General features: G+C 35.4%; 2 protein-coding genes across 3 annotated transcripts; both read right to left on the bottom strand.

Moving 5' to 3' along the window:
* Positions 1-8,406: 8,406 nt before the first annotated feature.
* Positions 8,407-28,664, bottom strand: LOC148824066 (transcription factor HLF-like). 2 transcript variants are annotated; one of them, XM_088926647.1, is made up of 4 exons: positions 28,314-28,664; positions 26,888-27,229; positions 13,318-13,532; positions 8,407-11,712 (listed from the first exon to the last, which is right to left on the bottom strand). In XM_088926647.1, exons 1-4 carry the CDS (start codon positions 28,426-28,428, stop codon positions 11,494-11,496), a joined length of 891 nt encoding a protein of 296 aa, XP_088782773.1. In that variant the 5' UTR covers positions 28,429-28,664; the 3' UTR covers positions 8,407-11,493. The 2 variants fall into 2 exon arrangements, with proteins under 2 accessions (XP_088782773.1, XP_088782774.1); XM_088926648.1 differs by having other exon boundaries at positions 8,407-11,709.
* Positions 28,665-44,102: 15,438 nt separating this feature from the next.
* On the bottom strand, positions 44,103-127,836 carry stxbp4 (syntaxin binding protein 4). The gene is made up of 22 exons (XM_088926646.1): positions 127,769-127,836; positions 121,870-121,943; positions 121,681-121,776; positions 121,453-121,522; positions 121,034-121,108; positions 116,516-116,601; positions 115,038-115,167; positions 114,202-114,334; positions 111,682-111,788; positions 108,874-109,099; positions 107,792-107,870; positions 98,483-98,580; positions 96,537-96,633; positions 95,642-95,766; positions 95,108-95,197; positions 93,741-93,806; positions 81,432-81,608; positions 80,277-80,393; positions 77,871-77,920; positions 73,579-73,727; positions 54,741-54,798; positions 44,103-45,661 (listed from the first exon to the last, which is right to left on the bottom strand). The coding sequence occupies exons 1-22, from the start codon at positions 127,834-127,836 to the stop codon at positions 45,553-45,555; spliced, it is 2,280 nt and encodes a 759-aa protein (XP_088782772.1). The 3' UTR covers positions 44,103-45,552.
* Between the last annotated feature and the right edge of the window lie 3,953 nt (positions 127,837-131,789).

Raw genomic sequence — 131,789 nt, 5'->3', positions numbered from 1 at the left:
AATACTACTTGTTTACTCTGAATGCAGATCACGTTGGACCATATCTACCCTGAAATATCTACTGCAAAACTGGTACTTATTCACTCATACATCGCTGTAATCACTGTAATAGCATCACATTAGTCATTACAGTGACTAGTGAGCAGATGAGTTTAAGTCACAATTCTTGTGATCTCTGGCTCTCGCCCGTAGCGAGACCATTGGTTTGCAAAAACATAGCGACTTTCGCAAAGTTTACAAATTTATGCTTAATTCTGAATTTGGAAAATTGTCCGATACTGTCACTTTATTTTGTTACTGAGTTTTAATAATTATAATATTAATAACTGGTCTGAGAAATTGGGACTGCATTTCCCCTTTAATGTGTATTGTGTATCAAAGGTGAATGTTCCTGCAAAGTATTTTTCTTATTCCCAGACATGTTCAACAGCATTTGAACTGCATTGGGACTCTTTGGTGTATATGGACGTACTGTAGCCATTGTCCAATCAATTTCTTTCAGGAGAAATTGTTTTTGAGGGTGTGGTATGTGGCAGTCTTCCTGCAGTAAACTTCCTGCAAAACATTAATCTGGAATTGTGGTAGGTATGTTTCTTGGACTCGGGTGTAACCTTCCTCATTTCACACTTCTATTGATGATCATCAATATGGAACATGTCATAATCTACAAGCAATTATGGTGAAAGAGATAGAATGAGATGAATTTTCTTCCCTGGGCATTAAAGTGCCTAGACTTGAATGATATCTGAAATATTGTGGATGACAGGTTCAAATTTAAAAACTGATATAAAATGGCTAACTCATCTGGGGCAGAAATACTCTGAAGAAAATATGGTAAAAAAAAAAAAGCTTTGACAGTAAAATTCTGTTATAGGAAGGTTTTGGCTTACTGTATATCTTAGTTTGATAACTACACTGTTGATCAAATGTAAGAAGTCATGTTTTATTACAGCTTTTTTTTTCTTACCTGCTATTGTGTTTCTGTAGGAAATAGGCGGAGGGAAAATTATCTGTGAATAGGAGTGAAACTTGAGTTTAGCTTCCTACACAGAACAATAGGGAATTAATTTTGCTTTGTTTCAGTTCCATATTAACATGTAACATTGCATTGTATACACATCTTTCATTCCCGTGTAGTGTCTCCCTTAAAATACTGTGGGATTCAATTTCATTTGAAATTTGATTAAATGTTAGTTTACATTGATGATATTCTTTTGAGGTATGAATCCCGAGAATGAGTAACAATATGATAATGTACAATGTACATCAGCTTCATAAATAACCTCAAATTAACTTGTTTTTCATCCGTTACAGCATTGGTTCTTTTAAATGGAGAATGTGAGATCTGAGTGTGAGACCAGTCAATGGCTGCTACTGTGTTTTTAGGCAACATGCTGAGCATTTCCTGTTTAAAATGAGAATAAAATGTATATTGATCCTGGATATTTAAAACATTCTTGTTTTTATTTTTCAGAAATTGTTGTATAACTGCTAACTTACCTCTCTTTAGTATGATACATTTAGAAGATAATACACTATATTATTAGGGGCATTGCATCCTAAATGGTTTCTTTGGATTATGATTTTTACATATTGAAACATCAGAACTGGAGAACAATTACCTTTCCTTTGCTTTATTTTTAAGAGTGTAATCCTTTGAAATGGAAACAGCTAGTACTACTTTAAGGCTTCCTGTAGCCAGACATCTTTTCAGCTCACTTTATTGGTTTCACACTGTGCATGGAGAAACTGCCCATTCTCAAGACCATTTATATCAGGACTCAATTCTATAAATTGAGTTTTAAACTATTTTACTTTAATCCAGTCTATACATACAGTGTACTGGATTACAATTAACACTTCTGACTACACCTATTAGTATCTGACAGCATATTCATTAGCAACATATAGCACCTAAACCGCTGAAAGCATTTAAGACCTATTTTTTGTATTACAGCGTGATCAAGGATTTTGTTACATGTGAAGATTTTGCTGCAGCACCCATGGTTATCACCAACCAGAGACTGCCTTTTTCATGGTTCCTGATCTACACATTTACAGATATTCACAGATATATGGGATTTTGTTGCAGGACGTCTTCATGGGAGCTAATTTTGAAAAGGAAACCTATTAACCAATAGCATTAGTTTTATTGTATGACCATCCATTTTCTAACCACTTCATCCAATTCAGGTTTTTGGGGGTGCCATAGTCTATTCCAGCAAACAACAGGCACAAGGTAGGATACACACACTGAATAGCATGCCAGTCCTAAACATGGCACACACACCAGGGACTGTTTTCCCACAAGCCAATTAACCTGTATACCTGTATGTCTTTGGACTGTGGGAAGAAACCCAGTGAAACACGGGGGGAACATCCAGACTCCACACAGATAGCACCCCAGGTCTGGAACTGAACCCAGGGCCCCGGCATTGCCAGGCAATAATGCTATCCACTGCTCCACCACACTGGCCCTTGCATATATATATAATTCAGTTTTTTTTGTCTTATACTTAAAATATAATGTTATGCTTGTTGGTTTTTAAGCCATGTAGATAGATATGAGGTGAACTTCCACACCAGAATTCAAGATTTCAGAACGAATACCTCAGAACTGTGACGGTGCTGTAAGAGGCACTGTCCTTTGATTAAGATGTTAAACCAAGGTCCTGGCTACTTGGCCATTAAATATTCCATGTCACTGTTCATAAGGGTATAGTGTCCTGGTTAAATTCCACTTTGAGCTTGTTCAAACTGACCTATTAAATTTCCCCATTATTTTAATGTGGGACATACTTACTTCTCTATTGGATCTACTGTACCATGTAGTGGAGAATAATGGTGCATTAAATTCAGTCCCTCCTATATGTAAAGGTTTTGAAATTCTTTGGGATGAAAGGTATTGTATGTATGCATGGAATTATTATTACCAATTATAAATTACAAATAATGGCTTAGTGAATTACCATGTAACACATCTATCCTTTTAAAAATGTCAAGGCTCATAGCTGAAGAAGTGATGAAAAGCAATTTCTCGTCTATTTCTGTTATGTTTTGGGGTTTTGTCCTTTCAAAAGGAGTTTTCCTTTGACGTTATTTTTGCTCTGTGTCACTCAATGCCCTGTTTCGCTTTTGTAACACACAGAAAGGAAGTTCAAGCCTGTGAGAGACAGGATGAACGAAGGGCTTGGTCTTTAATTCATGTGGCATTTCTGCTATTAATGTCTGATGAGGCAGGGAAAAGGAATTGGGATTAACAGAAATGACAATCTGCTCCCTCATGTGAATAAAATGGCTTTATGTAACCAACTTTTGATAAATGCTGCAAAACTCCTTACAGGACGACATTTCTAAAAAAACAAGGTGTCATGTTCACTGTTGAGGTGATGAAAGAAGGCAGCAAATTTTATGGTGAGAGATGAAAACAGAAACTATTAAAATTGTTTGAAACTATACATGACCAATAAAATTATCTACAAGCAAAACACAAACAAAGGTAATATTTTTGTAGGTAATGACTAAATTCACATTTCCTGCATACGTAGAATTTTTGCAGTTTTCCCAGCATATACCATAAAACACAGGACAGGAAGTGCTTTGACAAGCACAGCTGCTTTAAAATATAACAGGTCCTGTTTAAGCAGAAGATATATTAAATGGAACATTCAAAGACCACAGTGCCCTTTGGTTTATAACACCTATCAATTATTTATCCCATGTGTCAGGGTATTACCTTGAGATTATGTCAATAATGAAAATTAAGACAGCCTTTCTATCTCATTATGTATACAGATACTGGCAGTAAAAATGTTTTAAGGCCTACAAGAGAGCCTGAAATAAAACCTTCATACACATTGCACGTAAACAAGGAGCAGAAGGAGCAGAATATGCTCCATCTCAATTTGGGAGTATCTCCATAGTGGTAGGGAGAGGGTGGATTGCAGTGGTTTCAAGACATTTAAATAACCTGTTGAACAACCAAAAAAAATGCGAATGCATTTTGAAGTGTATTTTGATCTATTATCTTTGCAACATCTAAATCATGTTAATCTTTTAGGTGCTAAAGGGAAACTTAGAGTGGTTATTAAATCCTGGTAACAAAATTAATTCATTGATGATACAGAAAAAAATTACAAATTTTGAATTGAGCGCAAAATCGTGAACTGTGAGTCGCAATGTTGACGCAAACCCCTGGTCTCGTCACAGGTGAGAACGTGAGTTCCTCTGAACTGTGCTATGTGGCGGCCCTTTCTGCTCGCTAGTCAATGTAATGACTAATGTAATGCGATGTACGAGCGAATTAAGTACAGGTTGTGCAGCAGATATTTCACTGCAGAAAGTTTCCAACTTGATATGCATGCAGTTAACAAGTTACATTCATCGGCAAAATGTATTAATTTCGGCCAGATGTATTCACAAGCCTGCTTGTTTACGATATAATAAGGCCACTTCAGTCAGTTTGTTGCTTCGTTCTAAATCGCAGAATATGGTGCTGAACACGGCTGGAAATGGTGTCTATTTTATGACAACAAAACTGGAAGTTTTACAAGTTACTGTGTACATTTTACTTTTATTGTGGTTTGAAATACCTCATCAATGCTGATTCTTTCTAACCCCGAAATATAAAAATAGCGTTGCTGTTGCCCTTTAATATATATATATTTAATCGGAAAGATCTTGGTTGCTTGTGTTTGGAAAATAATTTTATGTTATTTCAAATTTTATACTACTTCTCTACTGAAAGTAGTTTACAATTCTCTTTCTTTCTTACCTATTTTTGCAGTTTGCTGTTGGTTGTGATCAAGTTAGTACAATGGGTGTGGCTGGTTTTAACAAATAAAGCTTGTTAAACATTTATCGAAAAATCAGTAGGAGTAAGATTAAATCCATAAAAATCCAGTATATATGTTTTACCAACAGTAATGCATTAATTCATTTTACTATACGCAGTCTCAATATGTAAATATCAATCTCGTTTTTGACATAGAAGTCAAAGGTTTGCTAGCGATCTCCGAGCGCCCTCTGGTAATGACACTGAAAACTGCTCGCCACTAACACTATTGAAACAAAATATTAACTGAAAATACTGAATCTGCCCCCTGATAACTCCAATTGCATTACATTTCTTGTCGTATATTAACATATTATATATTACACAACTCAAAGTCCTACAGAACAGACAAATTTATAACTGTTTATAACTGAAATATTTTTCAAACACGAATAAATGTGTATAAATGAAAACTAAAACAGACAAAAAAATGTCTCATTTGAAACATAAACGAAAAAAAACAAGAAGGTAAATACCTTTTTCAGTTTTCAGATAGGCCAATTCTTTGCGTTCTTATTCAAATTGAGTCTGGAATAAAACCGTTGTCCTAAACGCAGGTCCAAATTCATTTGCGCCAGACTTTTCTTGTGCCAGGAATACCAAGAATCGTTCACCTCAATATTTTATACGCTACTAATGATAGTTTTAAAAAGACTAAACATTTCAATATTTCTTATCTTTTTAAACAAAAGCTAAAAATGAAGCCAACTACATTAACAAATTTAAAAACTGCAATAATTTTAAATAGAAATTCAAACTTAAAATTTAAACCTTAAAGGAGTCTCTTAATGGAGTCCTGTGAGGTTTAGTTGCAGGCAGACTGTGTACGATATGTATCTTCTTCGGACCTGAAGGCTCCTAAACTTAATTTTCACTTGTGTTCCCAAATTCTTGCATTGTGGTAGATCTGGTAAGGGCATTTAGATCATGGATTTAAAATGTGTCATACAGAGACACTTGACTGAAAAAAAACACCTGTAACACACCCTTGTCAAAACGTGAGCTGAATACCTTTTGGTAGTAGCTTAATAGCATACAGCATTGTTAAATTACAACATACAAGAACACAGCCATCCTGTATTGCCATCCTTTCCTTATACAGAATCTAGCAGTCCAAAGTACGTTTTCAGAGATTGCTGAAGCACAGTCCACATTTGCTGTGGAAATTACTGTTTTTTGGATAGGTGACTAAATGTATGAACCAGAAGGCTTGAAAGTCTTGAATCTTATTGCACTGGCCAGATGTTACAGATGTTTGGAATGAAAATGAGGCCTCAGAGGCACCTCTGAGGTGCTACTCGGGCTATTGCTTTATGTGATTTTTCTTTCATTTTGCAGTATATGATTACTGTGATCCAATTAAATGTATTTAATGATATTGCCTTATTTTTGCTGTACTCTTTATATTGCATTTTGCACTGTGAGAACGACATCTTGTTATTATATTATGTGAAAGATGCAGATATTATAACAAAGTTCAAGCCGGTAGCTGTGTTAGCATACGCAGGCTGCAAAGGAACAAGTAAACGTTTATTCCATGCTGAAAAAAGAAGAAAAACATGTTTCAGCTGAGGAGCCTTCTTCGGGTATTATGACATACTTACCAATATAAATATACACTATAATATAAATCTTAGTTCCTTGTAAATAAATGTATACAGTATTCTTACTTCATTACTATTCAAATCTATGTACTTGGAAATAAACACAAAAACTAGTTATTCTGTTAGTAGATTATTCCATTAGAGGTATCCATGAATATTTGTTATCATGGGGAAAGTTAATGTAAGTATAATATTTGACCATTTTTAGAAATCAGCCATGTATAATTTCATTGCTGATTTAAAAATGCCTTGATCTGCAATATACTTGGAAAACTGGAAGAATACATTGCACCTGCTGAGCTTTTAGAAGTATCATATTTTCGTTTTAAAATATTGAACAAGAATTATGAACAGAAAATTAGTTTTGGGGCTTCCGTATCCTGAATATGACAACCACAATATTGGAGTTCCTGCTGTATCACACCACTTGGATTCTTGGATCTACACTGGATCCACTCCAAACAAATTCCTAATTTCCAGGGAACTCCAAGTGACAGCTCTTTAAGCTTCCAAATCAATTACACCCAATTCTATGAAACAAAGCTTTTACAAATTCTGATTTTTCATCCTGGGGATCTGCTGCTGTGATTTTCTGAAAATCAGACATCCAGATATAAGAGCCTCAATAACTCAATTACGCAGAATACTGACCAGAGCTGTAATTATAAAGTGCACTGCTTTAAATAGCACTGTGCTGCTTCTGCTAAAGGCACAAATGAAGAAACAGTACTCTGTGCTACCAAAAAGCGTGTTTTAAAATGAAGACCACCAGCTTCTAATTATCAACAGGGAAGAAGATTTTCTAAACCTCATTTTGTGTAGGTTAAAAATAAACATCTGTTAAACTACAAGCTGTCTTGCAGTGCAGTAACTGCTGCTGTTACATTTATTTGACATGGAATTTTCCATGGTTTTAAATACTCAAGTCCATAGTAAAAGTCAGGCATCAAAATGTTTCTTATCAAGTTATTTCATTTTTCTATGCAATATATGTCATGCAACAACAATTTTTAATTTTGAAGATGAATTTTATTTTTTAATAAGTAATTTATGAAACCACATAGATAAACTGGCTGAAATCACTGTCTGGGGTGGCTGATTTATTACAGTTTTTACTTACAGTTAATAGTTCAACTTTTGGTTTTGATTTGCCAGAAATTTCTCTCTGTATATTCCCAGGTCGTACCTACAGTATCACACAAATACTGTACAGGGCATGACAGATGACAACAGATGGCTGTTTTTTTATTTTTGTAATTAGCCTTGCACACTCATTCTGAAGCTCCTGTAGATAAAGAGATTAGAATTGGATGTACATGTATAGGTCATTCTAAATCATGTTTCTAAAGTTTGGTAACATTTGTCATGTTATCAAAAAAGCAAATTATTGATTCAGTTAAGGGAAGTCTGGTCCTTGAGGGCTTAAGGATATTCAAATATTTCTCCCAAATGTTCTCCACATGACTTAATTTAACTCACTTGTTTCATTGATCAGAAGTAGGTTGTTCAACGTTCAGAGCGTTTGGAATTTTATGATGTAATATATCATATAGAACAGATACAAGACAAGATTGAAGACGTATTAATTATGATTGGTTTGTTTTGTTTTTAAGTTATATTTACTGTATATGGTGTGTGCTGAGAGAGTACTGATCATCAATAAAGTGTGTCATAGAATTACATAACTTTTTCTGGAAATTTATTTTGTCAAAACCTTAGAGTAGCTAATGCTTTTCTGTCTTTGCAAAGAAGCACTCTTTAGAAATGGAAATCAAAGTTCATAGCTGGATTACTCTTTTTAAAACCAAAGAAAAACTCAGAATCTGTTGTCAGAATTGTTATAACTTTAGTTTGTGAACAATAATTGGAATTCTACCCCCATCTTAAATCCTTTTAAAAAGTCACATCAACATAAAGAATCACAGGTAACTACTAAAAAGTTGACAACAAAAAAACTGTCACATTCAAGAGAGGAAATTGTAAAGACTTTATTAAACACTAAGAATTACAGACATAAAGACGGCTTGGGCTGAACAGTAAACGCATCCATTTCATGACATACGAGATAAAATTGTCCTTAATGCACCCTTTAGTGAATCAGCCTAGTGGTGTTGCCAGAAATACAATGGTAATCTTTCGACTACAATGTCAGAGAAACAAAATGAGAAAATAAATTGGAGACTGATGGACTGGACAGCCCTTTAAGTGCAGTTCTGAGCCTTTCCAAGCCATATGTGAAGACTCAAGTTTGCATCGGTGGTACAACTCTTTATATTGTTCTGTTGACTGAGTAACAGTCATTGTATTCAAGGCACTTGAATAGACTCAGAATCGTAGTTATTTCCTTTATATGAGGTAGTGATATAAATACGAGGGGGGTAATGATAACTCATTGAAATATATTGTGTCCAATTCATCTTCAGTTCACGGAACAAACAGCATTTGCTTTCCTGTCCCAATGTAGACAATCACTGGGAAGAAATTCTGCTAAACTTTGTTCATATAAATTCCACTATTCAGAACCTTTAATGCAATTAAATGCTATTTGTTCCAACAGTGAAGTAACACAAAAAAGTTTTAAAAAACAAAAGTACTGTCAAATCACAAGCAGTTATTCATTACACTCCTGTTATAAACATCATAGCCTGCTACACAAAGGAAACAGATTAATAATGAACATGTACTATTTTACAAAAACAAAAATCTGATTAAGAAAAAATAAGCTTCTGAACAAGCACTGTTACTACAGCATGTGAAGTGTGTAGAAATATCACTTAACAGCTTCACTTCACACTTTCCTTAGTTTTGCATTCTACAGTATACTGACTGGTCATTATTTGGGAGAGACAAATCCCAGCCAGATCTGAGTGGTTATCAGCCTTCCTACTGAAAAATAGTGTACTATTAAATACATGTAGGTGACATTCCTTTCTATTTTGCCAATTCTGTTAATATTCACAATGAAAGTGTATATTACGTGTAAATATATACAACTATTCAATGCTCTTAAAATGACTAAAGTGACTTTTTAAAGGGCAATAAAGGCGCACCTAGGTGAGTGCCATAGTTTAAAATACAGCACTTAAAAATGAAACACAAATTTCAAATTGAAGGTGGGGGGGGTTATCTTCAGTAGTGTCTCCCAATAAAAAGGTCTGGCAGTCAAATACAGCAACAACTTAGATCTCTGCAAATGATAAAAGTGACAGCTTCTGGATACAGGCTAGATTGTTTGTGTCTTTCTTATGTCCCTTTTGCTTCTGTTGTGCTATTTGACTAAAGCCAGGCTGACCTTGGAAAAGAGTAATTTTAAAAGTTGGGCAATGCTTAATTAGAATTATTTTTTTTCCAATGATATGAAGCCCAAATGACTGTTACTTAAGAAAGGATCTTTAGTTAGGCCACTAGTGGGCCTACTGTGTGGTACTGTGGTAAAGACAGGCTAACAGCAGTTCTTTTTTAACAATAGCAATGATTATATATTATATATTTAAGCATTTAAATAGCAATCGTATTCTTTGAGTCATATATATATGTATATTTGTATTGTGCCTTTTAAAATACATTGTCAGTATTTGTATAGGAAAAATACTGTACAAAAACAACCTATAGACTTGCTTTGTATAAACATTAAAACTCTTTATAATCACTATATCTTTTGGTCTGTAGTAAACATTAATAAACTTGATTGGATTAGCCACAGTATAAGGACAACACCATCCACCTTACATTTTACGTCTTTTACATTCATCTTACAACCATCTTTAAAAGAAGGCAAACACGTAGCTACAAAAATGACACAAAAATATATCCTTTTAAGCTGATTGTTCTAATTATTCATGCTCAGAAAAAAAAGGTACTGACTTGCTAGTAAATGGTTTTTGATTTGCTTGACATTTGTGTAGTTAAACAAAAATCATGCCAAAATAATGTATCAATAATAATAACAACAATAACAATTCTAAACAATATATGAGTATTTAAAAGAGAATTTTAGATTAAAGCGGAACTGACATAAAAATCAAGCAGGTTTGAATCAAACATTGTAGAAACATTGCACCATTTCAGATTGTAAAACACGCAACAGTGCACAGGTACTTGAGGAGAGGCTCTGATTTACAGAACCGGTTTGAGTCATAGATGGAGAAACGTCTTTCACCACATCAGCATTACTCTCCATATAAATACTGAGCATGATCATGCTATAAACTGGCTCGCTGGTTCTGTTAAAGACGAGGAAAGTCTTACGAAGGGAGTATGTCTACAAGAAATATCCAGGCAGCATGTCTTAGCCTATGATAGGATTATTGCTTTATGTACTGACAGTGCCAGAAAACACGTTTGTGTTCTATATGAAGTAATCCTATATACCAAGATGTGAGAAATTAAAAGACCTAAACGCTCGTCTGAAATAAATGAGCATATGTAGGGAATCTTGGATATTATGATTGTAGCTATAGTTAACTCTCACAGCACTTTGTAAGTTTGACAACAAAAGACAAAGATCATCAATAAACTAAAGTACAATAACAGGATTGACAACAACAAAAAAAAACCCAAAAAATCTAAAATTCTGCACTGTAGTTACTGGATTAACTTTTTGTCAACATCTGAAAAAGAATGTAATTGTACAAGACAGGTTTTTGAATCAGTGAAACGATTATTCAGAACTGCTAATCGCTTCACGTTAACAGAGCAGACACACAGAACAGGTTGGTAGGTAGCATAAGTACTTCTGAAGCTGAACTCCAAAAAACATAAAATAAAAAGGAAACAAAAAGTGCTACAACAGTTCCCAGTCCAGGTAATGTGTATAAAACATAAAAACAGGAAACAGACATGGCATCTTTTCACAAGACAACGAGGAGTTAAAAGGGAGGGGGTTCCGTTTAAAATGTGAAGTGCTGAACACCAAAAAAAATAATATAGCGTTTTTTTTTCTGCTTCTGGTAAAGTGCCGAAGACAGAAATAATGGTGGGATTTGGGGTGGAGCTACTGAACGGGAGACACATTGTCCTTCAAACTCCTCCACAGTGGCTTGGCCCCTCCATGCTTCACAGCGGTCCATGCTGGGCTTCGTACTTGGCCAGAATGTTCTTGCACCGGCCCAGTTCCTTCCGCAAGTCAGCCACCTCCTGGCGCAGAGCAGAGTTCTCCTTCTCTAGGAAGCCAGCCCGGATGGCGATCTGGTTCTCCTTCAGCCTCCTAGCGTCCCGCGATCTCTTGGCAGCCATGTTGTTCTTTCTGCGCCTTGCCCAGTATTTGTCATCCTGCTCAAAAATGGCAAAAAAAGGAAGAGAAAAGTGTACCAAGTTATATTTCATAAGAAAGAAACAAATAAGTCGGGTTAAACTGAAGCACTCAAAGAGTAAATGGAATCGTCTTTTTTATTGACATGTCTGCCATGTGAAGAAAAACAAAGACAACTTCACTGCATCAGCAAATTAACAGTTTGCACTTAAATAGTGAAAAATGGCTAAGGTAACTTTCCAAACTCTGATTTTGCTTATTGAACAGTTCAGTGGAATGCTACAAAATCGTGATTGTGGTTAAAAAAAATACGTAGAAACCTAAAATGTTGTCTTATACTGTCCACGGAACAACTGAAATAAGGATCTTCAGATTCTTGACTGAAATAGGATTGCCTTATTTACTGGCTGTGACAGACATTGTTCCAAAATCAGTTAATTTTCCCAGGCTGCTTGCTCTATGCCACAAAATCAGCTTTAAGCAATTTACTATTGAGCAAACCCAGCACGTACACACCATTATTTTAACAAATTGGAAAGGCAAATCTCTTAATCCCAACCTAAAAGAAGCGATGCTGGGAGAACTGAGAATCACATGACAGCCCAGAGACGATTGACTTGAGTTTAATCTTCTTACATCGTCCCCCTTATAGCCGGTTGGCTAATGGGCTCTCTGGAATAAAATGTCACCTGGGGTCAAGCACTGCAGTACGAAGCAAGGGCAAGCTTTTGTGATTATGAGGAGGCAGAGAGATAGGCTAGCCCACACAAATTAATTTACATCTCTGTGTGTTACCCTTTTATTCTCATGCAAATCACTGGATGGCAGACTTGAGGAAACTACCTGTTGCAATAAAAACCGCTATTTTTGTCTTCTGGCAAGATAGAACAGCACATTATTGTATCTATGTGATGTTTGTTAATTTTTGAAGCTAGATTTATCTTCTTCATGGGTTTTAAAATAGACACCCCCTCCTTTGTATATCTTTTTAAATCCCATGTGCTGCTAATTTAAAACCTCACATCTCCTGTGAACTTAAATAGCCTGACAATGGCTTACTTTAGTGTGTCCCCATTTGAGAAAGACCTTTTTCTGTACACATTTTATTTATTGATGTATCAATGTCCTTTTCATTGCAATGAAATACCAACTGAAATTATTCTTAACTTCCTAATTAATTTTCACCACACCATTGTCTACATCAAAATATACATTTAATGCTTTTTTGCAAACACCCAACTGGTTTTAAAAAGAAGTTTTGAAAATGGGTTGGGTGAATTTCATTTATATCTATTTCACTACCACAGTAAAACAATTTTAGACCAAAGCCATGAAATTACAAAATTATAAGACTTTACCTTTTGAACTATGACGGTTCTACTTTCTCAAAATTGCTAAATGGACATCAGATAATTAAAATAAAATTAATACTTTAAGTGATTTCACCTTTTTTCTCTGTAGTTTCAATTATTACTTTTCATTCTAGGGCCTGAAATGGATGGAGGGAATCCTCAAATCCAGTATTTTACTGCGCTTTTTTTCAGACAAACGGGAAAAGGTGTATATTTTTGATGAATTACTTTGTGTGCTTTGCGTCCACAAACCCCTGAAAACCAGCTCCAAATTACCTTCATATCATCTGGAATAAAGACCTTGCGGGCCTTTTTGATCATGGGCTGTGGTTTGAGCTCCTCCTCGGAGAACTTGCGCTTGCGGGGATCAAACATCTCCTGTCCAGGGACACTGGACAGGGCCAAATCTGCAGGGTCTGGCTCATAGCCCACAGGAACCTGAATGCTCTCGGGATCAATGGGGCTGGGAGTGTTGCGAGATGATGGCAATACTGTGAAACCAAGAAAAGGAAAAACCGTCAGTTTTTTGATGGGTGATAAAAGAACAGAAGGACATATATAGGAACTGTATAGGAACTGAAGGCTTGTAGTGCCGACAATTTTTTATTAAGATTGATTATAAGGATTGTTCCCCCTGCCCTTATAAATAAATATATTGCAACAGTGTGTTCATTTTGTCAAAAGTGCTGACATTAGTAAGAATATTTTGGGGTTTTTTTTCTACAATAGGTGGAACATATTTTACAATGCTATATAACCACTGTGCTGATTTGTTTTAATGCTATTTATAAGCTGTTAAGATTGTTATAGTGTACAGTAAATCTCTGGAATTTAAAAGTACTTCCCTTACAAAGTGCAAATAATAAACATTTACCATAAGTAAAATCTGATTTCCTCAATGCCAAATACGGCAAATGCAGTAAAGAGATCAGTTGACTTCTTCTAATATCTTCCTCATCTAACAAATCCAAAAACAAAACTATTCTTTAGAGAAATTGGTTTCTGCTATCTGTAAGTTATCTGTTTTGGGGCATAGAAATGCATTATGGTTTTCATTTTATTTTGTTGCTTATGTAGCGTGATTTCCCATGCACAGAAGTGTAAGAATTCCCGCATCTGCAACTTTGTTTCCTTTTATTAGGACACTTCAGAAAAAAAAACTCAATTATTTTCCACCAAAGATCTCTGTGTACAAAAATATTTCACGTGTCGCTTCTGTAGTCAGCGGGTTACAACACAATTAGCAGTATCGAGAGCGCCGTTGCAAAGTTTCCCCGTTAGGGGGCGCACAACGCGCACACTTCAATTAAAGTTAACTACAGATTTAAAAAAAATTCTGGAACTGAATTTTCGCTTGCAGCCTAGACTTTTGTCACGCAAAAAAAATAATATTGCATATTTTGTGGAATTCTTTTCAATGTTAGAAATGCAGCCTTGAATATAATTCTTTAAGAGAAAAAAAAAATACTGAAGTTCGTACAAAAGAAACCATCCATACTATGACATGAATTTCTCAACACAGGCAACACAGTTATGCTTTGTTGTTCAAAATGATTGTTTTTAAATCATTTGAAACTCTGTCCAGATCTAACCCATTAGTGCAAGCCAGCCTCATTCAAATTAAAAGAGGGATAGAGTGACGGTAACAGAAAATGCCGCTCACTTCAGTTGAAATGAAATATTAATGAAGTTTGGTGTGAATTAGCTACTTCTGTGTTTAGTCAGAAGTACAGTATCTCTGTCTTTCAATAATACTGCTTATAGAGTTGATTTAATTATTAAGAGATTGAATGAATATTGGATCTTTTTACAGTAAAATCTTTAAAAACATCATATGTACAAATGCTGATCAGAGCTTAACATTTTAATATTACACTGTGCTGTCTGTGGCAACACCACTCTTCGTTCCAGAAAAATATGCTCCCGAGGTGTTTATACATTCAGTACAATCTGTATCTTAAACTGGTTGAACATGTGGGACTAGGTCAGGCAAAGTGAGCAGTTTCAGATCAGGAAGCATTTTCAAAATAAAATTTGTTTTTCCTTATTTAAGAGTTCTTGCATCATCATCTTCTATGGAATTATGCAAAATGTATACAAGTTACAAGTATTACACTTCAGACCATGGTATTCTCGTACCATCAGAATTTACAATAAGTGAACAGGGTATTTGACAATTTTGCTGGTGTGAATTATTTACATAAATTACCTTATCCCTAGTTTTGTTCTTTTCACTTCTAAACACTCAAGTGTCTGTCATCTGATTACCAGGCACTACCCAACAGTGTTATTTCTCACCTACCATATCATTGCAACCTTCCCTCAGTGCTTAAGAGCTCCCATAATGTATTGCAGACAAGGTCTTTTTTCAAACTAGTCATATTCAGTATATTCGTTTCCAAGGTCACCTTTAACCTTCACTTGTGCTCAAACAAATTTCAGTGATTAGAATTTGAGGCTCTGAGCAAAAGATGCTTTTAAGCATTGCCTTAATTGCATCTATGCTTCCCCTTTCTGAGCCCTATCAAATCACACAGAAAATTACCTGACTCAAAGTGTGAGCATTTAAATACAATGCAAATGCTGCACTGCTTAGTGCTTGTGTTACTTCCAAAAGTAATGCATCAGTGTTTAAAGAGCTTCCTTTAAAGATTATATGGAAATGAAGTATGGGGCTTTATTAAAAATTGGGGGATGTAAAACCACTATGTACTACTTAGTTGTAAACTGGCTGGGACTTTTTAACATTTTTGTGTGTTTGAAACCATATTTTTATAATTATTCAGAAGCCTCAACTCTGATGGTTACCTGGAGCAGTAAGATATATTTGCCAACTCATATGAAAACAAATACATTATATCTCTCAAACAAACTATAATCATTTGCATGACAGTTCATTTTGAACATAATTCAATTTTTAATTTTTACTGTACTACTGGAAGACCATTTCCCCGTTGCATCATATTAGCAATTAGAGGATGGAACAACTACACAGTTCTTTTGAGAACAAGGTAATGTCGATTTGACCTTTTACTCCTATCTTAATTCACCTAATCACAGCATCAAGGCTTACTATCTCTGTGTCCTTTAAGATAATTGTTTAAAAATGTAAATATGGAAAAGCAGCACGGGTGCCAAGGTACTGTAGGAGAAGCCTGAAATTCAGTTTCAAGAGTTAGGCCTTGGTTCTATTTTCACTACTTTTTCTGGTATTGTTCAAAATCTGCTTTATAGTTCTCATGTGTAACAATTTAATTTGCAAATTCCCCTCAATGGTATTTAGCACAGTGTGCAACAGAAAGTTGATTAATAGTTAGCTTTTGGTCAAGTCCAATATACACTAAGCCATTCACCTTGAATACCCAGTAAACAAACACAGGACCTACAGTTCCCATACTCCCCAGATATCTCACTTTCCATAAGTGACAAACCTAAAATGATTAATTAACAGTAAAAAGAAATGTTTATTTTAGCCTTGAGTAAAAGTTACAAAGGGCTTATCACTCATTCAATGAGACATACATGATTTGTGTACTCAAACTATCAAACGTCTCAGACAGTTTTAATGCTTTTCCATTCCATTATGATTTGCGCAACAGAATGTCATAGATCTTTTTGAAATCTGTAAAGTGCATATTATTAAGGATAGTGATGGAGCGGTGGCATTGTGGCTAAGGATCTCCACCTGTTGCTGGAAAGTTGCTGGTTCAAATCCCACAGCCAGCAGAAAAATCCTACTCTGGTGGCTCCCTGAGCAAGGCCCTTAACCCCAGCTGCTCCAGGGGTGCTGTACAAATGGCTAACCCTGTGTTCTGACCCCAAGCTTCTCTCTCACTGCCTGTGTGTCACATGGAGAGCAAGCTGGGGTATATGAAAAGACAAATTCCTAATGCAAGAAATTGTATATGGCTAAAAAAGTGATCTTATCTTATACTAATGAAAAGTAAATAAAATGCAGATACCTTCTCCTTTCTTTTAATCATGACAGTTAAAGCAAGCAACTGCATCCAATTAAGCTTGGCAGTTTGTGATGAAGCACTCCAATCATACAAGATGTGTAATGTGTGAATATAATGCTTTATAAGTCAGGCATTTGTTGGGTCTGCGTCTGTGAAATGTGATGTTACATGCTTATTAAACTGAGGAGAGATCACTGAAGCGACAGAAGGTATTTAAGTTTTTATGGAACTTTGTTCACTCTTAAAACTACAGGAGGAGATGAACTGCTTCACATTTTAATACCCTTACAGCCATAACTCAATGGTCATGTTGCAAATATGACTTAGACCAAAGGCTTTCAAGGTCATCTGGCTGGATTAATGATTTTGAGGCTATTGTAAAAGGAACCCCCATTTTACAATGACACAAATCAAGGCAATTAGGAATATTTAAGTTTTTAGGATATATTTTATAATTTTTATAATATACACTATCCATCCATTTTCTAACTGCTTCATCCAATTCAGGGTCACAGGGGCGCCAGAGCCTGTTCCGGCAAGCAACAGGCACAAGGCAGGATACACCCTGGACAAGACGCCAGTCCATCTCAAGACACAGACACAGACAGTTTTCCCACAAGCCAATTAACCTTACCGGAATGTCTCTGGACTGTGGGAAGAAACCAGGGCGCCTGTTTTACCTCTACACAAACACAGGCAGAAAATATCAACTCCACGCATATTATCACCCCAAGTCTGGAATTGAACCCAGGGTCCCAGCACTGCAAGAGAGTATAAGTAATACACTCTTCAAGCCTATACTATATTCTATATTCAAGTCTATATTAGATGTGAAAGATTCCAAATGATTCAGTGCCAAAATGACCACTCAGTGATTCTGCCGATCTGACACATCAGGGGAATCTGAATCTTTACAAACTTTTCTGCGGTCCCCTAACAGTGCCATTACAGACCACTTTGGGAACTACAGTATGGCTCTTCACCTCAAGCCCAAAACGATTGAATAAATGTATCTGTTCCTGCTTTGTTAACACAGACCCATTAATCTTGAGGAATCCATATCCACACTAATTGTAAACGTACTGTATAGTAATATTTCTGAATGTCCCTGGCACTAGAAAGGTTAATAGCAAACAACTAAAAAGATCTATAGGAAGGAAATCATTCTCTCCAATACCTGTTTTGTTTAAAACGGCAGCTGCAGATACTGACAGTACATAAACTAAACTCAGACAGATTTTGAAAATCTAAACTCAAAATTCCATTTCCTGGATAATTTACTAAATAAGACTTACATCACTTTCAGTAATCCATGTAAGAAATTGTACTTTTCTCAATCTTTTCTTTATTATAAAGCTAAGGGAATGCGTTTCCAAGCTAATAAATCAATATCTACAGTACACAAACAATTTTAAGCTGTCATTCCAAACTGGACTGCAATACATTTAAAAGTTCTACTCATATAACATATATGACATATCTAACATGTAATCATACAAAACAACACCTCTACTTTAAAAATACTCTGAATGCACTAAAAATGATTTTGCCCATTAGCTCGGCCGGCAAACAGTACGTTTGCTCAAGGGAAGGAGAGATGAAGCATTTCAAATCTCCCGAGAAGAGAAGAAAGCAGGAAAAAGCAGTGGCTTTTCTTCAAAGCAATGTTCATAGGTCTGAATGAAAGGATTAAGGGCACATGGACACACAAAAAAAAGAACAGAAATCAAGTTTCAAAGCATTGCTTAATTATGTGAGAGCACAAGGACTGTCCATCGGGTCAACTTCCCAATCACAGTCAATGTGGTGTGTGGGGCCCCCTTTCCATTTCTGTGCTATTAGGGATGTCTGACCTGTCACAGCAGTAAGTTTCCATGCACATGTATTTCACATCCAAGCTGGCAACTTGCCACTCATTGCAGCCCCTGTCTGCCTCTGCCTATTGCTGTGGAATAACCACAGGCCCACAAGGAAGCTGGCAGTACTGTATGTGGGCGTACAGAACAACCTTCCTGACTAATCACACTGTGCCTCCAGAGGTAGCTCCTGAAATAGGAACGGGTTGCCGATGGACAGAAATACAAGAAGAATTCGCACCAAACATAACGTGGGCTTGTTTTTCCTGTTCTTGGTTCTCAAAGCCTAGCCACTTTGTTCACATCAGCACCACAGGCTACCACCTTAAAACCTTGTATTTCACTTTCAGCATAGGGGCTGCTAGCTGTATCTTAGTTAGACCTCAATCAAGCCAGGAGCCATCTTAAATATAAGCAGAACTAAAACTGGGCCTTATTTTTTTAATTTAAATTATTTGCTAGATATTTAAACATTTAGATTTTTTTCCTGATACGGAAAAACTGGACTGACATGATATTTCTAGAATAAAGAGTTACACATTATTTCCTGGAAGTTTTTTTTTCTCCTGACTACCATTTATGTAAAGATAGAAAACTATATTTAACAGTAGTAAAAAACACTATATTTAGCAATAATGAAATACGTAAGTTAAGTAAGCTTGAGTGTAGATCTTTGATGAACCCTGATTAACACATAACACTATGTGCAGTACTTGTAAAATTTACAATCTATATGTGATTACTATTTAACCGAGATTTTATTTAGAAAGAGCAGGACCTACCAGTTGTAACGGTCTTAGCTTTTAGAAGCTTCACTTTTAATTTGTATAGTGTGGCTGTAGTGTTAATCTAAAGTGTGACTGATTTCATTGGGCATGCGTACTAAGTGACCTTAGAATTCACACTAATTCCTTGCTATCACTTTGTTGCTATCTGGTGAAGAGATCAGCAATATGTTCTGGTATATATCTGAGCGGTAAACTATGTATGACCCGCACACAGGATGCCCGCCTTTGCACACAAGGGAACCAATTCAACCAAGCCTTTTTCATGGGCAAGTACCACTACAACATCCCCACATTCGCATTGTCCTTACTGACTCAAAAACCTCTTAAAGACTTTCATATGCCATTGTACTCTCATGCTAATTAAACTAGACCTGCTTCTGTTCCTTAATCACTGAACATGTTGATGGAAAAAAAAACCTCCTGAGATACAACCACTTCAAAAAAATCAATCTTGTTTCCTCTAAAATCCTTAAAGGGATACCAGGGATTAATTTAGCACATATTGTAACACATCTTTCCATACCTGTTACTGCTGATGAAGATAGACAACAGAGGACAACAAACTCCTTAAACTGCCCTTTCTCAGTCATTTTACCTTATAACTATTCTGCTTCCTTTACCACAAAACCTGGTGTAGTGATGCTGGACTAGAATGTTTTGTAAAAGGTTTTAATTTGAGATTCAAGACTTAATTCAATACAAAGCCTATGAAGATCCAGAAAATACATTTTTAAGTTTTTAAAGTTGAACATTTGCATAAAAGTCAACAACATTCAATTTTCTAAAACAAATAATGTTAGTCAAATTTTGTCAAAGTGAGTCTTCGTTTATAAAGTGTTTTTTATTGGAAATATTATATCATGAGGCTGAATGCAACTGGGAGTGTTCTCAAAACTTCACTACCGTGTTAAATTGCTCGTTTTGTTGGGATATTTACAACAAACCTTAGACCTACACTACACATTAAACATTCTTGTCAATTTGGAAACAATCATTTACATTTATTTTTAGACTTTCATTTTGTGTTTTTTTTTTAAATCTTTAATATGTGTCTGTACAAAATTCCCTATGTATTAGTTAAAACCTAGTTCAATCTTTTAAACGTATAAACGTCTAAAGCAAACAACTTTATAAAAACGAAACAGCCAAATTACCAGAACATCCACGAAAGAAAGCAGACATAGCAAACGCTACGTTTAAACTGAAGTGATGTGAGGTTATGGAGACGTATCGATAAAGCTCTCCTAAAAATATTATTTAAAACACATTCCTGCCTCTGCTAAGCTAATATATCGGAACAGTACTAATATAGAGATTTCTACCAGAAGGGGGGCATACAGTACATTCACATTGTTCTCAGTAATCATTTAAGAGGTCGTTGAATAACAAATTCTTAAATTGTTTCCTGGTATCCACGTATAATTTCAAATAAGAAAACGGCCTACCCTTTAATAAGAGAAACGTGATCATAACGTACCATTAAAATCTACTAATAATGACATGTAAGTAAAACATCACATAAAAGTAGCAATGGACAATTCCGCTGCATAAAAGCAATATTAAACTTTAATGTTACCATTTATAATGACCAGTTGTCACAATGAGTTGTTAAATGAAACAATTTAAAAGAAAGCACACTTGTAAACAAAACAATGTTTTGTTGTTTTATTTTTTAAAGGGAAATTATAATGGAAACACAGACGCGCACAGACAGCTTAGAGATCAACAAGTTTGCAACTGCATTCCTCTGAGTTAGACCTGGGTATTCTGCCAAAACTGCCTTTCACACTAGGTCATTCTGGACTCGCATCTTAAAAATGCAAGAGCAATACGGGGCTTGATATGAATTAAATAGTAAGAAAAAGAAGAAGACCATTTCCGTCTCTGTCAATGTTACTTTATTGTCAAAACTCAATATTTTCAGTTGCAGTCATTTGATAGTTGTTTACCAAATAGCACGTACACAGTACGATGACTTGATATAGTGGCCTGAATATGTTAATATGTTGCTACGCATCCAAATGTTGTCAGGACTTAAGATGGGAATATGACAGAAATGAAAAATACGGCTAGCCGCAGTCTGACAGCTTGGATGTTAATCTAAATGTCAGCTGGAGCGAGTATGGATTTTCAGTATGACTCTGGCCGGCAGCCCAGTGGTTTCCAATACAATAAGCTACATTGCTTCCCTCAAACTGGTATAAATCGGTCGTGGCTCAAAGAGAGGTCTCAGGTTGAACACACGTGACTGAAGGAAGGCGGATGGATCAAAACATGTTTTGCGCTGCATGCATCTCAACGTGACCTGTAACCTTCGCAGGCTTTAAAGTGAGTTTGCTGAAACAATGAGTGCGAGCTTTAACACTGTCCTCAAGGACTTCTCCCGTGTAGGATAGCTGCAAAAACCTAGCACCTTAAACTGAACTTAATAATAATAATTACTTAATAATATTAATTTAAGATACAATGCAACATTCCAATGTATATAAACTATAGTTCATAGCTTGTACGACGCAAAGTATAAAAGGAGCGTCTAGAGCTAACTGAATTAAAACTGTAATCTCGTAGGTGAAATCCTAGAAGAGTTTAAATTCAGTAAATACTGGCGGCTTTAGGCTACCTAAAAAGTCAAATCACGAGGACAACAAACTTCGACGTTCCTAGCACTATAAACAGCAATAATACAACTTCGAAGTACATAGTTTGTGCAAAACCAAACTACAGCTCTTGTCTTGACTATGTTATGAACAATTTTAAACTGCACTCCGAACAGTTGCTGAAAAGCAGGTAAATCTCTTGGGTCTCTAATCGCTAAAACACTACACTGGGCCTTATATATTGTAGTTGTCTTACATTGCAGCAGTTTTAATGTCACACTATATTATACCAAAAACGCTGTCCCGCGCAACCTAATGTCAACAAAATGAATAGCACTTGTAACAATTTCATGTCATCAGATTTAACGATTTTAATAAATAAAAGACAATAAAGCATTAGTGTTTATTTATGCATTGGCAACAGTAATACTATGTTATTGCAGCCTGCTATGCAAGAGAAAGTTGCCGGTAACTACTAAACTGAGATTTGCAGAACGCACGCAGCACGCGAGAGCGGCACGGCTCTGCCAATGTGACCGCTCTCGGTACAAACTGTCCTTTTTTTTTTCTGGAGGGATCTCTTGCGGAGACAAGCGAGTCTCCCAGCAAGAGCAGCACACGGCGCCTCCACGTGTCTGTCACGTGGTCCTACACGCCACAGAAATATGAGCCTGTTTCACGTGAGATTTAATGTGCAAAGGAGGGGAAGAGGTCCGGAAGCAGACCAAACCAAACAAAATAAGGAAGGCGCACACACAAGGCAGGAAATTTCGTGAGAAAACTGGCTTTGCAGTAATCGGGGAACAAATGCTCACTGCCTTCATCCAAGGCTATTACTACTATATTATATATTACCAAACACGAACTGACTCAACTCTATTATTTCACTAATTTGAATGGCACTTTTATATTAAATGAAGGATTTAAGTCTTAACCTAATACAATTATGGTTTATTGTTACTTAAACAATAATACTAATTTAAGACGATTTTGCGATAGTTGCAAATATCACAGACTTCCCCGAGAGGGATAAAAATTAAACATTAGCAATTTCTGACATTTTAAATCTACATGCAAATGATAAAAAAAAAAGTTTTCCAGTAAATTATTACATGCGCTGTTTATTTTGTTTTATTCAAGATTGTATAAAACCGGTAATAACATATCTTACAAACTCGCATTTTCCGGTGTCAGTACTATTTGGCAAGCAAACGTGTACCGTAATGAATTATCTTTTCGCTAGACGCTTTTTCTAAGACCATTATTTTTATGGAGAAAGGTAAGTTTGGTATTGCTGCTGTATTTGCATAAAGCTTGGGCAGGTAATTTCACTGTAATGTGTAATACACTGTTACATTGTTAATACTCTCTTTATTCTGCTTCTGATGAATATGTTCACAGACTTACTCCAAAGACAGTACTGGGAGGATTTAAGAGTCTCAAAGAGGTGTGCACCATTGGAATTGAATGGAAGGCTTAACGATGGTTTATTTCTAGCTAAAAATTAAATTAGACAAAAATGGTTATGCTGTCAACCAGTGAAATGACTACACACCAGATTTTTCTGATGCAAAAATAATTTTGCATTGCAGTTTACATTCCGCATCTAAACCAACAAGACTGTGGATACTGTTTGAACTGATAACAAGGCTGTAAAAAATACTCAAGATCACAGCACACATAATACTACCACATCAACACCACATTTATTTGTTAACTGTTAAGGTACCCATAATCACAGCTACAGTATTGTGGTATAGTCCTACAAAGGCTAACTTTTGGTGGCATAGCATATGGTAACATATTTGAAATCAGAACATACAGTATGTTCTCTTTGCTGTTTTAAAGAATGCATTGAGAATATATTTTGCTTTTATTACTGAATTTCTCTGCTCATGCAGTATTATTCCTTGCAGCAGTAATCCTGAATTGTAATGCACATTTAGTTTCCAGCATGGATAGGGTGTGCAAGATATAAATTAAGATTATTCTTTTAACAGTTTAAAATGTTTGCCATTATAATTTTGAATGATAGGAAATAAAATGTCTAAAATGCAATAATCTTCTGATATGTCACTAAAGCAACCATGTACTGAAAATGAACTAGTTGTTTAATATTTGGAAGTGATCATGTGTGCTAATTTCAATACACAATGCCTTTGAGGGATAATAGAATACCTTCTTTAACATTGAAATGGTTCAAATTAAAAAAGAAAAATACAATAGGATAAATTAACTTTGAAAAAAAAACTTGTAACTAAGAAAACAAGAAAACCTTATAGCTTTCTTGTGAATTGAGCTGTGAATTAAAGTTACAATGAAGGTGGTTTAATGTACACAGGCTGCAGTTATATGCATATGTAAAATAGAGAGATTTGTCTTTTATAGAGACATAATACAAACATAATGCACAATCTTTTTCATGAATGATATACACAGCATATTAATGTTGTGTTAGTAAGTGAGCTGCAATGAAATCATAAACATAAAAAACAATACATAGGCTAGCCCAATAAATAGCACCTCTTTCTGAAAAAGGCTTTTCAGACAAAGTAGGCCAAGCTAAATAGGAATTCTGCCCACATCAAAGTAGGACGCAAAGTGTACTGACAATAAAAACCTTTGAACTTGCAAATTACTGTACCTCAGAATCAAACATCAACCGCAGTTCAAATACTGAGATTTGTTTCTGCAGTACTGTGTAACCAGACTCAAAAAGTTAAAGATTGAGCTCGTCTTCCAATTTGAACTGTTTTTCCATCCCAGAAATCTGTAAAGAGACAAGTCCAGACCATTCTCCTAGCTTTCTCTCTTTGCAAAATCTAATTACTGTGGAACACAGCTGGAGCAGTCAACTGTCAAACATACATAAGGCTTACAATCCTAACATAAAGACATCATTGTCATTTCTAGGGTTTAACTAGAATTTCTTTTGAAACTGTACACCAGTTTTTGACATTCATGGGGATTACCATGCATCCTGGGGTTATCCTTTGAAGGTTAGTTACAGTTTCTTTTTTAATATTTTTACATAAATTGAATATTGTGAATTTAGTTACTAATGGCATGTGCAGATGGTTTCACATGAAAGCATGATCTGTCAAAGCTAGCACAAAAATGTAATACAAAGCACTGTTGTGATAGGTTACTAGGTTTACATTCTGGATGACATTACACACTAATTAGATATATTGTGTCACCCTGCACAGTACTGTAGTACTGAATGCTGACTTCTGTTGCCAGTGATAGACCTATTCTTAGATTTTAGCATCTTCATCTAGTCTTGAGTCACCCTGTAACAGTCCAAGTAAATAAGAACTTTAATGATACTTTAATTTTTTTTAGAATGCGCATTGTATGTATTTTTGGAAAGTCAGCCTTGTGTGCTTTTAAACCAAAGAGAAATTTTCTTGGATTGGCGACATAAAAACAAATGGGTAATTTAATTTGTTTTGGGCTTTGTTGGTTAAACGTATGCAATTTAACAATTAAAACCCCTGCAAAAGGAAAAAAAAACATGGATATCAGTACCTTTTTGCTTATTTCCAAATAACAAAATAAAATATTCAAGAAGTCCATGGATTTAATTATGCTGCAATAAGTCACATCCTGTTAATGTGAACAAATGATAGTAATAAAAATATATACCTTTTATAAATAATATTTGAAAACAACATTTTATTAATCAAGGACAGACAACATCCAGTGTCAAGGATCAGAATGTAATAGTTGGTTAAGTTAAACTGAAGAACCACTAGAAAGTCTCTATGGATTTTTATTCAATCCAGAGCACATTAATCACTTGAAGAAAGATACTGTAAAACAGCCTATAAATCGTAGTAGATCAATAAATATCTTCAAATCTCCAGCTAAGGTATTTTAAATGACTTTGTATTGTATTCTTGGTACTGCAGACACAGATTGTCAGGGCACATAAAATACAAAATTGAAACGCTAATGCTAATGAAAACATTCTACTAATCTACCACCTAAAATTTATTTTAAGGCAATTATTTGAGATAAATGAAACTAATTCAGTATTTTCTTTGTACTTCTTTCAAAAGTGTAGCTTTAGAACACACTTGAAAAAACTACAAATTTGTTACCATAGCTAATCAGTATTATTACTAGTAGAGAATTACTGTATATCTTAGCTACCTAATCTACTGTAACTGTCTTAGGTTATCTTTTAAGTTATACACATACTTCATAGTATTGCTAAAGATTAAATGTGTGTCAATATTTAGTTAATTTAAATGGGTGGCTAGCAAGGTAAAGGCTATTTGATTTTATATCAAATAGCATGTGATAAACTCATCATGACATGCTGGGCTCTGATCATGGTAAATTATAACTACCTACATGAACCCAAGATTACTTTCAATTACATTACTAACCTTGCTTGTCTCATAGTCCTTGCTGGAAATTAATTACTTCTTCATGTCAGACTTCGCAATTTTCACTGAAGAGATCCTGAGATACTTGTTAAGGTTAAGTCATGCATGTGCCTATAGTCAAGATCTGTACCGCTTCCTTTTTATAAGACATTTTCGTGTGAATTCCCGTATTGTACTGAAGAAATGCACATATTGTATGCAGACAGAATGCTGTACAGTATATGCTTTTGCATAACTTGGGCACATTACCTGATCTGACAGGACTGTGAATGCAGTTTGGGGAAACGATGGGTGTGTGAATGGAGGTGGTGGCGCGATTGCTCAGGTCCATGACAGAGGGCGCTGGTGGGGGTGGTGCTTGCTGCAGTGCTGGTTGCTGGTGTTGGTTTTGGTCATGTTGAGAGGGACTGGATGGGATACCATTTTCCGAGAGAAATTCCTCAAGGTCCATGTATTCCAACTGAAAAGTGTCTCCATCGTAAGGCAGAGTCTTGTCCCACAGAGTTGGACCCAAGAAAGCGGACTGGGGTACATTTGTTCCACTGCCTTCGTCGTCTATTTTCTTCTCCTTCTCCTTCTCTTTCCCAAAGCCTATAAAATGTGAAAAATCTTCATTACACACACAGTATGTGAAGTGATATTGGCACAGCAAACTAAATCCAAGCATTAACTTTTCCTCTCCACCCAATTATCCCAAATGGAATTCCCAGCAGTTTCTAAGGTTACTATGCAGTGTTTAACACAGACATTAAAAGATATAATGCAGTCCCACAAAATGAAGTTTAAAGCACCCTTCTTATCGGAACACTTAAGGTAACAGTTCACCAAGCGATTTCGCTGCCAGGCAGACTAACAAAATTCAAAACAAGCAGGTAAAGAGTGGAGAAACTACACTCTTTACATCCTATGAACTGTTGTCGTTTTTTACTATTATCGAATTTTACACGTTGCATTATTCGATATCTCTTTATGTGCTGTTTAAATATACGTACATAAAGGCACGCCGATTAAGATATTTCATCGCCGAATAATTTTAGTTCCAAAGGTAGTTTCAAATTCTACCCATCCAACTCTTTGAAATAACTTTACTTGTGGATTTGGAGTTTTCTGACCATAGTCAGAAACGTTCAAGAAATAGTAATTAAATACCTGTATATTTAAAAGTGTGACGTCTTATTCATAAGACGCAGTTTCTGGATATTCGAAGCACTCATTCTTATTACACAGTAGTTTACCAAACCAGTGTTGATGTCTGCCTTAGTGCCTTAACTATCTTCAAATAGTTACTCAATTACCGGAATTTTAAGATGCCCCCAAAACGAAAAAAAAACACCAAAGTACTAAATACTAAAGTACTCAAGCTTTCCACTTGAACGTAGCACAGAAACAAAACATGCAGTATTTACATTAATTTATTCCAGAAGTAAGAACAGTCAAATTACTTCATTTTAAAATTCTAGTTATGACTATGTGCCTTAACCTTACAGTATGTGCATTACAGAATTGTTTAGCACTGGCAATTGAAAGTTGTCCTTTTAATTTTCGAGTTTCTTCATCATTACCTTTTAGTGTTATTCATCATTAGCTAGACTAATTAATTTGTAGCCCTGTTGCATTTAAAGCAAAAAAAAAATACTGAAAAGCTGTATTATGTACTCATACTGTTTTTATTTACCCTCTTCGTGATGAAGCGGCAGTTTCAAAGGATTCTCCAGTAGCGATTTCAGCACGCCATGGGTTGGAGGTAGGAAACTTGGATTTACAGGGAGAGGTCTAGCCATTTTCTCCATCTTGCAAAAAGGAAAAAAAAACAACTCTTCTTCCAACAATCAAAGAATAATATATATTTAAAAAACGAAACAAGTGATCCCGGAAACAATTCGACTCGCTCTGCGACTGCAATCGAAGAAAGATTAGTCCCCCCAAAAGGTCGGGTATGTTTACGTTCACACAGGTTGGGACAATCTGCGAGACTGAATCCAGGCTGAAATGATTCGCAAATCCATGTGCAGATACTGACAGCTGTGACGTCAAACCTTTTGGCAAAACTCATGAATACGAATAAGGAGGCAGGAGAAAGACAACCTGGACTGGGCCGTGCGAATGCGTTTGCTTCGCGTCGCCTCCCTTGATGCAATTATTAGTTTTGCATTTTGAAACTGCTGTGGTATTATCATATTCGTCTATCTTTGATTTTCTGCTGCGTTACTGTGGTTCCGTGTGCATTGTGACTTGGAGTAAGCTAAGTGGTTGAAAAACATCAATCTGCTGAAGTGACAATGCGTAAGTTCATATATGGGAAAATAGTATGTAATCAATTATAAACTGTAACTTCACACCTTTCTTCACAGTTATATTAAGTTCTTCAAGTACATTTTTAATCAGTAGTGCCAAAACTTGTGGGGTTTTGTGGAGTGCGCCGCTTTGGGTATTCAGATAACTCATGAATTCTAAACGTCTTAAAAAAATTAAAATTAATCGCAAGCTTTCGATTATTTTTTACAAAAAGAAAGCTGTACTAAAGAATCTTTAAAATTGTAAAGGGGTGTTTCAAATACAATTTCATGAATAGCAGAATTTAACGCCATATATATATTTTAAAAAGGTAGATTGTGCTTTATTTATGTATTATTTTGCGATACATACAATGTGGGGTAAGCAGGAATGTTTGCATGTCTGATTTTTTTAAATAAAAAAAGGTTTTAAAACGTCTCGCAACATAAAGCGAGCATGCAGTTTTAGTATTAGTTATAATATTTTGATCTTAAAGATGTAAATATGGTGGGTAAAAATACCAGCAAAGAAAACATTGCATGGCTTGAACACACTACCTTAGAGGTTTATTCTAGAGTGTGAGCTTTGCGTGATAACACACGTGTGCACTTTATAAGCAGAGCTGGGTAGGAGTTCACAGAAGCCTACAGACACTAGTATAAACAAGACATACTTGTTTGTAGAATAGAGCATAGAAGATTTTTTTTCTAGATGTGGCGTTTTTGTAGTAAAGTAACCTGTGTAGATAATTTTCTGTTCTGTACTTGAGTCAGCGTCTTTATTAAAGTCGATCGTTTTTCATTGGAATTTATTTCTCACCCGCCTACTTCAAATACAATAGAATTCAACCCGTAAACCAAAAAAACAACACAGCTTCCGAGGTGAATGATTTAGCTCCATCACACGTTGTCTGCACGGATACAGTACACAGGGCTGCGGGAATGGGTTGTCACGTGAGGAGGCCGGGTTGACCTACTTTTATCCAATTGCAGCAGGAAAGCTTAAAACGCCAGTGTTTCTGATCCATGGTCATGTCACATTGAACTTCATGTGTTCAAGTTGGAAAGAAAAATACCCACCACTCCCCCACCCCCGAAAAAAAGTATAGGCATTTTAGTTATCCCGAGTTGACTGTACAGGCTCTCTGTAAGCACAATTAGCCGAGTTCTAGAATCTGCACCAAGCACAATTCTGTGCTTAAGTTAATATCTTGACTTATCTTCGCTGCTGTTTACCGATTTTTACTTGCTAATTCGTTTTTAACGAAGGAAACGAGAGAGAAAGCACAAACAATTCCTTCGTTGAATAAAATGAAAGCTAGGCTACTTGATTTTTTTTGTCGTGTGTACCGTTTATCTATCCTGTCAACAGTGGTGGTAACTATAGCAAGACGGTACTGTTGTGACGACCTGCGAAGGAACCAGAACACACTGTGAGCCACACCTTACCTTGGTTGAATATTGCTGCCTGTAGTGGGGAAGACTGAATAAGCGAAAATCTTTGCTGATACAGTATGTCACAGCTTTTAGGAACACCTGACCTCAGTCATTAAAATAATAAAGTAGTTAAATGTACTACACGCTTGATTTCACTTCACACAATGGCCACCAGGGATTATTAGACTCTACACCTGCGTTTTTTACCCTGCAGAAAATACATTAAGCTTTGCTTCCACACAGATTAATCTAATTGTGAATTTAATTTGACAGAGACGAAATTGGATTTGAGAGTAAAACATCTGCCTAGCTGTGGATTGCTTTTAAAAACGGCACACATTATTTACACTCTGTATTGTTGAAGATAATTAGTTTATTAGTCATACATTTACTGTCAGGGAAGCTTACTAAGAGTACAACAAACATAAATGGGGAAAATTATTATGAGAAAATATTTTCTCTATTTTCAGTGGAAATAATAATAAGAAAAACATTAATGAAAAAGCAAAGGAGTTTTAGAAAGCACAATAATACATTTTCTTACTTCCACACAACTGTTGGTAACCATGGAATATGTGCACTGCTTTGGAGTGTGTCTGGCAAATTCAAGTATAGCTGATACTGTTGAACAAGGGAACAAAAAATTATACATTACATTTTGTTTGTGGTGCATCGTAATCTGCAGTTGAATTCAAAGCCAATCTGAAAGATATTTAAAATAAAAATAAAGATCTAAAAAAATATATCTTTAAATCAGTACCTTTGACCCAGCCTACAAAATATTTCCCATTCCTTCCGTAATAGAAGACCCAATGTGGTTTTATGCTTGAGTGCCTAACATATTTTGATATATATGTGTACTTAAAGAGACATAATGAAAATGTGTCTTTTCGTTTAACAAATGCTATATTATTTTCTTTATTCAGGCACCATTAGGAGGAAGCACAAAATCAGGGAGCTTACACTATGATATAGACATAGGCTTTTTACCTGTAGTCCAAAACCAGTTTATATCCTTTGAAAGTACAGTCTTTGTGGTGCAGCATGTGTGATAAATGATATTCTTACTTTGGTATCCAACTAATGTTTAATATCTTTGTTTTGAGAACTTTATTCAGCCTACAAATTGAGTAAACGGAGCTTTGTTAATTATTAGCATACTAAATTAGCATACAGTCAGGTGCTTAACATAGAATTGTGTTTCACTGTAGTTTACAAAGCAAGCAAATGTATGTGATGTAAAGTATATGTAGTAGACGCTTGGCACACTGCAGAGAAACCTTCTAAATCACTTAAAAAAATATTGCTATTGAAGTCTAACGGGCACTGTTTGCTATTGAGAAAATCTATTCATGTAACTGGTGTTCTTAATATTTTGGAAAGTCAGTGCAATTATACTTACAACACTTTTGTTTGTGCTTTACAAAACTGCAGACACTCTAACTGAAGCATTCTTCAAAATGCAAGGTCTTTGTTTAAGCTGCTTGTATCTGAGAACCCATTAATAAAATAACATGAACACTTAGGATAACTGACTGATGAATGATCATATGCAAAGTTTCTCTCCAATAGCAATTGCAACTGATGTAGAAATAGTTAGCTTTATGTCTGACAAAATAGTTCCAGCTTGTAGGTGTCTAGCTATTAAAAGCACAAAGACGTAAGCAACATTGAGGGACTGGTCCAGAACGTATTCCTGCATGAGGAGACAAGGGTTTTTATAGCTGTGTTGAACAAAATCTTGTGAAATAATGATTCAAATCAAATGTTCATTCCAGACTCTTCCACCATTGCTGTACACAATGTACCTGTGTTTTACAAACTTCTTTCAACATCGCAAGACTGAGCATTGTTTTTCAGGACACTTATACTAACTGCTGAAATGCTACAGATCCGTCATTGGGAAGTGTTAAGTGTGATAGGACATGAATCAGCCCTAATCCCCAAAAAAGCCAGACTTCCACATCTATGTGAAGATCCACATGATCAAATGAACATATCTGAACCATTATGTTGTTTTCCTCAACGGAAAGCAGTCACATCATTCATTGTCCATCTCCTCTTTTCCTCTGTGAATATCATACAGTATGTATTACTTAACTAATAAACAAACAGATAATGCTTGTAAAGAGGACTTGTATCATCCCAAGGAATATTACACTGAACTCAAGAATGTGATTTCATAAAAATGTCAGGTATCAAGTATTTGGTACTGTATCTGAGATGAGTTAAATGTACCAGAATGAGACAATTAAGAATCTGTTTAAACAGCCATTCACAAAGACATAATATTAACTAAAGCATAGAATATGATCTTGCTCTTATTGAGTAATGAAGATCACCTGGTTGAGATATTAACAGAAATTAGTTAAAAGAAACCAGGAAGCTGACTCTGGGAGGCACAGGCTATGTTCCGGAAATTCAGAACATGCTAACACAGGTCCATCTGTGTTATCATTTTCAGACTGTAGAGGAATTCCAGGAAAAAAAAAAAACAACTCACACATCAGCATAAAGACTATAATCTGTGATCTGCATAAAAATTATCTGTATGATAACACAATCGCTGTTTAAAAGTAACACATATACAAAATGAAAACAAAATAACACACTTCATCAGTCTTAAAATTAGCAGATTATTAAATTAGTATTGGGTGTGACCTGTCTGAGCATTAACACAATCCTGGATGCCTTGACACATGGACCTGATCAGCTCTCTAGATAGGCTGTTGTAGAATGTTCTGCCACTCTTCCTGTGGAGCAGCGACCTTCATCATGCTTATGAATACAGTAATTCCCCAACTTTGAACTGTCATTTTTCCAGCAGGAAACAGTGTTAGGATTACAATGGAATGGAGCAGTGGTTCACATTGCTGCCTCGCAGTGCTGTGGCCCTGGGTTCAATTATGGACCTGGAATGCTATCAGCATGAAGTTTGTACATTCTCCCCATGTTCCAGGCATTACCAGTGTCTTCCAACAGTCCAAAGAAAGTTGGCCCTGCTGTGAGTGTGCACCCTGGAATAGTCTGGTGTCCCCTCCAGGGTGTACCCTGCCTTGCCCCCTTTGCTTACTGAGAGGCTCCGGTTCCCCCACGACTAATGGATGGATGGAATTCAAGGAAATAATGTCAATGTATTGTTGTGGCTAGCTTATTTCTCCTGTCTATTTGGACAACCTGTCAATTCCATCAAATGAGACAACTGTGATCTCCCAACCTGTGCCAGCAGGTTGCTGCTGCACAGCACGAGTGGCAGAATATGCCACAGCAGGCCGCCAGAATTGTGTTAATGCTCGGAGAGGTCACACCCAATACTAAATTTGTAATGTGCTAATTTTCACAGTGTGAACTGTCAGCATTCTGCTCTGTTTCACACTGAAAAGATATTGTGATTGATTTATAATTTTTCCCAACATTTCCTGCCACTGTTTCTGACATCTACAAAATCTTTTAATATTTGTGACGTACTGTCTACATTGTGTGGTGCTTTCTGTTGCACTGTGTCATCTGCTGTGCTGTGTATGTCCTGAGAGATCAGTGCAAATATGAATTCCAATATACATGTACATATGGCAAGAAGCTCAGCTACTATACTCTCTTTGATTAAATCCATTAGAGCTGGATATTGCGTTTCATTTGGGCATCACTCTATGTCAGAAAATCAAAATAGAAGCACATAATTTTTCTTTATGCATGTTGTTATTTTGTGCAGTCTAGATCATTGCTCTGTGAAGTGTATTTTCACTTGTGTAAAACATACCATTTTATTCCCACGACTCTTGTTTGTAATGAGTGTTATACAATGAACTCCCAACAAAAATAATTTTACTTGTGAAACATTTTGATGGATCTTAATACTTAATACAGTATCCTCCAACCACTTTGAGAACTCAGGTCTAAATACTTTGACAGAGCTGTTAAATTTCAGATACCTTTCTCTATAATGTGCAAGATTATATTCTATATTTAGAGTGACTTTTGTTATGCAACTGTAAAGCAGCCACATATTTGTATGGTAAAGACTGTGAATCATATGCCCAAAGAAACACAGTTAAGGCCCTTGAGTTTTAGAAAATACAGGCAGATTTCTCTCTTGCCTAGCCAAATATTGATTGCCAGAGCTAAACTAAGTTTCAAAGAAATTATTCCCTCAACTTTGTGGCCCAGAAGGCCCTAGGGAATAAAGAACATTATTAGGAAAAAAGGTTTTCCATTTATACATATACAGTACCATATACCTGTAAATGCTTACTGTATAAAAGTTAATGCTTCTAAACTCAATAATATACTTGAAATTCAATGCACTTCTAATTTCAAATTGTATCTCTTTTAACCACGACAAAAAGTCATGGTGTCAACACTAGGGATGTCCTCCCTTTCTGTTTAGTTTCATTTTTTATTATTTACACAGAATTTCCTGTTCCTAAAGTATTCCAAGGCATAACAAAACCTAAAAAACGTAAAAAAGTTATCATACATCTGTAATAGAAAGCATACATCCATCCATTTTAAATAACTGCTAATATTCTGTAGTCAAATACAACATCATAGTGAGTTGAAGCCCAACTCAACAGATGGTGGGTACAAGGCAAAATACACTCTGGGAGATCTGATGGACCAGATTCCTGGTCTTCCCATCATACTGACAAGTCCTGCTGGGTTAACCCAGATCTCCTCTTCTCAAAGGAAGACGCATCCTTTTCAGAATGGATAACACCACAGTGGCAAGATACAACACCTACCAAGAGGGACTCCACTTGCCCATTCTCTTAGTGGTAACCTGTTACGGCCCCAGCTTCCGGACACAAAAACTGAAGACACAGAAACACTTAACCAATCTGATCCCTCACTCACCACCACACCTCCACCGTTTAGTATACTTAAACCCAGGCTACCTTTACCTCCTCGCTCAGTATTGGTCTTACCTAGTGAGCTACTCTTCCGGTTTGCGATTCCTCTTCAATTTGTTTTCCTGGTTACAGTTTGTGTTTCCCCTACTGACTTTGATCCTTGGATTAAGGTTTGGATTTGGCTTTATACTTTCGTTGGTTATTTGGACTCTTGGCTTTCGTTTCTTGGCTACAATTATGGACTGCATTTTGGATTTACTCTAACTGATTCCACTTCCACAAAGGATCCCTAAACTCATCTCTAACAGCAAACCACAAGCTCTTGCTGTGGGCTCAGTCTGGGCATTATACCTTCCCCATGTGTGGAATGCAGTGAGAGAACTCCTATCTGAGGCTGGACAGGACAAAGCCAAGGCACCAGTTTCGACATAGGGACAGTGATATCTGTGATCCCTTTTGTGATAAGGCAATGAGCTTATCGTAAAACTGTATAATGCACTAGTAAGACTGTTGTATACAATTTTGACCACTGTTAAAAAAAAGATATTGTTGTTCTAAAATCAGTTCACAGAACAGCAATCAGATTTAGGGCATGTCGTACAATGAAAGGCTAGAGAAATGAATCTTTATAGATTTAAACAGAGCAGACTACACAGAAACATGTTGCAAAAATCCACAATCCTCAAAGGCATTGACAGTGAATAAACAGTGAAACACAAACCAGAGGACACAAATGGACACTGCTTGTAAATGCATTTAAAATCAAGAAACATGAGATACTACCTAACCCACAGGGTTGTGGAAGAATAGAAAAAGTTCCCCAGCCATGTTCTAAAGCAGATACCCTGGCTTCTTTCAAGAAACATCTGGATGAGATCTTTGGATCAATTAGATACTAGGAACTACATGAGCTGGATTTGCCAAGTGGTCTTATCTCATTTGCAAACTTTCATGAAATTGGCAGTCTGTACTTACTAAACTCTGAATGACTGTCAATGTATGCAAAAAATATTATTGCCTTTGAAAAGGGAATCGTGAAAACAATACTTGCACCACAGGGGGGGGAATACGAGTCTCTACAGCAAGAAGAGCAAACTTGAATGGTCGTTTGTTAAATATAGACATGGGAGGGCTAGGTAGAATATGTCATTGTGATGTCTGTAGGCAATGTGGTGATGCAGATTGCAGAGTAAATGGAGCAATAGTAACAGCAAAAAGAGACCCAAGAATTTTCAGAAGAATTTTTCAGAAGAAAAACGTGTTTGATGGTTACTTCAAAGAGTAGCTTATTCACAGAGTGGCTGTGATGGTGGCTGACTATAACCAGTAATCCTTTCTTTTTAGGTAATTGGCACATTAAGTAAACGATCATGTGTAATAATACACCACCGAGGAGCGTGGTCCAGGAACGAGAAAGAACCCATTTACTGGGCGCAGGGCAGCTGGGTTGTGCTCCCCAGCTTGCTGCAGTCTGACACCCATCCGCACACACAACCACTCAATCCCACACCAGTTCCTTAGCTACATGTCTTGAGACATGGTGAGGCAGAGAACACACAGCTGGAGGAAGAGTGGTAGGCTACCAGCTGTCAGACGTGCCGAACAGCCACACACCCAAACAGATACGGTACCACACCCAACCAGGTGAATCATGGGAGCTCACATTGGACTAAGAGGCTTAATCCAGGGGTCTGGGTCAAATGATCCATCCAAGTTCAGAGACAGGCAGACACTGGGAGATTACAAAACATAGGGCAGTGGTTCCTAATCCTGGTCCTGGTGACCCACACACCTGTGTGCTTTTGTTCCAGCCAAGCCCTCAGTTACCTAATCAAACCCTTTATTGAGTTAATAACAATAACAATAGTACTAATAAAAGAAATAAAAATAATAATACTACAGTAATTTAATCTGTGTGTTTCCAGCTCTTAAACAGCTTTAATCATTGCATTTTGTAAGTGAAATAAAATTCCAAACGTGTAACTAGAAACAAAGTGCAAATTTTTTAGATCAAGTAAGGTTTCGATTATCTAATTAAGGTGGGATGAAATTAAAACCAACAGGTGTGTGGGTCACCAGGACCAGGATAGGGAACCACTGCCGCAGGGAATCTGAGAGAGACATGAGAAATCTACAAAGCAAGCAGAGCTTAGTAGCAATAAGCGCAGCATTGAGAACAAGCCAGGGAAACACATAGACCAAGCTCGAGGGGTTCTGCGTCAAAGCACAATGGCAGAGCCCCAATCCCTATTGGATCCAAGTCTTGACTGGACTCTACACCTGGTTGGAACATGGCGGTAAACCTATTCTAGGTGCGCAGGGACTCCAGGTGATCAGTTACCATGGTGACATAAGCAGTTGATGTTACGCTGCTCATTCGCTCCACAGAGTGCCTGCCGGAGAGTTCATTACACCCTGTTACTTCTCCTATAGACAGACTTTGATAAATCAAGCTTGCTGCACTGGTGCACTATGTCTAATTTAACTCAGACACGCAACTGGACACTACTCATCACAAAAGAACAATTGTGGTACATATGCTAGAGTTCAGTTTTTCTAAACTGTTTTTTTTAAAGTGTGTTAGATGGTTTCATTTAATACTAGTGGTGTAAAACTATGTTGTACCATGTAATTGGGTACCTATATTTTCCCTAATTTTTATTACTGAATATCTTACTTTTTATATTTAGAACACTTGTGTTTGACACACAAACACAAAAACCCAGAGTGACTCAGAGCTGAAGACAATTTACAGTATTTTCTATAAATAAGTAACAGAAAATATGAGCTGCATGACTAAGAGTGACCTACATTTGCCAGTCTGTTATGTATTAGGTACTGTATATCCTCTGGTGATCTCCTGTTATACACCATCCTGCACAAGAACACGTTCATTTCAGTGGCATTTTCTTTTTAATTTTTCTATAATCCTGATAATCCATGTAAGGCATACAGCACTCTTACAATTGTCTTACATAAGAACAACAATAAAAAGACACATATTCTTGGATTGTAGTGTGAGGTGCACTTTCCTGCGTTTTAACATATTCCAAGACACATTCTTGTTTATCTGTGGGTAGCTTAGTTTTAATGTACAATGCTAATCAAAACGAAACCTTAAACTTTTTATGTGGCGTTCACAAACATCCATTTACTGTATGCCACTGCCTGAACAGTGTATGACCCTGTGTCCTACTTCTAGCAATGGTACAGTAGGTGCTTTCTCTGCTTAAACCCAACATTTATGAGGCACTTCCCCAGAGGAAAATGAAATCTATTTTAAAATATATGCAGATATGAGTGGTAAATTACAGTCAGATGGGGAATTGACAAAAAAATGCTGCATTGCAAACACAGATTTACCTGATTGCCTGACATAGTGACTAACATTAATCACTCTCCGTTCAAGATGTCACAGTATGTTCTGTTTATATTGTTAGGGAATACACAAAAATGTGTTATGTATTCACAATTTAAAGATAATGATTACAGTAGTTTATGGTCAGTCATTTTTACAAATATTTCATTGGAAACGACCGATTGTATTGTTATACTGTAGATATGTGTTGAAAAACGTACATGTATGCCAAGACAATGGAAATAATGGTTGAACCTTTCACAAAAAAGTCTGTAGTAAATGCAACAAACGTTTGAGAATCCTGCGGTGTTAACACAAGACCACAGTAACAAACGAAATAAACTTTAAACAAGACGTTTCCCATTAAGATATCTTTAATAAGTATTTACTGTATACAATATATTGTCACAACTGTCACAATATAAAACGTGCTATCGTAACAGTATTCTAGTCAGGAAAAAGTCGAATTGTATGTTAATAAAAGGTAAATTCGTTATACCTTTTAAAAACGCATCTTTCTACTTATAATTTAGTCACCGAAAGAAAGTTTATGTTGTGTTTACCTATCTCTACGCTTGAAATAAACTATGGACTGTCTTTTGAAAGTGTCCTAACAGTTAACACCTAAAAATACAGAATTGTCCATTTCTTGCCACTGTGAAAAATTGTTCACTGATATTTGTAGGTACTTTTACTTGTTTTGTAAACTATATCGTTAGAGAAATAGCCAAAAGACTAAGAGTTTATTTAGTTAATTTTGTATGTGAAGAAGATTGCTCGTATTGGCGAGCGTACAACGTTTAACGTGCAAGTACGCTACAAGTTGCTGTTCATTGCATCAATATTGTAACTCACCTGCTCTGGTAAGCCGGCTCTTACACAGTACCTGTCGGCCGTAAGCGTTACAATATATATTTCACTACTCTACAGTAAGTACTGTTTAATTTTCTTTTTTTTTTTTCAACGAACAGAAGGATAAAAAATATGTAGGAAACGGCGAACAACTGCATGATTTAGTGTCTGATTTGAAACCATGTACAGTATATTAGTTTTTGCATACTTGCTCTTTCTTGTGGAAGATGTATTGTACAACACAAAAAAGATAAAACGTCTCGGCCTTAGTCAATGGTCGTATTTAGTTTGTGACGGGTGTAATCTGGTTGTATTGAAACTTTTTTTTCTCTCGCAAACCAAGTTTAATGTAAATATAGTAAAATAAGAATACTACAGTACAGCCGTCTTTGTTGATTGCTTTCATTTCTGATATACAGTACCCTTTCTATAAATTTGCCTTTCTGCTTAGTCTTAAATGTTTGTGTATTCGTTATGCCCGCAGATATGTTTACTGTATATAATTATTTTTGCCAGTTTGATGTTTAGTCAGGATACCGCTTAAGTGGCAAATTCGGGAAGACCCAAGGATACTAAGGTGTTGGTCTGATATTGCAAAGCTTAATAATTCTGTTTACTAAAATACAGTATGTACTGTAGGTTCTTTGGTTATTTTGTTAATGTTGAGGTTTAAATTGAAATGTTTAATGTAATACAAAGTCCATATGAATGTTGATATAGAAATTAATTCCAGTCCTTTCGAATGATCACACGTTAATTGCAAATGCAACGCGTCTTCGTCTGTTATTTCTGTTAAAAGCCTTTTTTTAAAAAAAACGAAGAACTGCATTTAATTACCTCAATACATAAAGATGATGAGGAACTACCAGGCTCAAGAAAAAAGTGGATTTTACTTTTTTATAGAACATTTAATAGTAGTTCAGGTGGGTAGCTGCGTCAGCATGCGTAGGCTTCAAAGGAACAAGTAACAGGTTTATTCCATGCTGAAAAGAGAAGAAAACACAACGTATCGGCCATGAAGCCTTCTTCAGGTGTGAGCCTTCTTCATTGTAAGTTTATAAGTAATATAAACTTATATGTAATATTAGGTTTTTTTTCTGTTTTGTTTATTTAATCCTTTAAATTTGGAAAAATTACATTTCACCACATTATATTTTATATCAGCCAACTGAGATTAAATAAACAATGAGTACTCCTAGGTTAGGGCCATGGCTTCAAAGTATTAACCAACAGTTTGGTTTCATAGTTCTATGCCTCTTTATCAAAGCTGCTACCTAGATATTAATAGGACTCACATTCACTGGGGACACAGAGAGACATGGCTGACTAATTCTAACCTCATCCCTGGTAGGACAGAACCTTGTGTGTGTTTCAGTGATGAATAAAGAGGACCCCTTCCTTTATGTGAAATGCTTTGGGATGACCAGCATTGTATAAATTACAGAACATACACCTACAGCACCAGATGTAAATATTGACTTACTTATTTTCAACAAATTTCCAAAGTGTCATAAAACAATGGTTTTGCTTCTGGGATTATTAAACACCCATTAATCCTAGTAGTAAGATAGTTAATTTATGACATTGGCTAGTGGTTCTCAGCCCTGGTCCATATTACTATATTATGTGTGTGGTGGAATCTGCTTCCCACAATAATCACAACTGCTTACTCCCTTACCACCTTCCAGCACATGCTCAAGACTCAAGACGTCTATTTAACCATCATTTTTGGTCTCGGAGCTCCCAGTTGCATTCTTTAGTGTGACAATAGCTCTCAGAATGGCATTCTGGTTTGGTTGTCTTTCCTGTTCACTCTAGCCATAGAGCTTGATGGCCACACTGTGTACTGTTTCTCATCTTGGTCTTCCAGTATGTGCTGGTCTTATTTTTCATTTTATTAGCTTGCTAGATGTACACAAATGTTACCGAAAATGTTTGCTGCCTTTGTTATGTCTACACAACTGTTAATAGGTGACTAATTAGTGATGTCCAGTAACAGGTGGAAATTACACTGTATTAAACACTCCCATAAAAGTCCAGTTATAATTGTTGTATATAACTTGCTTGTGGAAATGTATGCAAAAGATAGGTTAAGGTTTTAGGTTTTCCAATGATAATCATTTCCTAACTAGCACTTGCTTGCTGCTGATTTGTACTTCATATTGAATCTCTCTGTATCAAAGTAAATAGACACATTCAGGAAACTTTTTTGATGGTGAGAGCTGAAGCGCATTTTTTTTTCTGAGATGAGGAGAACATAGAAAAAAATAAGTATGGACATTAAACCATACATATTGATGAAAAGATTAACAGAAAAGAGTATTACAGATACATGATTCATTGTAAGGAATAAACAGAATTTGAGACTGGTAAAACTGGTAGTAACTGGTAGTAAATGCAGTACCTAGAGGCAGAGATGAAACCTGTTAAATGAAGATTTGGGGTTGTTACTGGTGCAGTATCATCTCCATTCTCTGTCATCACCCACTTTCCCCAGGATTTAACTTACATGTGAGCATGGTAATAACCCTAACCACACTGCTAATTTAAACTGAAATAACTAGAATGAGTAGAAATTGTTATAAAAATCAATATGCTGGTGGCTGGGAAACATGTATTAAAGCCTTTCTGAAGACAGTCAACATAGAGCATGACCAATAGTTTTCCTCCCAAGTTGATGTTTTTACAGCCCATTCCTTAGATGGCCTCTATGCACTCCAGTCTATGAAAAGAAGGCTGTTTGTTTGGTGCTACGTGAAAGATTCAGAGAGCCTACAGCTGTGCTTGGCCTCAATAAGAAAAGGATCAGATGACTTATCTAAATATACTGTACCGAACTGCTCTTCCTTACAAATCTTTAGCCAAACAAAAGTTCAATTCTCATCGAACAATGCTTCATGCTGGCACAGTTTCAAAGAACAAATCTTCAGTCTTTTGTAATGGCCTTATGCTTTAAGTACAGGGAAGAATTGGTAAATCAGTCAAACCCTTCATCTCAAAATATCTGGGTTATTTCAAGAAAGATCAGTATATGTACAGTCAGTGGAAAAAATATTTGATTTTCTATGTAGTCAAATTCATCTTGGAAGCTGGAACAGTACTGAATGGAATTCTTGTTAAACTGCAAGACAACAATCAATTATTGCAGGGTATTCTCTTTCACTGAATGATTGTTTTGGCAACATAGTTTTATTTTCACTCCTTCAACAGATTGAAGAGGACACCTCTTTGAAATTGAAAGAAGGGGATTGTGAGATGATCATCACCACATTCCAATCCTGTAAGACTCACTAAAATTGTTGTATAAATTATTTTGTTATATATATTAAAATATGAAACATCAGTATTGTTTTTACATTTATAAGACCGTGAGCAGACGAAAATGTATGTATATCCAGTAACAATGCACAGAAAGAGAAAAAAAGCCCTTTCTGTGAGATGTTACTAAATCCATTTCAAGTACACTTAATGCACATCACTATGCTGTGCATGTATACAACTTGTGGTTTTAAAAAAATCAGTTATACAGTAATACAGTAGTTAAACAGTTTAAGTTTTTTGATCCATTTTGATTTCTTCCTAGGTTTGGACCAATACAACAAGAAGACAGTTATAGACATCTAGAGAGTAAGTACCACAATAAGAAATGCATGTTGGAATGGTGACAGAAAACAAAGTTATTTCTCTAAAGTCTGTTTCACTTTTAGAAAATATGTAAGCCTGCACTTATTGGAGAAATGTCCTTTTATTCTTCCAGAAGTTTCCAGTAAAACTACTAACACCATGTTTATCGAATTATTTGTTTCCTGCTTACCTGTTTTTTAAGTTCCAGAAAAAAACGTACTGTTGTCTACCGACTTTTCTTTTAATTCTGTTTCCTGAACCACACAATGGTTCCAATTATACACACACATTTAAGAATACATATACACAAACATGTTTCCTATTCCAAATTTGTCAACTTGCTGTTTTTGAAAATGTACATCTAAAATGCCATGGGGTTTGGAGAGAGAAGAAAATGCAGGAAGTGCTGCTTCAGCAGTGTTGGGCCTTAAGGAAAAAAAAACAAGGGTAAAGTCCAGTATAGCAGCCTGGCTGAACTGATCCAAAAGCCGAACAAGTTCCTCATCAGCATGTGGGAGATTTCTGGGATTCAAGATGGCACTAATGTTCTACAGTGTTGCTCTACCAGTTACTGTATACAAAACTGTACAGTTTGGTATCCCTTGCAGAGGTCTCGTGTATATGTGGCATGTTAATGTTATAATTGATGTCATCTCAAGATCCATCTGTCCATCTGTTTCTAAACACTTTTTTCAATTCAGGGTTGCAGGGGAATCAGAAAATATGTTGGAAAGCAAAAGCAACAGGTGCAAGGCAGGGTACATCCTGGATGGGACACTAGTCCCTTGCAGGACAGATAGTCACAGACAGAGACACAGACACACACACTTACACCAGAACCAGTTTTCCCAGAAGCTAGTTAACCTAACAGTATGTCTTTGGATTGTGGAGGAAAACAGAGCACCCTGAGGAAACCCAAGCAAACAAGATGAGATTGTACAAAATACATGCAGATAGCACCCCAGGTCTGTAACTGAACTGAGGGGTGTAATCCAGAGATAATGTAGAATATTTTACATATCACCTAATTTTGTACAGGTTCATAAAAAAAACTTCTAATACAGACCAGATTAAACATCACGTACTTGTTTTATTCAGTACATTTTGGTAGGCATTACTCCACATTTTTAAAAGCATACTTCTAAAAAAGCAAAAATAAATGACGTGTAGTAGAGTATATTAAAACAGGACACAAGAGTCCTATACAACCCACTACCATCTACAATCATCATTAGAATGGCAACATCAAGAAATGAAATGAACATTCTCAAAAGAAAGAGGATGAAGGAACAAATCAAGACTCCATACCAAGGTCAAGAAAAGAAAACTACTGACCGAAAACTGTAACTTTTTCTATAGCTTCTACATTTGTTGATTTTTCCACCTGTACTTTTTTAGCCTTGTTTATTTTTTATTGTTCTAAGACAGCTGCAATACAAAAAAACACTGCAGTGCAACAGTCAAAAACAGCACTGAGAAGTGATTCACTGTCAGAGTAGTTTTGGTATTTTATCTAGTAGAGATTCTCTTAATTTGAATCTGAAATTCCTATTTATGAGTGCTAAATTTGAAACACCACAATGATAGCTGTATGTAATCCAATAATACATTTTTTCTGACTGTGGATACAAGGCATATCTTTTCCTCCAACATTTAATTGAAAAGAGTTAAAAAAACAAGGCAGTGTTTATTTTTAGAAGTGGAAATCAAACGAATGTCACATTTGGCAGCAGTTCTTTGTTACTGTTATATGGTTTCCTATTATGACTCAAAAAACAATTAAAGTACAAAATGTGAGCAGAGTCAAAAGGAGTTCAAAGCTGTAGTTTAGTAAACCGGATTACATAAAAAGAAGCTGGTATGTTTCTCTTGGTAGTGCTTTGATTAAGTTCTTAAACTGCAGAATCCAAAGATGGGTTTGTTCTTCCTTCCTTACAGCTTTTTTGCTTTTGTGTTTTGTACATCAAAGCGCTTATGAATTTTGACTTTGCTTGGGTAGCTTGAATGTCTGAACATTTTCCTCTCTTTTTCACAAATAAGACGTCTACAAGAAAAGACAGAAAAAGGAAGGCAACTTGGGTATGTCCTTTTTTTTTAAAAGACTGTGGATTTAACATAATTAAAATAGATAGATGTATAACATTATGTTGGGTTAGTGTAAAACTGTGATATAAAGGAGAATGTATAAAGCATTCTCTATGATCTAAAAATATAGCCGTATACACATCTGTGAAACTTTCACATCAAGTTTTGCAGTGAGATCTCTCCAATCGTAGGTTTTCCATGTTACTTTTTTAAATGCTGATACTTGATCTAAGTATCACAAAGCTAGAACGCTAGCAAAGCAAAGATAGCAAAGCTAGAAACGAAGTGGAACAAAAATGTACTAAACTGCACCTAAATAAGAGAAAATACAACTGTGGTTGCTGCGACCATTTCTTTTTCTAGCTTTGTGGCATCAGGCAGGTCAATTGGATTGCACTTGGAAAAGAATACCTAATAACAACTCTGGTTTACAGGTTAGCTCCTGTGTTCAGGAGCATCTCTGGTGATGTCGTCTCCTTCCTTTTCAGGGAGGCTGAGGCTGCTGGTCACTGGGTGAGTCCATGACGTTGTCTGAGTCACGTGGCTAGGACAAAACAAAGTATCGTTAGATTGTGCGTGTGAAAAAAAATTACAAGCGTCATCTTGAAAGATATTTTGAAGAAGGAAAACAACGCACAAGGGTTTAAAAATATATTTTTCCAAGAGTTGTGATGTAAAAGAGTAACGCAATGAAACATTTTTTTAAAATTAACATTCTTGCAATGCCAGCTAAGGAAGTACAAACAGTATACAGACAACATTCACAAAAAAAGCCTAAGAATGTGGATATTTATAGAATGATAGCACATCTTAACCCTTAATAAAAGTGTTTCCTCCAGAACAGGAGCTGTAAAAGTCATTATACTTGAGTTTTAAGCTGCTAATGAGGTCTTTATTAATGTCAATGCAATCCTCAATTCAAAATAGGAGCTAGCAAATTCTTAAGTGATGTTTTACCCTTAAGTCCTCCACTGGATAGATGCTCAGGAACTGTAGTGTTTATGATTAACAAACATCCGATAAGCCCTTTTTGGACACAATCTTCAAAATAAGAGTTATAGATCATTTCTTAACATCCAGCTGCAAGCTAATGTAGTAATAAAATTAATGACTACATAGCTCAGTATTTGCAAAATTGCTACTTAATAGGTGACGCTTCAAATGGTGTGACCAAAAGGTAAAGTAGCATGTGTTGAAAATAAAATCTTATTTTTGAACTTATGCAGAATTTCTGTAATTAGGACAATGATATAAGTGATCATTTATATATTATTCAGAATAACCTCTAATCAACAGGTTCACAGTGAGTAATTAGCTCCCCATATCCACCTGCATCATAGTGTTTTTTCACAGTCTTGAATGTACATTTTTTATTCTAGAATAAAAACAGCTTCAATGTCATTTTCAGCTTGTGATTCCAGTCTGTGACTGGTTTCTAATATTTCAAGCTTTGCTGCTTGTTAGCACCCAATACAGGAAACCACACCCAGGTTTGTGGCTAGACAGGTCACCCTTCCTTCTGACAGGATAGCACAATGTCTTACAGAGTCCCTGAAAAGGTTTGATGTGAATCCGCTGAAAGTGCTCTAATTTTACAACTTCAAATGTTACAAAGCTTCCCCTCTCTTCCAGTGTGAATGGTTCCTTTTTGAAGATTTTCAAGTAAACCATGTTAAGTCTAAATTGATTGAGTGAACTAACAGTTGTTTACCTTGCAAATATTTGGCACAAAATTGATAATCATTTAAATCTGATGCATCAAAGGGGTTTGCAGAACAAAAGCAAGAAGTTGTAACTCGACATCACTGACTCATATAAAAGAAGCAGCCTTTTATCCTCAAAATAAAAACCTTGAGCAGCACCTCAGACTTGAATCGAATCTACTGTAATAACTGTAGAGTAATAACTGTGGCCGCAATACAGTTCTCAACATGTTATGCAGGATGTTATTGACCATGAGAAGTGAATGTTAAAACTATTTCTGTAAAAAACCTACTTGAAGTTTTTCTTTAATAAAAGTGAGTGAATATAATCTGCATTTGGTATTATCTGAAGTGCAGGTTTGTTAATATATGCATGCCTTGGAAGTTACAAGCAACAGAATGAAGGAGATATTTTTACGGTTACTCTATACAAAGTAATACAGGTAACTGTATGTAAATACCCAAACACTTAGATACAAGGCAGCTGTGCTGTTATTGAAAACATTTATCTTCCAACAGAAAAGCTCAATCCCTACTATTACATATGCAGGACTAAACACCATGTCATTTGCAATGAACTGGTGTCAGCTGATACTGCGTACGTGGTCATACTCCACTCAGATGATTTTATTTGCCTCAGGAAGGTAAGGGAAAAAAGGGAAAATATACAAAAGGAGGTTTGATTGTATCTACATTGATATTGCCCTGATTTCACAAGGATCTGAAGGAACTGAAGATCAGACAGAAGACAGCACATACTGTAGGATGATAATAAGGCATGCTGTTTCAGTATACACTTCAAATATGAATATGTATACATATGTACTGTAGCACTTCTAATGACTTCTTGTCAGGTCTGTACTTAAATATGAAATGACTGAGGGGAAGGACTTTTCTGTTTTACAATGAATACCTTTTTATTAGAGAATGCAGTCACTATAGAGGAACTGCTATAACTCACTGATGAGCCCTTATAAAAGTGTAGGTTTTGACTTGGTATATGCATAACAGATGATTCAGATGGTTCTGTTTTCTTGTTTTGTGAAACAGTCATTATTAAATATCAATTTCTGATGGCACAGATGACTGGTGATACAAAATAGGAAAATGGTAATACTTCACTCAGATTACTATAAAAAGACTATATAAATATGTAATTAATCATTGTGTGTAAACAAGCCAGAGATTGGTACATTCTGACAAAGGCCATTATAAAGTTGATAGCTCTTCATATCTGCACTTTACAATATGAGCATAGCTGTAAAGTACTGCAAATGTACAGACCCATTAGTGCCAATCAAGGGGGAAAAAGCAATGCCTACTGTTCCTCAGATGCTGTTATGTAACACAGGAATCCTTTTATGTTCAGAGAAGCTTTCACTCTTAGCAATTACTTTTAGAACTATATACTGTAGTTGAATGCCTGTATATATTTGTCACAATCATCTACGTGCTAAATTATACGAACTACAGGTATATGCCTATACTGTATATAATAAGAGTACAACACAGCAAATGCTATTGGTTACAATACTTATTGTTGCATTTTTTGTGCTCTGTTAATATACAGTATACATTTTTGGAAAACTTCTAGTTTATTTTTAACAGGGCAAATGTACTGTGTCTAAATTCTTTTGACACAGTCTCCATGATGAGACCAAGAGATAATCTGAGATTATTAGGACACATGACCCTCCAGGAGGCCAGTATCTTGCCTACTATGGGGAGATACAGCTGGGACTTGTTGCAATCCCAGCTTCACAGAGAATACTATTCTGTCATCAAAGTACTCCAAACTGACATGGAGAATTACTACCCTCCCAATAATTCAGCAATAATCTAGACCTCCATTTTTTAACAGTCTTGAAAACTCATTTTCAGCACAGTCATTATGGTTAAGAGTTAAATAAGCACTTCCATTCATTTTCTGTTATGAGACAGAAAAAAATGGAAAACTGGAATTCAGCAGTAAATTCATGTGATTTAGGTACTCGCCACAAACCTATAGTATCTGTCAATTTTTTGTCTTTAGGAAAAAATCATGAGGATATGGTGAAACCTGTGTAACCTCTAGAGCACAGCCTATTTACACAAAAGTTTATAAAAATAGGTTGTGTAAATAAATACATGAAAAAAGCTTGAGTTGGCATTTCCCCCAGATCTGGAACATGTTAAAATAGTTTTCCATATTTTCCAGAGTTCTCAAAACATAATATGAAATCTTGCTGTAAAGATTTTTTTAAATGTAACATGCATAATATGTATACACATATAATGGCACCAGTTCATCAGAATGAGAACGTCAACCTTTAGAGCTTAATCTACCTAAAGCAAACCCTTAAGGGCAAATGGCTTTTGGTTTTTATTTTAAAAATAGCAATAGAAATCACAAAGCCTACACTACACACTTCTTTTAATAAGAATTACCTTTAATCCTTAAATAGGCTTTGTTAATTTTCAATTTAAATAGTTTACTAGGATTAACTGGTGAATCTCTGAACTGAGCATTTTGTTCAGGTGGTTTTACAATATATGAGAATAATAGAAAATGTGACACCAGTTGACAAATAACTTTGTATTGTTTAATTTAACACATCACATAACACATTCATTTGACAACTAAGATATTCTTGAGAGCCAATATTTTACATTCTGCAAATTGTTCGGGCAGACAATTTTATTAAAACATAGACTTGATAAATGGGGTGGGACATTCATTAATAATTAATAAAAACACACTTTCAGATAGTTTAAATATGGCACATGCAAATATGTACTCTTCTGTCTGTTACAGTATTCATACAGAATAGTGAATAAATATATTGAAAGTAAGTGGTAAACAGCAAATTTAAATTATTAAATTCATGCAAAGTTAAAAGAATTCAATTTTTTGCACAAACTACCACTTGTTAAAAAAGAATCAAGCCTGCTTGGAAGTCTGGAGATTTCTAGTTAATTCCCAATCTAATGTACTCTTACAAATGCCATCTAATCTTAGCATGTTAACTTAATCGAATTAAAGGAGCAAATGCAATATTGGATTTTATTGAAAATTGCTTAGGGGCTAGATGAGTAATTTTGATTTAAGATCTCTCCCAGAAAATCTTCCTTTCAGTGCAGGACAGTTGAACCTCAAAAATTCATATAATCCTGTACACGCATCATGTACAGTATATACAGTATATGCAAGTATAGTACTGTAATACTGTAGAAATAAGTATGGAATAACATTTGTGCTCTTCATTCTTACACACCAGATGGGAATGTATCATGTTATTTGTATTTTATATTTATGTATCATTTCAGTAATTTCCCATACTGTAAACTCACTATATACTGTATTATGAATAAAAATTGCTATATGTAAAAATATAAATGTATAAATTATGGATATAAATAGAGGGTGACACAGTGGTTAACTTTGCAACCTTGCAGTGCTGGGGCAGGGTTCAACACCTGGTTGTAATCTGTATGAAGTTTGTATGTGCCCCCCATGTTCACATGGGTTTCCTCCCACAGTCCAAACATACAGTGCCTTGAAAAAGTATTCACCCCCATTGGACTATTTCACATTTTATTGTGTTGCCATGGTGCCATGATGTTTTTAACTGAGACTTTTTGCTACTCATCAACAAAAACAGAAAAAAAATCCAGACATTTTCCTAAATTAATTACAAATAAAAAACAGAAAATATTTGAAAAGGGGGGAGAATACTTTTGCAAGGCACTGTATACTTGTGGGTTAATTGTCTGGTAAATTGGCCCTGTGGTGAGTGTGAGTGTCTGTCTGCCCTGTGATGGACTGGTGTCCCATCCACGGCGTGCCCGATGCTTGCTGGGACAGGCTCTGGCTCCTCCATAACAGTAAACTGGAAGAAGTGGTTAGAAAATGGATGGATATAAATAGCTCTGAGAGAAAGTATCTTCAATCACTGAAAGCTAAAATGGCCATTTGGCTGGTTGGACACAGTGCAGGAAGGAAACAGCAGTGGTGGTCCAAACTAAAAAGAAAAACTATTTTTTTTGTTCCAGCTAGACTTGTTTTATTTAATGAGGATATGGGGAACAACCAATAAGACCACAAAGAGGATAAGTGGATGAGATGAGATGCTTTTTCTGGAGTGGCATAGAAAACAAAAGTATCAGATAAGAACATCAGGAGTCATTAGAGAGGGCTTCATCCATCAGTGAATTAAGAAATGGTAATTTCATATAATGTTTGTATTAATATATATTGTATATTACATTTGTATGCAGATACACATTTGCAATCAGTGCTCAATAAAGTGAAAATAAATTATTAACACGTAAAGCTTCATACATTGTATTGTATTGAATTAGTTATTATATAAACTTTCAAAGGTAGCTAGTATTGTCTATCACTATGCATAAATATGATAATATTTATATGTTAAATCAGTAAATATGTAAAATAACCAGTCAATCTATACATTTAGCAGCTCACCAAAAGCAATACTTTTTTTAACATACCGGTGTTTCAGTCAATCTGTAAAACTGCTGTTTTAAATGTATAACATTTCTAGCTCATCAGTCAATGTATAGATCAGCTATTTTATGACATGCATGAGAGTCTGGAGACTTACAGTGACCACCATTTCTAGTAAGGGTGTCTGGATATAGATATTTAATTTTTCATAAAAATATGAACTTATTCATTATTATTCACTGGAACGTTTTGTAGACTCCAAGTTTCACTATAAGAACAATTTTTTGTAAAATTATTTGGCTTTGCTATGTAGTATAGAAAACGTTCTACTGTGCTGGGCATTCAGAATAGGCTGAACACTGCGTGCTAGCTCGTATTGCCAATTATGGGTGTCACACATGATGCCAAATCACCTTTTTTAATTAATCCAGCAGGATTTGTAATTCCCAACAAGTCACAAATGACCTATTATTTTTATTTTTCAAAGAACATATAAGATATATAAGAACAATAAGGAATTTACTATTCCTAATAATCTGCACTACAGTAGTGCAGCCACACCACTGTCAAATGTGGTACACGATTAAAACAAATAACTGTACTAACAACTTTTAGTGCTCATTTATAGTTCTCTATAAACTGGGGTGTTAGGTAGTACCAATGTTTATCTCCTGCAGCACTTGATTACATGTAAGCCAGTTCACATAAGGATAAGTATATTTAGCAGAGTATCTCTTCTAATCTTTGAAAAGCAAAGAACTAAAAGACATATGGATGAGATAGTGAAAAGTAGAATAGCAGAAGCATTTTCTACTATTTGTTTTATCACTGTAAATTCTGAGTATATGCATGTTTATGTGTAATCATACACAGTACACTTAAGGTATTCCTAGTTCCAAGCCAATTTACAGATTGCTGTTGTCATTTATAAATATACTGCAACAAAAGTGAAATCTGCATCTGTGAGATGTAATGAACGATAAATAAAAATCTTTTAAATGCAGCAAATACTGCATTAAAAAATATGGAAATGCCCTGCCCTTTGCTAGGACACATCCCAAAAAAACACCAAGCAAATTGACACCTATTCTCATGATTTCTTTCATGTTTCATACTTTTAAATCTGAGCGTGATTCAAAGATGGCATGAAGCTGCCACATTAACCTCAATAACTGTCAGAAAGTAACATTAAATGTCAATTGTCCGTTTCACTTATTGCTCATTTTACTTATGTAGGTTTGGCTATTAGGGGCAATGTTATTTCTGAGCAGTTCAAGTCCTGCTGAAGTAAATCTATTGCAGTTTTATAAAAACAAACAAGTTTATTTTTTCTATACACGTGGCCGCAGATACAGCCACCAGTCTACACTCATCCATCCTTCCATGTTCTAATCACTTCATCCAGTTCAGGGTTATGGGGGAGCTAGCAATGGGCAAGCATATGGGCAAGCAATGGGCACAAGGCAGGGTACAGCCTGGATGGGATGCCAGGCCTTTGCATGGCACCCATACAGACACACTCACACCCTGCCAATTTTCCCAGAAGCCAATTTGCATACCAGCATATCTTTGATCTTTGGAGGGAAATTGGAGCGCCCAGAGGAAGCCCACATGAACATAGGGGGAACATACAAACACTTTGCACCATACTGTAGGTCCAGAACTGAACTGCAAGGCAGCAGTACTACCCACTGTGCCACTGTGCACCTCTGCTGCCCAAGTCTGCATTTATGTGAAAAAAAACTAGACAATGAAGTTAAAAGTCCCCAAATAGACATCCAGAAATTTGTTTTTGATCAATGTGAAACATCACCAAAAGGAACAAATATTAATGGAAAAAAAATGATTGTCTCTTTCACAAAAAACAAAAGTGACCAATATTTTGATAAATGGTGAACATAATCACTTGGCATTTTTAAATCACTTTTGTAGTGCCATATACAGTAATTTCAAATTCCAAGAAAGCAAGCAAATTAAATGTTCTTTGGTTGGAGGTGGCAAATTACATTCACAATGTGACTGCGGAGGGCAAGACAAACACTAATTCAGCATTCTAGCAATTACCAATTGCTTCAGATGCCCAAAAGATGCCCAAAATTGGACTTCAAAAGGCAAGCCTGTACACCTAGTGTTCACACGACATTGACAAATTTATTTCCTCCCACACGTTGACAAGAAGGTACAAAAATGTTTTCTAGCATCCCCTTCGCAGTCACTTTGTGAACGTAATTTGCCATCTCCAACAAAAGAACATTAGACTTCCTTATGTTTTCTTGGAACTTGAAATTATATGGCACTACACAAAGTCATTTAAAAATGTCAAGTGATTATTTCCACCTGTCAAAATGACAGGTCACTTTTGTAAACAAATGGAAAAGGCAGCCAGCTTTTAAATGGCAGACCTAAAGTTCTTAAAAAACATAGGATACATCTAAATCTACATGATATTTCCATGTCAGTCAATACCTTAGAATGCTACCAGACTGCTGAAAATTACATGAATTTTAGTATAAAGTAGGATGTATTCAGCTATATAGGTTGGCACAAAAAGGCATTTGCATTAAATGCTTGTAGGCTGAGCAAACCAATTTACATAAGGCTATGAACTCTTCACATTCAAAAAGCTAATTTCAGATTACTTTAACAGCACTTTTTAAAACCAAAGGTAGTTCACTGTATTTGTGGAATTTCAATGTGATACCTGAGCATAAAACATGCCTGAATTTAAATCTTTCAGCAAATGCACCTTGGTTCTTTTTGCTTTGGACAATACTTGAAATCAAAATCCCAGTGTTACAATATTTAGAAAACATTAAATACCTGGTCATATGCAGAAATATCAATGATAGGCATGACTATATAACTTTAATATTAAAGATTTGATTTTTTTAACATGCCTTGGGAATGATTCAGTCCTGTCCTCAGTCTGTTCTTCATTTTGTTACTGTTCATTTTAAAATAGTAAAAATACATCTCTACTTCTTTTATAGGAACCTGCCTAACACATATATCTTTGACAGCCTGAGCACATCTCCACAACCGGTATACCGACATAACAAATTGTAAAATTTTCTCCAACAAGCTACCCATTTATTTTTATGTTTAAAGCAAACAAAATAAAACTGTGTTCTCATTGTAATAATACACTGAGCCTACAGTAACAAGAGCAGGTGTAAGGTACCAGAGAGAGTTCTACTACAGTCCTTACTGATCACAGCAAGGTACTACAAATCCTGGTCAATTTCAGCAATTGTCAATTATGTTCCAGAACCCTGCTTAACTTAATTTCCCAGTCAGCTGTTGAGCCAATTATATCTGAGCTGTGGTGGGGCCAAAATTTATTTCAAATTGGTACTTTGAATATTGGGCTTACTTAAAGGACCCATTTCATACATTTGAGCATTTTTTAAAGTCCTCTCATTTTTAAACTGTTATCTTTAAGTTCACTTCCAGATGTAGATCAAAGAACTTACTTGATAAAGTACTTGATTCCATCTGCTGTATAAGCCTCTTCCCATCCATATGGCAGGCCTGAAGAGAAAATAATACAGAAAATAGTTCAGAACGCACATGCTAAACTAGGAAACCAGCTCTTACAAAAATTTCTACAAAGCATATTATGGTGTAGCTGACTACACCTCCTCTAGCTTTTGGAATGTGCATTAAGTATTTTATAGTCAGGTCCTGCCAACACTAGGACATTTGACTTCTAATTTCCATATAGTTTTGGTAAGTAAAAATGTGTGTTTTGCTTCAACATTGTCCTGAAACACAGATTTAAAAAATGACCTGGTACATTTCTGTTTAAGAAAAACAAGAATTTTGATACTTCTTATGGAGAACTGTGGCCTCAGGGTCATTTTTTCATGTGGTGATGTGGTATAGTTGCAGATATACTGTATTACTGAAAACCACTCCACAAAATGTTACGAGTTCCTGCATACTTAAATTTTTGTTCTGAGTGAGGTATTATCATAAAATTCTGTTACGAGCCAAAATATATCAGACAATGGAGGTGTGACAAAATATTTCATTAAGCTTCCCTGCAGTTATTGCTTCACTTAACAGTTTAATCTGATACTCTGATTTGCTCTTTTCCTCAGGTTTCCCAGGTTCTACAAATGTTGTAAACCCTGGAATTTGTGAAAAAGAAAAAACACATTCCATTTAAAAAAGTGTGCAGCTACACTATCACTTAGAATTATAGAAGATAAGAAGAGACACAGCAAAATGGCTAATTTTGTTAAAATGTAATATCAGGTGGCATGAGACTAATACTCAACATTAGGAAAGAAGCGTTATTTAGGACTTACATAAAACTTCATACAATAAAAAAAACTGAATGTCCTGCAAAACAATACCTTTCTTGTAATTTACACAAGAATGGAAACACCTTGTTACCAGAAATAACATGGACTATTCACCAAAACATAAAGTATGTTGTATTAATCTGTATACTCTTTATGTCTAATCTTATCTTTTTAGAAAAAGTATTATGTATAGAAAATGATTTATCCATTTTGTAAATTTGATTTTATTAATATGATTAGTTTTTTTATTGAGAACCAGAGTATCACGATTTTGTGGTTGATATTGTTTAATGTTTAAAAATATTTGCTAGACAGGGTTGCCTCATAACTCTTGGGTCCTGGGTTTGATTCCAGACTAGAGAACCTTCTCTATTGTGCCTACATGTTCTTCCTGGGTTTTTGCTGGATGCTAGGGTTTTTTCCTGCCTTCTAAAGAAATGCAGGCTAAGTTCATTGGAGCATGTATATGTCCTGTGATGCACTAGAGTGCCTTCCTCGGTTTAGTCATACTTTACAAGCCTATACAGTACCTCTTAGATAGGCTCTGCTAGGAATAAGCAGCTTACTGATTGCTGATGGATGGATAGATGCTACAGTAGATGGCCATTCGTGGCCTAAACTCTATGAGTTGACAGTGGCCCAGCTCTGCTGGTTCTTGAAAAGAGTGCTTGATTGCGAGAGACAGAGTGGCCTGAAGTGGAAATCTTAATGTAATGTAGGCTGGAATCAAAACTGCAGCTTGGAAAAATTGGTATGCAGCTTTTGTAACATTGCCTGTGAAATTAGGTCAGACAGTTTTCACAGCAACCACAGAATCCTGCTAGTGCAACACTTTTAATAATTATAGTTACCCAAACTTTGCCCAGTAGATATTAATTTCCATAAATATATTACCCTTGAGACTACATGTTTTTTCAGCATTTGTTAAGAAATACCTTGCATAACAGTTTAGCTGTCATCCATATGGTACAGTATGCTATTGCTATCTGTATTTCTTATCTACAGTATGTATAACGATCTGGGTTGGGGCTATTGTACTCAAGTATTAGACAGAATCTTTTCATGCTCAACTTTTTTAATAAATGCCATCTGACTAGATTAAATTGACAATTAACATGCCCATGATGAAATGTACACTATAAAATTCAACATTATATGTGGTACAGAACTGCTTTTATTACCCAATAAAAATGGGAAAAGAATATATATATAATTTTAATTGGTAATTTAGAATTGAGTATTGAAATATGGGAGTTGCACTAACATGTCACAAAACAAGTTATAAATCTGTAGAATAAGTGACATTTAATAATTATGGATATGTTTAAAAGAGAGACTGCAATGTGTACTTCTTTGCAGATTACATTGACTGCCCTGGTTGGATACGTTCTACTTTTAGGGTTAGTTAATGCAGAATGTTTATTAATTCTTGATATGTCTTGCAGTCCCAGTGCATATTACAAAACTTTAACAATCAATATACTGTAATTTTATAATGTCAGGTGGTAGTTATTAAATGATCACTATTTGGATCCATTCCCCCTCACAGTCTAAAGGATGCAATAGGGATGCCCATTGTCTTCTGGAGAACAAACACTATAACTAAAATAAGTGGATGTGAAGGAAAAGTTGTTTTTTTCTTTATCGTCACAGCTGTATGCTGTTTAGTAGAGAAACATTATAACAGATCTGTGATATGAGAATAGCAAAGTAAAAGGATTTTAGAGCATATTAAGCTCTGGAATTTAACACTGAATCTCAGAAAAACTCATAGATGTCAACAGTTGTCTTTCAGTGATTAAATATGTTTGATTTTCCATTATTACAGAGAACCAATGATTATTATTAATATTAATACGATTTTGCTGCTGCATTATTAGCAGAAATAGTAGAACTAGAAACGTCTATAATAATGTTTAATCATGTATTGCCCAATTAGCTATATAATATCTATATAATATTTTTGGAAAATGGATAACTAATGCTTCTTTCCTGGAAGTGGGCCTTTTTCTTGTTTCTTTAAAATATAATCCATTATGGGTAGCAGTGTGAAGTAGTTATTATGGCTCCAGACCAGAGGGTCAGGGGTTCAAATCCCAGGTAGAATGATGCTGTTTGTACCCTTGTGCAAGGTTGTTGTTGTAAATGAGATTTTGTTCTCAATTCACTTGCCTGGTAAAATAAAGAACTAATAATAATACAGTGAGACCTGCCTTAGACATGTTTTTTCCTAACGTTTAGAGGAGATAAGATTTCAGAGGCAAAGTTTGAACATGCAAATACATTAATGATTACAATGGTGCCAATATTAATAAGGCCATATTAGTTAAAGGCGAGTTTGCTGGTAAAACAATTGTAAAGTCCATTGCAAAGACATAAGCTCATAACATAGTCATTTCCTTGTTTCTGTGTTATGTGCAGATCCTGAACTGCCAATGCCTAATGAACCCCCAATACTACAGTAAGTAATTTATGAGATTTGCTTTGGCCAGTAGATAGTGGGCAGTTTAGTTCCCACTCAGTTCAGTTCCTAATCAATAGGAAAAATGCACAAACAGGTGCTCAGCTCTCACTACTTAAGTGATACTAATGTGGCCTGACAGGAATGCAGCATATATTGTTAAGAGAATTGGTGGAAATTAGATCATAATTGAAAAGGTCACCTCTGATGGCACAGATGAACAGGCCAGAGGCAGGGCTGAATAACCAGGAGGTCTCGTAACCTCAGGAAAAAGGTGTTTGTGTGAGCAGGTCCTGGAAAAAATACTTAGTAATGATCAACTTTAAGAGTTTCACTACAACACTAATAATAGCATTTTATAGTTATGTTCATAACCTTTGCTCTGGTTTTGAACTCATACATACTATACAGTATGCATACATGCAATAAGGAATAAAATAAAGTGTAATTCCCATATTTTCAGGGATGAGGATACTTTGTTAAAACCACTGCACCTCTATAGCCAGTATGGGCACAGACAATTATGATGGGACAATTTCTATATTTCTTTTACAAATAACAGGGTTAAGATTTAGGCCCATAACCCCAGATGAGACCTTGTTCTTGAGCTACTGACCTTGTTGATATGCCTTCAAAGTAATGCATCATGTTCCACTGCATACTACTTAATAAATTGAACTTTGAAAACTCAGACTTGAGTTTTGATACCGGTCAAGTAGTCATTAGCTAATCCACATCTTGAAAGAAAAAAAGTTTGTTTTATTATTAAGAGGCACTTTTATATGAGTCAGATCATTGTACACTGATCTGCAGCTTGTATACAAAACAAGGATTTTCATGGCTTTGCTACCTTGCAGTTCTGGGGTCCTAGGTTAAATTATGGACCTGGGGTGCTATCTGGATGGAGTTGATGCATTCTTCCTGTGGTGATGTGGGTTTCTCCTGGGTGCTCTAAATTTCTCCCACATTCCAAGGATATGCTGGTAGGTTAAGTGGCTTTTGGGAAAATTGGCCCTGGTGTCAGTGTGTGCATGTCTGTGTCAGTACAGCATGTGCCCTTTGATGGACTGGCTTCCCATCCAGGGAGAATCCTGCCTTGTGTCAGCTTGTTGCTAGGATAGGCTCTGGCTTGACCCTGAATTGGATAAAGTGGTTAGGGAATAGATGGCTTTATGTTGAGGTTTAATATCCTATTCATAAATTTAACCAACACCTTTCCCTGTGATACTGTTCCAAATCCTTTTCTCCTCAACAGCCAGTACCTTTTGTTGTAGCTTCTTGGCTCATTCCACCTGGTAGTGGCATAGTCTGATGGCCTGAGGTTATCACCCCCTCTCGTTCTTTCAGGCACATGGGTAAAAGCAACCAATTTTGTGAAATCATCATAAACAGAACTGCAGATGAGTACATTTATCACATTGGGAAATCGCTCCATTGTGCCTCCTGAGATCACTTTCCTTTCCAAGTAAATGATTATTCTATGTTAGTATGTTTTAGTTTAAAACAATGAACGTCCATCGATCATCATCCATTCCTGCAAGCTCAAGGTGATCCAAAAAGGGAGCTGTGTCAGCCTGCATTGTCTACAAAGAAACAAGTAAAGGTGAACTACATGCTGAAAAATAGAAAAATAGAAAGGAGAATCAATGTTTTGGCTCTTGACTCTCCAGCACACCAGAAGAAGGCTCAACACATGAAACACTGTGTTTATCCTTCCTTTTTTCAGCATGGAATTCACCTTTATGTAATCCAAACCTATCCTGGAAGCACAAAGCACAAAAACAGACTGAGAGCACACGGCTACTCTCAGGTGTGATGCAGTTCCATTGCAGGGCAACAGAGAGAGGGACCATTTAGAACAGCCAATCAAATCCACCTCTTGGGGAGATGGGTGGACACTGAAGCACCCAATGAAAATCCATGCAAACAGGAAGGGGGGCAACATGAAGGTTCCACCCAGAAAAAAGCCCAAGGCTGGAACACAATCCAGGAAGCTGAGTCTGAAGTCAGAGTGCTAACCTTTATGCCACCTGCTGCCCATAAATGGTAAATAATGTCTCTGTATTAACATTCTCTCTCCTGTTACACACTTGTGTTCCAGAAAAGAAATATGAATGAAGGCCTCAGTAACATTTTCTTATGCCTTTGTGAACAAAAAGAACACTTGCAGCTAATGTTCCCCCATCTCTCAACACCTTCCATAACCAAAACAATTTCTGCTTGTGGAAAAGGGGGTCTGTAGTTGAATGCCTAGTGCATTTGACACCGTTTGATGTAGCAGAAAATAGTTTTATTGCTACAGGTAGGCGTCCTTTAAACAACACTATAGATGTTGAGTAACAGACATTAAAAACAATTTTTCACATGCGGCTTAGTATAAGACTTCCACTGAGAATTCGTGCCACAACAGCTTATGATCTATTCCTTAATAAAGTCTGGTAAATTAAAATGTTTATATCTGATCTCTAAACAAATTGCACTATTACTGATTTTACAACTGGCGATGAATAAAATGGCACCCTTTATGTGCCCTCTAAAGAATAGTGTGTTAAGACAATAGCAAGGAAGCTTTGTGAGCTTCCTTGGTGAAGTACTGGAATAAAATGCAATGTGTGCTGTTGTACCATGTGGCTAATAGGATTAACCTGAGTATCAGAATCTACTACTGTGCAATTCTAAATGATAAATGTCAGAGAATGTGAAATGAACATTTCTAGTTAGAAAGATTACAAAAACTGCTGCAACAGAAACAATCTGAATTGATTCTTTATCTGAGTTGTCCTTACTATTAAATTATATTGCAATAGAGTATAATTCTCATAATATGAATAGTGTATCTTGCTTTCATCACAGATTTATGGCATAGCCCAATGAACTGAAAGTGATGTTTTCTGAATTCTAAGCTTTGCTTTTCAATCCATTTTTGTCTTCAGATCTGTAGTAAGTTGAATGTTTCAATTTACTCCTCTTTAATGTTAACCTACTCAGATTATATTTTAAATTGGCACTGGAGTTTAATTCTCAAGAGCACTGTTCCTATGGTTATTGTGAATATGATTTCATTGGTCAGTTATGGAAGTTAACTCAGAGTTATGGAATGGAGATTACTCATACAAGGTATCTATACATGAAAGCCAAGGACAAAATGTATTCCTAAAATACTATTATGAAATTCTGAATTCTGCAGCTATGTGTACTTTAGTGTCTTAAATATGAAGCAAATATTACTCCTTGGAATCTCTACATTATGTTATAGTAATAAATTATAGTACTGTATAGTACAGCTCCTATTGCATATAAAAACAAGCTTTTTACTCAGCATAATGTGAGCAAGAGACATTCTGAATCCGTCTCCCACTAACATTTCTATGAGGTACTAACCCAAATCAGACATCAACACAATAACAAGTTTAATTTGAAGCGTCTCGGGACTCTTTTAGTCTCATGAATAAACGTAAGCTGGGTCTATGACGTGTTTCAGTCACACAAAAATTATTACTTCCTCCAGCCTCATGCCCTTACCATGTGTGACTGAATAAAACCTTTGTTTCTAAAGGCCTTGTTGAACAGATTCAGCTGTTGGCCTTAGAGAAATAAGTCAGTAAGCTGCTTAAAGCAACCCCAGAGAACGAATAAATACTAAAATTTGCTACCATTCTATAACAGGCATTCCCTCAGTTTGTTCATCTCTGTGTTGTGAGGTAAAAAAAGGTCATTTATACATGGTCTTTCATTACTTGGATAATTTGGCAGTGTTCTTCTTTGATTACAGTGGTAATTGGTTACATAAAACATTATTTTAAAAGGGAACCATTTTTCCATTAAGCAAATATAAGGAATTACTTAATCTTGCCTAATTACACAGGCCTTAGTAAAACATACATGAGACAGAAATGTAATTCAAATACAAAAGCAGATTACAGGGTTACACAATGCCAAGTGTATCATAGGACACAAACTGTAAGAGTGTGTGTCAAAGTAGGTTTGCCACCTTTGGGCTATAGTGAACTGTTACTCTCCTGCACATGTATATCATTAAAGAGCTGGGGTATTTTGCACAGTGATAAATTGTAATTCTCATCAATGTGCTGAAACAGATGGATGTTGTCATATACAGCACAGTATAAATATGGAATGACTCACTATGCATTAAGAGGATGATCCCAGCAAATTAAAATGCTAGTTCAGCAACATGACTGGCTCTACAGCCAAAATGTTGTTTTTTCTTATCTTTTCAGCATGGAATAAACCTTTACTTGTTCCTTTGAAGCCTATGCATGCTGACGCAGCTACCTACTTGAATATATGCATTTCCTTGCAATTACATTGCCATTACTGTATATGACCCCCCAAAACTATGACCCTTCACCGAAGAAAGGATTCCACAAATAAACACACACCTCTTAAAGTTAAACAACAACTTGTGTTTTTTGTAATTTTAACATTTTTCTTCTACTTCTGTGTCTTGAATAATTTTGCTCAATTCCTTGAAGATCATGCTATAGTTTTTAAATATATACAATTCTATATATTCTGTAATTGGCTGTACCTTTAGGCCCTCACTAGTCAGAAAGAAAACCCCCACTAAACACTGTGTTGGGCATCTGCAAGCACAGAATATGTGTCATGTACTTCAGAAAGTATGCAAATATTTTCAACCCAAACTAATCACATTTGTGCAACAGGATCATCTTTATTTAAAGCTGGGATGAAGAAAATGGGGTGGGGGTAAAATGGATATTTCACCAGTTTCACCATTTTATAGGTTTGAGATCTTGAGAGTTTTTTGATGGAGATATCATGCTCCTCAAGACAACCATGTCTGCCATTGAGTCTTCATTTTACTTGGTGGTCTTAATATAATGGATTGCAATTGCATGTTTTAGAGATAATTATATAATAAGTCAGAGCTTTTTTAAGAACACTAATATGTTAATAATCATTAATTAAAAAAACATCATAAATTAAAGCCACAATCTCCTAAGAAATCCTAAAGAGCTTGATAAGAAAAAAAAATGCAAATCTACTGGTGTCATTTTTAAAACCAAGTGTATATGGTACTAGGCATGATACAGTCCTGCTTTTATTATATATTCTTTTGTAAAACAGGTCACCTTATGTTGTTACGTTACACAAATCTTTTAATCAGATTGAAGGTTAGACCCTTATTCCTAACAACGATAAGAGAATTGCTTTTATGTTTTTCAGAAAGCCATAACAACCTACAGTAGAAACTAGGTTACAATGAATACAGACTTATACAACTATCATTAAAAAAGGTCTGTATTTTGTTGTTACTAAAAAAGACCCTGAGAAATAACTCAAAGCACACTGCAACAGTATCGTCTCACATCACTAATTCCTTTCCTCTCAATTAACATTATGAAATATGTGTAATTAAAAGAGCACTAAAACTGTAAGATGATATTAAAAGCTTTACTTTAAAACCTAGAAGAGTTCTTCTATTAGAACATTTTTAACACCTGTACAGAAGCTTTTTATTATTTGTAATTAGCATCTTCCTTTTTATGTTGATATAAATAAACTGAGGTTTTAATGTTTTACTCTGGTCTTAGAAGTCAGTCCCATTGTGTTCTACAGCAGGAATGCAAACAAACTATGCTTAAAAAACTTCATTCCAGTTTCATAATACAATCAGGAAACACAATAGAATGAGATGGAGTTTTGTCATATATAGGCTATATATATTTATATATCAAGTGACTGTTATGACTTTTAACTCTCTTGAAGAGTTGTCTTCCTTTATTCCATCCATTGTGACAAAGCAAATAATAACTATTACGTTAGCTAATAGTTAATATTATTACTACATAGTTAATCATGGTGCATGTACTGTAACAGCTGGAGAATGGTGCATAATGCAAAGCAGAATATTACAAAGCTGATGGTTTAACTTTATTTTTCCAACAATAGGGCATCTTGTCTCTGTCCCACCCCCAATGCTTCAATTCTTAATAAAAATGTACTGAAAATAATTTGATTGAAAGTTTTATACTCGATTCAGAATCAATTACTATTTAAATTTAAGTATAGTAAAGCTACAGTATGTTTTTAAGTATTTGTTAAATTGTTGTTTTTCAGGACATCATACAACTGTGTTCTGACACAACATTAGCTATGTGCTATACAGTACAGTATCCTACCATAAGAAATAATGTTAAAATAATCTATCACAAAATGGTGTGCATTCAAGTTTATTTTCACTTATATAAAGTGAAGAAAACATTGCTTATACTTTGCAGCAATATGCCCTGTTTCTAAAAAGACTTTCAGTGCTAAAGAAGGACTCACAAGTCTAATATGTAGATACAGGTAAAAATGAGGATGGCAGTGATGTCTGAAGGAAAAACTGAAGGACAAGACTTTAAATAAGAATTAGAAAAATAAGACAGTGTACTGCAATGGCTCCTGTAGGAGAATGAAGAATGGAATACATGTCTACTCTTGAACCTTTCATCTTGTCACATGTTGCCAGCTCCACAGCACCATAGAGAGCTACACATAAGATGTCACCATGGAATGGTGCCATCTTGAGTATATCCATACTCAAGTACTGACTATTGATATAGTCAGCGCTGTCGCTATAGAGGAGCACTGTCACTGTCAGAGGCGATGCAGCAGGAGTCACTGTTTCACTGGAAGCCTGAAGAGTTCTGGCCAACTAATCCCAATCCCAATAGTTTGGCAACTCTCCGCCGATTGTACAATGCCCTTGCGGAATCCCAGACAGTCAACTAGCGACGTGACCCAAGCTCAAACTTGTGGTGCCTGGATCATAAAGTTCAAGAATCAGACAATAAATAAATACATTAATAAATGCATTCTGGATTTAGTTTTTTGTTCCAAGAGACAAAAATATTAAAGCAACAGAAAAATATAGGTTTTTCATATTCTCAAATTATCATATTTCTCATAGCATAGAACAAAGCATAGAAGAATCTGGTTTCAATGGTATGTCTTTGTTGATTAGACATGACTATTATAACCACTGCTGAATGTGCACGACACTACAATGAAAACATAAATACACTGTTACTCATGTTATGACATTAGCATTTAGTTTGTCCCATTCTTCTGATAAAACTAAAAAGATATACGGTATCTACTAAGAAACTGATTAATTGCATTTATAAGTCAATACAATATGATAATGCAATTTATTTTAATTTAAAACAGAAGTACAAAAAATTGTGTAGCATCCTTTCTTCACATTTCAAGTTATCAGTACTTGGAATTTGTGCTGAATTTTTAAATTCATATTACTATCCTCTTAGACACGCCAACATAAAATGGTTACAGTTAAAATAATAAATTAGAAATAAAAATCTAATTTCTGTGGCAACTAACAATTCTTTCCCAAAACAACCATAGTTGTTTCAGAGACTACAGAAAATAAAACATATAGGAAAGTAATGATGTAGCATTACAATTGTAATCTTCTCATTAGAGTATACCCATTATACAGTCTAGTTCTCTAAATCAAAACAGTGCACAAAAATGACTGTAAAGCAATTAAAAACAGGAAATTATTACATAAGATTATTTGCTAATGAGGAATTTTTTTTGTATTGTACAAATCCACCATATACTTAATTATAAATAAAATGACACTTAGCAGTACACAAAGCCTCAAGTAAAATAGTTTGGTCATCATATCCTGTGTATTCACATACAATGGGATTCGAAAAGCTAAGTTAAACAGCTGTGGAATTCTTCCAGATTACATTAATTTTTATATTTAAGAACACAAGAAAGGTTACAAGTTTGGGATGTTCAGTTGTTAGTAGCTAATTTTAAACCATGCATCTCGTTCATCGGTTTACTGAAGAAAGCCAGGATACATCAGCCTTTCCTTTTCATCATCTAGTTGTGTCCTGGCATTAACCCACATATATTTTACTTCTTTTCAGTCTCTATTATGAAATTTCATTCTTTCTCTTTTGGCTTTTCTAACATACGTTTTATCAAGCTTTACCCAATTCATTTTACTACTTCTGTTTAGGTTGCCCTGTCATGATCTCATTAGAGTGCAGGAAATGCACAGTATACAAAGCGTGAAACAAACAAAGGTTAAATTGAAAAGATGTAAAAAAAGTAAAAACATAGGTTAAGGGGTTATCAAAGTAATCATCACTTTGAAAAATGAAAGTGCATTAAATATACACACAAACACCCACAAGTACTCAGCTGGCAAGCATAAAATGAGCTGAATTTCTCCACTGCTAGTTTCTTGGTCTCAGATTGCCACTTCTAAGGATTATCTAAAGTGTTAAAAACATGCAAACACACATACTCAAATAAGCTTCTCCAGACCTTAATTGTTTAACAGACAGCATTTGTTCCAGTGTTACTGTATGTTACAAATGGGGAAATAAAGAAATGAAGGTCGAATTTCTTCAAATGTATTTGAAAGTTTTTTAATTCCAATTGGGTTTCCATTCAACCCAAACTTGATTTCAAATGCAGTTCATACAGGCAATCTCTTCCACAATTCACTCTTGGCAGAGCAGAGCAATGACCCCGAAATTCCCCTTTGTAGTAAAGGTCATCACCAAAGCCAGTAGGCAAAGAGATTTTATAAAAATGGACCAGCATACAAAATATTTCCTTGTGAGGTCAATCTTTGTATGATTGGGAAAAGCACTTTCAAGGAACAAGGAAGACGAGGTATTATTACCGTAATTTTAGAAAATCAAAATAGATGTTTGACACAGCAAAGCTGCTAAAGATGCTTAGGAACCTGTTTCAGGTGGATGATCCTGTATAGGGAAGATTGTTTCAAGACTTGATTAACAAGATGTTGTTCAGAGTTTCGCCCATCAGGGCAAACATTTTTTTTTTCTGTTCTAAAAATATATAGACAATCTCACGGTGCTTATCAAACAAGAGAAAGACATGCTGAAATGGAGAAAATGGAAGAACATTCTTCTTGCTTTGTCTTAAGAGTTTGGAAATTCCCTATGCTATATACTGTATACAGTATATAGCAGAGCTAATTTGGCAGCTGAGTGGGAAGTTTCAGAAGTTATTTTACAAGTTTTTCATGGAAGGGATGGCCCTAGAAACTATATATGTGTGACTGGATATACAGTATAAAGCAAATACTGAAATTATAAAAGCTTACTTGTCTTTTCTGTGGCTTCTTTTATCGCAACATATTAGTTGAGATAGAGAGAATTAGGTCCTCAACAATGATTCCACTATTGGCCTTTAGTACAGTATATTTTAATTTTTTATTTTGAAATTGAGAATATACTGTACATTCTAATACAACCTTGCTTCCTGTAAGCTAATAACAAACGTTATGTTCCCTTACCACTTAGTACAGCAGCCTTTCATCCTGTGGCTGCAGGAAATTCTGTGAACAAGTTAGAATGTAAAGCAATTTGATCCTTGCAAGACTTGCAGAATTCCAAGTCTTTAATTGGAAAAACAAAAGGGTTAAACTAACAGATGAAAATCCTTGCCATATTGTATTAGGCTTACACAGCGTCTTAACAATAGCTTTCCCCACCTGCCCCACTCACTTCATCTGTTCTCCTTTAAGGTTTTATGCTGTGTTATCTCCCTCTGTTTTCTGTTTGATGTCTTTGCTAAGCCCAACCCTGAGTCACATTGCTGCTCCTGCATCCTTCACGTGGCACACAAAACACTGCACTGCCAGCTGTTGTCCTGAGGTAGTTCTCCTGGGCTCTAGCTGGGTGCACCATGTGCCTGGAAAATCCACAGCTGTCATCTAGCGGGCAGCACTCTGCAAAAACGTGCAAGTCCCCCGTCCATTCCAGTCACATGCAGGCTGGTGTGGCAGACACGTTTCGGCATGCTCTCTGTCTCGCTTCTGTGTTCTCCAGGAGCAGCAGCTCCGAGGAGCCAGGGAAAAGATGGTTATCTCTAAGTTCTTGTTTATCTGTAGCTACCCGTTTGACAATACTGAACATTGTGAGCAAAGGTATAAATAAGAAAAGAATCTGCAGAAATAAATGGTGGCAGTGATCATGCACATAAATGATTTCCAATAGGATTATATAGTTTTTTACAAAACAAGTAGGAAATTACCTGAGCTTCTGATTAATGAGTGTTCATGATAGTCTAATGTCATAATTTCTTTCCTAACATTCTGCGCACACAAGTTAAAATCAGCACTGCCTCTAAACAAAGCAGTTTTGCTGACCCACTTCTTTTCTCATTGATTAAATTGATTTTACAAACGTTGATGGTGCTCTTTTCTTTCCTTATATGGATGCAACTCATTTTAGTTGTTCACCTTTTCCACTAAGAAAACAGTTGGGCCTGATCAGCCAGGAAGACTCCAGCTGCATCAAGATAAGATGCAAGCTGCGGATGCAAGCATAGGGAAAAAAATGTCAGCATTAACCCCGTTGTTTCTATTATTTCAGCAGCTGCTCTGTGTTTTCGTGGGCCGGTAAAGTTAAATCTTTAATCCGTGGTTTTTTGGGGGCTACTATGCTCGTGTAGTCCTTAACGCATTGTACACTGCCGATAATCACAGTTGTTTTGCTTTTTACACACACATGCACACCAATGGTCAATTTGAGGTGGAAAAACAACAAAACTACTATCAAGCTGTTCAAAAGTCTGCTGAATAACTGGGACGCAAGGAAGATGAGATCCTTGGATTTAATAGGTACTAACTACCAAATGAGCCAAATGTCTTTTGTTTGTAAATTTTCTTATGTTCTTAATTCCTGTAGTTATACCCCTAAGGTAAAAGTTTTGTATCACTAAAACAAAGTTGTAACATGTTTTGCCAAGAGTTTCCCTTAAAAAGAATGTAACTAGTAGTTGCACTATTTTTATGCACTATTAGTGAGCCTTAAATTGAAAAGGGATTCATTTAATTTCACATGACTATTAGTTTTTGTCATCTTTCCTTTTCATGAGAAATATCGTATTTACCATCACTGATGTAAAAGTACTCTTTATTAACTTTTGTCAATAAAGCAGAATCCCTCTCTTTTTGTCTTATCCATTTCTATATAAATGCTGATGATCTATCTGCCCTCCTCATCTCTGTATATTTTACAGCTTTTTGAGCTTCACTATCAATATCCCCATGTTCACCAAAACAGTGTTTTCACATGGCAACTATGCACTTTACTTAACATGGTACTACAGTTTCCCAGATGTGTAAACATCTAGTAGGCTAGATAGTGCAGTATATCTGTTTTTTTTAATGTAATCTTTATAAATGTGTTATTCCTAAGACTGTAAGACAGATGGAAAGATGCAGATTTACATTACATGCTTTGCGGAAAATACTACAATACTTCCACAACTAATGCAATACAATGAAAAGAAAAAATGAAGGCTACAGGGCTTATACAAAAAGCAAACTCTGTAAAATTAGAAATAATTTGTAATGTAATGATGTTTCTAAAGGCACAAAACAGGTCCATGGTCTTTACAATATTTGAAAGAAATATGTTTCTTCTCAGCTTTTAGGGCAGCAATAATTTCCTGCCTGTTCTGACAGAACTACTCAAATCTGACATAGCAGCAGGAACCCCAGTGGTAACTACTGACCTTCACTGGTGCATAAACATTTTGTCACTCATGCACAACAAAGCCAATGCAAGCTACTGTAGATCGTGTCGAAACTACACACTTTGCCATACAACAGAAACCACAATAGGACATTGTTTTGGAAACAAGGCAACATCTTTCAGTTAATTTAGAATAGCAATCATTGAGACATCTAGGAACATCAGCCAGTTACTATAGAGACATATAATACAGTCAAAATTATGCTATATATAATTTGAGAAGGTACAACATAATACGCAGCACTCACACTTAAGATAACATTAGCTGTTTCAAACAATTTAAAAATCTCTATTCGCTAGGGTCTCAGTGTGAATACATTATTGTGGTATTGAGACTCTCCTAATTGAATCATTACTGATCAAAGCACAGATATATCAATGAAAATAAAATTTGTGAAATTGCTTTTATCTTTTTCATCACTAATTCTAGATATAATGTTACACATCTATATTTAATAAGTTACCTTAATTCATTAAGCATCACTTAATTACAGAGTATAATCAAGAATAGGCCCAGAAATATTATCATCTACTCTATGTCTAAAACTTTCACCCCACTACTACCAAGTATCTGGTTTCAGTGCGTTTGTAATATTAGTGTTAATTCAGTGTAAAGTATCACGTATTTTCTTACGCTGTGTAGAACAGTTTGTGTTCACGCTAAGTGTTTTGGTCTTATAAGCACTTGCAAACACTGGATGTTTGACGTGTGAACCAACAATTGAACAGAAATAAATCCAAGAATGACTATCAAATAAAATCTATGTATGACTGGATGACCTTATGAGGGGGCCTCATTAGGGTTCCAGATGAGTTAAGAAACTCACATCAGATCATCTGTGGTCTATCTGAATGGAGATCATTTAATTTTCTTGTACAACATCTACAGAGTGATGTTGCTTGCACAATTGTGTGATTTATTTGTCCTGTCTGTTAAGAGGAAGAAACAGGTTATTCTCAAACAAAAATGCATATTTATACAATCACTGCCCATCCTGTGAGATCTGCTTAATTCATCATTCTAGGCCAGCATCCTGGAAAGAAAAACTACTGTCACACAATCCTATTTCTTAGTGTTGGCATTACATTACTATAAAATAGAAAAAATATCTGGGAAAACTTCAACTTGACAGCAAATGTTCCCCCAGCTGGAACGTACTGCTGATACAGTATAAAACAAGAGGATTAAAAGACTACTAATTTGTGGGATAATGCGTTTTTCAAGAAAATTCCTCATAACAAAGGCAGCTTTCTAACTTAATTGTATAACTGACAGGGCATTTTACATATAAATGCAAAAGCAATTTAGTGTTATGCTCACTTAGCTGCAGGATAACAAGTTCAATTCATGTGGGTTCACTTACCCATATCCTGTCCTCACACAGGTCAAGCAACCACAGTAGTGAACAGTTACTGTATTGTAATGTCCTCAGGAACTACAGCAGTAAAAGGGGACAGCTGAATTTCCAAAGATCTATTTAAACATTATCCCCTTTAATTTCTGTCTTATTGTTTGAAAGGTGGAACTTTGTCAATCCTAATAGCTAGAGGTACAGTACATCACAGCTTCTTACATTCAATATGAACAGCACTATCACTACTCAACACCAGCTACAGGTAACAAAAAAAGACAACCCGTTTACATGGAGTGCTTTATTTGATATAACTTTCACCACTTTCATATTAACAACTTAAGTATATACACATTTATTATACAGACATAAAGATATAATATTCTAAAACAGCAAAACTGCACACCTTTCTTTCTCCACAAAGGAAACATAAGACCAATGTAATCTAATGTCTTCAGATCTGAGAACCCTCAAACCCAAAGTGCAGTTTATTTTCTGTACCAGATTTGTCTGAGATGCCTTTTCTGATTTACTTACTAATTTACTTAATACCACTTTAGGTATTAAACACAAATGTAGTACAGTATGAGTAAAAGGAAATAGAGACCCGTTAGAGCACCCTTCAATAAAAGTGTTATCCCACTAAATCTGAGTCTGTCTTAGTGATAAGCATTTTCTGTGTTAAACATTATCTAGTAGAATCTTAAAGTTGACAGAACAAGATTACTAGCAACAGTTTATGTATTTTGAGTTGTAAATTACATGTCCTGTGATGGAAAATAAATATGTAATTTTGAAGCTCAGCTTTGATTAGATACTCAAAGTTAAACTTTTTGTTTGATGTAAAAACTAGTCCCATTTTAAATATTAATTGCAATCCTAATTAGTATCAGCCTGTGAATTTTTAAAATGTGTCCCTTGGTATGTTACTGTATGTTTTTGTTTCTATATGCCAGACCAAATATTTTTATCAACATTCAGCTTTACAAAAACATTTTTAAATAACTTAAAACATTTATTTTCTACAAAAGCAGTTTTTTCCCCCAAAAGCCAAAAAAATTTACATGCTGACCTTTAACAGCAGAAAACATCCAGCATAAAAACACTGAGTTTGCTTAACAAATATCAATAAGGCTTCCGCTACATGACTCTGGGGAATGAAAAAAAGGAGAGACCTGCACTACTTACATATCCTTGGCCTAGTTTTTTTTCTTAACAAACACATTCCTTTCTGTAATGTGGCCTTTCTTTGGCCTAATTTGAAAACAAACAAGTAAAAGCCTGTGTGATTTTGAAAAGACCTTAGCTTTGCTCACAGCTTAACCCTCAATACATTAGGAACCTGAGGGACAGTTTTACATTCACTGCTGTATCTAAGCAACGCTCCCCCTGCTGATATGATTTCAATCAATAAACCTTCTAATTGTCCTATTGAAATACTCCTTGCATTGTACTTCCTTCGGTGGCCTACTTTTAAAGCAGCATATCCACTGAAATCAACAGTTATTTTTTAAATAAAATATTTTACCTTATTTAATTGTCACAGTTAAAATTAAGAGTTTCCTTTCCTCAGTTTCCAGTAACTTTTAAACTAAGAATGGATTTTTCCTGGAATTAATGGGCCCCTTTAATATGTATCCACACTTTTTAAGAAAGAATACCAACACCAAAATACATAAACTGTAGGGTTCATACTTGCTGTGAATTCAACCGATATTTACCCATAGTTATAAACAGAATGCATTAGAGTAAGTATGTTTCAGAACCAAGTTACTTACTGAGGGAAAATGAGCAGAAAATTGAAAGAATTTTCACACGGCAACTTACTCTGCTAAGTACTAAAAATAATGTAAAGCCATTGTCAAAAAGATAGCCACCTTCAAAACAGAAACAAAATCTAAATAGGTTATAAAACAATCCCACAAACCTTTATATTTAAACAATAAAATACACTTGAGTTCCTGAAAAAGTGTTTCCATGCTCAAATGCATCCTGAAAGCTATACATATTTTTGAACCACATGACTCACCCTAAATGTTTCTAGATGCTAGTTAAAATGCTTAAACAAAATTCTAATCAAAATGCATTGCATTCAATCAGCTGAACTGAAACCGCAGTCTGATACCATCACAGATGTACATACAGTAGTCAACTTCCATCTCCAGCAATGTTTAACAATAATGGAGAATGAAAATTCCTTTCACTACACAATTGTCATTTAATCCTTTTAAAACTACCCTTGAAGTAGGACTTTCAAAAAGTAAACATAATTTTAGCTTGCATGTATATATTTTTTTCAGTTGAACCATAAGAAATAGGTACTAATGAAACTTCCCAGCAATTTGTTTATAATAGAAATCTCTCAGAAACCTCAAGCACATATAGATAAAAAATTCCTTTTCATAAAAGTTATTCAAAATCAGCAAACATGGCTGTTTACTGTATCCTTTTTACAAATTAAAAAAGTCTAAACAGTACACCACCTTACTGCTTGGCCAAAGGGTTTTCTTAGAAATATAAAGATTTTTGCACAATGTCATTATAGAACATTAAAGAATATTTTTCATGCAGTGTAAGACAACATGCAATGCCAAGTCACTTACAATCTACTTCAAGAATGGCTCTAACAGATCTGCTAAGTTCTCTGGCTTCTAACGCAAGTGCTGTTACTGTCCAGGGGCCTTTTCTTCCAAACCGTGTAGCTATCGCTTGGGAAGAGGAAGACATGCCAATCTTTTGGTCATTGGCAGAACTGCAAGACAAAACCAGTATGCTGCTTGAGTTATTTCAAATGAAACACAGAGCAAACAAAAAACAAATTAAGCATTTTCAGATAAAATATTTTAAAATATAAAGTATAAGCTAATGAAAAGGCATACAGAGAAATACTGGCACCTTAAGCAATCAAATAGTAACATTAAATACTAGTCAGACTTTGCTGGACAAACGCATCCAAAATGCAAAGTTGAGAAAGACAATGAAAAGAAAGTCATAAGCAATAATACAATCCACCAATTTAGTAATTTCCTAAACAATATTAGTAAATTTTCTATTAATGGCAATATTTTTAATCACTCATTTTCAAACAGCCTTTTTTGCCAGGAGTAAAATGTGCTCTTTTAGTTTATATTTAATACTGCACTGTGTTCCGATCCACCTACACATCAAGATGTCTTTTTGTTTCCTCTAGAGGAAGATGCAATCTCTCTGCACAGATAACTATTCTTGGCATCTTAAAGTGAAATGAATACTGAAGGCACTGATTTGTATATTGACGTGGGTTTGATCTTGCAGGTAAACTTCTGAATTGCTGTGCAAAGTTACTCATTAGAAACAAAACAAAACAATAACAATCTACTTTATATTAACATATTTAGTAAATATGTGTGCAGACACTTAACCAATCTTTTCATTTCTGTGGACTTTTCTTTTTTGTCTAGACACTTTATTGCAAAACAATTTTGAGCTAGAAAAAATTCTTCATAAATACTCTACTATACTGGTTGCTAAAACTTGTAGCTTTGGAAGACTGTTTGCTCAGTACACAATTAAGAACATCTTTGTGAACACAATTGTATGTGGTTATAAATACCCTTTATAATGCAAAATAATCTAAATTATAAAACGAGTTAAATAGTACAGAATATAAAGGAGTACACATGGACATTCAGTGTTCAGCTGCATGTGGCCTTATAAATACCATAGAACTGCCTGCAAAATTCACAAGCGATTACTGCTACAGTGGGGCTTGAACTTTGCAATATTAGAATAGGACAATATGCTTCTGTAAATAATCTCAATTGTTTTTTTACTTGTCTTACACCACCCTGGTTACAAATATTCAAGTTAACAAACCCTAGATTTGGATTTATTGCCTTGCATTTCAGCAGTGGTTACAATTTGTAAAGAGTTGTAAACTAAAGGTATTTCTATTCTTATTCCTAATACTGCATTTTGAGTAATACTTATGTCTTTCACTGCAACATTAGTCCATCCATTTTCTAACCCCATCATCTATTTCAGGGGTGTGAAAAGCTGTAGCCTATCTGAGCAAGCACTGAGTACAAGGCACAATACGCACTGGATGGGTGGGATGACACACACAGACACAAACATGCACACACACACACACCAGTGCCAGTTTTTCCAGAAGCCAATTAACCTAACAGTATGTTTTTAGACCGTGGGAGGAAACTGGAATACCGGTAAGAAGCCCACGCAAACACAGGGAGAATATACAAACACTATGCAGGTACTGTAGCAACCCAGGTCCAGAATTGAACCCAGGCCCCCCGTGCTGCCTGCAGCAATGATAAACACTGTGCCACCCTCATAACAAATTTCACTCAAATTCGTAGAATCTGTAGTTGAGCAGTTGTGTCCCTAAACTGAACAAATTTGACTCTTCCCAATACGGCCCTAAACCCCCAAACATGATTGTCCTAGACACCACTTGCAAATTACATCTCTCTTCCACTGAGTAAAAGGAAGAGATCTCTTGAAAACAAAAAGGGATGTTCCTGTACTGGGTCTGTAACTTGCGATTAGGAAGGGGATTTCTGATTGATGTACTACACTACAAGCAGCAAGAACAACTGCAACTAGATATTGTATGTATTCCACAAGGTTATGAAATATTCTGCCCTGTCCCAGATGTTCTTTTTGTAGGATCCCCTACATCTGAGGTTGTGATGAGGGTAGTGGGTTGTGGGATTGAGATGCAGATACTATTGGTTTTGAATTTCATTGAGATTAGAGGACTGAGCTGACCAGGGTAACTTCTGAACGTCTGTCACGTGATGCTTAAGATAACTATACACTGTCATTACTGTGAGTCTAATCATTTGACTGTGGATTCCTAATTGTTTTGGGCAGTCATGTAAATGGAACAATGTTTGAGGTAAATTATAAATGAAAAGGAGGCCATTCGGTCTGTCTAACTCATTTGGTTGCTAGGAATTAGGTGTCCAAGTATCTTATCAAGCTGTTTATTAAAAGAAGTCAGATTTGAGAGTGTGATGTCTTCGGCTTTTTCCAATATCCTGCAATGCATTGTTTTTTTAAAAAGTTCTACTCTGTTCAAGACTAAAAAGATTTAGTTCTTTTAGATTATACATCTGCTAATGTACCTGAAATGTTGGATCCTTTTAGTTATAAAGTTATAAGTTTTGTTTGCCTTTTTTACATGCTTAAATCTACTAAATAGTGGACTCCACGCAGAAAGCTCCCATTATTTGGAAAAGTGTTGTCTAGGAATAGACATACCTATACCATTAATCAGTTTTATATCTGCAGGGGTCATCGTTATAAAATCTCAGATTAATAAAATCTCTCATGCCATCAGAGGATCCAGGATCATCAAGACAGAGAGAAATGAATAAGGGCATGCAGGCAGCATCTGTACCAGTTAATTGGCACTTGTTAAAATCACTGCCAAATGCATGCAAGGATATGACACCTTTCAAAAGAAACTGCTTTAATTTCCCAGTTTTACTGAAGTAGGGAAAACACCTTTCTGTAAAGCAGTTGCTGTCCTGTGCAAGCAATGGAAAAATGCTGTAGTTTTTTCCATCAACACACCTTCAAAAGCAAGGTATTTTAACAGGGATTTGTCCATTAAAGACACTATAAATGTTTGAAAACAAATACCATCAAGAATGTGGTAACACTTTTGAGACTTTTTCTGCAAATATGTGCTCCTCTTTACGTTTACAGTAAAGATAAAAAATATGTCTGAAAATAAACTTCTACAGTATGGATTCTATACTGTAACTTCTTTTTACATATAGCTACATTCTTATTATTATCTCATAACAAATCCATGTACAGTATTTTCAATAATTGTTCAGTCCAATACAGGATTGCATAGAGCCAGAGTCTAACTTAGGAGACAATGGGTGGACAGTAGGACACACTCTGGATAGCATGTCTGACCCTTACAGAGGACACACATGTACTGTATACAGAGGAGTAACTTAGAAACACCAGTAAATCTAGAGAGCATCTTTTTGGATTTTGGGTCAAAACCAGAGCACCCAGAGAAAACCCAATGCAGAAAGCACCGTGGGCTGGACCTGAACACAGGACCCCGTAGCTGTGAGGCAGCAGAACTATGCCATCATGCCATCAGTGATGACGATTTTGAAGAGGTCTGATGAACAGTGTTTTCTGTGATTCTGGACATATCATGGAGCATATCATAGGGTTTTGCAGGAGACTGTTATAGGCTAACACAAGCTATGGCTCCCTACACGGATGCATAAAAAATTTGGTGTGAGAAAAAAAACCTCAGAGGTATTTCTAAATCTCAGTTCTGAAATGGCTGAAGTGTACTTCAAAAAAGGCATGCATTGCACTGCTGAAATGCCTATGGTTCTGCAAGAAAGTCTGAAGTAAGCCCGTGTTGTAGAATTTGACACTCTTTTACAACAAAGTAAATAACACCCAAGATGCCTAGCAGATCCAGAAGTGTCACAGGGGAATGTGGAAGCTGCTTCTGCTGTCAGAAGGTTCAATAACACGTTGCTATTAGCAACAAGTTAGAGTAAGCATTTTCATTTTATACATATGTCACATTGTATCTGAAGGTTATTTTACACTATTTATCTACCCATAATAACCTAAAAGGCAATTCAGTAACCTGCTAAAATTTAATATAATACTACTGTAATAATGTTTTATCAGTTGACATAGGCCTTTTTTTGAACAGGGGAGTATCTCAAAAAGTAAAATAAATTTTAAAAATGTATATTGCATTTTACCAGTGATGAGATGCAAAATAACAATTTAACCTTGAATAGATCAACATGCCCTTACAAAAATCACAGATAAACCATTCAGGAATTTGATTAAAATCTACATTTCTAGATAAATGCAGTATCTATGCATTTCTTACCTAAAATTTGTCAAAGAACCTTGGTGGTCTGAAAGGAACTCTTGCATGACCTGTGAAAACAAATAACAAATAATTTTCAAAAATTAGCATTAATTTGCAGAACAAATAAAGTTAAAATTGTTAGATGCAGATAAAATAAGACAATCAATAATGTGTATGTCACAATAATTATGGGATTATAATCAGACATTTAAACTGTATCTTTTACATACGTCAGTCAGTAAATTGTCTAAGATAATATATTTTTTGTATACATTCTTAAGTATAGATACCTTATTCAATTTTTACAATATGTTTACAAATAGACTGATCATTACAACTTTAGTTTTGTTTAATTTATCATGATGCCTTTTAATATTCAAAATATGTTAAATGTTGTGTCACCATGTCCCTGTTTATATAAACAGCTAATGACTATATGACAAAAATGTCAAATACAGGCTTTAGAGGCAGTGTTAAATAGAACAGCCTCCATTAATATAATGTGATTTACTTTATACAGCTATTTATGTATGTCAATTTTAGAAATTAAACAACACCCGTGTTCTGAAGGCAGAATGAGCTCACTGCAACTGCAGTTTCACAGCACTTTAAACCTGTATCACTGTCTTTTTTGTCTTGGTACTGAACACTGCCAATGTCGGGTTAAATTCCGCCTTGATACAACTGGTGAAGCAAATTTTCACTTTTTTCCCTGATCTGCTGTTAGTATAGACCTTCAGCCCCATACAATGCATTTACTTAGATTGAATTATGAAATATGAAAAGATGTCATGCTACAGCAGCTCAATAAAATAATCTTAAAAAATAAACTGGACTTTCCCATCCAGCACAGCAGAAACAAAGATATGACATTTCCTTTCACAATGTATTCCATTGCATTTTATCAAAACCTGGATGCATGCTAGTACCTTTTAATTAAGTGAATCAGCAATATACTGTATTTATCACAGTTTTATGCAGGTGCAGGAGATTCACTTTAAAGCAGGCATGTTGTTTAGGTTCACACATATTGCATCATGCAGATCACCAGCACTTTTAGTGTTGTATGTACTGTTTGCAAAGCACCAAGTGGCAATGAAAAAGAGCAAATGCTGGACAGCAGGTTTAAAATATCACTTTTATTACCCCCCAAAAATAAAAAGAGGACATACACCTGAACAATCCTTTAAGGCCCCCTTTGAAGAGTTCAAGAATACATATGGGTATTACTTTTCAGAATCACACATTCCTGATGCAACACAATACACAAACAAGTGCAGATGATATTACTTTATAACAGATTGTCATTTACCTCAACTCTTTTGAAAATTCTGGAGCTTACTACTAGTGGTGCTTACAAAAAAGGCCCCTCTGCCCAGGAATTTGGAGAGCTGTCAAGGAGACCATGAGACTGGAGTCTTGCTGGTTCAAAGGGCTCCTGCAGTTACTTTTCCCCTGCAGCTCTGCAGTAGAGGGATTTAATTTGAGCACAGGAGGGATGGAGAAAGCTGTCATGTTTCACTTCAGTTCTCATTATAAAGAATGTGCAGCTATTTAACAGCTTGCAACATTGCTTGGAATATATTAGCTGCGTTTGGTGATTTGAATGCTTTCTGACAATTTGTGCTTACACTTAATTGTTTTGACAGCATAATAAAAACACATTAAAGAGGTATACAGGGTACTCAGGTAGATGGTGACACAGCAGTTTCAAGCCAGGTTTTTATAACCTTTTAGCTCTCCAGGTTAGTCTTTGGTAAGATAATTGAAGTACACTGGAATTATTAAAGCACTGTGCTATTAATACAGACATTATGCACTTGGCTCATCACTTGACAGCAGAAGCAAGAGCTGGGTGCCTACATTATGAAACATTGGCAGTATTTGTTCTTAAACTTTTGAAGTAACAGTTCAGTTTTTTGTACACAGGTTAGAATCTCCAAATGCCAATAATCAGTTAAATCTGCAATCATGCACTCACCACTAGCACCCTTGTACTGGATTAGGAGCGAAGAGTATGACATGCACAAAAGGACAGCATTGAGCCATCTGCCTCTTTTTACACTGAGAGCTTCACAGTGCCTACAGCAGCTATTAGAGAGCGGAGGACTTGGGCAGTGATAGCACAGCAAACTCACAGGCTCCCAGCTAGTTAAGAACACCCTCTTTGGCTCAAAACTGCCCAAACTCAGGAGTTGATCTAATTCTGGGGGGATTCCTGGTTAGAGCCAGATAGTGATGCAAACCTGACTCAAACACTCTTCTGCACCACGGAAATCAACCTGCACTCAATGGGCTGAGCCATTTGTGATCCACCTGTACCACCTGTTTGTACAGTCTGCGTTCCTCCAACTTCCTGTCATGCGACTTTCAGTGTATCAACCATCCATCACTTAATCTAAAATCAAGAAGGTTTTGATTTACCTCTACGAAGTGCAGAAGCTTTTGTGTGGACACCTCAAACCCCTTTTTAGCACCTTCAGATTTTCGGAGTTGACACTCCAGCACAGCAATTCTCTTTTTAAGGTCCTGTGTCTCTTCCTGAAATGACAACATCCTTTTTAATGAATTCCATGACCACATACTGGACACTCATTTAAAGACATGAGATTTGTGTGTCCTTATAATAAGCTAAACATCTTCAAGGAAAACATCACTACATGGAAAGATTATGGAAGTCTTCAAATCATCTTTTGCAGTCACTTAATGCAAAAACCCAGATAATTATGACAACAAATACAATATGTTGGGCATATATGAAATTGAGCTCACTCTAAATACTCTTACATGCTCTAAGGATAATAAGGTAATAATTTAACTTCAAGACATTTTTTGCATATTTTTATACATCAGATCAGATGTATAAAAATAAGATCAGAGACACACGGTGTTTGTATGTATACAATTCTATATATTGAATTTTTCACATTAGAATCTTATGTATAAAATGTAAAACTCCTTGTATCAACTGCATGCTTCTCATACAAGCTGTTTTAAAAGTAAAATTATATTTACATATTTATATACTGTATAAAGTACTCCCTTTCTAAGAAAAACAAGTTATATTTGCAACAATATAATAATCCATAACCAGAACAAACAGAGGATTTTTAGAGGTTTTTTTTTTTAGTGTTAGTCTCTCTGAAGTAAGACTTTATGCAACTGGTATATAGATCAATGCAAAAGTTGAAATATTACAATCCATTATAATCTTTAAAAAAAGGACAAAACGCAAAAGCACATTTCTGGAAAAACAGGATTCTGCTGACAAAATCCAAACTATATTTAAATTATAATATAAATAAATATCAAATATTAATAATCTTTAGGAACCATTTTATGCTCCAATGACCTATAAGGTTGCTAGTCAATTTTATTTAATCCTAAAAATAACAGCCTAAATAGACGTCACAAAGATCACATTAAACCCTTCATTGCACATCATCCCAGTTACTGAATAATACAAAGCAAACAGTGACCTACTTTACAAGGAACATGATATGAGTAAAAAAGGGAATGGATCTGCCTGGCAGGAGCAGGGACTGATACGGTGCTTAAACAGAGGAAAGTTTAAAATACTTTAGCGTGGGTAGGCTGATCAGCAAGCTGCAATTTCATTTCGGCAATTTCTGCCTCCAGCAGGTGGATGACTTCTTCGTAGTCCATCTCCATCCCGCGAGCCTGCCTCTGGGCTGCTTCAGCAAGGTGGATTCGGGTGCGCAAGGCTCTGGTCTCTTCCACGGCAGCTTTTGCTTCCTGCAGTGCAATTAAATCACATAAGCAGAAGAATATACCAGTGCAAGCACCCATTAGGAGGCACACATTGCCAAAGCTGGCAGAGGCAACACGGTCCACAGAATGGGCTTTAGATCTGCTGTGCGTGTCAATTAAAAATACTTTTCTTCATACATGAGGAAAGTGCTCTGAAACACTATGCTTTTTTTTATTAAAAACCTCTCAGTGGCACCCCTTTATTCTCTATTTCTAGAGGCCCTACTAAGTGCACTGTAAAACAAGAACAGAAAAGCTTGGCTATGTCAAGATATGCAGTATAACTCATGTTTAAAGAAAACGTCTCTTGATAAACATCCTAGAAAAATGTGAAATAGTTATTAGGGCTATAGACTCCTGACCAAAGGGTTGTGGGTTGAAATCCTTGGAAGGATACTGCTGCAATATTCTTAAGCAAGGTACTATAGCTACAGTAAATTGCTCTATCAAAAGCAGACAGCAACATAATAGTAAATGTAATTTAGCGCTGGATTAGAAATGTCATACAGATTAATACTAGCAGCAAAATATCAACAGTAAAATACTGCTACTGCTTTTATGACAATTAAAACTGACTGCTACAACTATTTTCACTTCTTCTGAACACAGAAAAAGAGTGAAGACAAATCACGATTGAATGGACTTAATGCGAAGTGAAAGTGAAATATTTAATCCAAAAGTGATGTCACATTTTTGTAACTTTAAGAAAAAATAAAGTTCTGTCCTCTGTTCCATGTTTCATTTTTGGTTGTAAAGTCCACAGAATTGAATTGGTCAGCATCTTCAAGGATTTCAAATACTTGGTTCTGTTTAAGACTTAAAAGGTTCAGTTTTATTAATACTGATTATCATAAAAGGTTTTTATTAAGGTTGGTGAAATGTTGATGCAAAGAAGATGAAGTCCTTTCGAGATCTAGATTATCTGGAAGTAGACTGGAAGTTAATTTTATTATGAGACAGAAAATAAAGTAACAAAATCTGGGAACTGGTCACCCTTTTTTATTCTAAACTTTTTTCAATTAACAAGGGATGCAAGTTTCCCTTGTGTAACAAATCTTTCTAGTCCTGATGTTGCCAACACAATTCACTTACCAGTCTATTAAAAACACATGTACTTCAGCTTTCCTTTCAACTTTAGAAGTGTACATGTGCATTAAATGACAATACCAAACCTATTGCATTTCTCCTCTATAAAGACATTACCTACCATAAAGGCTGGCATTGCTTTCTCCACTCTGAAGAAGCTTTAGAGTTTTGAAATGTTATCAGCTGTAAACCTCATCTCTTTTTTTGCACCAATTTAAAGTCTAGTCTAGCACTGAAGATGTGCTTGTCTGGATTGTGAAAATGCTTTTTTTATATAGAACCTGGACAACAGACTGAGATTTCACAGATTACATTAATCCACTTGCCAAATTTTAGATTTTTTTTCAACCTAGCTGCAAAACTTTCAGTGGTCAAATCCAGAAGGTAAATTGTTGCTTCTGCAAACTGAACCCAGATGAAGTTATAGAACAAAGATGTCTCAAAAGTCTAAAATTAGCAGTCTGGAGCTTTTGAGAATTTACTCGCAGAGGAGCACCTGTGAAATAAAGGCAGTAATGCTGTACTACAGTATGTGTATTGGCTTTGTTTCCCAACAGTGCATATGTCAGTTTGAAACCTGTGTTGCATCGACCTTGTCTCCCAGATTTCCCCTTGGTGCTTTGGACTCTGCTTAGCTTGCTTTTACCAGCTTTGATGCCTGCGTGCTTGACCATGATCTTGGACTGTGCTCATACCCGGATTTCTAATCCTGCTGCCGCAGCTGTCTGTCTGCGCACACCACAGCACTAGAGCCCCACACCACCTGCATGCAGAGCATAAGTGCCTGCGCAGTTCCCCTTTATGCACCTCAGCCGGATCTCCATGTGCACACAACACTGTGCAGTTTCCTGTGTGAGTGTGTTGCCTGTGCAGTTTCTCTCTTGCCCAGCTTTGGCTTGGTTTGCTCCAAGCCTCAAGATCTTCTACTAGTCTTACCACAGTAACGCAGTATTTCCAATACATTTTTAATGTTTCGATAACATTCTAGAATTTTTACATATTTAACAAAATATCACAAAATGTAAAGATGAACCATGAAAAACACATGAAAAATGAAACACCAAATGAACAGTTAAATATACAGTCATTGGGTATCAGCTTCCCCCTTGCCAATATTGGCTTTTTTTTTGGCAGAAACAAATAAACAATAACATCAAAATTTTATGACACCAATCCTTATAATATTGTTTAATTAATGAGCATATGATATAAATATTACAAATAACTTTACATTTATTTGAAAGATAGTGGTTTCTAACATGTAAAATAAATGTAAAAAAAATGTCAAAGTGCTGTATTGTCAAAAATACAAAAATATTATGGACAAAATACAGACGTGAAACATTTGGACTAAAAAGAATTTTCTCTTTGGCATATTCTTTGGCAAATTTAAATATCCTTAAAAAAACGTATGTTGATGGTACGCAGTTTTTAACTATCACTTGGAATCAAACAGTTAAGAACTAGAGTATGAAAGCTTTCACGTCTTTTACAGAAATACAATTTGTATGAAACACTCGCCCACTAAAGATTTGTACTGGCCACTGCCCTTGGGGAAGCCGGGAGAAGAACTTGAAGTACACCTCCGCATTTATCACGTTTGTGGTTTAGCTCGGGAGAGCTTCCGAGAATTTTGCCATATTGTTATTGGGCCTGCAGTAAATGCAGTATTCTTCCACAGTAGCAGGAGACTAAAGAGTATTTTGAAATACTGCTCATGTCCTTAATTCTTATGGACCATTGGCCATTACATTTTTCAATGTATATTTACACAAACTTTCTGAGGTCTCAGGAGATCCTCTGAGATTTTTATTTTTGTAAGGGAAATTGTGTTTTCATTCAAAACTAAAAAATAGATTAAATAATTGAAAAGCCTAAAGCTCCAAGCAGAATGACCTCCAATTTTGATAGAATCCTCCTTAGTTTCCTTGGGAACCAAAGTTAGTCAGTTCACCCTGATCTAACAACAGAAGAGACAAGTGAAACTATCACTATTAGCCAATTAGAGCCCAGCATGAAATGTCTGTGTCAATGACTGAAAGTTGCTCTTTACGGTGTATATGAATTACGGGGAAAGCCTACTTAAATAGAGTTCTGCATACATAGGGATGGAGAGGATATAAGAAAGAAGTGCACATAAGTAATACTTTAAAAATTACAAAGGACTGCATACAATACAGAGCTTATGAAATCCATCCTAATTGTGCAGTCCTTAATTAAGGCTTTTTAAATATAATGAACTACTGCCATTTTTCTTACAGTAAAAGCACCTTAATTAGACTAGTAATCGGAATTTAAATTGACAAATATTAAATACCAAACCTCATTAACTGCTTGGATGACTTAGGTCTGTAAATTAGATGTCAGAAAATAAAATGAATGCATCTATTGATGAAAAGAGAGCAGTCTGCCTTTATTTCCTAGCTCCTCTAACCCTTTTCACATAATCAGCAGGGCAGCATTTTCTTTTCAAATCTGTACAAAATATTCATCTTCTGCAGACTTGGTTCATTGCCAGCCAGGTGAAATCTTTCTCCGTTCATTTAAGACTGTTAAGATTGCTTACTTCTCAAGTTCAGATTTTTGTTGTGCAGTACAGTACAGTAATTAAACACCTGCCTTTTAATCCAAAAGGTTAATGCTAACTCATTTATTTTAACTATCCAAAACATGTGGGTGTTTGTGCAGAAAGTTGATACAAATCACACTGCTTTTCCTTTAGTTCTTTACTGTACCTTTTATTTGCACATTTTTTTCCAGAAAATGCTTCTCTCCCACTGTGACTAAATTAAGTGATACAAGGCAACTTTAATTTTAGGATTAATGCATAAACAATACACAGCTAATTAATCAGCAGCTATCTCTTTTAATGGACAACCTCTCCAACTGCTGCTCAATTCAAGAAAGCAATTAGAAGGTGTCAAATTCTTAATTCAAATGCTTAATTCACCTTAAGAGGTATGGCACCAATTCATTTTAATATGGCATTTTGGCACAGGAAAAATATAAACATTCAGGTTAAGGAAGCTTAAATGAAAAAGACATCACAATGTACTGTTATATGTAAATGTTCCTGCTATATTTCCATATCTAACAGCATTGCTTCAGCAGGGCCAGATGCATATGCTCACACAGAAGGCTGACACTTATATCACCCAAGATTTGAGAAATCTGGACATCCCTTTATACATCTGTGTTTATTGAAGATTTATGAATGACACTGCTTTTTCTACAATAAAGGACAGGAGGGAATATATAATATAAGATGTTTTGAATCTCTGCCCCACATTTGTGCAAGAAAACCAACACAGTCAGAAAGCACAAGCTGACTGGCTGAAAAGTGTATATGGCAAGTGTCACGTAGGCATTTTTCACTGCAAACCATCCTGTGTGGTTCCCTTTACTGGTGGTAATGTAGGTCGCACTAAAAAGTGCTTATTTTTAGATAACTGCACTGAGAATTACTGAATGGATGATAAACCAGCCTCCGATCTGCAGTTAGTCCTATACAGGCAGCTCCCACATAAGACATCCATCTGTTCATGAAGATTGCTTGAGAAAAGCATTGTATGCTTCATGATAAAAAGGTGTTGGAACAATGTGGAAAGAACAGTCTGATTTGCAATTATTTGTGATTGTATGTTTCATCGTTTGTTGTTATGTTTTGCTATCTTTTTCATTTTGATATTCACAAAAGATTGCAACACAAACTTTCAGCAACAATCCAAATAAGAAATGCAGGTGCTTAACATTTGGACTTCTGAATTCATGAGTGTCACAAAGCAAGGTGACATGTTTCTTACTGAAATACATTTTTACTGGTGTAACTGAAAATGAACTGCATGCAACAAAATTACACACAATTAAGATGACTAGACCCAACTTATAAGCGATTGTATATCAAGATTCAATAGGTGAAGGAATACAATAAGTTAAATAATAAATTAAATTAAAAAAATACAATTTGAAAGAAAGTGTTAGAGACCCAAATTTTACTTGATTTTGTTCATTACACTGAAAAAATCTTATCTCAGTAAAATGCTTTAAAATTTCAACAAAAGCATTCTTAAAGGCATGAGGTTAAAGTTGAAAACATTAGTCATTCGAAAAAGTATACTGAATTTAACCCACAATATCATCGGTATTTAATTAAAGAAAACACAGTGACCTTTACACTGTACCACATCATATTACATGGCAAGTAGGAGTGTGTTTTCAGGTTCGCTTTGTCTGGCAGTTAGCTGTAATACAGACAACGTCAAAAAAGACCTGTGAATTTTCTACCTCCTTTACTACTGTACCTGTGTATAAATAAAACATAATATGAAAACAACTTTTTCTGTATTCTTCTGTACTTTTTTGTAAATTCTATTGCAAAGACATGACAAAAGAAGTAGGTGCTTACAATAACTTGTTTTTGCAAATCCCTTAATTTAAAATCTACTGTGTTGTTTTTTGAGAGCATGGACACAGTTTGGTTCCTTCATAAAGCTCCCAACACATGTTCAAAGACCTGAAGTCATTCAAGAATTATTCCTCCCATCTGCCCTATACAGTACACATGAAAACTGAGGAGGGCAGAACTTTCTTTGGCTTGTATACTAAGCATAATAAATTCCCATTCTTTTCTTCTTTGATAACCTTTATGTAAGCCTGTCACTCTGATGACAACTGTAGCATAAAAAGCAAAGGCAACAGATCCAAAAAGCTTGGCTTAGAATGCAAAGTCAAAGCAAAAAGACTGCTGTGGATTATAACACTCTTAGACACACTCTACTGCGCCGATAGTTGTTTTTGGTTTGTTTTGTTTTTTTGGTCATCTTTTATAACTTATTGTGTATAGAACAAGACACGCTATGACCACGTATAAGCTCATAACTTTGACATGAGAGGTCACCACAACAACCAAGATACAGCTGACTGAAACTGCCTTGTCAGGTCACCATGAAATTGAAAAATAAAAATTCACCCACTGTAGATTTTCATCTCACCCTTCGCTTAAACAAGATAGTTCTGATTAGAATTCTCCTTTCCTTTTACAGGTCTCTTTTTATATTGAATCCCACCCTCCAAATTTCAATTTTCACTCTTCTACTTTGAATTGTAGTGGGATCGCAACCCACATTTTTTAATTCCATGCTATGATATTTTCCTCCATACTATTTCGATATCTAGGATATTATATTTACACAGTGTGAATTTTAAAAATTAAAAAATCATGTCTTTTAAAATTCTGCAGCATGTGATACACTTTTATGCTGATGATCTATGTCATTTTCCTAATTTCAAGACTGAGGCAATTTTCAACCTCATAAATATTCTTTGATTTCCGAAAACACAATCTTTCCAAACATCGGCTACAGAAACATCAAAGCAGCACCCACAGCCAGTTCACTTTGGCCACCAAGATGCATCAAGTCCTAAAATCAAGTCCTAAAATAGTGAAAATGTCATGTTGTGGCCTCATTATATTACAGTACATGAAAAGAAAGAATAATACCCCACTACACACGAGAATTGCGCTGTTGTTTACCACATAGCAAATAATTTCTGAAAAAAACTAAACATAGCTATACCACCGAAATCAACATGAACATAAAAAGGTTAAGGTTACAACATTTTGAAAAGAAAGAATGAATGAAGCCATCTGTTCCGCTATCTGACATTTTCTAAAGGAAAAGCTGGTCTCTGGTGTCAAATCAATCTTTTATCTGATATGACACTTCTAACAGGACCAGAGTTCTCCTCATGGTGCAGCAGTCTTGAAAGCAGATCATCCTTATGGAAAGGGTTTTATTCATAAATTCATTTTAACTAAAACTAAGCAATCCTTCATGGATGTGCATGAAGCTGTACATAAATGCTGAAGTAATGTTAAAAATTATCATAGGGAATACATTTTTTAAGAAAGGAAAATAAAACTTCAACAAGGAACTGAATGCTGAATATTTTTGTACAGGTTAATCTTCCTGATCTTCTCTGCTGGACCGAAGCACATCCTTAGACACTTTAATATACTGCAACACTACCATGACTGTAATATTATATTAGAATAATGTTATAATTTTTAAAAAAATTTGGAAGCATTAAACAAATCTCCAAAAAGTGGAGAAATAAAACAGTTTTATTGCCAATTTATACAACACATAAAAAGAAAAGAATAAAAGTGACCTCTTTGTTTCTGACTTTCTTTTAATTTGGTACCTCAACAAATGTTTCCCTATGGGTGTGCTTGACATATACTGTAATTGATCATAATTCAAACCTGGGGCTATTGAAGAGTGTGTTTTGCATCTTAAATTAGGCAAAGTGTTTATTATTTAGTGTTTTACTTGATGCCCAGCTACAATCTTTTAGTTAACTTCCTTCTTAGCAATGACTGGAGCTAGCAGTTGAACCAAAAAAAGGAACACAGGAACATGAGCATAGTCAAGATATGGATACACTGCACTGATAGGTCCCTATTAGGGCAAACCAGGTCTATATTTCCTGAATGCTTTGACTGCATTGTGTTGATAAGGTCCCCGTGTCCCCTTAACTCTTCTAATGGCTTTTCGTATCATTTTTATGCTGATGAGGCTCAAATCTTCTTCTGTTTTCCTCCCTCTGATACTCTGAAGTCTCCTACTGTATTTCGGCCCGTCTCACAGCCATTTTTATCCTGGATGCACGCCATCATCTTAGACTCAATCTGTCGAACTCTGACCTCCTTTTCCTCCCTTCCTCCCCTTGCCCCTGTGCGGACCTCTCCATCTCTTCACCTTTTGACTCCACTACCACCCTTTCCCCCTCCTCCTGTGCCAAGAACCTCGGTGTTGCACTCAACACATTGCTTCTCTGGCATGCTCCTGCTGCTTCGTCTTCAGCAACATTTGCAGAATCCGCCCCTTCCTTATCAACTGTTTTCTACAACTTCTAGACTAGTCCCTGGTACGTTCCTGCCTAGACTACTTTAACTCCCTGTTGGCCAGATTCCCTGCCAATTCCATCCGCCCACTGCCAATCCAGAATTCTGTGTCTTGCCTTGGCTTTTGTCACGCTACTCCATTACTCCAATCCCTCCTCTGGTTCTCTATTGCCATCACCTCAGTCATTGCTCTCCTGCCTGTCTTCAGTCTCTTATATCTCCCTACACACCACCTTGCTCACTCTGATTAAGGAAGCCCAGAAAACAGAACCGCTCAGTTCCTGACCACCTTGCCATGCCTCAGATGCCATGCATCTGTTTAGACGGCACCTATGAGCTCTTGTGTTTGTTCTTAGTTCTCAGACTGGTAAAATTATTTGCTAATAGCTCTTCACTGTAAACAAGGAGTATATACTGTACTTACCGGGTGTTCACATTACTGCTTTGTATCCGTGATATTAATAGAATGTTTCAGTTCTTACAGCTTCACCTTGTTAGGAGCCACACTTGTGCTGCACTTCCAGTTTTGTTAATAACTCAAGGATAAAGAACACATTTAGGGAATTTTGCAGGATTATAGTGAAAAAGGAAAATGATAAAATATTCTTTTTACTTTGCATTTAATAATTGCCACATTATGCCTTGCTTAGTCACAAAGACATAATTGTAAATAATTATAAATATTAATATTATTATGTTATAACTAAACTGAACTACATTTCAGATTGTGAAAAGTGACAATTCAAGACCTGACAGATAGTACACCTAGTACAACGTTTTAGAATTCAGGAATTCAAATCTTAAATTTCACTGGAAAGTAATGTTATTCTTTGGGCAAATTGCAATTAACAACTTTGACTTAATAATAAAGGTTAACATAGGGTAACAATATTTATTACCCTTAATAAATTAAGAAAAACCTTGATTCCTAAGTTGTCATCTCCGGAGCTATAAGTTTGTATTTAAAAATCTGAGCAGCCTCAACCTGATGAAAAACATTACTGTTCACAGACCAAAAAAAAACTAAACACTAATGTAAATGAATAAATAAAATAAAATTTACAAAGCACAACATTATAAAGATGACAGGAAAGAAATGAGGAAGTTTACTTTATTATCTAAATAAAAATAATAAAAAAGATAAGCAAATGTAAGAAAGTAAAGTAATTTGTAACCTTCGTATTTTTCTGAAGAATACTAAGCCATGTAGTTTGGGACAGGCTGTACAAAGCAGCTACCTCACGAAAAATCCATAAGCACTTGAAAAATTAAGTTTAAAACAAAAGAATTTTGAAAAACACACAAAAGCTTTAGACTGACATTTTAAATTCCTTTTTGGCTTCATTAATCATTTTTTTGGAATAAAATCTCGAATTTTTCTCTTTGGTTTTAGACCTCCAGCTCCTACTCCTGTGTAAAGCAGCTTTCATACAAACCCATTTTTATGCCCAATAAGTACAGTAAATCACAGAAGCAAACCAAGAACCAAGCCCTTCACTCATCATTTAAATGACATGATAATGCAAATCCATCTGAAGAGACCTTCAGGCCTGGGAAGTGGATCACTTTACAGCAAAAACACCCACACTTCCGAACTTCATATCACTTGCCATGCATTCAGCAAGAAATAGCACATGACAACCAGATTCTTTAAAAGCACAATAGGGTGCAAAAGTCCAGCTTTCTATAACATAGAATTTTCTTGCACAGAAGTAGGGATTGTTTAGTCTTTTTTTAAACTATTGGACAGTATCATTTCTGTCCAGCTTATCTCTAACCGCTCTACTCCAAAACCCTCTGTGCTAGTTTCCCACAGCACTCAGAGCTTTTAATTCTCTTCTGAGAAAGACTAATCTTTAGCCCTCTGGGCACCGCAGCAGAAAATCTTTGATGCAGTGCTGACCAGCGAGCTTGATTAAAAGCCTGCTACTTTGTAACCAGCTGACTTCATTATATCTACAGAATGCAGGGACCTCAAATGGTCAAATTCAGTACTGCGCACCAAAAATGTTCATGTAAAAGTCAGTGCCTGGGACCATGGTTCATAATACCAACTAATAGAGTTCCTCATCTCCCTGTGTGAATAACTGAGAGAATTATACCCATGTGCAGTCTGAGTGGAGGATAATGTATAATGCATAACATCTGAAAAAAATATGAAATATCGAATCTGAAGAATGGCTCACAGATTCTTCCTCATGACTGGTAAAAAAGGAAAACATTAAATACTGTATATGGGACCAAGACCCCGTGTTTTAATTCCCTTAAGCAAAGGTTAATATTTTTAATTTGGAAAATTTTGCTTTCTATTCAAATCTATGGGAAATCAAGCAAGAGAGGTAAGAATAAATATATCAAGTGTTTAATGCTGTATCAATAATACATTAATTAAAATGAGGTACAATAGTTAAACTTAAGAAACTGCATGCACAGGTTTGCATAACTTTCATAATACTTCAATATTTTTAACACATTTCCAGTTCTTACTTTTAATACAACACTTGATTTAAGGTAACAGTACTGAAGAGAGCAACATATTTTTCACAAGAAAATAGACAATGATGTGCCATATTTAAATCGGTGCTTTTCCAGAGATACTTCATTGCCAAAGTCTACTTAAATCTCATTCATTTCCATGTGTTATTTTACTATAAACGACCAAACATGTGAAGGGCTGGCTTGTATTAAATAAAAAGGCTTGTGAGGATATTTGTGTTCACTCTCAAAAGCAAAAACTGCTTTAATGACACTCATAAAAGCATTTTTGTGTGAAAATTGTAAAATGATACAGGCTCTCAAGTGTATGTATGCTGAATTCTGGGAAGGCAAAAGCATTATCTTCCAAACAATGTGTCACATTTCAGAGTGTTAATACTGTATATACGGTATAAAGCTGAAACCATGACTTCCTGAATAAAAAAAAATGGTAATTTCAGGAAGCTGTATTCAAATTTAATTTTACAGAAGCTAACTGTGTGATTTGGATTATTTACATAAAATGGATTACGCATTTGAACTACTACTTCAGGACACACAAACAGTAGTCAAACTAGCAATGCAGTTACTATAGGAACTGTTAATTGAAAAAAGGCAATCTTTGTTCAACTGCATTTTTATTGCAGTCCCTGGAAAATAAATTGTTCCTGTGCCTTTTTTAAGAGTCAGCATATCAGCAAGGTAATTCAGATACAAAATTAAACATGTTTAATATTAATATAAAATCATAGGGAGAATTAATGCTTTTACATATGATAATAGTGTGTGCAAAGTAATCAGGCAAAACCAAATGATAAAATAAAACTTGTTTTTACTTCTAACAATGAAATTAACTCTGGCCTTTCTTTGCCTCCAGGATAAGGTTGTTATTAACTGTGACAAAATTCTAACTAATTCTAAACTGGATTCTTATGCACTACTTTCCTTTCCCCTGCAGTAAATATAGATTTCTATAAGGAGGACCACGAGATGCATTTTTATGTAATTTGCAAAGACAATCATCTTTTGTGTTCACTATCTTCAGAAATCTAAATGAAATGTGGACTACTGGATCATAAAACCTAGAGAAGAGTAATACAAGCAATCTGGGCACAAATGATGAGTACATTTTAGCTTTAATTTCCTTTAACTGGAATTTTTGAAGGAAATACTTGCTTAAAGGAAATATTTGCCCTCAGGGAAAAAAAGTTATTGTCTATGAAAAACAATAAACAACTCCAAACCATGGTTCTTATCCAGCACCATGAGCTTCATATTTCTCTTTAAACCAATTTTCTTTTTTGTAGAACCCAAGGGATTTATTGTGTTATTACCTCAATTGATCATTTGTTTACTTCTAACATCACAACCACAATAGGTCGTGAGCACTGGTTTACTATTGTTCTGATATTTGGGTTCAGTATTTTGCAGATGACTTTAGCTTTTGGGCACAATCTGTTTTTCTGCTTTAGCATTTAATGAGCTCCTTTAAACTTCAGAGGCTCACACTGTTGTGTTGCCGCTGCCACACTGAAGACATTCACTACAATAAGCTTGTGCGATGGGGGCTCCCCCTGGTGGTTTCACTGCTACTAGCAGTGAAGAATGTCAGAGAGGGATTTTTCTCAGTCCATAAACACAAATTTTACCTGTTTAATCTTTTTCAATTCCTCCTGCATCTGAAGGCGCAGATTTTCCGATTCATTTAGTTGATCCTATAGAAATAAAAGAAACAAGACTCCTTTAATAAATTCTCTACAGTGGCTCTTCATCAGTACTCATTTAACATAATTCTTAAAATGAGTCTAAATCAGCAAACATAGTTCTAAAATATGTGCTGGGTAATGTGATTGGGATAGGAGTGTCTATCAAGTTAAAACTGTTCTAATCTAAGAACATTTCAAACCTTTTAACTTAAGAAAATCTCTTTTATACAGCAGCTTCACTAGCAAGGTTAACAAGTTAAGCAAGGCTGGGCCTGTGTCGATGGAAAAGTAGGTGACACCCTTTTCTCTGGACCAGAATTTCCAAACCTATTTCTTCAGTATGGGGAAAAGGTTCATTGTACTGTAGGAAGTGCAGTCTTTATGATGAGACCTGACTATGAGGTCATTGTAGATGCCTTGGAACAATGTGAAATTGTTAAATTCCACTTTGGGCTATAACAAGTTTTCCTACCTATGTTTACCCCTTAATTCAATTGGTGGAGTACTTTCTCTAAATTCTCCACTCAATCTGATGTGCACTGGGGTTGTTGGCTCAGAATTGCTGCCACATATCACCTAGGTTTATGCTGCACTTCACTGGTGGATGAAAACCACTTTAGGATCCATATCACACTTTGAAAGCGTGATACAAAGGCAATAAATTATTATTAATTTGTATTAGGTGACTGAAGTGAATACTAGTGCAATGTATAAAACTTCAAATTGCCTTTAGTTCTAATAAGAAGTTTGCAAAAAAAATTCATTAAAAAATATACAATGGCCGTTACTAGATACTTTGCAAGTCAAATGACATGTCTTGAGGCAGTGAAACATGAACCATTTGTGCAGCAATTGTCTGCGTGACGAAACGCAGAGAACAAATAACAGTACTGTGGATATATCTCCACTTTTAAATCATGAACAAATGATACATGTATATATTTATTGTGTGCTTGTTATCACTTGTAAAGTGCTCTGTGGCAACACGTTGCAAAGAGCACTATACCACATAAAAAGCGATTGAACGGGTTGATTGAGTTTTGAACGATATATACTTCACTTTTCATTAAAGTAACAACTTCTTGATGAATAATTTTGGCTCAACATCAACTCAACAATGTTACAAAACCACAGCAGCTGGTGTCTGGAGCTTTTGGACATGGTGTTGAAAACATAAAAAACAACAGGAACAGAAACAAAACACAAAACCTCACCTACAGGTAATAAACATTACTAAGTATACTACTGTGTGTGTAATGAATAAAAGGACACCATTACAAGAATTAAACAATTTTTAAGAGTGTATTTACCTGCAGTTTCTTCACCTGTCTGAGAGCCTCAATGTGATCCTTTCTCAGTGACTCCATTTCATCCAGCTCTTCAGAGTCTGATGTTGTAACCTGTTACAAAACACCACTAATTCAGGCAAACACTACATGCTAAAAACTTTTTTACTAACGTCTCTGGAGCATGTGGGTTAATGAAGGCTTTTACTGTATTTATACGCTGTTTTTTAAATGTATGCATACAGCACTTCATTTACCTTTAACCGACTTGACTCTGAACTACTATGTAACAGTCTTTGCGTAGGTTTGCTCCATGATTTCATTTCTATGCAGAAAATATTTAAAATAATCTATCAAAACATTCAAATTGAAATAATATATACGTACATGTATTTCTTTATCTTCAGTGGCTATTTCCGAAACATGTGAAAGCACTGCATTAGCTAATTGGATTTGAACAGCACTACTCCTAAGAATCTCTGCCTGTTTCCATGGAGAAAAATGTACATTTGGCTACAAACAAAAGACTCCGTTTACACAGGCAATTGCTATACATACCTGTTGATGGGCTGCAGGTTCTAGAAGGTTTGTAAGATTACTTGATGCAAATCTTGTTATGCCATGACCTAACCCAGAATCGTCAAGCTGTAACTTGAATAGCTCTCTGGTAACTTGCACAAAATCTATGTAGAAATCAAGACATCTGAGAATTAATACACCAGTACCTCCTTTTGCAAGGCCATAACATTTAAAAGTATCTATTTTAAAATATTGAAAGCTACTAATAGGATTAAAGGAATGCCAAAGAATCAGTCTCTGTCAGTATGAGACCTGTAACACTGATGAATGTAAATCATAAAATCATAAGTAGTATAGGTATAATTAAGACCACCTTTCATCTGGCATGCACAAAGTTATAGTTAAAATACTGTAGGTTTATGTACAGGTGTAATTGGTTAACCTATTTACTCATTTTTACATGCATATGATTCCTTTAAGAGAGACCAATGGTATAATAATGGAACTTTTTTTCTGATGAGTGGAATTTATCTTAAAATATTACCTAATTTCACTACTTTTTGCTATTTTTCTAATTTTCTCTAGAGCATTTCATCACTCTACAATTTGTATTTGCATGTCTTTTCTCCTTTCAGAAACACATTCTCTTCCATTCTGCTGCTAGAGTTTTTTTTAAACTATAAATGTTAACACCCCACATTTAATGGTGGGTTATAATTAGTGTAAGAGGGGTGGGGTGGAGGGTACAATGGAAATCATTTTCATTGAGAATAGGTTAAATATTTAAAAATAAAATACTCAGACAGGAAGACAACCAATGTACTATATCTGCAAATCATGAATATTTGGTACTACAATAAAAGAGTTCAGAGCAGTCAGAGAATCTTTGCAAAACCACAAGACATCAAGTATAACAGTCAAGCTCCTTGCTCACCTCCGTAGGCCACTGTTCCTTCAGAGTCAATTTGTAAACGGTCCCTCACAGCCTGCTGCTGGGCATCTGTAGGCGTTATCCCTAGATATCCCAGTGCCTTAACGGAAGACACAAACATTTGTTAATTAGCAGGTCACTGCATTAAAGAAACAAAAGTCTTTTTAAGCGGTGATTTACAAGGAGTGTTAAAAAGCCTTGAAAAAAGCACAGATGTACATACAGTATGAATGAATATGAAGGGAACACACACCTCCGGCATCTAAAGTTTGGAGGAATTATATTTGACCTTTTTTGGTCTTGTTTTTAACATTTAATAAACACCATCATATAGCCATACTAATCTCTGTATAAAAATCCTACCTTAAATTATTGTTTCAGGTAAATTAAATGGCCTAAACTGCGACAATTCAGAGCAAAACTGTCACGCAAAGACTGTTAATGTTGTTTCTCAGTATCGATTTTCTGCAGTGCGTCCAAGAGTTTCAGTACAGACTGATGCTGTAACAGAGCATGCTCTGCAAACCATAGACAAGTGCTCGATTAAAGTTCTACCACATGATCACCATTTAATAATAGTTTATTGAGCGACAAGTCTGTGAAAAGGTCGCAAAGTCACATATAATTATGCACAGCTGGGTGAACAACCTTATTTTTGCCCATCCCTGATCAAGATCAGATTGGATTGTTATTGCTTGCTACTGTATGTTATGTAATATATTTGCAATAACAAAAGGCAATTTTGCAACAGTCATAGGGTGACCCCAGTCCTTTCACTCTGTTTCTCAATCACAGTACGTTATACTTCACAGCTACGGTTCAACTACTGTATATATCAGACTTTGCTCTGTTTTACTAATTATCTTGAAAATTTCTATATTACTTCTTAAGTCACATAAAAAGAGATTTTTAGTAAGCATTTTAAAACTATTTTCTCACAATCCAATCAGTTTAAATTTTTAAAGCTGATCACGACAAAGCCATTTCTTCACAGAAAATCAAGCAAAAACTAAAGTGCATGGGAAATATAGAGTAATATAGCATGCCTCATTGATTGTAACGCTTCGAAATCTCCTAGTAAGATAAGGGAGTGTGTTGGCTGAAAATATGTTTCATGATGAAATTCAGGTCCATCTGGGCAAACTGAGTTAAACTAAGCAAAGGACAAGTACAAAATAACCCGAAAAATGTTGCCTGAACAAAGTTTCAGTAACGATTTTTCTTCTTCACTAAATATGATAATGTTGAACTCAAACAGTCTAGATCTAGTTTCACCGACTTTTCACCTCTTTAAAATAGTCTGTGAGATTGAGGGTGTGTCAGTAAGTTCCAAATGGAACGTCTGCTTCTAGCGTCATGAAGAAACCTCAGCATCTATAGGATATACAGAATGTGATGCAAAACCCAGAGAAGTCATGTACTGTAGTCCAGTAAATGATACCTAGTCACTAACTTGTTTAGTTTATAACTGAACGTAATGTATCAAGTAGTTTCATATTAATGTTCCCTTTTCCAGTTTACACTCTAAATCCCTTTCTCATTTTAGTAGGCTGGCCAGGACTGGCTACTTCTCATTCACTCTTGAGATTTAAGGTGGCGTATCAGGACTTTGCACTTGGGACTGAATCTACATTTCAAAAAAGTGGTTTTTGAGAATGTAAATGTAGCATACATGTGAAACTATTGTACTGTAAAATTACATGACAGGAGGAGCACTTTTAAAGAATCATAAACTTATATTATGGGATAAAGGGATATTTCATTCCTTACAAATTTGCATGTAGTATACTTCATATACTACTACTACTACTACTACTACTACTACTACTACTACTACTACTACTTAAAATAAGACTTTTATTTCCATACTTTAATTTAACTTTGCTTTTCTCTCTACTCAGTCCACAGTGCATACAACTTGTTTTTTTTACAAGTCAGAAGAAACTGACCTGTTCCAACTTCTCAAGCTTTAACCGACTTGCATAGCTGAGGGCAATCTTGTTGTCTGTAGTTGAAAAGTTTTCAGTCTGACGGCCAGACATCAGCTCTGTAAAATAGACAGAGGTGTTAGGAAGAACTATCAAAATGACCCATTAAATTAATTTTACTGGTGAGCAATCCACTGCAGTTACATTTTACTTGAAGTTTTAAATACTGGCCTGAAATACTCTTTTGTCAAAGAAGTTTGACAAACAGTAAAAAGTTTATTAAAAACACCTTTCACAGATGGCACGCACAATCCAGATGTTCAGTGCCTCACTTTTCTTAAAGATAGAGCTGAAATATACGGTTGATAAAACAATGGAAATATAATGTCATATTAAGAGTGGGTGTCTAGCATCTGGGTAGAGTTAAAATACTGCATAAGAGGAATATAGATAATGAAGAAAAGCTTTAAAGTAATCTTTAATAGGCTTCAAATAATCATTATGAAGTGCTAATCTTCTGTTGAGGGATAGAAAAAGTTTTGAATATCTTTCATAGTAGCTTGTCAATTAAATTGAATAGTTTTTAAAAGTGGTTTAAGTAGCACAATATACTTAGACATTTACATTAGATTTTACCATATGTAGTACAGAAGATATTTAGTCTACTTCCATATGGCATTTAATATTTTCCTGAATTGGCGGCACTTAAAAAGAAGTTTAAGAGTTTCATAAGCTTCAGGAAACAAAGCTTGATTAAAAAAAATTGAGCGTTGGATCACGCTTGTTTCCGAAATCACACATTGTCATGATGCAGTGTAATCATGAGGCACTACAGTAAAAAAGTCCCTTGTTCCACAAACAACCACCTAAACTTAAGACAAACTGCATCTTCCACATTACAAGACTAGAGACTCAATTTTTGTATCCTTTTAATACTGTATTTAATTTAAAAGGAAAACAAATAGGAGAAAGTGCCTTTCAAAACTATTTGTTTGACATGGAATTCCTTGTGTGGCTGCGTTATCCTCGGTATTAAAATATTCACAAGACAGGCAGGATGTTCGACACCTTCCAAGTGAGCAGTCTGGCAGTCACTTGTACCGCCTCCATCGCTTCCTTCACAAACAGTTTGTGATTTGCCATCTGTCCTGTTTTTAAACCAAACCAAGATCATCTTCATAGCTCTCCATCAAACTTCCTGAACGCAAAAAACTCTTCTGCACAGCTATACTTTGCCATCAGTCTGTTTCAACTTCCCTTGCTGACCTTGTGAGCTCTCCTTAAAATAAAAATAAAAAATGCTGGTGTTCAGTAGCTAGTAAAGGGAAAAAGTATGATCCAACAGAACTCTGAACTCAAATGAGCTACACCATGGGCTCCTATATGCGCTACTATCCAAACCTCCCCATGACTCATTCCGAACTGATCTGCCGGTTCAGTAATGTATCTTGAGATAATCATTACTTTTGACTAAAACTTTCATATTTTTATTCCTGAACTAACGAAAGAGCATATTTTCAAGGGCACGAGTACCAGACGTACAGGATAAACTTTTAAACAAAAAAGAATTATCACCCCGTTATTTCAGGTGATATTTAAACAATTACAGCTTTTTTGGATTAGGATTGACAGGTTAGACACCTAAGATGACAGGCTTAAAGTTTGGAACCAGACTGCTTTTTTATTTACTGTGGTAAAGTCTCTTTTTTGTACAAGAGAAATAATGATGTCATAAAAAATTACAATAAGCACCCATCTCTCCTTTAATTTAACCTTTCCTAAAATATTCCTGCTAAAATCAGTACTTGCCATTTTACATATGAAAACAAAAAATACCTCAGATAAAATAAGGAGATGAGGTGGGGATATTTTGCCATGTTTCCATAGTCTTTAGAGAAAAATATTCCACTCATGAGCTTAAGAGCACAGCTAATACAGTACAGAAAGACTGGAAAGAAATAATACCTCTAACTATTTAGATATCTGTGACTTCTTTATCTTACACTAAGTCCTTTTTTTCTCTTTATTTTGTAAAGGCTTAAAAAAGATACACCAAAAAAGTACAGACAAGACAAGAATAGCAAAGTGAAGCTGCAATTCCCTTTAATTTACTATGTATTTTATTTTGAAGTAGTCGGACAAAGGGATGCTTTTTATAAAGACATCTTATTCTCTTCTAAAGGTCTTCAATTTCATTCAGCATCACAGAAAACTTTAAAGAAAAATATAACTTACTTCAGGTTAGATAAGTCTAGACACTATTCTTTCTCTATCCGTGTGAAAACAAAACTTTCCTTTCTTGGAGACAAAAAATATATCTATCAAGATATAAATCTGCAAAAAAACTCCAAGAGCTAAAGGATAAAGATGTAATAAAACATGGCTAATAAAAAGGCAATATCCCTTGGATGAGAACATTGAAAAAGACTGAAAAATAAAGATAATTCTAGATTCAGGTACTGTACAAATGTAACTACATCTAACAACATGTCCAGAAGATAACATTTTATAACAAGCACTCTCTGGAATTCCATATGTAAGTGTTAATGTATCATTAGGGAAAAGGAGATCCTGGAAAATTCATCCTTGGCCCCTGCTGGCAACCGAAACAAGTTCCAAGGGCAAAGTAATTTTTTTTACTCAAACTGAATCACAGAAAAACACAAAATAAAGACAAATAAAAATAAAACAGTAACTGACAATAGAAAACAAACACTCTTAATCCTAGATTTCCGGTCACGACTCCCTCTGAGGGAAATTTTAATTTTTAATCAGGTTCCAGCACCAGCGGTGTCTATCAGATTTAATGGTACAAGCTGTTTTTAAAACCAAAGCCGAAATTAGATCTTGGGAAATTTCAATCAAATTAGACTAACTATTCTGTGGAACACAGATGTAAAAGGTAAAATAATCGACATACATGTAAGGAAGAAATACTGCAATGTTTTTAATAGCTTTATACAATTATAAAATATTTTTTATTTAGTTTTCCCATAGCATCTACACAAGTTAATTAATACAAAATAAATTGAAATTAGAACTTTGAGAGACACAAGGACTGAAAATACAATGCATAACAAAAAAGCAAACTGACTGAAATCCAGAATGTGGCAGATGTTGGTGGTACTGTACGTGTGGAATTTTATGTGGAAGTCAAGGTGATGCCCTAGCATACCTTTTGGTTTTTGCTGCTTTCTGTTATGGTATCAGCTCTTGTCATTGCAAGCTCATGATTTTATTTAATGGACTCAGGGATTAATGACATGAGCATTTAAGAATACTGTACGCAAAACCAAAAATCTGAGTACAATGTTGAGAACATTCCTACAAGCACACAAACATTTTAATTTAGTGTAAGATGCTGCAGAGTGAATACAGTACGAGCAAAATAAAAGACTTGGTTAGTAACATACTGCAGGTATGGTAGTGCAGTAGTGTGCAATGACTGGACATGACCCCCAAGGAATACAACACCTTACAAGAAAGTAGGCTTCTTTGTGCCTAATTTGTGCCATCTTTGTGCCTAGAGACACAAATAAAGTCAAAGTCCTTCATCGACATCACAGCAAATTCACAGGCACCTGGTACAGTATTCAGTTTCATGGGTCATTCCTATCTCCTGCATTTAAAAATTGCTGGATGAACATCAGCAGCTCTTGGCCAGTTCTATACCTTCACTTGAGGAATCCTGGTCACAGTCAGTTAATGACACCGTCCAGACCAGACTAGTCCATTCTGGACCACTGGGCTTAACCTGTGATCTGAGAGAGTGTGTATACAGGCAGATGGTTGTGAAAAGTATGTTCTATTGAACTTACTCTACTGTACTTCTTTCCAGTGAGCTTTAGATTTCCCATTGATTTACACAGACAAAAAAAGCTACCTTTTATCAAGTATCTCACATAGACTGGAGCACATACACAAAGCATTCTTGGACCTCTTTACAACCTCACTCCCTCTGACATCCAAGCTGAGATCTGATTTGCATATCTTTTCATCTCCTATTAATCTGTGCACCAACATCCCTCTAGGTAAAGATCAAGAAAAAGCATTATACCAGGCATAAGAACTGTCAAACAACAAACAAACATGCCCTGCAGTATTTTTAAATAGCTAACAGGTCCACACAGACATATCTGAATTGGTGAGTGGTACATATATATTTTAATTCAGGTCAAAGTTCAACATATCAGTTTCTAGTTTGTAACTTCAGACTGGAAACACTCTTACAATAGTTAACACACCCTCAAGGCTCTAAAATGTATTGTGACCTGCTTTATCTGAGGTTTCTTAAAGGGCTGTTACGTGTTTTTCAGAAGCCTACAGGATGTTTAAACAGTATGATATAAATAGCTGAATAAAGCAGATTATGATGGCATACAAAATAGGCATCAGATAAGAAGTTTGGATTTTTGAGCCACCCGAACTCTCACTGACATTAATAAAATTGGAGTTAAGAAGTTGTGAAAGGAAGAAAAATCTAGACCTACAGTAGATGTAGAAATTTCTACTTACAGTCTTTATTGGTTTAAGTTTTTTTTAGTTATCATTAGTGACCATAATGTGGGATATTATTGCACAAAGTAAAGATATTTAATTCTGATCCTTCGGTAAACATTCCAACTACAAGCAAACACGTTATTTTAAAATAAAAGATGGCAAAAAATCATATGGAGGCTATCAAGTGTATAGTAAAAATGCTAGAGGACATCCTCTGTAACTTTTCAAAACCACATTTTATTCCTCTTCATATGTACATGCATTGAAATTAACTTTATTTATTCAACAGATGGAATCATTTATTGAAACTGAATTACTTTTGTTTTATACCAGATCAAAAAAGACAAAAAAAGAGCAAACAAAGGACTATAGTGCAAGTACATTTTGAATGTTGACGCCATTTATGACTTAATAAAAAAAACAAATCTAATAACTTTTGCTTGTCTATTATGTTGTAAGCATTGTTGGATCTGTTCCACCAAAAATGAGAACCTTTTTCTGGGTGAGGCAATGCAATAACATTATACAATAACAGGTGTTGTTACACACCTTTAAGCATTTGTTTAAAACATTTTAATTTTTCTCATGAAGTGCTTCAGAAGTGTTATGTTTCTTTCCCATACAATGTGTTCTGTGTGACTCGCTGTTGTGAGCTCTGATTAGACTGTTACTTGCCATGTTAAGTAATACAGCAAAGACAGCTTCTGAAAACACTCCTCAGGGTTATGTCACACCCAGTACACCTAGAGGGAACTCTACTTCTCTCCTGTTCCTAGTTCCCTGTGATTATTATTGTCTTTCTGGTGTGTCTTGTTGTGTAGCCTATTTACTTCCTGCTTTTGCTCTGCTCCTCGCTCAGCATTGAGGTTCAGATGTCCTGAGACCCGCCAAGCACCAGGTCATTCCTGTCTTTGGCCTGAGGGCATAGTTTTCTATACGGCATTTCCTGAACAGCTGAGCCTGGGCTAACCCCCGTCTCGCCGCTACACATAGGGTCTATTTTCGCACTCCTGCCATTCCACGGTTCGTCCTTTCTGACATCTGTGACAGGTTAAAAGTGATGCAATGAGGTGCCAATGAAGTTACTAACGTTACTGATATGCTTCAGTGTCCAAGCCTTGTATCTTATGTTTCACAACACTACAACACGTATTTACTTCTTCACCACACCTTTTTGTACTTTTCCTGTGGTGAAAATGCATCAGAGCCAAGAAAACACTAGAGAAATAAGAGAGAATCATGTCCAAGAAACAATGGTAAAAATGATACAATGTGACACTCACCCCCTTCGGTCCTTTTTAATCTTAATGATGTGACACAAACATTTCAGGATCTTTGCAAGCACACAGTGCAAAGCCATATTTTGAGAATTATCCTCAAAGTGCCTCTTTCTGGGAGAGCACTTTACAAATAAGAAATCAAGCTAAAAGATTAAATCCGGACCACAGGTTTCACAGACACTCTCTATTTGATACACAATATGTGGCCAGTCAGCACAGTCAATTTCCAGATCTCTATTCCATTGGAAACTCGTGAAACAAATGAAATATGTAGTTCAGTCCCACACTTCATTACTCCTATCATAGCCTCATTTTAAAGTGGCCCTGCTAGAAAAATGGGATTGGCTTAAATATGTTTCAAAATCTCATGGGATATGAGCCTTATTCAAGAAGCTTTTGCTACTTGCCGAGGATCAACATTTCACTCAGTGGGGTCCCTAATATTTTGGCAACTGAGAGTGCAGTGAAAATTCTCCCTTAGAACGTAGTAATTGTCAGGGTATTTGCCACCCAGTAGTCTACATTTTTAAGGGTCGCTGTCCTTACAGGACAAGTTAAAGAAGCTCTTTGCTACAGGGAGCTCACTTCAAGATTGTGAAGCCTGTAAGTTTCTTTTTATGATTAAAACTGATAAGACCTTGCAGCCTCAAGCCTACATTAAAAAGCCATTGTAATTCCAGCCGCATTTACAATACAAATTCACCCCCCTTCCATATGCCATTTGCTTTAGAAAATGAAGGATGAAGTGGGCGTCTAAAAGGCAAGACACGGTCTGCAGTTGTTAAGAGCTGTGTAGCTGATGTGAATGACAATCCCCGTGGGAACAAATTTTCAGCAAACAGAAATAATAATTATCAAATAATAATCACCTAAAATTCATAATAAGGGGTTCCTGAGTAGCTCAACAACCATTTAAGAAGCTTATGACAATATGTTCAGCCCTGTAACCTGGGCATTACTATTTTAAGTCAGGACCATTTCATTTTTGCTTGATCCCCCTAGAAACCCCGTCACTGAACTGGCCAGGCACCATGAGGGCTGGGTGAGTCTGAATCAGTGGAACATTTAACAGGAGCTCCTGGGACTTGCAGCAAGACTGTGAGCTTGCAGTGATGTCAGTGAGCTGATTAACAATGTGCAATTGAAAGAGAATGAGAAAAAAAGATTATTGGCAATTCCAAAATGTAACACATCCGATCCAAACCACAAGACCACTGTACAAATAATATTTCTAATTAAATCTGGTTTTGAAGCTGAGGTAAATTTAGCTTTATGTTTGAAATTAGAATACATTTACTGTAGAAAAGGGATACAAGGTAAACAATGTTAAAAATAGTTCAGAATGTGGAAAATGACTGGAATAACAGGAGATGCCTACTATACAGTTTGAGAATTTACTATTTTACATACTTAGAGATATGCATAATAATACCTGGCTTATCTTTTTAAGTAGAGATCATACCAATGATCTTTTTTACTTATTACTGTAATTTCTTACAATATGTAGATTCTAAACAGCCACCTCAAATAAAAGGGGTACATGGAACTCATTTTGGCTTAAGGTTGAAAAAAATAATGTTATTTTCTCTAACATTTGTACTACACTACAATATTCACCTTACCGGATATGTGTTCAACTTCAACTAGATGATCTGAAAAGCACCATTTCATTATTGCAATTTCACTATGTTCCTGGTTTCTATAGCAACTCCACCTACACTAAAATCAGAAGAAAATATGGTCTTATTATGTGGTCCTTACCAGCCTATCGAATGCTATCAATGCCTACCTACCTTTCCAGGAGCCTCTTTCTGTTTGATACATAAAAGCTTTGCACACGATAACATGTACGTGAGCATGAAAATTGCTTTGACACCAAATTAATATTTATATACGGCATAAATCCTAATATTTATCACAGTTCTATACAAAAGAAACTGATTTCTTTCAGATTTGCTTGCAGGCCTTTATCAGAAGCTGGAAGCACATTGATTTCTATCTTCAAGGTCAATAAGGTTTACATTCTGTTTCGAATATCATATTTTTTCATGATTAGAAAATGTCCATAAAGTTTTTTTTTTAATTTATTTACAGGGCAACTGTTTATTGCATTTTGTTAAAAAAACAATTTTCCAAAAAATTAAAGTCTGGGAAATATGAGAAAGAATTTATACAACTCTGAAAAAGTTGCACAAATTTTAAATTGGTGTAAAAAGCTTTGAATTTATTCTGTTTTCTTCTGATTTGCCTATTTTTCACAAATGAACACACAACAGTGATTCTAATTCTCAGACGTTACAGAAAAACAAACATTTATTAAGGATATATATTTTCAGAAACATCTGGCAGCCACAAAACAGTTAGAAGACACCACACTGACCAGCAGATGTCTTCCTTTTCACATCTGCTTCTCTATAACAAATCAAGTGTCTACATAAAATTATGTCTTAATGCATTTATTAAAGGCTGAAGCAGGCAGGATATTTCTGTGAGCTGATAGGTGACGACTGTATTAAATTACAGAAACCTACGCAAGCATAACAATCTGACAGACATAAAAACCCTTAATTGCATCATAAACGATATGTGAAGACTGGAGAACTTGCTTAGACTTGGCTCAACTTCCTAATTAAAAAAAACAGCTAATTAAACAAGGGTATATGTACAGTATACATGATTTCATTTCTCAGTCAGCATCTGAGTATTTTATGTTTTTCATTATAAATTTAGAATGATCAGTTATTTCTTTATTATGTACGCTCCCAACTGGGAATAGGTAATTGGGTCTTTCCTTTTTCATACATAGTGATGGCCCTTATGCCCACATGGGTAGGACAAGTAAAAGTGCCAAATTCCAATCCATCCTTTTATTGAATCCATCACTTTTTTGCATGCTTTGCAGTGACTGCAGATGATCTGTGTTGATTAGAGGAGTAGAGGCACACTCCTCACTGTGAGCATGCATGATTGGGGTGCTATATTTGTGTTTACTATTCAATGGATTATATACTTATTATCTATATACTATATATACTTATTTTGTTGGATGCAGCTGCCTACTAAGTCATACAGATCACCGCTTTGCTGGGAGCTAAGAGAGCCCTGATTGACTAATTACACGTCTACCCCGAAGGTACTACTTGTGCACTGCCACATGGGAAACTCTGGTCACAGTAAGCTAGAGTCACAACACATTTTTAAACTGTTACATCTGGGTCGTAAAACTCAATCCACACTGGAAGCAAATAATTAACTGACTGAACCACTGGGGAACCTCCAATATCTGAGTCTTTAATTGTAAAAATATTAAACAGATACAAATAGAACTCTACAGTCTGAAAGCTACAGTACATGCCTAAGTGAAGGTAACAAACGTGAACTTTCGTGTTGGCGTTTGGAAGGTGTTGTTCCAAAAGTCTTAGGATCAACATTTATTTTGAACTATATTTTACAATATACAGTTTCTTTTAAATATCCCTGCCTTAGCTGGTATTGAAATGTTCAAATGCTGCAATGAGCGAATACAAAATAATACAATACAGTACTGTACCTGTACTGGGGTCAACTGAGGGATTACAGTCTGCTGAGATAACAGGAGACTGATCTTTCTTTGCAGGAACAATTTGGCTCTGGAATAAAAAAAAAGAATAACAATTCTCAGAAACAAGAAACATCTGTCTCAAACTCTTATTGTTACTTTGTGTTACAAGAGGCATCATAAAACCTAACAAAAGCGCACTGATTCAATTTATAACCATCTACAAAAAAAGATTTTGCAAAATATTTCAGAAAAATCCATACTAAAAGACTGGAAGACAGCAGAACATTGTTTTTTCTTTTCAATGGAATTAACCTCAACATGTTCACAAAGTAAAAGAAAGCACAGTTTAACTCATTAATACAATTATCTTTCTCTACTAAAAGGTGAAAAATATTAAGCTTGCTTTTTAAAAATTTGAAATTGCCATTATTTTTATACCTTCCAACTCTGGAACTGACAATTGTTAACTAACCTGCCTCGTCCACCACTGACACTGAAGGACCGAGAACTCTCTAGTAATTTACAAAAAAGTTAGCCTCGTTTGAATTTACAATGAAGCTCTCACTGATGACACTGACAAGGTCACAGTGGTTGCTACGACAAACCAAAGACACACTAGCCAACTCAAGCTCAACCATCCACAGCAGTACTTGGGAAACTGTACAGTATCACTTGAGGAGGCCTGGTCACAGTTAATTACTGAGTCCTTACTAAAAATACCCTTTGAGAGAACTCTGTATAGGCTCTATCACATGGGAGCTTATTTCTACAAGCTGAATAAAGGTTTTGAAAAAAAAAGCAATCCATGCTCTGCACAGATAAACAAAATCAAAAAGTTAGCCTTAAGAGAATACAGTACTGAATTGCAAAATCATTAAGAATACATTTAAAGACCGTTAGTATTCATCAAGGAATTACTACAGTAGTTATGAAGGTCAACAGAAAATTCCACATCATTTTAGGAATCATTTAAGAAGTAAGACTAAGTCAGAATTCTGGCTTTTTAGCCTGTGTGCAATTTGACGTGCGAGAAAAGAACCAAGCCTAAGCATTTCTTTCAGCATTCTGAGCCCAGGCATCCGTTGTCTTACTTGGCCTAGTTTCACAGAAGGCAAGGTCTCACTTCCTGTGTTAGGGGTGGACGACATCTTTGGAATAAGGTTCACTGGGGGAGAGAGTATTCCCAACCCTGTGGGCCTCAATAAGTGGCTGTTCCCATTCACTGAAGGCTGCAGGGTGATGGGGCTCTGAGGGCCGCTGCCAGAACCAGAGGAGGACCTTCTACGAATAAACGCAATTTCCACCGTGGGGTTTGGCCTGTAGTAAGAAAGAATAGATTTAGTGGAATCTGTGAGCTTCTAGCATTTTAATAAAACCACACAAAAAGCTCTTCAAATTATCTGATACCTCAGTTTCCCATGTGAAGTAACTTATGTAGTATTCACAAGTGTTCTACTGTTATTAATATCAAATGTGCCTCTTCCTGATGGAAAAACGGGGATGACATTTCTCATGCAATCTGTAATCGCACCACAGCATCGATAAAAATGATCACTCAGATTTATACAGTACTTTTCAGTACAGCACTTTTCAGTGCAGCCCTCATCTGGGGTGCAGAAACACCACTATACAGCAGATTAGGTAGAGAATTGAGAAACTGTTTGAAGGGGAGAGAATTAGAGAGAACACACTGTGAGTCCTAAGTGGAACCAGGATACTGGGGTTAACACCCCTATTTTTATAAACAGTGTGAGGATATCTTTAATGACCAAGCAGAGAGGACTTTGGTGTAGCATCAACTCTTAAAGACAGAAACCATATACACAAGGCATAGCATATATATTTATGTGAGTATATAATAGAACAAAAAACTGCAAAAATCTCAAAGGTGTTTTGATTCTCTAAATATAAAGAAACCATTGTTCATTTCATAATATGCACATATGAAAGAATTCCTGATCATTTTTGTAAAAGAAAAAGCTACTTCAGACATGCACTGTATATTATAAATTCCAAAGGTTTTGTCAAATAACTGAACATAATTTATATCTTTAAAATAAATTATTAGAAATAATAGTTGTCATGACAGTAGACATACAGTAAAAAAAAAATAGTACTGCAATATATTTTCAAGAACTTCTCTCCAGAGGCCAAATCTTCTATGAGGAACTAAGCATAAAGTGTTAAAGGTGCAAATCTAAGAAGAAACTCTTATGTGTAGGATTTATTTTGCATTAGAGGTAGAAGTGCTGAAACCTTCCCTTTAGCCTTTTGTATTTTTGGCTGTCTTCAATCTGAAATAAAATCAATCTTGCACTATTTTAATGTAAAAAGCATTTTATTTTATTTTAAATGTAGAGAGCAACAGAAGAAAAGTAGATGTTTATATTTATTTTATAATTTTTTTAAAAGAAAAGGCAGAAAACATGATGAACAGTTGAGATGACTAGCAATGTAATGTAATAATATTAAGCAGGTCTGAAAACACTAAGCATTTTCCCTTCTGTATACACCAGATGGTTCTGCTAACAACATCTCAGTAAAGTCTGCTGTGTAGGAGCGCCGGACTGTGCGATGAACTAGGGGTTTGAAAAGGACTCATCAACACTGGAAGAACAGAGTCTGGTAAACAAGCATTTAGCACATCTGAATCAGTATGACAGATGCACTGAAAAAAGAGCATTTTTTTGTTTGTTGAAAAATGTACTTTTTTTACTGCCTGTTCTAGAGTAGGGGGATCAATTTTTTTTGTAACTAAGGACAAATGTCACACAACTTCCAGCCCACTCAATGAACATTGATTAGCTGCTGATTAATTGACTGCACTAAAAAAAGCAGAGCACATTATATGTTTGTATGCTTTATACCAAGCCACTTCATGTGCCCTTATCAGTCCAAATTCCTGCCAGGAAGACACTTTAGCCATTTCTGAAGATCCCACTATCCATGTGTTTTAATAAGAAATTAATAAACATTGAATTAAACTGAACAACTGTAGTGTACAATGAGCTGCTTTGTCACACAGTCAAGAGTAATTTATTCTGTAATAAATGTTCAGCTTAACTCCCCTTCACAAAACCATTAACTAAATAAGCAGGTTTATAGTTACTTACAGAGGCAAATACATGATTTTCACGTTGGAAAAATGACATAGCAGAAAAACATCTGGGCAGCGCTGTGTTTTTAACTTTTTTATGTTTCCTCTTAAGACTATAAAATGGGAATTCTCCAGTCATGGAGCTGCTAAGCCAAAAGTTATTTCAGATATGAAAACCAAGATATATATTATAGTGCAGTAAATTTGCCACTCAAAGACTGGAATAAACAGCTGTGATATAATTAAAAGTCTGGACTGTGTTACTCTTTCTCTGACTGGAGTGTTTCATTTCCTCCCATTCAGAAATGTATCATTGTTGATAAAAAATCAAGTCTGCAAACAGAATTATTTTAAATGCCCTGATTATGACAAGTACCTACAAAAACATCCTCATCCTTAACTTCTCAGTCTGTACTCATACCTTATATTAACGTGCATATTCCATAACAAAATGTATATGTAGATTTTATTTAAATACAGTAATCAGGAAAGGGCAATCTGCGGTTTCTTTAGAGTTCCAACAGTCAGACCTTTATGACTGTTAAATACTGGGGAAGTGAAGGAACTAAATGATCAATTTTGAGAGCTTTTTTACCGTAATAACTTTATAACATAACCTTACATCTAAATTTGAGTCGGCCTAGAAAGCATGTGGAAGTTGTTGATATTAACTGGTGATAAAACGATTCCCCCGAAAATAGTTCATTGTTCAATAGTTCAATAGTTCATGTTGTCATTTGCATGCTTTTGCTCAAATGAAGTGCAAATGATTGTAGCTTTGCCATTAAATAAAAAAACATACCTTAGTTTTGTCCGGGTTAACATGCTTTTTGCTTCCTCATACGTAACTCCTATTAAAGATTCTTTATTGATTGATACTAGGTGGTCTCCTGGTTTAAGTCTTCCATCCTATTTAAGGAAAGTATTTTTTTTTAAAAAGAGACACATTATTCAGTTACCATCCATTGTTTTTCTCACCCAAGAAATAGTCAAGTGCTATTATGAAATGATCATTTCTAGTACAATAAAACATTAGTGTTTTTTATATTTATATTTTGTAAAAAAAAACCTTCCATCTCGACAAGAAGTGAATCAGAACAAACAAACTACAAATATCAGCAGATTGCTGGCATTTCTGTAGTATTTAATGTAAGAAAATCATCCAAAAACCTCTGATATTCTGATACCTAGAGTATAAAAATATGATTGAAATATTAATTTAATAATGTTCTTAAATTGAAACATATATCCAATGTTTTCATTTATCTTTAAAAGTGATATTATTTACAAAGCAACACTGCGAAAAGCCTCAGAAAAATCAATAGAAGGACTACCTTTACATCTGCTTTCAGATTAACACAGTAAAAAACAACACCAGCTCTCTCCTTAATGAGGAGCTAAAACAGGTTAATTTACACAGATTAGACAGGCAATTCTGCAAAGTCTAGATTTAAAAGATAACTCCAGCTTCAGCAGTAACTCTTCAAGAAAAAGAATTAAAGCCAAATCCTTCCTTGAGTGGCCGGTGTGGTTTTACAGGTTTTCCAGAGCATAATTTAATTTTAGCATACTGTCTCTAGGTAGGAAATCAATTTCAGCAAATAACATGGTTCCTAAAGCCACTTCCAAACTGAAACCCAATTTAAATGCTAAGAGAATTATGTTATATTTGGGTTTATTAGTTGATGGACTATATACTTAATTTTGATGGCTGTAGTCAGCTGTACTGACATATCTAAAATATGTAAAATGTAATGCATCTAGGGGGGTTTTTGTGGATGCCTCAATGTTATTGAGGCAGTGTGCCCTTCTGTTTACTTTATGTTAGCAAAAATAAACTAATGCATATTTTCAGTTTATGTTTGAGTAGGTCTGCTGATATGTGAGTTTTCATGTCTTGTCAGTGGACTGTCAGAAGGCTCTGACCATTTGGACTATTAACATCAGTTAACCTAGCACAAGTCAGATCTCACACACAGTTCCTAGGACTGATAGAAATGAAACATTAGGGAAAGGTTTATCATTTGGATGAGCTTATCAGTCAGAGATTAAACATCTGCTTTGAAATTGAACATACAATTATTCTAGAAGGTGAAAAAGATGTCTTATTAATTAAATTATTAATTAAAGATATAATGTTCACATATCTATTTCTACATGCACTATATTTTAGATTAGTTAATTCATTAAAAATCATAATTAACAGAACTAGGATAAGTATTTTTCAGATAAGCACAGTTTTGCACACTAGGATAAATCAATGTTCAATCTTGTGAAACACTGTAAGTGCTAGTTAACAAACAGTACCTAATTACACTTGATTAATTTGCAATGTCTGTATTTGACATCCTTGAAGTTCTCAATAGAATTTACAATAATAAAGATGTATTATCCAATATTTTTCTGAGATAAAGATAGGGTTTTTCTGCACTGCACAAAGAGCTACAAAAATAAAGTACTTTTGCATGCACTTCGATTTTAATCAATTACTACATTAGCATGATAATTTGTGCCAAATGTTAATCCCACATCTTGCAAAATATGTCTATTTTGTCTTGTTAATTAAAATATCCTGTATGTTTTTAGATAATTGGCCATAACATATTCTAGAGTAGTAATATTGTCAATAATGTTTTACTCAGTGGCTCCAAGTGGGTCTATATGAAAAGATATAAATAAAATAGTTACAAAACACAACAAATAAGGCCAAAACCAGGAAAGTGGTATCCTGAATTTCCCCACTATTGAATTGAGTCAAGCCATGAATACAACAAGGAGCAATATGTGACCCATAAAGATCCTGAACCAGCTGTTCATCTTTGCTTTCTTACTTCAAATACATATACTACATCTTATAATGGATCACCTTTGAAAATCATTTGAACTAGACCCCGTATTGTAATTATTGCTTGTTAATTCTAACTTAGTTATTTATTACATTTACTTTTCTTTGATTCTTTCAATTGCACAGCCTTTTTTCTACTGACATTTTTTGTCATGTTCATTACCTGCTGCCTTTCTGGTCTGGGCATCATTGAAAATGAGAATTATTATATATTTCTCTCTTTTTTTAGTTAAATCTAAATTTAAGGCAGAAGGATCAGTGAGCACAGCTTTTAAAACAGTGACTAAAATACAACACAATTGTTTCAGCAGGAATGGAGAGCACTAGAATCATTGCCCTACCTGCAACAATTTGGCAAACAGAGACTATATATTTGTTCTGTGTTTCATGCCCTCCTGGCGAATGGAAATAAAACAGCTGATTTTCAGCAGCACCATAAACAGAGAATGAAAAGTAAAGCTGGACTCAGATAGTCACCTTGTGGCAATCACCGCCTGGTACGATATCCTGGATGTAAACCATAGGCCCTTCAGCTCGGTTTGCTCCTCCCTTGATGTTCAGGCCCAGACCTGTTCCCTTGGCAACACATATCAACTGAATTGCACTGTCACTGCATGAAGAGACAGCAGAATTAAAGGTCATCAGGGTAGAGGATATCTGCAGCTCGATTACAAAATGGTGCCATGGGCTTCCGATTTTCTTGCTGACCCTGAGCTGATGTTTGCATAATCTCATGTGTGGGAGGTTTTCACGAATATCTACACCTATACAGCAAGTAAATTATGTATCAATGCAATCACCCTGGACCAGGACTAATCCTTCTGGTCTTCTGTCTGATATCTATACATAATCTATAAAATCTATGAAATGAGGGCTTAAACTATTTAAATAGCAATAAATAACACCCAGGTAAATCCTGAAAGTATCTGAACACAAAAAAGAGAGGCAAGTCACAGGCATCACTTATTAAGGTTACAGCATGCGTTGTTAATTGAGGTCAAAATATATATATTTTTTTCAAATAGAGCTCTAATTCATCTATTTATTCATCTGTTTGCTATTTTCATATTCAGAAATGTCAAAGTCTAGTCAATACAATCTCATTAGAATGAGATTTCAGTTTGTTTTCTGCAGTATCTTAATGACAGTATTGTACTGTACAGTATATGGACCTTTGCAAAAGAATAACTACATTTGATTATGACAGATTGTATAAAAAACAAAGAAACCATTGTTTCATTTTAATTGAAATCTCATAGTAAACTCGCTTTCAACACATAACAAGATACTTTTTTATTTATCCCAAAACTTACGTCATTGCTTGCGGTGCTGCAGGGGCAGCATAGCTGCCAGAATAGCTTGTGACTATGTCCTTTGGACTTAAGAGCTGGGGGCTGGTGGATCTAGATGATGATGATGATGATGCAGTTTCAATCACCTTTCCTGAAAACCAGAAGGGCAGGCCTGTTTAAAATTACTCTTGGCCTCTGTGGTGGAATGGATCTAACAGTATATTTTTGTCAAAAAAACGATTTTTCATGGTCTGTCAAATGATAAAAAAGCCAAATGTCTGTTGTTCCATGTTTTTTTCCGCTTCAGGGCGCAATCTTTAATATCTATTCTTATTAATACATAAATATAGAATTTATTCTATTCATGGTTATAATGTACTTGAGACCCTGCCAATAAAAGTTACAGCAGACAAGGCAAGGTGCTGAATCAAGCTCCTTCTTCTGACACAGTATCCCAGACTACAGGGATCAAGCACCGTTTGGTGCCTCCCTGGCACATCAAAATTACGAGTATCTATTTGTCGGCCTGCGCTCTCATGCCTCTCAGTGACACAACGACCCTGCAGGCAGCCGGGAGGCAAGCGGTGCTGTTGGTGAGGGACGTGCCTCTGGTCCAGTCGACCCCTGACTTCCAGTATGGGGCTGTGTTCCCAGTGATGTGTGAGAAAGCGAATGCCTCAAAGGTGGACAAGTTGGAGGTGTGCCTTTATCTTTTTAATTCTCACCTGTTGTGGGGTTCATAGCTGTGAGCAGAGGTTTGAAACACTCACACCTAGCTAGTCTATACTGGGTGGGTATAAAAAAAAATGATTGTCAATTCCAAATTTAAAAAATGACTTGAATTTGAAACTGTGCTTTTTCGGCTATAAATAACGTTAATACAACCTACTGTATTAACAATATATGCATCCTACATAACTCATTTCGGAAAAGACACTAGATACAGAAATGAAATCCAAACAAAATCAAGATTTCCATAACTGATATGTCAGACTGGGATGGCACAGTCCTGGGTTAGAGGTGTAAGTGGCTCCAGTTTGGAGGTTACAGGTTCTGCCGGTGTCTGTGCGGATGTGTTTTGCAGTCCGTTTGATATTTTAGTCTTTATCGTATTCCCTTTTAAAATCCAATTCTTTATATAACTGGATATTTTTATTATAATGGAAAAAAGCCAGCTAAACCACAGCTTTGCTATATCTGTTAAATAAAGTAGAAGTTCTACAACGTCTGCCTTTAGAAAATTTATATTGTGCAGTAATTTAAATTAAGCTGATAGGAGAGATCAATAAAACACAGTGGAGACAGCTTTTTAAACTATGTGAATTTTGCAAGATCATTTTTTAAAAGATAGTGGGATACCAATAACATCTTTAAAAATTAAGGAACAATAAATCTGAAATCTAAACAAATTCTGAATGCAGAATTCTGTTATTTATTTACTACTTAAGTGAGGACTTTTGTAATTGTGTCTAATATGAAATGAAGTGTAAGAAACCCACCAGGAGCTAGAGGGATTGGGGAACTTCGTTCAGAGCCTGTACTATTGCTAGAGCCATACTTCTCCATTAGTTGTTTGAATTCTCTCCTGAAACAGAACAAAGATTAATTATATTGATGCATTTCACCGAATTCTGATCACAACCCTGACACAACAGTGCCTTTTCAGTAACCAATTTAACATAACAATATGTGCAAGAATGCTTCGAAGGTCACCAAGACTTGTTCTAAAGAAATACCTAAAGTTTTTATATTGCCATTCATCTTCACATTAACACTGAATTGAGAGAGAGGGGTTAATACAGACCCACTCCCTGGACCCTACAGTACATTCACACTGCACTGAGAGAGAGGATTAATACAGACAAACTCACTGGACACTACAGAACATTAACACTGCACTGTTTCATTTCAGTTTTCCAAAATGTGTTTATTTCACAAAAGCTAGAAATATGGGATATAACCTTTCAACAAAGTGCTGGTTGAAAGGTTTCCAATTTAAAATAGATTGTTAATCAGACATTAAGGTGAAATTACCTCAGACTTTAATAAATTTAATTAAGTAAAAGTGTCTTGTGAACATTTTTACAAATCATCATACAGTATTTAATATGTTTATATTATCAGCTGAATGAGTTCAGCTTCATAAAATTAGTTACTGGGCATAAATTATATTCTATAAAAAGAAACAAATTACATTTACTCTTAAAAGGTAATGTGAGGAAACAGGATATGTTTGATACTAGGCACTCCTTTTTTCCCCATTGACAAAATTAAAATATGGATCTTGCCCAAATTGAAGCGTTCTTTAGTGATCAGCTGCACGCTCCTGTGAACAAAACTAATGTTTTGTCTCCATCTGGTGGATGTTTGCAAATGTACACCACAAACCTGAGATTTTAATGATCACCTTAATTTTATTCGGTGCTTTCAACAAAACGTAATCTCAAGGCATTTACAGTAAACAAATCAGCTACAGGTCTCTACAAATTAATAAAATAAATTAAACAGATTTAAAAGCTAGAATATAAAAAATGAGTTTTAGAACAGTATTTGGGAGTGTTGACTGACTTACAAAATTAAATTTGGGGTGAAAGATTATTTCACAGTCCTGGAGCAACAGAACAGGATAAATTGTCTCCAGGTGTTTAGAGCATTACTTTGAGAACTGAAAGCCAGTGGCTAGAGATCAAAGAAGACCAAAATGATGTGAAGACGGAAAGGGAGTTAACCGTTCACTGTTATTGGCAGGAGCCAAACCATTCAAGCCCTTAAAGATGAGGATGATTAATTTGAATTATATTCTGAAACCCACAGGGAGCAAGTGCAGGGAAGCTAAAACATATGATACATGCTCATGCATTTTTGATCTAGTTAAGATCTGAGCAGCTGAGTTCTCAACATGAAGCTATTTGTTAAGAACGTGTTTGGATCCACAAGCCAACAGTGCATTACAATAACCAGGCCTGGAAAGGACAAAGACATGTATTAACTTTTCTGCATCAGATTGTGAGAGTAATGTCAGAAATGATATGAAAATGAAAAATGACAACGTCATCACATTGAGAACATTGGCTTCAAATGCATCAAATATGGCACCAGGAGTCTTGCACTAAGACCATCAACACATTTTAAGACCATTGACACATCTCCGGAGTGCCAATAGCACAATTTTAGTTTTGTCAGAATTCAGATGTGAAAGGTCTTGTGGCCTTTTTCAACATCACCTATGCACAGGAAAGTATCTGCTTTGTATGCGAATAAAATTGGCTAAATAAAGCAATATACTAACTTGATGCTAATATCCATACTTCTCTAAATATTTATTTTACACAATGATGAAAATCAACACTAAATTCAAAAGTAATTATTAGTGACAAGCAAACAAGGACATCCCATTAAACATCACTCCTTTGCTAGTCCTGGAAAAACAGATTAAAAATAATTAGATTACACTGGTAACTATACCTAAGTTTCAGTCTTCAGAAATACAGACTAAGATACCACAACATAAGAAAAAAGAGATTTCTGCTCCTTCAATTCCATTCAAAAAGAACATTGTTTCAAAACAATAGACCAGGATAAAATAATTAGTTTAATGGCTCCCTAAGACTGTTCAAAATTGTATGACAAAAATTAAGTTTTCTGTACAGTTATAACTATTTTATGTACATAAAAAACTAAAGCATACAGTATGTACAGATTATAAAACAGATAAAAATGTTAAATGTCATTTAGTTGAAATCTGAATTCATCGATTAACATGTTTTCTTTCAATAGTATTTTTCTTTGTAAAATTGTGATTATAATAGTAGATCATTTGTAAATTAATTCAGATTATGGTACTGAATATGAATATACAATTTTAACAAATTGGATTTCAGTGTTTAGTCCAGTCCTGAACATTCTACTGAAAATTCTGGAATGCTATGGACGACACAAGCCAACACAGATAACATTCCAAAGTGGAATGCTCTTTTTTAGGGATGAGAAAGAAAGTTTTGCTTTTTCCTCTAAGGAAAATATAGTTCCCTATAGGTAAGTTGTTAATAGACCTGTGCCCTGAAAATGTCAATGTGTATTCCCCGTAAAAGCAGCCACCTCAAAAGTAAGCCAGCTAGTTTTTTCAATTGAAATGCACAGGGGACTGCAGTGTGTCATTTCAGTTTATGTCGGTCAGACACAATTGTGCACATTTGACATCTTGGCTAAATATAGAATTATAGTGTCAGCAGTTGACCTATAAGTCCTGTTAACTGCACAGCTTTCTGTTATTATAGTCAGGCTTAAGAGTTCAACTGAAAAACACTCTGGTTCAAAAGAGTGGCAAATAAAAAACTTGTATCAATGACAAACGTAAATAATACAACTTTTTAAATAATACTATTTTTTCCCTTGGCTGGGTCACATCTTTATTGAAAAAATGTAATCCCTGTTTCTGAATTCACTCCACAAATAGAAGTTTTTATTAAGATAAAAATAGATTACAGCTAGAAGTACTGTATAAGGTATATATATATGTCATGAAATATATGTCCTACAGCAGGTTAAACCTTTCTTTGCATTGTGCAGTAATTAATAATACAGGATAATGACATTATATACAAGTCTTGTTAAAGAGAACAAAATCTTAGCCCCCCTACATTTAGATTGAAAGTGTGTCACAATTTTAAGAAACACTTATATAACATAATATTTTTGTGGGGAAATATGGGTTTTCTGTTTTGCCAGAGAAGTTTGACTTACTGCCAGTTTGGAACCATAACTGGAAGTAGATAACAGGATTTCATTGAAATTAACATTCTGTCAGTGTAGCATAAAAACTATAAATACTTTAAAATCTCTAAACAGACAATTATAAAACATCTAGTATACTAACTCACTGAGAACAAATGGTCTGTAATTTGTATTCTGTTACATTCAGAAGCTTAAGTGTTTTATGTTTTTTAACAGTGCAATTTGAAAATTGTACCAGCCATTTAAATTATGTGCTATGCTAAAATCTCTTCAGCTATTTAAAAAAAGATTATACAATTTGCAGCCTCATAGGACTCTGAGCACAGGTAGGTAAATTGTGTCACTTGAGAAAATGTAATGACTGAGAGCTTGATATGTGGGCATGAAGAGCACTAGACCGGGTCCAGGAGCACATGGCATAATATATATGTAGAACAAAAGCTGCATTAACTATTATTTGACAAGTGAAAAAGGGAAGAGCAAATGCTATAATCACATGTCCAGATCAATCCCTTGTATTAATATTATTATCCATTTTTAGCACTATCAGACAAAATCAAGACCTTAATCACTTATCAGACTTAGAAAAAGATTAGCTGGTAATTTAAGGATAGCACTCGTTAAAGACATGCGCCTACCAACCAAGCATTTAGCCCTGAAGCACGATGGACAAAATTAAGAAAACAACAAAACAGATCTTTTGGAATATTTTTAGCCACATTGAAGTGCTCAAAGAAGACTAAAAAATGGAATATGAAGGAATATTTTCAACTGAAAGCATTTGCGACTGTTTTGTTAATCTAAATTCAGTTTTGTAACTGAACTACAGTAGAACAGAGTTCAAATGTTGTCCAGCTACTGTTATTGTCAATATTGTGATGTTAAAAGTAATCACTTCTAGTTTGGGGGGAAAACTGCCTGGCTTGAACTTTAAAAAAGAATTTGCATTCAAGATGTTTTTTTCTTCTGATCCAAGCATCCAATTGCACTTCACATACAGATCATCCAAAAAACAACAGTAGTGTACAAAAGGCCACCCTTTCAGCAGTCAAACACCCCAGATTTTTACTCCGGTACAAAACACAATGGCTACATCACAGGAACAGTTCAAAAGGGTATCAGAGTCAGGATTGTGAAAGATGAAACAATGAAATTGTCCAACTTGAATTAGAATTTCGCTGATTAGGCAAGATTATTTTAGAGTTCCCATTCTAAATTCATGATCTCATTTGAAATATTTCTTTCAAGGGATTTTTAAAATAAATGTGGTAGCACTTACTTACCGAGATTCATCATCCCTTGCGATCAAGAGGGACATGTGGTTGGATGCCGAAGCTGTGCGCAGGATGTCGACTGCCCTGCGGGGTGAAACACAAGTATGTATTTTATTTCCTTCAGTAAACATTTAGGTTTGATACTGCGCTGCAGCAAGTTAGAAGTGAAAACCCAGACTTGATTGTATTGGTTTTTGGAGAAGTGGTGACCCAAATTGAAGTACTGTGAAGGCCACCCTAAATGCAAGATCAAAAATGCTATCAAAGTTATTAAAATCAGCATTTCTTTTGCAAACAAATTACTAATGCAAAAAAAGGGAATGTGAAGAAGACATTTTGGGGTCTTTGTAATTTCAAATTATACGTCTGAGGGATTCTAAAATTAGTAGCTAAAGTAAGAACAATAAGTAGAAAAAAATATATAAAACCTTTCATTGGTTACGCCTCCCAAACTCATATTATTGACGTCCAAAATAAGGTCACCTGGCTTAAGTCTTCCTGTAAAAACAAACAGACTGTCATGCACATTGTAATGTGACAGATTGAAGGCTCTAAATAGACAGTCAGATTGACAAATACAGCTGTGACTGTTTAAAAACATCTGGACCTCTGATTGAAGAGGTTTGTGCTTTCATTTTTCTTTCGACAATACATACCATCCAGAGCAGCCACACCACCTGGAAGAATCCTTTTGATATATACGCCATATTCTTCGCCTGTTATCTCCTTATATCCTCCGATGACTTTAACACCTGTGTGAGAGGAGGCATTAGAAAACAAAAGGAGGCCCAAAGGACAATAGTATTAAGAGCACAAAAGTTCATGGGTCACGTCAGGAAACTCACCTAACCCTTTCTTACAATCTGAAAACTCGATGCGCTGCACTGCACGGTTTATTCCATGTGGACCCATTATTGTCCTAAATCAAAAGTCAAAGAGACATGGTTATGCAAGTTTTTTTCACACTCCAAGATTTCAGTTTCTCCAGAATAATTTTATGACTTTACTTTGTTCACTGGCTTCAGCTTTCCACATTTAAATATTGTAAACATTTAGCAATTTGTTTTTAAAAGTATACCTTGAAGGGACATTCCTATTACTCTATAAATGTTTCTTACTGTATGTACAGAAAAGACAAGTAAGGCACAGCATAATTCTCACAAATCAATGAAGGGATTATTTCTTGAAAAAATAATTGAAAAACATATTTAAACACAAAATTGATGTAAACTAAGTCTAATTCTTAATTGTTGTAAACGAAGTCTAATTCTTTATTCAATACAGTATATGCTGAAGTCAAGCAAGGGGAACAGGAAAGTGAAAAGTTTTCTTTTTACTTCAGCTGGAAGCAAAGATTCTGATGTCCATCACTTTTAATTTGTCTCTAAATGGGCTGTGTGGTATGAATCTGTTGCAACAAATAAGTCCCAGCACTTACTGCAATATTTAAGTTTCCATTAATCTTGCAAAAGATTCCATTTCGTGAATAAATTAAACAGGCCCTCACCATAATAGAATCCCCATTATGCTCGATAGTTTTTCAATAGCACTTTTGCTATTTTACCTGTCTATGAACTTTGGAAACGATTTACTCATCAGACCTCAGGAAACTGTCAAAAAGCTTACTATTAGGCTTACTACTGAGTACTGATAGGTGCTAAATGTAGTGTATTGGCTTAGGAAGTTGCTTGCATTGATTTGTGTGTGCTCTGGAATCACTCATGATGCTGTGCTCTGCAACAGTGCTTCTCATCTGTTTTCTGAAGGGCGCAGTCTTTAGATTTTGACAAGAATAGAACTCTCACTTAAAAACTTAAACTGTTAACTGTTCATAGGATACTCTTGGCTTAGAAATAAATAGTGAGATATTTATCCACTAATGATAAGTCATTTAAAACTTAATAAAAATTAGCTTCTAATATTACCCACCCATTATATTTTTAATATAATAAGAAACAGTTTGTCTGTATACAGCAGTTGTGTTAAAAAAACACTTAAAAATGCTCTACACTGTTATAGAGTTACATATCGCTTTATGTTTCATATAAAAATGTGATTTATATTTTTATTTTGTTGATTTGTTTTCCTTAGTTAATGCTGGAGGTAGAGGCCTTTTGTCTTTGATGTAACGCTATACATTTTTAGATGAAGATCTTAATTGCCCAGCGTTATGTGGAAGAAACTGGGTTATTCTGTATGATGTTTTTTCTAAAGAGTCTTTTATTATTGCAAAAGTGGGAGTGCAATTTATAAAAAAGCCATGTTGCAGTAAATCCCGATAGTCTAGATAGGTGTCTGATCTCTGTTGTGTTTAATCCTCCCAACAGACAGTGAGAAATATGAGACAAAAGCTCTGCATTGAACTAGGACATAGACTACAGGACATTAACGATTTCTAGGACTTAGGGACACCAAACAACACAGTGCAACTAGTAACTTGAGGTTTATCACTTCTTTCTTAGATCAGTTAAACAAAATGTAAATTTAAATTTAATTAACTCACTTGAAAAACCATTTAATATTATAAACAATGGAGTTATATGTATTCATACTCTCTCTTTAATTTGTGAATTGCTGTCTGCCACAATTAGGGATGTTATCACTTTACTTCAATAGTTTGCCCTTGTTTCTTTTTGTCAAATCCTAAATTTATACTCAGGATATATTTACAAAGTAGTAATACTTTCAATAAAGTTTAAACAGACTCAGAAGTATGTTCCAATTTTCTTTACGTAACTAATCACTGTTTATGTTTTGAGAACCCTAGTACCTGCTGTTTATCCTACATACTATGGACATTTCATATTTAATCACATCTGTTATTTAACTGACATTACTTTTAAGGTCCCTTTGAAACAGTCAAACATAAATTGATCTCCATCATGAGTAACCTCGGAGAACACTTGGAAAACTGCTTTTCCTAACAAGGCTCAAAGCTTTTATTCTTCCAGCAAATGTCACACTAATATTTTCTGGTACACTGCTTGGAAGCAAATAATAAATTATTCAAACCACACAGAAAACATAAATGATCAGAAACATTCCCACTTACACAAGACACCGTAAATGTACACTTTCACATATTTTACTTGAACTTAACCAGCAAATAACATGTAATAAACACATAGAATTACAATAATAAAGACAGCTATTGAGATATAGGCAGTAGAAGGTATTAAAAGATCTATTAAACTATAAAGGTCACTATAGACACAGTCATTAAAATCATTCAAATCTCCCACAATTCAGATTCTATACACATCATACAGATCTATGAAATCTTTGTCAAATAACACCTCACAAATTTTTCATAAAGACTGCATCGTGAAGTTTTTTTCTCTCATCAAAAAACCAAAATAATCTGTAAGAGTGTAGGTAAAGAATTGTGTTTGAAGGGAAGCACTATATACAGCACTAGGAATGCCCCTGGGATATAACCTTTAATTCTGATACAACAGAGTATATGTATATGTATCAACGAACCTTCTTGTTTACCTTCTTGTTTCTAGGAATGCACAGCTTTTAGTTGTTTCTTGTACATGTAATGGACTTAACTAAGACCTCATTTGTCATTTAACAGCAGTTGGATCTGCAAACCTGTTAAATATCCCTTTCTCCCAAGCCTCAGCTTAGCTCTTCTGAATGCTACTCTAAATCTACAGTACACTTTACAATAAGGTTAAGTAATTCTAACAGGAGTCCTAAATCCTGGAATCCTCAAGGCATATTAAAAAGATTTGATTTCTACACCACAGTTAGTACTATTGCCCACTCAACATGCTGAAGGACAATATATTTTAAGTAGCCCATACCACCCAAGCTCATTATCATAACCTTCATCTCTCTAAAACAAGCATACATTATAAAATTATAGTAGATGGTAGGCAAAGTACTGTTTTAAAACACAGGTTAACACTATCATATAAACCTTAAATACAGCTGATTCTGTAGTCTGAGATATACAGTATATTTTAATGACTTGCTGCAAATAACACATTCCTAAGGCAATCCGTTTAAAGGATATCTTTAGCACTCATAAACAACACATCATGCTATAAGCTACACTAAAGAACAGATATATTCTTTCATTTGACTACTGGAAATGCCACCTCAGCATACGAACCTAGTGAAAACACCTTCCAAAATGTTAGTACATGATACGAGATGAAGACCAGATATAGAATTTTGTTGAAACCTGTTTAATTAAGCTTGTTTCTTAAATCTATGCCCTAATACCAGAGATGAATCTAGAAACTTAACCCCAGTATATCTAACCTATATTTAATTTTATTGGTATAAAGGTCAGACTAATGTGTGTTAAAAATACTTTTTTGAATATGGGGTACAGAGACAGAGTTTGTGAAATGGTTATAACCAGCTTCTTTTTGTGTACACATTACTCTTTAGAGGTTTTACCTTTCAATACCAGTCCTTTTTTCTTATTGCATGTTCCCTTAAAAAGAAGCGAAATAACACATCCAGAGGACTTCCCTTTCAAAAACTCCAGTGCAGAACAAAGCTTTCAAACAATTCTCAATTCCAAATCAGATGAGTATACAATAAAACTATTCTGTTCCAAACCTTTGTTCAAAAGGTGTATGGGTGCAAAAATCTGAGAGAATTCAAGATGTTGATTAAGACAAAGGGTAGACTTGCTCCATGTAATATTGTGCTCTATGAGCAATTAATGATATAACATCAATGAGACAGTTATTATTTATTTTTGAGCTTGTTAAATAAACAATTTTCTTCTTTTTCTAGTGGTCATAAAATCAAGTCCTCCTTCATCTGAATACACTCTTAAAAAATGGCTTCTTCATTCTGTACAATTTAAGCTTTAAGCTAAGTAAGATGTAAAAAACAAAACAGAAACTCACTGAAATTGCATGCAATTAAAACACATTTCAAAACCACACAATAAAATCTCTGAACGGGTTTTAAAATACTCTGTGTTTGATATGGGATCATACTATCAAGTTTTCTCCTAACCAAATCTTCAACAATTACATAACGCTATAGAAACCAGACCTATAGAAAATTTAACAAATAAAGAAATTTATTTTCCCAAAAATGTCATGTCATACATGAACATATATATGTATTGTACATATATACTATGAAAAATATTTCCTGTTCCTTTAATTTTCTTATATAATCACAACAGGGAATGTAGGTATACACCCTTTTTTGCCTGAATTTTTATTTTCATGTAAAACATAAAACATGCACATGTACTGTAGGAATTCTTGTTTGACAGAAAGAGAACTTTAAAAGTTTTTCATTGTTGAACACAAATATTAACAGGCATCAGGACTTAGGGTCCCATCAGGCCAGAAACCGCAATTCAGAGTTCATAGACTTTTTCTACTGGCAAGGTCAGATCAGGTTTGCCATACTTGTAGGAATGCTTGGGCACTGATTGGGCCTCATTTCCAGTTTGGGACAAATACCAAGCTATAATTCTTTTGGATGAAACTGTTTGTTTATGAAGCTTGATTTGAATATGTTTGGAGCTTGTTTAGGATGGATGCAAAAGACAACTGTCACTGGGCAGCAAAGCCCAAGTGATCTACAAAATCTGGGGTATATCTTGATGACTAATGGAAATATAAGGGCAGGTATGATCTGACCTCCTGTATGTGTAACTGCACATTTCCCAGTAAAAGTAGCTGGTGGAGGCTGACCTATCAAACAATTATCAAAATACCAATGGGGTAGGCAAACATATCTATCCATATCTACTAAGCATTCAACTTACACAAAGACAATTTAATTAATAAAACATGCATTCTTATTGTAAGCAATGAATATTTGAAGGCAGATAACATATACTTTCAGAGCATCCAAAGATTCGTTAAGTTTCTTTATGTTCATATGACAAATGGTACTGCAAAAAATAAAATCAAAATTACTGCTACTTATGTTCCCAACTGCCTTTCCTTTTTGAAGTCTATCTGCTAACAGACAAAATTTGAATACTCAAATAAATCACTGCAATTAACCTCAAACAATATATGATATAGAGTAGTTATAAGCAAAGCACCACAAGAAACAGGGCATTAAACTGATCCTTTAATACCATATAATCTGCCTTACCTTCTACACACCCCAACAGGAAACACTGTGAACATAGACAGACACACGCTGGGATGCCAGCTGCTCCATTTCTATTAATGAAACGATTGTAAATATCTGCAAACTTCCCTGATTCTGGATGACATCATGCTGGTAAGCAAGGATTTACGATTTGTTCATAAAGACTAGAGCATGAAACTCAAAACAAGAGTGTATGTACAGGACAGTAGATTTAAACGAAAATTTAAACGAATGCTTATCATGGTATCTTTGTGCTGGAGGTTCAGGAAAGTTCAAGAGTGCCAATTAATCTAATGAAAACTATGAGCTAACATCCTTATTTAACAGGTAGTTTTTTTTCTGAAAAATTAAGTAGCAAGTAGGAAAAAGAAAATATAATAATGAGAAAGTAGCACATTTTCACATCACAATTTATTTTTCCTATTCTGCACACAGAAACATGACAATCTCATGCAAAATCAATAAGCTCATAATGGTTTTCCTTTGTGGCTTGAAATACCGTACATCCCCACAGAAAATAAATCCATCTCGAGAGAATCAAAAATACTACAAATTGCTGAAAATCAGTGCAACAGTCTTATAGGATAACTACAGCCTTAATTTTTGTTTTTTTCTTTCCACAAAATTAATTTAAAGAAGCCAACATACCAATACAGCAAAGACAACCCATCAAACCGCTCAGGCTCTGCCTCATCTGACTGTGGAAGCAATGACATTTCAAATCAAGAGGCAAAAACTGAAGTACTAAAAAAGGCACTGAAGTCACCCAGTTGTAGAGAAGATGGTTCAAATCAGGACGGTCTCAGTATCGAAGAGACAAAAATCCTCCCAGACAGTGACAGGGACTAGCCTACCTTTCTATTTAATCTTTCCTGATACCCTCCCGTCACATGGTCTGCTTCACCTCTCCTGCCGAAGGCTCCCTGTTTGTCTTGCTTCCCGTAGCACCTTAACGTCTCAACGTCTGACACAGAACTAACACTACAATTTGATTTCTGTGCATTGTTAAACTGGAGGATTAAGGGGAAAAAACATATTAAATGTCCATCTGGCCTTAGGCTCCTCTATTCCAATCCCACACAGCATCAGGTTCATTCTTTCACTAGCCTGCTAGTCTGACCCTAAAACATGTTTCTGTTATAGAATCAAGCCCTTACACATTTACTTCAAAACAACATGTACCGCCATGCGCCTGCTGAATACAAGAACTGGATTACAGAGTCAGAGTTTTATTTAGTTCTGATTTGAAACTAGCTTTCTAAAAAGAAGGATCAATGGAAAACACAAAAATACAAAAATAAGAATGATACAGCACATAACCAAATGTGGTCTGTGCAATCAGACAGGTTAATATCTGTATTTTATTTCACACAGCACTCGTCTACACTTAATTTAATCTTTGAATGGCTTTTTGGGGTAATAAAGAATAGCCATGAAAATAAATTCCTAAACAATTGCGTTGTTTTGTGCTAAGGCTTATGATATAAGGTTTATTGGAAGAAAGCCTACAGTCTTTACCTCTGTGATAAGGTTGCTGTTGAGTAACAACTGCCTCAGCGCCATTGAATAGAAAGCTATGCTTGCTTGTTCCCAGTAAAGGAAAGAGGCAAGTTTGATCAATTCAGTATTGCAGCTATTTTGTTTTTATAACCGGTTTGAGTTTGGCTTAGAATAAGGTGAGATTTGCAGGATTTATATTACTGTATTAGTATTAAGACCTTTAAACGCATTGGCGATTTGCAAAGTCATCTAGGGCTACAAAATTTACTTGGGTTTTCTGGCTGGCAACCAAATTACAATATTGCAGGATTTATTCCCTCTAGTAAAGCAACTAATAGCAAATATCAATATAAAGTGAAGTATTATGGAGATCTGTGTATGCAGACTTCAAAAATATTTGAGCCATAAGAAAAAATTAAAACTCAATAGTGGCATCATTTCTGAGATAAATCATATCTTCATTTAATAATAATATTAATAAAATACACAGTTTCCGCAGTTACAATAACTTCAGAGTGGGTTCACTAACATTTTATCACCACTATTATAAATACCCTATTATAAATATCACAAATATAAATGTGGATAGAATATGAATGCTATTATCCAGTGATAAAAGCAAACGCAACAAAATTCAGTTCTTGTTTCAAATTTATAAGGCAAACTATTGGAAATACTAAACCATGCTGAATGTTATAACAATTGTATATGCTACCAATACAAAATATATCTTTCTAAAATTACAAAGCAATGATAGCTATATACTTTACTAAAGTGCGCCTCTTTCACCTAGCACGTCATGCTGAACAACAAGGCTCATGTTAAGTTAAACACTGCATTCCTGCTACAACACTTGCAATCCATGTTTTAAGTAACTTCACTTGTTGCATTTCTATAGTCATAGTAAACCACTACAAATTCAGGGATAAGCTTAAAGCTCTTCAACGGTTGTGTGCATCAATACAGTGTATACCATAGAAAACATACATCAAAACAAAATACTTAAACTACAATATCCATTAACACAATTGGCAAAAGAACTTGAAACTATACTGTAGAAATCATTCATTGAAGAGAGGAACTGAACTATGAGAATTGGAGACCACTACACATGGAGGATGAGTGAGTCAGGATGTGATGAGGTTTTTTATCAGGGCGAGGGCTGGCAGGATCTTAGTGTTGAACCATGGAGTTACTATGGTTACTCATACTGGCAGAAAGGATTGAGTTTGGCACCATGCACTGGAGGGGGTGAAAAAGTGAGCCCTCTCCCTGAAAAGAGAGTCTAGACATGCAAGGTATAATAGAGTTCTCAGCTTTGTGTGTCTTCCTTTTTTTGGTGTCATCACAGCGAAATGATGAGAAGCCATCTGGGCCTGAGACCCACCAGGTGGACAGTAGAGGAAAAATGACTGAGAGCAGCAGAGAACTGCTTTTACCATCACTCTGCAGGGCAGGTGGTGGAGATGAAAACACATTCATAGACAGTCACTAGGAGCACTAGAACCAGTACAGCCAATGTCCAAGGCTACATCCTTCATCAGAGTCACCCAGGGAGAGTGCGCCACCTTGAATGGTAGTTAGTGAGCAATTTTCCATATCAGTCATTGTAAACACTGGCCAGATTGGTGAATAAGTGAATATCTCACACATCCTGAGAGTCATAAAAGGCATGCAGTTCCAGCTGATAACAGCTCCACTGTTTTCCTAATCTCTCGTGGAGGTCTGCCTAACTGATGTTTGGCACAGTGCTACAGTATACACCATTGGGTGGACCTAGGCTCTGGGAGACCTTGAAGGAGGGAACAACAAGGGATGGCCAGTCTTCAGATTATAGGAACCTTGCAGGAGCAACTAGACTATGTGCACTGGTTTACTTAGAAGCACTTGACTCCTGTATGCATAAGGCAGATTTTGACCTACATTCCAGAGCCAAGAACTTTGGCCTAGTAAAGTCTGTGTGGATGTTCTGTCCTCTTGGGGAAGAAGGACCGTCTTCCAATACATGTACAATACTGGATCAATTCTCAAAGGTAGTCTGAGAACTGAGATCAGATAAGATCTATGGTGGCAGACTTAGTAGTAGCAGGCTCCAGCTATTAATAATACTATGGGTACCTATTACTAATTGCTGGTTCAATATCTGAGGTATAATTGGGCCAAAGCTTATCTTGGTTTCTGTGGCTCTAAGCTGAGGAAAGAGCACAAGACTTTGCTGCCTGGACAGGATACCAGTCCAATCACAGGGATCACCCCTCCCAGCAATGCTAGTCCTTGTTTATATAGCAGTATGTACCACTCTCAAGGTACACTAGCAGATCAACAGTGGAATACTTTTGTCTGCCAGGCTCTACACCTAGGGAAATGGTTGATCCAATTAAGATTTAACCAAAGCACCCATTTATCCCTTCTCAACAGCCTTAAGCTACTGATGATTTCAAGCGACGTGGAAAACCTGCTGGATTCCATATGCCACGGCATAATGGTATAAATTATAGAGACATCCACCTTTTCAGGGAGTCTTTACTTTATTCGTGTAAGGGGTACATACTGTAACAGACCTCTTCTTGTGTCTTCATTCCTCAGAGCCCACGTTAGGGCTGGTCAGTTATTCAATTATTTCAAAATAAGTCACTTTATAAGATACACAGACCCATACACAGAAAGGTGTGTTTATTTGTTGCCTATTATATTTCTTATATGTGACTTTGTCGTTGTTCGATACGCATACACAAACGTAGAGTATCGATCGGAAATACGAAAACATATTGCATACCTTCCATATCCTGGAAACTGGTGCTTTTTGTCCATAACATAAGACATCCAGTTCCTGTACTGAGCTCCTTAACACGCTTTGCAGCACAGCCGTGTAGGACTGCGGTTTAGCAACAAGTTCATACGTTGATAACGTTTTGAACAGAAAAATAAGTCTGGAAACTATTCATCAATAAAAATAACTGTTTTGTGTAATACTCAATATGAATTATAAAAACTAAAATATTAAAGTCTGTTTATTACAACAAATTAATTGTGCACATAAGGGAAAATCACATCATCCAATTTCAAGTGTATCCAGTAATTACGAGCAAATTCAACACCCTTAGTCATCTAAAAAGGCAGATAATGTTAACTTGCAATATTTTGTAATAACTTCTCTTCATTTAAGCTT

Source organism: Atractosteus spatula, chromosome 11 (assembly GCF_055471065.1).
Source record: "Atractosteus spatula isolate fAtrSpa1 chromosome 11, fAtrSpa1.hap1, whole genome shotgun sequence".
Lineage (NCBI taxonomy): Eukaryota > Metazoa > Chordata > Actinopteri > Semionotiformes > Lepisosteidae > Atractosteus > Atractosteus spatula.
Note: the sequence above shows the minus strand (reverse complement) of the source record. Positions and strands in the feature narration are given on the sequence as shown.

What these genes read in the sequence shown, in the direction of transcription:
- LOC148824066 (XM_088926647.1), bottom strand. Translation starts at nt 28,428, where the DNA reads ATGGAGAAAATGGCTAGACCTCTCCCTGTAAATCCAAGTTTCCTACCT. An exon ending in GCCGCTTCATCACGAAGAGG is followed by an intron (nt 27,230 to 28,313) that starts GTAAATAAAAAC and finishes CACATTTTATAG; the next exon opens with GCTTTGGGAAAGAGAAGGAG. An exon ending in TCACAGTCCTGTCAGATCAG is followed by an intron (nt 13,533 to 26,887) that starts GTAATGTGCCCA and finishes TTGGTTTCACAG; the next exon opens with TATTGCCATCATCTCGCAAC.
- stxbp4 (XM_088926646.1), bottom strand. Translation starts at nt 127,836, where the DNA reads ATGTCATTGCTTCCACAGTCAGATGAGGCAGAGCCTGAGCGGTTTGAT. An exon ending in GCAAGGGATGATGAATCTCG is followed by an intron (nt 116,602 to 121,033) that starts GTAAGTAAGTGC and finishes GTTCTGTTTCAG; the next exon opens with GAGAGAATTCAAACAACTAA. An exon ending in GACAGGTGAAGAAACTGCAG is followed by an intron (nt 93,807 to 95,107) that starts GTAAATACACTC and finishes TTATTTCTATAG; the next exon opens with GATCAACTAAATGAATCGGA.